Source organism: Mchenga conophoros, linkage group LG13 (genome assembly GCF_057382185.1).
Source record: "Mchenga conophoros isolate Kocher_MC1m ecotype Shallow Benthic linkage group LG13, M_conophoros_male_GT1.1, whole genome shotgun sequence".
In the NCBI taxonomy this organism is placed as follows: domain Eukaryota; kingdom Metazoa; phylum Chordata; class Actinopteri; order Cichliformes; family Cichlidae; genus Mchenga; species Mchenga conophoros.
Genome location: NC_140538.1, coordinates 3,264,375 through 3,400,277, shown reverse-complemented (window position 1 = coordinate 3,400,277; position 135,903 = coordinate 3,264,375). Strand labels below are relative to the sequence as shown.

Genomic DNA, 135,903 nt, shown 5'->3' with positions numbered 1-135,903 from the left:
GAGGATTTGCTTCCATCGCTATCTTAGTGTTTTGGTGGCTCATATAGTAGCAACTGGTCATGAAGCAGGCCTAAGCCCTGCTCTCATTTTCAACTCTCGAGAGACCACAAACTACACAATAAACATAATTTTTTATTCAGTTAGATTTGAATCTAATGGCTCATTTATTTTCAGCCAGAGACACAAATTCCCTTTGGGGTCATGTGACGAAGAACATCCAGCATCAAACTACCATGTTTTTTACTTTTCATGGTTTTCTGCACAACCGGGCGTTTCTGTGCTGCAGGCCATCAGGAAGAATCCAGATTTAAGAGTGAAGCCATTCACTCTTAAATCTGGATTTAAGAGTGACCTGGAAGCTATGTTCATTTTTTATTTACAGTCTGTGATCTTGAAGACTCATAACAGTGTGAAGCTGCAGCGAGAGCTCGTCCACCCACAGCACCGATGCTCCTCGACATACTGGTTCAGGTGTTCCCTCCAGGAAATTACTTATGGAAATAAAGTTTGTTGCTAGGCAGCATCGTCCAAAATGTAGTTTACTGGAAAATAACTTATTAGTTGCCCAGCAACATTATCTCATTGGCTGTGCTTGGAGACGTTGAGAAAAACTGAGAGGTCCGCAGTGAGGGGCGTAAACTGTTTCAGTTCATGATTCACACTTATTAACATGTTCATCATCGGGTCGAGAGGACACGGAGAAGCTGCAGCCTCACAGAAAAACAGAGAGAAGCTGGACCACAGTGAAGACTAACAATGATGAGATGAGACAAAGGAAAGAGTTCGCATTAAAGGAGTTTCCAGTTTATTCTTAGTAGTTTTTACTTTACTTCATTTACTTACAAGAAAATTGTTGAGGGTACAAAACTCTTCCTGTCCTGTGAATGTGTACTGTTAGATCTACAGGTGTTTGTTTTTGTAGCTGTCCAGTGTGCAGCAGCTGACGGGCATATTAGCTATCTGGCCTCAAAGGTTCAATTAGCACTGTATTTTTAGCCTATGCAGGAAAAGACATGTCCACAGGTGACTGCTTGGCAACAATGGCAGTCATGTGAAACTGTGTCCCTTATGCACCACAGTGTCTCAGTCAGGTTCAGGTCTGGACTTTAACTGGACCACTGCAGCACCTTGATAGTTTTCTTTTTCGGACGTTTTGTTGGAGATTTGCTGCTGTGATTGGGACCTGCAGCAGGACAGAGACCACACCCCAGCCACACACATTTAACAGTTAATGAGCTCAACTAAACAAAAACCTCTGAGCATAGTTAAACCCAGCAATTGATTATATAGGAATACTTTTACAGTGATATATGCTACAGTTAAAATTTCCAATAATTACGTCAACATATATATATATTATGTAAGTAATTACAGTAAGAGAAAAATTCTGATTCCAATCTGATTTCAAACTATTCTAAATACTCAATTTTTTTAGTTTTTACTGTCTTTTGTAATCTAAGAAGAAGAGTTCTGCCTTTAAGTACAGAAGCCCCGCCCCCTTCTGTTGTCCATGTCCAAACCTTCTGTTTGTTAGAGGCAGCCAATCATGAAAAACTTGGCTAAAACTGTTGTTTTGTTTTTGTTTTTTTCAGTGGATGAACTTGGGGCAGGACAAAGGTCCAGTATGAGATAAACAGGGACTATTTTGAGATGTGAATCAGGAGAGAGGCACCCAAAGCAAGCAGCGTGAACAGCCATCGTATTTATCTGTTAACCTTTCTTATTTCATTCCTCACACATCACTTCTGTCGTTTTCCATGTTTACAGCTCAGTGAAACATCCTGAGTGTCTCTGAGGGGAAACTCTCCCAAAGTGTGCAACACATTTCGTGTCACGTCTCGTCACAGCCAGGTGTTGTTAGGGTCTGTGACACCTGTCTACAGATTCAGAATGTAAACATCACATTCACGCTGCTCCCCGAGGTAGTCTGACACAGAAATGTAATCAGCTTTATCACTTCATGTTTTTCTTCTCTATATTATCAAATGTGATAGCTCGCTGCATTAGTCATGCACCTCACAGTCTGTAAGACGTTTGGATTCATTCACTACAGATTTCTCTTTAACGCTTCAAGAAAATTAACAAAAAAGTGCAACAGCAAAGTGAATACAGGCACCAAAATCTGTGGCTGGTCCCTCTGCGGTCAGTAAGATGATACGAATTTTCAAAATGACCACAAATATTTACCTAAATGTCCATTACTACAGAATTTCAATCACCAGATCAATTCAATTTAGTTTTATTTATATAGCACCAAATCACAACAACAATCGCCTCAGGGAGTTTTATATTATGCAGTAAAGACGCTACAATAACAGAGAGCAAAGCCCTTGACTCTGATGGCGTCCACAGGGGCTACTGCGACTTGTACACGTAGCTGTTCATACTTTGCTTTCATACTGGCAGTAGTGTGAGCTAAGGGATTTTCAACTAGGTACATAGATGTCATTGAACTGTAGCCCCAATGACATCTTTCATATTTTTTAAATAAAACTACCGGGTCAAAATATGGATCACAAGTCCCCAGAATTATAGGTTCTCTCCATATCTTCCTTTTTGCTCCATGGACAGATGACACTGTTTTCCTGCAGTACTACTGACTGTTCACTATTAGCAATCATAATGGAGTAATGCTTTGCCCGCCAGGGTAGCAAGTAGGTCACATGACTGAAAACTATGACTATGGGGTTCAGTATCATGTCCAGTGTAACACTGGAGACTGACCTGCCAACATCCCAATTAGTTAATTGGCCACTCTGTCTCCTGAGCAGCTTCTAAAAGTCATAAGTGAGAGTTGGGCAGGTAGTGAGGAGTGCTTTCTAAAGTCATCACCTGCACATGCCATTAAGGATGATATGAAAATGCTCAAGTCTAGTTGCCTAGTTAAGAGTCACTGGTCATCTAAAACTTATAAAGGTTTCCGGGCTTTACCAAAAAAATGATCTGCATGCCAAATTTGGTACTTTCCCTGGAATATGAAGTCATCTGTGGGACTAAAAATCCTGTAAAATACAAATAACCATGTGTTTGTTATTGCAGAGTGCATGTCAGTGTGTTTGTGAAGCAACTGTTTTCTGCTACAGCTGATAACAAAGACCGTGAGGTCAGCTTGGATGTTGCTGTTTGAGTCTGAAGCGATGTGAGGACCTGTCATCGCCACCTCCCTGTAACCCCCACCACACGGCAACACACATAAACACTTCGTGTGAAAGCTTAAAGAGAAACATCTTGGTGTGTATTATTAGACACGGGGAGCTTGATGGCAGTAATGAGGGTCTTTAAGAGAGTGGAGATGTGTCGAGATTATCCACAGGTGTTATACTTGCACAGGTCTGCATGTTGGCGTATGCAGGCATATATGGACAAACACTAAAGCAGCAAATCAGAGAGATTCATTCCTCAGGTTGAAGGGGTGACTGTGACTTCAAGTGTGCACATGTGATCATCCTCATAAAATCAGGGGCAAAGATCAAGTTCAGAAAGCCAGCACCTGCTGTAGTTACACACACACACACACACACACACACACACAACACCCTATACAAGCTATTTCTGTGTGACACCTCTGATGGTAAACAATTCATAATTCCCCTCTAATCTCCTTCCTGCCTGATAGAGTCTGACACAATGGAGAGAAGTTACTCAAAAGAGAAATAACATAAATAAGTAAAAAGGAAAACAACAGCATCTGGATTGAAATGTTTCTAATTTTCATTTTCATGCATGTTTCCTATGAATTTCGCTATAATAAAATTGTAATCATTATGATTAACATGTTGGAGCAGACGTCACAGTCAACCCACTGCAGCTGCTCATAGATTCTGTTGGCAGAAAAACAGAAGAAACGACAGACTCGTGTTCTGTTGGATAAGTGTAAGGTGAATTTCCAGCTTTCCCCTCTTTCCCGGCACACTCAGTCCATTTGTATGTTCGCGTGGATGCTTCACCACCAGTGCTGTTACCAGTCCTCCATCACCAAGTCCCACCACTAACCACACTTCACATTAGTTGCAGCAAAATGTTCTTTTCATCTTCACATTATCTCAAACTGATTAAGTAGCTTTGGGACAATCTGGACCAGTGTGTTACACGGTGCTAACTTGAGTTTTGTGTACTATTTCACGATTGTGTCAGCAATGAAAAGATTTTGTATATTTGGAGGCCTCGATGAACTGTTCTGAGAGACAGAGGCATACATTGCCTCAGATGTTCTGTTTTCATTGAAGGAAGGTGAGAAAGTCCCAAAGCTTGCTTCAGTATTTCAACCCTTCATAATTATGAGATACTTGACCTGCTGCAAGGGTGACCACACATGGACTTAAACTTGTCACAGAGTGGGTGGCATAGGAGATGGACTTGGTTTGGGTTCAAAAATGCTAAAGAGTTAGCCTCAAGAGATCCAGTGACCAAACTACAAGATTAACCTTTGCTAAATAAGAGAAGCCTGATGAATAAGGCAAATGTCTGGTTCTTATTTTGAGCTATAAACACAATCTTTTTTTTACCTTTTAAAGAATCCCTTCAGATGTAACTTTGTTTCTATTTTAAGTCTTTGCTCTACATGCTGTGGACGGCACAGAAGCTAAACCAGACAGTGAGTCTACAGTCCTGTGGCATGTATGCTGTGTGAGTCTCGTGGTGTGTGTTTTCGTGAATACGTATCCTGAAGAATGCCAACTGCTCACCATGAACAGGTGGAGCGGGTGCTGGAATGGGTCCGTGTGGAGGAGAGGCTCGCCGGCGGCGAACAGCAGCTCCAGAGGAATCCGAGCTGGTCCTCAAATTCAAGGTTAAAGACGGGAGGAAGGGAGGGGAGAGCTAATAATTAGAATAATAAAATGCTTCTTGTGTGACAGCCTCTGCAGTGTGTGCTTATACCCATGATTGTGATATAGTTCGACTTTTATTTTCAGTCCCTTCATAAAAAGGCTCACACAGAAAGAAACCCACAGTATTAAGTGACCTGTCCAAATTTCAGCAAACAAATTACTTAAGAAAAATTGTCTGTTTTATTTTAAGACAGAAAAAAAATGCTTGTAGATTCATACAAATAATTTTTATTAACAAATAACTATATGAATTACCCCCTCCCAAACACACACAAAGTCTTGAGATAATATTAAGTGATAATATTAAAATGTTATCGTTTCATACACACAAACATGTTTCAGTTGCCTCCTGCCAAATTGTGTAACTGCAGTTCCCATAATGGCCACATGAGGTTGGCTCCAAAAGTGAGTCAATCCCCACAGACTCAGACAATGTTACTCAGTGGGTAATGTCATGGTGGTAAACAGCAGTCATGAGATACACTTTGTTGTCAAGTTGTGAAACTGAGTATTAAATAAAACTGAAACTGTCCACTGCAGTCATTACCCGTTCTCTTTACTCGTACTTCCTTGTTCTCTGTCCTCTCTTGTAGTTCTTCGTCTTTGTGGAGAACTTGGCTATGGTAGTTGACTTTCCAGTTACAGGTCAACACTGAAACTACGCTGTTGGCTTGTCTCTGTGTAGCCTCTGTGTTCATTGAATTGCCATAATCCATCTCTCAGACATGCACGACACCCAACAGAGTAACACCGTTGCTTTGTTTGTGTGACACATGCAGTTCTTCCACATCTCTCGAAAAACCTCATAAAGAAGACAGTGAGCTTGCAGATACGAATGTGTATGGATGTTTCATAACTGGTTAAATCTATACAAATCCTTATTTGGCGTACTGATGTCTACATGTTTTATTTTACTGGCCATTCATCCATCTATCCCCTACCGCTTGGTGCAAGCAAGCAGTGATGTCTATACTTCTGTCTTCCTCGAGCTTCCAGGTGGATTGCCACCTCATGATAGCAGTTGGGGTGATTTTTAGAATAGAATAGAATAGAATAGAATAGAATAGAATACCTGCATTTATCTTTGTGCAGGTGTGCCCAAAGCAAACGGAGGTGTGATAAAACAAACTCAATGAACAATATCTTGCTGGCACAGGGTTACTGGGGTCCAACCCTGGAGCCATGCTTGGGGAGCAGCTCGTGGACACAGCACCTGGTAGCTCAAAAAAGCCGATGAGCTTCTCTTCCTGAAGCCCAACACCTGCAGAAAGACAGCGGCCCAATTCCCAGTTCCCTAAACTAGCTGTAGAGAGCAGTTTTTCTTCTCGCTGTGTTTTTTATTGCATTTAATACTGGCGAGATTAACCTCAAACATAATTTTTCTTACTTTTCTTTCTAGAAATATGGTGAATAAAGTTTTTCATTGCAATATTGTTACAAAGCAGAAACATTTACTCAGACAACTGACAATTTGTCAGTTGTCTGAGTAAAGCTAACATTAGACCTGATAAGCTTCACCAGACTGTGGGGTAGTATAGCAACAAAACAGCTGAGCATCTTTTAGGGAAATGGGGTGTGTTTTATCACTTCAGTCAACTTTTGTCTGTTTTCTTTTTTAATCACAGGCTGAAATATTCAAGTATCACATTATAGGAGTAATAGAAGGAGGTGGTAAACGTTTACTGATTACTCAAAAGTAATTAATCATGGTCCTCTTTTACTACCGCCCTGCTGCCCGGAGCATAGCTGTGGTCAGAGCTGCAGTGCAGAGGGATTTTCGTGCAATAGTACCCATCACACCCTGATATTAATCCCAGTTTGGTATTTTCTGACTCAGCTGCTGTTCAGCTGCTGCACGCTTCATCAAGAGGGATGGCCACTCAGCCCACACATGTGGCTGCCTACGATGGATTGCTTGTGCTGATGGAGCAAAGGGACTCAAACGTTCCTTGGTACGACCACAACGATAATTTGGGTAAAGACATCAACATTTTAAAAGATTAACAAAATTAGTGCCACTTCTTATCAACAAGGGTTTTTAATGTGACTGAAAACAACAAATGCTCACTGGTGAGCGAGCACTTGGTGATCGTTGGGGAGAAGAACTCCTTTTTAACAGGAAGAGCTTTGAAAGATGAGGAACAAATCCCACTCAAATCTCATTTGGACAGTTTCTTGTACCACTGCATGTCCACTAATATGTTGAATTTGATAGGAAAGATACGCTTGTGGACTGAAAATTAAATTTAAAAAGAAAATGGGCTGCCATCCATCCCAGCATGCTCTGGGCAGGAAGTAGTCTTTCTCTCTGGATGAGAGGCCAGACTGTGACATGGCAAAATGCAGTTTGGAGCTAAAAGCTGAAGCCTGATTTCTTTGTTTCTCTTCAGCTCACTAACAGAAACTTTGCACATGGCTATGTAAAACCATCCATCTGTGGAAGTGTCTTTGTGAATGTGACTGATGTAAACCGGAGAATAATGAGTCATTCAAAGTAAAAGGATAACTGAGGATGAGTCAGTCAGCCGGGAAACTATTGAACGAGCCTTTGAGACAGGAAATAAAGATGAGGGGTAGAGGAATAGACGGGGCGAGATGAGGAGCAGGAGAAGAAAAGGAATTGTCAGAATGAGAAAAACACAAAAGAAATCAAATGCATTGAAGTGCCAGAAAGGAAAAGGCGGCAGTGAAAATGAAAAGAACGGAGTGGATCAGATTGGAAAAAAGAGGACTGGAAGAGAAGGATTCATGAGGCAGTGGTCAGTAATTGGGGGTTCAGAAGTCAGCCCACATTCCTGTAGAGTGAGGATATAGAACAATTGTGGCGAGCAGTGTAAGCAGGCCACTGAAACACCCCGAGATTGTCCAAGACAGAGAAATAAGGAGGACAGATGCTACTCCTTCTACTCCCTTTAACAGCATTTGGACCAAGGAAGTCTCCTTTAATATGAACTCTTCACATATTGTTAAATTGCGTCACGTTTTCAGTAGCTTGGCTCAATAAGAACGTCTTTTGTCAGGCCACCAGCTTGTCAATTTATTAGTCACTATTTGATGGATCACTAGATGTTCTGTACAGACATTTATGATCCCCAGGAGAATCATTTTAATAGGACTGGCAATCCAACAAGCTAAGGTTGCGATTTCTTCTGCTTTTAGGGGAAGAACTCAGTAACCGTGGGCTGAGCTGACATTAATCTGGTGCACACATTTGTGTCCTCCCCGGGATGATTTGTCCTTACACTCTCAGAAATAGAGGTGCTCTTTTCATTTCCAGTTGTGTGATGAGGTTGATTTAATGCATCCCTGCCAAGACAACATCTGTCGCCGCTTTAGCAAAAACTTCACTGCTGTTCTTCAAATGACCAAGGATTTGCCACTGAAGAAGGTCTACATGGAGGCAAGAGAGAATGCACTGGCTGAAGACATTACAGGTGCTAATTTGACCTCATACAAATAGTAAATTTTGTGACAATTCATTTGCTCTCTCTTCCAAAGATAATTGATGTACCATAGTGTCATGTGAAGAGCATGTTAATGGGAATTTGCATGCTATCAAAATCTAATGAAGTGCATTTGCATCTGTGTGACCTAGGAATTGACTTCAAGGGGGCACTTCTCTTGCCATCCATCTTCAAGGAGAAGATAGAAGATTTCATCATCCTTGGAGAGGTAAATGCATGATGCATAGCCTTTGGCCACAAGTTTCATTCTCGGTGTTTTGTTGGCATGGAGCTGAATTCAGCTGCGGTTCAGCATCACAGCTAAGCTAATGTAGGGGAAACACTGCTGTTAATCCACAGTGCTGCTGTGCTCTTGGGTTTTGTCTGGTGTTTATATAGATAGATAGACCTTTATTGTCCCCTTAGGAAAATTCTTCTTCACAGGTACTGTCACTGTCAGGGGTGATTGCTTTTGCCCTTGAATATTATGTCAAACTTTAGCAGCTTATCAAACACTACCACAACAGTCATTGGCTTTTTGTTTGGAGTAGGGGCCATGTTTACAGGTTATCAGAATAGACAGTTTTGTTTTGCAGCAAATAAAGAAGGTAATTTGAGGAATCTGTTGAAAATCCACTTGGCACATATTGCTTAAACATACTGTATACTAATGTTTTTCTTCCTCTTCTGCAGAATACTCCCACGAGTCCATACCCAACCATTCGAATGAAGGATAAGAGTTGGACAACTGCCCTCTTAAGACAGTGTCGCTGTGTTGTAACAGTTGAAGGAGTGGATGTTTGCTCGTGCCGCTCGCTGGATGAGGCCTACATCTCAGCATTCTCCACCTTCTTCGTGTTCAACATGACCTACCCTGCATACTTCAAGAAAACACTTGTCTTTCTTCAGAACTGCATTGTCAACATAGGAGACCAGGGAGACAAACCCCTGCCAGTAAGTGTCACCAGGGTACTTAACCAACTCTATTAAATATGCCCCCACCCAAGTGTCACTACCTTATTCACTACCCAAGGCTGATTTTGATGCATGGTCCTCTTCGCCCTTTGTGGTGTATGGGATATGAAAGCAAGCATCAATATTTCAAAAATCTAGCGAGTAAATGCAAAAACTTTGTAAACATCACTGCAACTCTTAACAATCGTCATCAAATGAAACAGTGCTGGGAGTTTTCTTCAGATAAGTTGCTTGTTGACTTTGAACATTCACTCAGCACAAGTGTCAGTGTGCCATTTTCATCTCTGCCAGGTGACTTACAGAATGCTCTGGAAATGCACAAAAGTTTTACAGATGTGCATTTTCAGGATAAAGTGCTTCAGTGTGTGTGTCTGCTATATCTGTCAGCAGTGTCAAATATGAACTTGAGGATGTTTTTGTAGTTGGCCATGTACACACTAAAGCCATACCTATATTCCTTAAAATCAAGTATATTTTGAATGTTGATACTTGTTGGGTATTGTGTGGGAAACTGTTACTTCCTTGCACTTATGAATGTCATTTCCATGCTTACCAAGTGGCAGTTGACAATGACTGGATCCTGTTCAATCCAGGAAATGAATTAGACTTTCAAGCTCTAGACACGTATTTAGTTGATGATAGGCTGTTTGTGTCCTTGAGGTATTCTGTGTGACGTGATTGCAAGCACATTTTCCATTGTGTTCAGGTGTTTAATGTCTTTATGTGATTGTTTACTTTTTTTTTTTAAATGAATGTATTTTTCTTGACATGTCCTATGGCAATATACGAATGTAATCAAGGATGTATTTCTGTGGTTGTTTAAATGCTTTGATGTGATTGTATTATCGAAAATAAATGGTTAAATAACCAAATATTTTGGACTATTGGGGGTACATTTTTGTCTCTTTAGGTACGAAATAGGTTGTCGCTGGGGGGGTACCCTCATAGGTACCCTATTGTACCCTTTTCAAGGGAACATTTCTGTACTATAGTTTCAAGGTACATTTATGTCTTAGGAAAGTACATGATTGTACTTCAGATGGTACAATTTCATAAGGTACAAAAATGTACCAAGCCTAAAGGGTACAGAAATGTCCTTCAAAAAGGAACACCCCCAGCGACAAGCATTTGTACCCTTTTTGGTACACTTTGGTACCCCTATTTCTGAGAGTGTACTCTGATGATCCCTTGACTTCACATTTCCATTGAATTTGAGTTGGAATACCGGCAGCAAAAGCAATATTTATTAATCTTAAAAATGATTTAAATCAGTGTCTGTCGCTGTGTGAGGATACGGGGTTTCTGGATGTGGCAGATTCCCATGGTATCTATGAGACAGGTTGACAAACGGATACGTTATCATGGTCCTCCAATTTGTTTCGCTTCCGCTCTGCAGTCCCTTCCGCTCTCTTTCTCCCTGTGTCTGTGTTGGGTGCATGTTAACCAAACCTCTATTTGCAGGGATGCAATCCTTCTGGCATTCCCGCCCTTTGCTCCAGCACACCTGTAGGTAATAAGTGCACCTGCGCATCATCATCTGACTCCACTGCATATTAAACACAGGGAAGACCTTCATTCTGCACCTGACATCGTTGGTTCAGTCGGTTTCCCACCTTGTACTTTTGGCTATATTTAGAATTCGTGACTGAAACTTACCTTCCTCTCCTTCAGTGCAGGAAACCCTGGCATGTTTGTGGAAACGGGGTTTGTGAGGGTGAATCTTTTGTGGAAGGCCAATATTTGCTGGATTGTTGTTTATGGACCCAAGATGGAAAAATGTTTGTTGAAGTATTTTTTCCTGTAAATAATCTGATTCTGAAAGTCCTGTTTGAGTCCACCTGCAGCACTATCTGCGGCAGAATGATAAGGTCAGGTATATCAGAATACTTTATTCATCCCGAGGGAAATTATGAACTCAGACCCAATTCTATGTTTCCCCACCCAACAAGAAGCTCCGTTAGAAAAGCCCAAACAGATGCTGCATCATTTCTGGAAAACAGGACACCATGTTTCAAAGAGTCATGCAGTTTGGAGGTATCACACTAAACCCAGTACGACTCCTTCTCCTTCCACGGTCCTAGACACCTGGTCTGCTTCCTCCACCACCCCTGGAACACTCAGTGTTTTGTGGCCTTCAGACGGCAGTGCCACACCTATTCATCTGACAGTGCTGAAACTGTTTTTCTCAAAGTGGACACGCACTGCTCAACTCTTACCCTGGCTTTGTGGAGTTTGTCTCTAAGTTCAGGAGTGTCTTTGAAAAGGCTCCAATCTTGAGCTGCAGTTTATAAACTCTTTTTTAAAAATGTCAAGCTAAGAGAAGTGTGTCTAATTATTCTACTGAGTTAAATGCAACATCTTCCAAGCCCTGGTAAATGATCTCTGAGAATCTGAGAAATGTGAATTGACACAGTTTCCTTCCAGGTTGCATCACTGAGAAGTGACCCAGTTATGGTCCAGTCAGTAACTGACAGGCCCATTCCTTCCATCCCAGGTTAGTTTATCCTCTGGTAATTTATCCTCAGCTCAATGGACGGACTGAGAGAACTAAACAAGAACCGGAAGCAGCTGTCCGATGTGTGGTCCTCTATCTCAGCTTGCTTGGACTGAGTATGGAAACAGTGACACCCTGACCTCATCTGCCAGCGGCCTTTCACCGTTTGAATCATCCTTGAGTTACCAACCACCTCTCTTACCAAACATTGAAGGTACGAGTCCTGTTCCTTCTGTTTAAGACCATCTGCGCTGTTGCGGGACACTCTGGCATGAGACTCAACCTGCCCTCCATGAGAACCAAAGAGAAGAATAAACACATCACGATCACAGTCGGACCCCTGCTCCAGCCGACGTACCAGGTCAGAAAGTCTGGCTCTTAACCAAAAATATTCCATTACACACTACGTCAAAACTGTCTTCAGATTTTACTGGGCCATTTGAAATTGAGACTATAAGTAACCTTGACTCTGTCCATCTACTGTGAAACATGAGAATCCATAATGCCTTTCATGTCCTACACATTCAGTCCATTAGGATGATGATGATGAAGATCGGCTATGCATAAATGCATACCAGAGAGAAAGGGGTAATAATGCACAAGAGAAAGTAATCAGACTTAACCAGGCAAGAAAACACAGAAGCCACTGGAAAAAACTAAGGATTACAGGCCTGCATCAGCAGGCTGTTATTGTCTGTGTTTAGTCAAAAACAGCCTGCAAAATGATAGCAAACCCACTTAAGAAGCAAATACTATGAGAGGTTAAAAAAAGAGTCAGCAATTTGTAAGACAGATGCAGCGCTATCTATAAAAATGATTGCATATATATAGCTTGTGTCTCTATGTAGAGTAGTGTCAGGGTTACACAATAGATTAACTGTGACACTTTCAGGGATTTAAATAAACAGATAAAAATACAAAGTGGTGAAACTGTTGCCATCCTAAGAACAGCTTCTTCTCTTTCTCCCCCACATACACTCGTGCTCTTTATTGATTCTTAGTTCTTCTAATTTTGTCTTCTTTTTCTCATCTGATATCCATCTACTCCTTGTACGTATTCAGCCCACCTAATTTCACAGATGCTCTCAATTCTTCAATCACGTTGCTGCTTCTCATTCTGTTCTTTCGTTATCTTAAATTCACCACAGAATCATTCTCTTCCATCTCCATCATTTTGTATCTTCTCCAGCTCTTTTATTCGTTTGCAGCTGTCTCAGTTTCTTATCCCTGTATCTTTTTCCTTCTGTACCTTATTCTTCTGACCTGTCAGTCTCCCTCCTGTTTTCTCTTTAATTGTCTCTCTCTTACTCGCTTTCTTATGTTCAAGCTTTTGCCCTAATTTGAACTGACATAAACTTCAACACACACATTCTTACACTTGGCAATAATTGGTCTAATGAGAGCATGTAATTTTTTACCATCAGTTGCACTGGACCATGGGTTTTACATACTTCTGATATATTTGCATTAGTATTATTATACTGTGCACTAGAAACATTTAAAAGACGTAAAACACAATTTAAAACATAAATTAAATCCCTGAATATTGTTTTATTCACCTTTATCCCCAAACCTCCAGTATACTCCAGTCTAATGGAAGCCTTAAAGTTAAGTCAACATTTCCAGCTTTAACTTCCCACGACTGAAACGCTGCTTGTCTCAAGTTTCATTATCTGTCTTGTAACTCACCGGCCTTCTGGGAGCCAGAATCATGATGATCATTAATAGGGGTGCTGGTTTTATTGTTGCCTCATTATAGTAACAAGAGGCTGGAAAGCCTTTGCTGTTCATGTGTCATTTTCATTTTGTCAGGTCTGTCCTGGCAGGAACTAATGCATGAAGTCTGGGTGCACTTTAATAAGAACAGCCTCCACCTCTGGGATGAGATTCCCAAAACAATCTCCTGCAAGAAAGAGAAACACTCTTTTTTTAGGGGGGGCTGGAAAGGCAGCATTTTCATTTTTGGAATTTTACCATCTCAACAACTCTCCCTCTGCAGGACTGGGAACTTTGTTTCCATGGTGATACATTCCACTTCCCAAAACAGGAGGTCATATCCCACAGGGAGATGTCACTGAAGACTTTTTGTTTCCCCTCCTGCGGCCCCTTGTGTGAGTCAGTGCTGAACCAACAAGTGTACTAAAAGCAAACATGGGAAAATCTAAGATATTCTTCTTCTTTTAAGATTAATTTTGCAGTCATAAATCAAACACTGACATTATGGCCTGTCCACTAACTTACTCATGTGTGAGTCAATAAAAAGAACCTGAGGCCAGTGGTTCCCAGAGGGTACCTGAGGTGAATTTGAGTGTCCTGGAGTGTTTTGTGTTAGCCATATTTATGACTGCACTAAAACAATGAACAGATTTACTGTATCAGTATTTTGTATCATCAAACTATAATGATTGTAGCACATGTATGTCTGCAAGCGCCTTGAGGCGACTTTTGTTGTGATTTGGCGCCATATAAATAAAATTGAATTGAATTGAATTGCATGTTTGTTCCTGAACTCCTCCTACATGACTAGTTTAGTCTTGATGAAAGTTTTTAGTAGATGCACCTATGGTATTAATTTAATTCATTTTGAATTATCACATCCCCAAAACTTTCAGAAAATTTGACCTCTTACCTGGATCGAGGTCACTGAGATTCAAATTTGTCCAAGATTTTTAGCAGATACATCTATGATATCAATTTGAAGCTCACACATTGCCTCAGAATCGAGTTATCGCTTTTACACATACGGGCAACCACCTAAAGACCCCACCATCCTTTTACAGCTGAGCGGTAAAAACTGTTATGCTGGAGAAAAATCATTTTATCAGTTTCCACTTTTGTATAATGTTAAGTAAGATTCAGTTAAGTGTCTGTGAAGGTTCTCAGTCATCCAGGTCATCGTAGTCAAAGGAGCTTGGAAAGAAAAGCGTCTGGACTTCTTTAAGTTACTTGAAGACGTTTCACCTCTCATCCGAGAAGCTTCTTCAGTTCTAAGGTCAAATGGTGGAGAGTCCCAGATTTAAACCTAGTGGGAGTTTCCCCCCACAGAGGGACAAAGGACCCCCTGATGATCCTCTAATCGCCTGAGCCAAGGTGTGAAACTGGGTGTGAAACAGTTTCACACCTTGGCTCAGGCGAAGTCCAGACGCTTTTCTTTGCAAGCTCCTTTGACTAAGATTCAGTTAAGCATCAATCCTAATGAACATATTTGAGTACGGGAAGTAGAAATGATGAAGGAGTACTTGAGTCTATTGAACAGGCCTGTGGGGGTACTTCAGATGAAGAAGGTTAGGAAGCACTGCACTAACTGCTGAATTAATGACATAAGTGTCTGTAGCAGATATCACAATCCAATTCATTCTCAAACTAGTTTCAAATGCTGCCATTCTAAGAGATCTGAACAAAGTCTTTGTCACTGATGCTTCAGCAGTATCAAACTACAGAGGTCTGTATTTATTAGCTCGAGAGCCTAGAGCAAGGTTTGTCAGCCATTTGGGTTTTCACTTACTGATTAAATTCATTTTCCCTCACCTTATACTTGGACACTGAAGAATGACACTTACCCACTGCATTTAAACCTGACTATTTTGTAGGGAGGTTGCAAAGCTCTTTCTCGGCATTAGCTAAACCTATACCAGTGACCCTGGGAAACATCTTAGAGTTTGTGTTCTATTCACTCTTTCTGTGTAACCACCATATTTACTGTGCTGAATGAATGAGTTAACAAATACCTGCAAATTTTGATATGTTTCCATCATCCTGGGTCCTGTCTGCATCATGGCTATTGAAGATTGCCTGGAATAGTAAAAATTAGCAGCATTAAAAGTTTCCCCACACACAGACTTCATCTGGGTGAGCCCAGGTATCAGTGCTGACTTTTTTTTTTTTTTTGCCTATCCAAACGAATGACTTTGATTGATTTATTGGTGGACAGCCTCTTTATTCTAGCCCCATATTCTGGCCCTGGTCTGCCCTGTTTTGTGTTTCCCCAGCAGCTGGTGTACCAGTCTCTGTTGTGGCTCTCCAGGGAGATTCTCCTCCCGTGTTGGGATGGAATTCAATTGCACCATCTTGGACTGCAGCTGCTTAATGTATTTTTTTATGCTCCAGAGATCAGTAGTACGCTGGAGGGCCACTCTAACTGGAGCCTGCAGAAGGCAAGTTTATCAGGACTACAACAGAAAATGGATGGGTCAGGCCGTTTCTCCATGTGTAAAGAACGGAAACATGTATCCATGCACTTGGATACACCTGCATGGGAATGCCCTGCTCCTCCCACACCCACTGCTGCCAAAACAGAATCAAATCCTGTGGGAAACACACACTTACACCTGCATTATTGTTCAGACTGTCGTCAGAGCATTTTTAGCATCTGATTTAAACAGTAGCTGTCAAAGACGAAGAAAACTTTTTATACATCCTGCTCATTTATGCAGTTCTGCAGACGCTGTGCTGGTCTGTTCTGGTGAAAGAAGATGTTCTCGATTAACTGGTTGATTTGCCAAAACAAACAAATGCATACAATACAAATACAAGAAGTGAGCTTCCTCCAAAGGGTGACTAGCTTTTAGTGTTGCTCCTCCCAGTCCAAACATGCCAGTTCACGTGGTTGGGGCGTCTGACCAGGATGTCTAATTAACACCGAGGGGATGATGGACCAATTATATCTCTGTGCTTACACTGGGGAAACTTTGGTATCTCCCCAGAAGAGCTGGACAACATAGTCATGATAAGTCAAGGGCCTTATCCATAATTTAGAACTTGTTTGGTGCAATATGGTTTTTCTATAGCTGAAATGTTTATTTTGCTCCACTTTGGAATGGGAAAATTGCACAGTATGTGACATGTGATATGCCCTTCTTTGGAATAAGCCACAATCTACAATTTGGAATCAGACCCACATTTCCTCTAAACCTGTTGAGTTGAGCTGCATCAACACTGAAAATGCTTTGCTTAATGTGCCGGCTGCTTTCCATATAACTAACCATAAATAATCTTGGCCTATTGCAAATGCAACACACAGCCTGTGGCAGTCTTGGTTGTTTAAATATTTTTTCTTTGGACGGCAAATAATTATTTTCGTTGACCGAAGTAAGTAACAGGGATTTGTACATCATGAAAAGCCTTCTTTTAATGCATAACTCTGAGCCACAAAGTAGTGCACATCCTGCACCAGCAGGTTCTTGGCCACTTGAAGATGCTGGTCAGTGATAATGACCATTAACCAGTGCTTGCCCTTGACGACAGAGCGAGAACGAACTGAGCGGTGAATGGATAAACAAACAAACTGAATCATCATAAATCTATTATTTAATATTTATTACTTTTTTATTATAGAACTAGGAATAAAAAATACTATAATAATAATAATAATAATAATAAACTATAATAATACTAATAATAGAATTCTGGATCAGCACCATGATGCAAACTTGTGGCCATAACATATACAGTATGCTGGAGAAGGCATAAAATGTCACTGTGTATATGTGTGTGTGTTTTATGTGTGTCCTTTACACTTCAACGATTGCTCCTCAACATGTCAAACAGACACCATGAGACTGTAGTCTAGTCTCCCTGCTTGATTCAGATGACAGCTGTTCCTTCTTCAACGAGACTGTATATTTACCCAAACTTATTATCTTTCCAGAACAGAGTGCTGATGAAGCCCGAACACACCAAACTACAAGTTATCACAAAATGCCAGAACTGTTGAGCATTAAAAAAACCTGACAGGGGAATATGGCCATCTATTTTATACAGTCTATGGTATAACCCGAGTTAATTAATAACTGGGATTTCGTCACTTACTCGTGTTTATAATTAAGTTGTGAGAAATGTTGCCTTAAGAAGCAAACAGTTTTTCTGTGGCAGCACACACCTGCACGTGTCTGATCTGATTTCAGGACGTTTCTTTCTCTAACGCATAAACTCTGCAGTCACATCGCTCGCTCGGGTCTGGCCAACTGAACAAAGTGAGTAGCGGCGTTGATCGCTACACACCGCGGCTCGGTGTGTGCATGTGCGTGTTGTGGGCCAATAGCCACTCAGTTACACAACTGCTTTCAGTTTCCGAGCCCTGCCTGCTCGCCTGGTGGTTCCCCGCCCACCGCTGCTCTCTGCTGCCTGCCTGCCTCTCTGCTGGGCGGACTGGGGCAGATCCGAGCCGACCAGTTCCGTGTTTCTCTGCTCACCCAGTTTACGGAGCAGACCGTACCGGAGGACCGGACAGCGTCACGGTGGACATTCCTGTCCAGCAGCGGCATCCGTAACTCCGGGGACGACGGGAAAGTGAGCGCGGAGGTGAGTAATGTCTTATTGCTGCTCATTATTTGTGCGCGGACGGAGAATCCATCAGCCGCCGTCGGTCGCGTTACGTTTCAGCCAAACTTTGACGCTACTGGCTGTCCCTCCCTCTCCCTTCTCTCCCCTGCTCCCTCCCTCCCCACTAACGCAAAGTGCGTCGCGCACACATGCGGGGATCGCGGTATGTTCACGCAAATGTATGCCTGGCGCTCCTCGTTTAAGGCCGTGACACGAATCTCCGCAACTTTTATCGTCGCTGCGATCCGCGCACCGTAGGTGTGCAATCGCCGAGCAGAAGCTGCGACGCGCGAGCGCGAGCGTTCGCGCGTGCGTCACACGTCCCACTGTGTCGCTGCAATGTGCGCGTGTCGTCCATTGATGTTGTTTTGACAAATGTGACGTAGACCGTGACGCGCCGTAACGATGAGATAAGCAGATTCTGTGTGTGTGTGTGAATAAATAACGCTCGCGCGTCTCTGTGCGCGTGCGCGCGCTCCTAATCTCGTCGGGTGGATTTCTAAGCTGCGCATTTGAGATTTTTCTAGCAAAAAGCGAGACGCGCTGATGAGCGTGGAGTGGAGTACACGCTGTTTCCTCCGTGGACTTTGTCCGTGCAGCGAGTGGGCTCCCTCAGTCCAGCACTGCACGCACACCTGACGTACACGCAGCACCTGAGCCGTGTGTCCGGGTTCCAAACTGAAGGAAGCGGCGTGAGGGTAAAGTGCACCCGGGATGACGAGGAGTCACCGTCTTCCTAAACGTCGTCCAGTTGTTTCTCTTTGCAGTTCTGACCCTGCAGCACAGCCCGCATGTAACATCGTGTGATACAGCCGGGTGTGTGCAGGTGGTGGGCCCAAAGTTTGCGCTCAAACGCTCACTGCGTCCGTCTTTGAGCCAAAGGTGAGATTGGCTCAGGTGTCAGCTTGGTCAGTAAGCTGCATCCATATCGTCTATGCTTGTACACAAATGTGGCATAATTGTGTTATGCCAATAATTGCAGATGGTAAATGGGCTGGTTCTTATATCACGCTTTTCTACTCTGAGCACAACAAGCACTTCACACAACTTGTACATTCACCCATTTGCACAAGCACTTTTTTTTCCTATGCTGTTTCTAAGTGCTTCCTATCTAACAGTCACACACTGATGGATGCATCGGAGAGCAACATGGGGTTAGTATCTTGCCCCAGGATATTTGGCATGCAGACTGGGCTCAAACCACCAACCTTCCGGTTAGTAGGTGACCTGCTCTACCACCTGAGCTACAGCCACCCCACAGAGCAGTCAGTCACGATATTAAAACCAGCTGTTTAATCCTGTGCAGGTCCCACTAGTACCGCCAAACAGCTCTGACCTGTCAGGACTCTCAACCTGGAGTTCTTTGGGACACGCGGGTTCTGGTGTGGGACTCTCACGAGTGCTCTATTGACTACTGGATACTGAGTGGGAGTGTTTCAGTGCAAGGTTAGCTCATTGCACTTTGAGCAGCTTTTTGCAGTGTGGGGCGGTGCTCGTGGTCCAGGTGAGGCGAAGCAGGTGCTGCTGGATTGTTGGTGTTGACGTCCAACCTTGTACTGTAAAACAACAACAACAACATTATTAAAACCAGTGAATGGTTTTAATAATGTGGCTGATCAGCATTTGCTTTCCAGCCACATTCATATGCCACATGTCTCCTGTAATACCTCTAAATTGGCACAAACCCATCCCACCCTTCGTGGAGTTATGTCTGAACTCAAATCATCACCTGAACATTATTATCCTCACCAAAAATCGCTTGAACTCTGACAGTTATTATGTATCAGGTGAATTTTTGGCAAACATCACAGAAAGAACAAGAGTGCTGGATATGGTAAATATCTACAGCCTCCCCACACAAAGCAAACAGTTCATGCAGTAATTTGTATGATAATTTTTGTTTAAATGTTGTGTGGCTGTTGTGTGGTTAACGAAGGGAATGAATCTGACATGAAAATGCTGATTAATTTCACATCCAGAGAAATTTACCAGCCATTTACTGTAATCACAGCACTGACACCCATCAGTTGTTTACAAAAGGGGGTATCCACAGTAAACATGAAACTTCAGAGTGGGTTTTGTGGTGACACCACATGATTAATATGCAGCTCGGTGTCTATATTTGAAGCAGGCAAGCCAAAATTCAGCCAGATCCATCAAAATGGGGATGGAATGGGGGCAAGTTGGAGAGGTTAGCTATTCATAGTTGGGGTAGTGCAGTAGAAATGGATGCATGTAGGTCAGAGCTGTCCTGCTGGGTGAATGATCACGTCACTGTTAGTTAATGATAACCACATTCATTATTAAGTGTGCAAATACAAGATGGCAGCTGAACTAGAAGTTTGTGCTTTTCTAGTAAAGTCCCATGCTTGCATTTTAGCCTAACAGTTCTACTATCATAAGCTTTCTCATTTGGATATGCAAATTGGGACAAAATCTATCAAAAGAGCCAGATGTGAACCTATCCTCAACTGTAGACATGGTTTGGAAATGACTGGATATTGCTGACTGTCCCTCTTTCAGTCTACTGACTTAAAATAGTTTGTAATAAAGAAACAGCCATGTAGAGGCCAGCAGGTCACTCGAGGCTGCTTACATGGTGTTGTGCAAGGGAGAAACAACAGAAAACAGGAAACATTGATTAAAGATCCAGATGAGGCAGAAGAGCTCCACTCCAGGCTCTGTGGGTGTTTGAAAAGCAGCACCACATGAGCCTCATCGAAAGCTGGTTAGGGCAGAGAAGATGAGGGGTCAGAGTTAGAGTTAATCATTAGGCTAGCTTTCAGGTGGTACCCAACCCCTAGCCCCCAACCCGAGCCCTAACCCTATTTGTCCCATCAATGTCAAGCTTTGAGAATAACTTGAGAATCGTTACATACTATTCTTATTACAAAGGGTTATGATCATCATCAGTGATGACTTAAACCTCAGGGGATTATGGCAAAGTACAGACGAAAGAAGAAACATTTCAAGGTTTATGGTTAGAGGTAGTTATAAAGGTTAAAGTGTGGGAATACTTAAGTTACTGCTTGTACTGATATCTGTATGTACCCAAGCGTTATAATACTGATTTATGAACTTATCAGAAACTGTGACTTAATCGTGTTTTTCTGACTCGCATCTCGTTGAAGACCAATGAGAAATGACTCACAAGGACAAAAGTAAGGTGAAGCTATTAGTCCCATAAAACCAATTTAAGATTATTCACCTTTGGTGAGGTTTTTGTTTTCACCACATTTTGAGTCACATTTTGAGTCACATGTTCCGTCAACAGTCAACACACGACAGGCTTCTCTTAAACACTCAGCCCTAATAAAGTGGGGTTAGTTTACTGTATGGGGAACTTCGTAGCTACCAGATTAAAAAAAACTTCTCATTTTCTATAGAAGGAACTGAAAACAAATGATGGCTGCTTCTCAAATGTCAGGTGTCATTTGTGTCATATGTCATAGATACTGAGCATTGTAAATTCTAAATACCAAATGTCACGGTTCTGGGTCAGTTTGACCCAGCATTTTGAGTTGTTATGGTTTGGGGTTTTTTTCAATGATGGATTGTTCTTTATGTTTCTCTGGTGCTTTGTTGGGTTTTATGATGAATCTGTGTTTCAGTTATTTTGGTGTGTTTTTGCATTATGGATTGTTTTCTTATTCTCTTGTAGTGCTTGTGGTGGTGATGATGATGATGATAGATATTATTAGTTTCTTGTTTCTGTTTATCCGTGTTTAAGGATTTGTTGTTTCATGTATTGTTTGAGTTGCATGTGTTATATTCTGTCTGCGTCTTTGTTTAGTGGGTTCTTGTTTCCTGTTTTATTGTGAAGGTCTGTGTCTCATGTGAGTGTGTTCAGTTCTACTGCTCCCCTGTCTCATTAGTCCAATTTCTCCCAGCTGTGTCTCCCTCCTGTTTCTCATTCCCTGATTACCTCCCTGTGTATATAAGCCCTGTGTGTTCCTGTGCTCTCTGTCGCGTCGTACCATCAGGTCATACCTGTGTGTTGCCGGTTCTCAGTGTTCGTTGTTCTGTTCATGTTTTGTACTTTGCCAGCAATAAAGCTGTGGTTTTCTGTTGACATTTGGCTTCACGAGTCCTGCTTTTGGATCCTCACCTCCGCCTGCCGCACACAGAGCCCTGACACCAAATGAGGCAGACAGAGGAAACCAACAAAAGAAAAGTGTAAACAGACCCTCAAGGGCCAAAAACCACTTGCACAGGGTTAACTGGAGGAGTAATGTGGTAGAACTGTATGTCAAGTGAACATAACCATCAAATAGAAAAAAGGAAATCTATTTTTCCTTTTGAATTTCTTCAAAACACAGGATAAGATGTAAGGTTAGACCAAACCCTAACCCTTTGGTGGGTGAGAAACCAACTGGTTAAATTCACAGTTAGGAACTGTGTGTAGAATAACTGAAGGCTGATTTAAGGCCTAGCAACTAGCTTTCGCAAGTTGCTCAGTTCCTTTCATACATCGTTTTATTGTGTTTGTGCAGGTTCTCAGTCATCCTGGTCTTTATTAGTCTTGAGGGCTTGAAATGAAGATAAAGGCAGCATCGCTTCTCTTGTGTTTGTGAAGATGGAAGGACTCTTGGATGAGAGGTAGAGCGTCTTCACAAACCAAAAAGAAGTCCAGCTGCTTTTATTTCAACCGCTTTAGGTATTGCGTTGTATCTTGTGTGAAGATTCGTCCTTTGAAAGTATTTAATTTGGGTTATTTTAATATTATCTTTATTTTGTTTAGAATTTTTGAAGATGTCTGTTAAAGCCATCAAGCTCTTTCCTCTTACGATGTATATGGGTGGAGATTTCTGGAAAAGTTTACAGCACTAAAACTGTTCTTCTTCTTTTAGGCTTTCCTAAAGTCAATCCGGTTTCTAATCAGAGCTCCACTGTCCCATCCGTTGCAGGACTGCTGGTTCTTGAAGTCTCTGAAGGTCCTTTTTCATGATTCTGACTGCATAATCGGGCTCGCTGTCCTTCTGCAGATTGAATTTGCATGATTTAAAAAAGTTGCCTAAAACTTTTGCACAGCACTATTTTCAAATCCATCGACACATTTCCCCCCCAACATTAATTTTTGTTTTTGATTTTCTTTAGGTTACTTCATCATGACTTAAAGGATCATTACGCTGTCCGCGTCAAGAGTAAAGACCACAGCGACGCCACCAATGGTGAACAATCTGATTATGCAGAAGACTCTGAACTCTCTGTAGCTCACCTGGGAAGCTCCATGGATTAAAAAGGTCACTTTACCAAAGTCAGGGAGGAAGACGTGACGCCCGCTCTTTGGGAGTTCTGTGTGCCTGAAACAGGATCACATCATCTGGACGAGCTTTTTTTATTTTCTGTTCATTTGGAGTAATATGGTTCATGGAAGATGGAATAAAATATCAGTGGGAGTTATTCCTAAACAAGGACTGACTGCAAAATTCAAGAATGGAGCAGGATTTTACACAGTAGGATCTCGTATCTCATATCAGTTGTGGATGGTGTAGGTACCTTGTAGGTACTACCCTGGACACGGTGGATTTTACACACAATTCATCTACAAACATCTGAAGTGCAGCAGGCAGTATTTGTAACTGGAAAAGTCTTCCTTTTCTCACTGTTGTAAATGGACGTCTGAGCCTTCTAAAGCTAGAAGGGGATATTTTCCATCTTCTGTTTGGTGTCTCACTGTTGGCAAAAACAGGGAAAGCCCTCCAAACATGTCCGGTACGGGAAGGAAGCACTTGGTCAGAGACTTTAACCATTTCATCACCTGCTACCTGTGTCGAGGTTACCTGATTAAACCGACCACAGTCACCGAGTGCCTGCACACATGTGAGTCAAAATAACACGCAGCAACACACAGAGGTGACAGTAGGGGTGAAAATCCATCGAGGTAGTGGGACCAAACCCAGACCGATCTAAGGTTACACGTAACCCTGACCAAACTTTAAAGAGCCGTAAAGAAGCAGGGCAGGGCTCAGTCAAAGTACAGCTGCTGTGTATGACAGGTGTGAAATGAAGAAAAGTACAGATGTTCAAACTGTTGATCCGCCTTGGTGTCATGCTCATGTCAGACTTAATTAATAAGTAAGTTACCACTGATGCGAGCAAATGTACCCAGCTGCAAGTGTTAGAGCAGAGACTCCTACAGAAAGCTAGAAGCTTCAAACACAGTGTCACTTCCTGCTGTTCCTGTTTTTCAAACCCAGAATTACAGCTACCATAGTTCCAGTAAAATTCTACTTTGACAGACTATTTGAAGTGGATGTGAAATTGTAGAGCAAGGTGAATGAGGCAAATGAGCTGTGAAGCATCGGAACCGATGTCGGCACTAAAACGCCGACAAAGTCTGAAGTTCAAACTGCAGGATTTCAGTTTTTTCATGGAGAGATTTGGAGGCTTCCCCTTTTTCAACATGAGACTAGTTTGGGCGGTTTGAGAGTGTGCAGCAGATCGTGACAACCTGGTGATTGTCAGTGGTTTAGAAAGCTGAAATATCAGCTCGAAACAAGGCAAGCCAACATGCTGCCCCAAAAAAACCTCAATGACAAGGCAAAATGATGGTTTCACAGATGAACAGCTCATTTCTCTGCCTCTCTCTCTTTTATTCTGAATGACCTTTTAAAAGATGGGTTTACCTGCCTTAACCTAGAGCAGAAGCTCATTTTGAATATATTTCTTTTGCAGTCTGTAAGAGCTGTATTGTGCAGCACTTTGAGGAGAGCAATGACTGTCCTAAATGTGGCATTCAGGTCCATGAGACCAACCCACTGGAGATGCTCAGGTAACTTTGGCTACATAACATGTTTTTCTTCTCTCACTTTATCTGTTTTTTTTTCCTGTCATTCGCATGTTGGACACTTTGTATTTCTTTTTATTTAATCTTGAAAGAGCTGCAAAGTTTTGTAAATGACAGTTTTAAGAGTTTCATTCTTCTCTGAACTTCTTGTTGTGTTTCCATTATTCAATTGTACTTTTCTACATTTTGCTTTTGTGTGTATTTCAACAGCCCGAGCTACTGATTTTCTCTCTTCTATTCTCTCCTTTGGAAACTTTTATTCCTGCTTGACCTCACCTGATCGCTCCCTTCACCTCCACCATTTAACTTCTATTGCCTACTTTAATTTCTTGTTATCCCCCAATGCATCATCCCCTCCACCTCCTTCTCACTGTCATATTCTCAGGTTAGACAACACCCTGGAGGAGATCATTTTCAAGCTGGTACCCGGACTCAGAGAAAGTGAGTTTGCCAGATGGTTTCATCAATCTGTCGCCTCAGTTTGCAGTCGGTGTTAAATTATGTGACTATTCATGGGAGGTCGGGAAAAGAATTTACAGCACTCCCATCACACAAATCACTGGAAGACTAAGGCTTGCAACCAGTTTTAATGAAATGCACAAATTGCCTCCAGCATGCACTCTAGCAAACATGATGCTGCGTCTTGGTGGATTGAAAGCAGTTTAAAAAAGGAAAGAGTTACAGTACACCATCAGAAATGCTTCCAAAAGACTAAAACTGTAACTTTTCAGAATTTAATTTGCAGCAGCAATTATCGCTGTCATTGTTTTAGACATATCTTGCTTACTTTTGTCCCCTTTCAGTTTGATTTTTCTCTAATACTCATTCTCTTTAGTCTGTAAACATGTTCATTTCTGCTGTAAAGTTGGACATTTTTGACCTAAGGTTCACTTTTACGGCCAGTCGCATGTGGACAAACCAATCATTTGTCAGCATCACATTATTTCCAGAGAGGTGGAAGCTCAAACGTTTAAAACTAGATGAAGATGTACAGCCTTCTCTCTGTGGCAAGGCCAACGGGAAGCCAAGTCAACATGTCTAACTAAAGTGGTGATGGCACTATAATTTTATTGCTCCATAACTTCACCTCAGCTGATAGAGCACTCTGGCAGCAGAACGATGGAACAAACGTCATATATTTTTGTAGCTTTCGGGCCTCTCGGCCAAATGGTGTAAAAGTCAGCGTCCTATGAATCCTCTCGTATGGTCTACAGAGAGAAGACTGTGGACAGCAGACAAGGGTTTTGGTTTTTATCTGTCATGTAGATGGTGATGGTACAAGCACAGCATTGCTGTTCACAGTAAATAATAATGAGCTTTACGTTACAATGCTGTTCTATCCGGATGGTGAACTACCGTCTAGGTGTTAAGAGATTCTGAGTATGAAGTCTCCAGGCCCACTGACGTCTTAAATGTGCAACAAAGACAGGAAGAAGATAGGAGTTTTGTTGTCCCTGTTGCTAGTAAGCTGGAAATCATGCCTGGAAATTCTACTCGACATAAAAAAATCCCAGAGGTCACAAAGAGCATCGAGAATTAGCGATACAACGTAAGCACAAGTGAAGTTTACCAGTGTCTCCAATTATGCTACCTGCTCTTCACCCTGGTGGCCCGAGTGCATTGTCTGGCTAATGTTCAGAACGCTCAGCAGACATCAAAGCAGATCTGGATCTGCTGGATCTGGATTTAAACCAGAGGCAGCAAAACTGGTCTGTTGGCCAGCGTAAAAAGTGAAGGTGTCACGTCAGATTAAGAGGCGACAAATGGGCTGTCAAAAGGGAATTGGAAGAAGACTTCCAGGCTGTTTTGAGGAGATATGAATATGAGGGTGCCTGTAAATTTTGGTGATAACACAACAGTGACCACTGTCTGGTACCAGGCGGCCTGGGTTCAACTCCCGGTGTGGGAAGAGCCAATATAGCAAATTGTCCTTAATGAAGGGTGTTTGAGATGTTAGAATACGCTTCAATTGAGTGATAAAATGGCCCTTTGAAGCTGACAGCTAACTTTAATTATAGCAGTTATGAGCACATCACAGCAGGGCTCGGTTTGATGTGTCCAGGAGAAACGCAGAGACTTAAAATAAATACATTCCCAGCTTTTCTTCTCTCTAGCAGCTTTAAAATTGGTGCAAGTGGCTCATTTTCTCTTATGGCAAGACAGCATATTGACCTTTTTCACAGCAGTCCTTCTGACATGTCAAAGCATGCATAGAAAAGAGGCTGCATTGTTTTTTGGAGGAGGTCCTTGTATCACTGGAATGGCTGGAATAACCAATCCATTGTTATTGTTATTAATTACACCCGCTTTTCCTGCTGTTAAAGGCCAACTGTCTGCTATGAAAAGCTTTTATTGTGCAAGTAAAATAGTTTTGTAAGCTTAGTTAAACTCCTCCTAGGAGCTTCAGTGAATCAGTTTTATGAAAAACAAAAGTCTAAATTTAGTACAGGAGAAATGTAGCTGTTTGATCCCAGACTCTTAACACAGCGTAGACAGAATTCAGTAACCGCGATGTTAGAATCACCCATCCTCTTCTGATGGATTTGGTCTCTATGATTGCTTCATACTTCATTCTACTTTTGTTTTTTCCTGTCAATTAGAAGAGGAACAGCAAGAGCTCGAGTTCTGGAGGAAGAACCAGCCCAAAGAAAATGGCCAAGGTAAGCTGGACCCAACAAAACCCTTTATATAGTAACAGTAACACTTCATAATAAGCCCGCAGCCAGGGGTGTAATTCCCCTGTAATTAAATTAATTTTATTATAAATTTGAATGCAGTTATACAAATACATAAAGTAGGCACTCTAGAATAATTATTTACTTATTTATTTCATTAAATATAAATATTGAAAAGTACAGTGTGCCTATGATGTAAGACTGGGAAATTTTGTTTGTTTTTACACAAAATGACACACTACTTACAATTACGCTGTACTTAAAATTAATCATGCTTTATGTAAAATGACACATTACTTCAAATTACTTACACACGTGACTAAAATTGACTTACAGTATAATTATTTCTTTGTTTTTTTATTTATAAAAACCTGACTTCTTACCCCCTTTTTGAACTGTACCTACCTGTAAGTATTAGTAGGTAAATATAATTACGCTGTCATTTCAAATAAAACACATTAGAATTCCATTAAATTACAGGAGATTTCCACTGTGTCACAGATTTCTCACCTCGTGTATTAGAGTGGGTGGAGATGACTGAAATAGGAACACTGTCATATGCAGTGTAAAGAATTTGCCATGTAGGGGGACGGGTGGCTGCGTCGCCTCTGTGCCTCTCACACCTTTTCTTTAAAACTGGCAAAAAGGAAAAAAACCATGCCATGGAGGAAGGAAGCCAGTTGTGGTTGTTGCATCTTACTCAGAATGTCTGCACGCTTGCTTTCATTATTAGAGAAGAAGCTCTGTAAAGAAGGGGGGAATTTTTTATCAAGTTTTGATACATCAGCAGGGAATTTTCTTGTCAGACTTCGTACCCCCCTTCACCACATTTTTCAGTGCAAACAGAGCTCGTGTTTACAGACATTGACCAATGCACCAATGCATCAGGTTCAAGTTAAAGAGAAACAACCCATATGGAAAAGAAATAGTAAAAACTTATAAAAGACTTGCATAAGATGTGGCCTATTCATATAGTGAATCACAGAAGGCTTATATGATTTACTCGTGAAAGCGGCCCCTTTCTCATTACTTTCATATATTGTTTTAGGAAGTATCCAAAACATACAAGTTTCATTTATATAATTTTTCAAGGGATCTTATGTCTGTTTTCACTCTTGTATGCTTTTCATACAAGTTTCACACAAGACAGATACAAACTAAGATTTATATCTATCTTTTTTATATATATCTTTTCCATGTGGGAATGTAACAAGTAATAACTGGAACAGTTGAAAACCGATCAAAGGCTAGACTTGAATATTGTGGTTGATCATCTGGCCCAGAGTTTTAGCGATGCAGCTTATCCACAACTAACATCCTTAACCTGCCTGTAGAAAACCTGAGGTGTCCACGGTTCGGGGTCCCCGATGCTGGAGGCGACGCTGGTGATGGTGGAGGCAATGAGGCGGACGGTGCCGGCGATGACGACTATCACAGGAGTGACCCACAGATCGCAATCTGCCTGGACTGCTTACGCAACACAGGACCGTCGGGGGAGAGCACGGTCACGGTGTGTGTTATTTTACATATAACCTTTAATTAAGAAATATTAAATACTTGTACAGGCATTGAAACACAATATCACCTTGTTTTGGTCCTCTCTATGATGTAAAAGGGTATTCCATTTCTTTGCTGCTGTATGTGTTGGTAATGTTTCCAAACTTCACGGGTGCTTGGTGCATAATCCCCTGTAAAGATGTAATTGTGTTTTCATGTCTTTTCCTTTAAAAACCTGCAATTATGCCTCATTAAATCAGTGTGTAAGAGTTATTCTCTCATCCAATTAGGATTTGATGAAGAGGTTCATCCGCTGCTCCAGTAGAGTCACCGTGGGAACAATTAAGAAGTTTCTCAGTCTTAAACTAAAGCTGCCGAGTTCCTACGAGGTATGGAGCACACTCTGTCCTCCTGTTTTCATTCATTAAAATATGTGTGTCATGATTCAAAGGCATGTTTTTCTTTACTTAACCACACAAACTCAGAGTTATCTTTCAAGTTTTCGGTTGATCGGTAGGATTACCTTCGTGGGGCTTGATTGTTGGATGTTGAGCAGTGATGGTCATAAAGCTCTGCAGCTCTGCCCATAAAAGGCAAAAATCATACTTGAGTTTGAGTTTGACTGGTCTCCCCTTCAGGGTCATCTCCCCGTGCACTTCTGGAGCACCTTCAGCACTCCTGCAAGTGCTCAGTCCCATTCTGACCACCTGCACTTGAGTTTCTGAGCTTTCACCATAGATCTCAAACAGAGCAAAGAAACGTTACAGTGGCAAACTGACACTTTTAGAGGCTTAATTTGGCTTCCTGGAAAAAAATAAATGAAATCATGGGGGTTTTTTTCTTTATGGCCAGAGTTGCAAAAATCACTCCACTTTGAATATTTACAGGGTTAAACTTACTTCATAATGTAATGAAGTTACTTTCTTCACTACTTTGGGAGGGCTGACTAGAGTGTAGGGACCTCTTTATCTAAGGGAACCTTTTAGGAGATGTCTGTCCTAACTGTACCTCACATTATTACTTTGCTCAAACAGTCTTCACGCACATTTTCATTTTTTCTTTGTACACATAAACACAAGAGTTACCACAAAAATGGCTTCCCTCTGAGAGACTAGGGTCCACTCTTTGGATCTGTGGTGCATAGAGTCATGGATGTCTTCTTCTCAGCCCACTGTAATTCAAAGAAATGCTGAAATGCGGTGCTTTCCAGCCACATCACAGATCTGTTTTAGTTCTGAACTACTACAGTTCTACTACAGTTAGTGGGACCTGACGGTACAGGTGTTGTCACACATTCAGGGTGTGAAGTCTGACTGTCAGAGGCTGACTGTCTCTGACGAGGATCTGCTGGAGGTTTCTTCCTGTTAAAAGGGAGTTTTTCCTTCCCACTGTCACCAAAGCTCTTGCTCATAGGGGGTCACCTGATTTTTGAGGTTTTCTCTGTATTGTTGTAGGGTCTACCTTAAAATAAAAAGCGCCTTGAGGCGACTGTTGTTGTGATTCAGTACTGTATAAAAATACGGTTGGATATCATTAAAAAATGCAGTGCAGGCACAAAAGTTAAAGTTGCAACATGCTGAAATTCCATTGTATAAAAAGGAAAATGATGCATGTATTTGGTAGCATAACTCTGAATTGTTTAACCAACAGCTGTACTGTGTTACATATAAAGTGCAAAATGCTGGAGAGTTCAGTTCAACATAATGAAGATTTAGTGGATTGCATTAAAACGGCAGAGAAACAGCATGTGGTCAAATATGAAGCCAAACTCTGACCAGGTTAACAGTTCGTAGCCAGATGCTCATTAATATTCCATGCAAGCTATGCTATCATCTGCCAGCTTTAGCAAAGGATTAAGAAACTGTTAGCTTCCACATTTGGAGCAGGCCGAGCTAAAAGTGGTATCACACACTCTCATTTACACACTCACATATTCAGAGAAGCCTCCCACTCACCACCACAGTGAACTTCCCCTCTCCTTTCATCTCTCGTAGAAGTGAGAGCTCAGCTTTTGTTTTCGTTTGTCACCTTCTCTGTCTGGGAGGCAGCTTGGGCAAAACTTTGTGACTGTAACCGCTTCGTTAAAAGCTGTTTGTGTTTGTTTTGGACTTGTCAAAGCGTCCTTCTTATGTATTTTCCTTCTTTTGTTTGCAGCTGGATGTTCTGTGTAACGGAGAGATCATGGGCAGAGATCACACTCTCGAGTTCATCTACATGACCCGATGGAGGCTACATGGAGAGAATGTAAGGCTGTCACGTTCACTTCCTGTTCATGTGTGAGTGTTTGCATCTTCGTGTGTAGATGCATCGCTGCAGGAAATGTTTGCGTGCACGCGTGCGTCTGTGAATCTTATGCATTCATGCACTTTAGTGAAAGCATGCGGTCCTGGTTGAATGACTTGTATATTCAGTGTGAAATGCTTTTCCAAAGGAGCATTTCTGTTCAGAGAAGGTGTCAGATTGTGAAAAAGGAAACTCGAGACTTTTTGCAACATAAATTTATGGTGTTGGTACAGAATACTGATGTTCAAGAGACGCCCGGTTTGAATAAAAGATTCGCCTCTCATGTAACATTTCGACATTTCATCTTTATCTCTGTTTGCTAAATTTGAACCACGTCCATCTCCTCTTAGAGGCTCGGGGTTACTCTGCATCCTGTTTGGTTTTTGTTAAGGTCACTTTGCAAAGTGAAGTCAGTCATATCTGCATGTTTAACAGATGCTTAGTAATGACAGTCAAAACAGGAAACGCATTACTGATGATAAAAGAGATTCTGTGCACCACATTTATTTTGTGCATAAGAAGGTATATTTCTTCTTCACAGCCTTTTTTATATCTACAAGAGGAGACAGTGGGGTTGTTTTTAGGTCACGTTCTTACCACCAGGATGTCAGAGACCTCGCTAAGGTTAGGGCTCACCAAAATGCAGCTCTTATATGCAAAATAACACGACTTGTATAATGTTGATAACACAGGTAACATTATCTGCTTTTTGAAATTTGGCTTATTTAACATGTGGCTAAAAGCCATAATTCACTTATTTAATAAATGCTGGATTGATTTGATTAGACGTAAACAGCGCAGTGTCAAAGGAAAAGCTTTGTGTCAGTTTAGATCCACTAAAAGGCATTAGAGTTGATTTGTGGTTTCGATAGTTCCCAGGTGAATATTGCTGAAAAAGGCAGATTAGCTCTGTGAGGCCAAACCTCTGATGTTTTGGAGAAAGACAAAAAGGAAGGAAAGAAGTTTCTGATGTGTGGAAGAAGAATTTCATTAAAAACAAAATTTATACTGTGCAAAAGTTTTAGGCAAGTGAGAAAAACATGTTAATCATTTATTTTCATCAATCAACAAAATGCAGTAAAAGAACAAACGAGAAATCTAAATCAAATCTATACTTGCTGGGACCACCCTTTGCCTTCTTCTAGGCACACACACAGTTTTTGAAGGAACTCGTCTCGTAGGTTGTTCCAAACATCTCAGAGCACTAAGCACAGATCTTCTGTGGATGTAGGCTTCCTCATATCCTTCTGTCTCTTCATGTAGTCCCAGACACACTCCATGATGTTGAGATCAGGGCTCTGTGGGGGCCGTACCATCACTTCTTGTACGTCTTGTTCTTCTTCTTCCTCGCTGAAGATAGTTCTTAATGACTTTGGCTGTGTGTTTGGGGTCGTTGTCCTGCTGCAGAATACATTTGGGGTTAATAAACAATCACTTATATTTCTGAAAGCTTTCTTTGTTTACAGCATTTTTCACACTTGCCTAAAACTTTTGCACAGTCCTGTATATTCTTATTGCCACAGGTTATGGTTAGAGGTGCATGTATTAAGTAACATGAAGCAGAAATAGATGGTGATTTCCAAAAGTAAATCTTATTTTTATACCTGGCTTAACATAAATATGTTCAGCAAAGTTACAGGAAATGTAAAAAATCAAATTTTAAGGCCTTTGTTTTATTGATTTTTTTTTGACTATTTAGTTTGAAAATAGGAATGCTTTAAAATGCTTCCAAAAAAGCCGATGTCATGATGTACATTAACTGACACACACACACACACACACACACACACACACACACACACACACACACACACACACACACACACACACACAAAGCAGGACTTGTCACTCTGAAACGTGCTGGTACTCTCAGCCTTGGGCTTCAGGGTCATCAGTCCTGTGACGGTTCAGCGAGCCAGTGTGTCTGCCTTTGATCTACAGTAATTGTGCTGACTTGTGCATGAGTGGCTGTGTATCTGTTTGCATGGGTGAGTATTTGCATGAACTTCTACTGCTACTGAAAGCTCCCGTCCATTTCTGGATGGTAACTAATGAGTGCAGGCAGCTGGCACAGCAAGACGCTTCAGATACCGGGTCAGGTGGAACTGAGAAGGAAAGGCAGCAGGAAGGAAGTCAGTATGAAATGACAAACTTATTAAGCGTGTAGCTTTTCAGCTCCAGCTGAGTGTCATCATGTCCTCTACAAAGTCCGCCTGCCGCTGAGCTAAAATGTCTTTTTTGGATCTGTTTCACTGACTAGTCAGAGAGGACGGAAAAGAAAACAGAATTATTTTTCCTTCTCATTATATAATCGTGTCGCACTGTGACCGGAAAGCTACGCAGGCCAAAGTTGCATTGAGTCAACTTTAAATGAGTCCCAGCAGAATTCGGATCCAGTCTAAACTCAGCACATGCCAACCCTGAGGAAGATGGCGTCTCTGCTGCTTTATTTTCCAGCAACGCAGCTTTTTTGAACCTATTAATCCAGCTTGATTGGACATCCGTCTTCTTTACTAATGTTACAGACTGTTTTATTGTGCACAGATTGTCAGAATTGCAGGTCACGTCTTTTTCCATCTGGGCCTTTTTCCCATATGGCGAATTATCCGCACAGATTATGAACACATGGTTATTACAGGATTTAGGACAATTAAACAAATCATTAAAAGAGTGCTGCTTTGGAGAGTGCAAGTAGAACAAAAAAGATTTTTCTGTTACGTAAACTTTTACTGAAAACATCTTGAAACCACAGATAAGAGTGAGGATACTTAATCTCTTCGGTCAGTCCTGTTCCAGTGCTTATTTACCAGTCATCACAAAGCACTTGGTGGTCTCCCCTCTGTCTCCACTGTGAGTCTCTGTGTAGTAAATGTGGCCTCGGTGATACAGGAACTGCCACAAAGGTGGTTTTGAGTACTTTGGCAGGACTCGTTTCATAACTCATCCTCACGATACTTGATGAGGCACCTAAAGGGAGCAGCCAAAAGAAGAAAAGGTTCATGCTCATGGACGTGAAGTTCTCCCTCACTTACCTGAACACCGTTTTTCATTCTATTGCTTTCATATTTATTGATTTGTGTCTATGTGTCATAAGGTGTGATACAGTCTGGATGTAGAGGCACGAGTACTTTGCCAGCAGCGTAAATTATGTCTCCAATTAACTTTTTTTTATTTCCTTCACACCTTCTTACTAAACCCACTCAGGTTTAGGCAGTAAAATCACTTGGAAGGATTAGAAAAAGATCACCGCTTGGTTAAAATGTCGTCACCCTTTAAAAATGTCCACCTGCACGCAACGTTTCAGCAGCAAGAGCTAAGTGAATGTCGTCCGTCCCATGAGTCCTGAGTAAAAGTGCTAGATGCAGTGGGACCAAGTGTGGATTTGATAGAGTTAATGGATCTGGAAAGCCAGTCCAAAGCAGGGAGACCGAAGGAACTGGAAGACAAGAGGCAGGCTGGTTGGTCCATGACAGAAGTCATGCACATGGAGAAATGAGTTAAAGTTTATATAAGGCACGGTGATGATGAGATGATGCCAGGGGAAGACCATCTCTGAATCGAGGAGGGGGCCTAAGGGTACATCTGTCACCATCTTACAATGCTGTGCAGCCATTCCCCAACTCTCTGTGAATGGGACTCATGGCCATTGATCAGTGGTTGTTGATCAATGGTCATGAGAATTTGCATAATTAAGATTAAGGAACTGACCTCCCAGCCCTTTGTTTCCTCAGCGGGCTGGTTTCAGTCATTATGCAAATGTACTGTTTCTAAGGTTGGAAACCTGCAGTCAGCTGACACTGAAGAAGTCACTTGGATGAAACGTTTCTCCCACAAAACGCTACGTCCAGATGAACAGAATCAACTTTTGGAGATTTACTTACCTGGATGATTGAGCGTGCATCAAGATACTTTAAAGATTGATAAAACAAACACACAAACAGAGCAACGAGAGGCAAAGCAACTGTGGAAAAAGGAAGAGGACACTACAGTTTAAATTCTCATAGACTTACCATCCATAAATACATATTGTAGGGAACAGACCAGGGAGAGCATAACATGGGCCTCAGATGACTCAGTCGCAGTATCCCATCCTAGTAAGGACTGTGAAAAACCAGGCTACGTGTCAGTTATCAGTTAGGTTGTTGTCACTGATCGTAGTTTAGTTCAAATAACGTTTTTCCTTCTTAAAATGTTTTTTTTTAAATCAAATCACTTTTTGTCCTTTTTAGCTCAGCTTTAATCAGTGGTTTAATCAGACTATTTAATCTCTTTGAAAACATTTAGACGTGGAGCTCAAAATATTCCACAGTGAAATAAAACACTTGGAGTATCCCCAGAATACACACTGACTCCAGGTCAGCGCTCAGAAATTGAAAGCATTCAAGCCAAATGTAAAAAGAAAACATGTTGAGGGAAAACCTCTCACATGACATCAGGAGCCACATTTTCTATCTCACCTCCGCCCACCGCCCCGATGCTCCACAACAACAGACAGAAGTCTGTCCGTCAGAATTATTTATGCCCTCGCTGGTGAGTCATGAGGATAAACAGCCAGAAATTATTTTTGAATTCTGTTTGAACCCTGTCTGGTTAAGGAGAGGGATGACAGCGAGAGCGAGATAGATGGATACAAAGCGCCAGAGTCGGGAATGGAGGCAGAAGTCGGACAGAAAAAAAGATACGAGCCATTCATCAGTCTCATCCTTCTGACAACTCTGCAGCTCGGCTTCATTTTCTCCCTCCGATTTAGAGGCCGGTCAGGACGGATCCGCTCACACGGGAGCAAAGGAAAATCAATCTGTAACCTCCCGGGATGTCATTAAGTCAGGAAACCGCTTTCTGACTGCCACCGTGGTGACCTGTGCCTTTTAACACAGGACTGAAAAACGTTTACGAAAAATACTCTTAATGTACACGCACTGATGTCTGTTATTAACGAATGGTATTTAATTATGTTGCTAAGCACTAAAATCTCTGCTTACTCTGGTTCATTTCTGTTTAAATGAGTCAGATTGGACTATATGAAGGCACCAAGTCACACACTATTAATCAACGGCTAATCTTTATCCACAGCGCGCTACAAGGAATTAGAGCGCTTTATTAAAGGATTTTAAATCCATGAAAAGCACCATGCTAATCTAAAGCACTTTGCATATTTACCAATCTTAGAATCTTAAAGTTGGAAAAATATGTTAAACTGCACCTAAAAGTATGCAAAACTCATCTGTGGTGTACAATTGGCCAAGAATCAAAAATCAGTGTGTTGTGTCATGTGATCAAAGTCTTAACAGTAGAAGACGGGGAGAGGCAGATGGTGATGGCGAAGAACTGTCCACATAAAGTGTCCAAACAACAGACGTCCAGTCTCTGAGTCATGATGACTAAACACAGCTGCTCCAGATCTGGAATTTGGCTCTGATATTTAGAAAAGTGTTTGCCGTTTTTTTAAAATAGCAAACGCAAAATGTGTTTCTGGGGTCGGGTAGAGTCACAGACTAAAGCTGCAACGCAGACGTTCCATCTCTCCTGCAATCAATTCACCTTGTTAAAGCACATTTCGAGAGCTGGCACCGTGCGTGCAGAAGCAGGGAAGCATTTGGGCCGAATGATGGAACTCAAGTGTGAAACTCAAAACGTATTCCTCAAACATCTTCATGCATGTTTTCCGCATCCAGAAAAAGCTGAGCTTATTCACAGCCCCCACCGTTTGGACTCTAAAGAAAGTTTACAGCAGAAAGAAATCTGACTGCCTCAACTTTGTGTTGTTGTGGGACGATATTAACCCTCTGAGGTGACGGTGATGACCCAGCACTAACCGTAACTCCGATTCTGAGCAATCAGAGGATATGTCATCTTGTTTTCTCATGAAATTGTTCTCTAAAGTCTTGGAGAAAAGAAAATAGTCATTCTAACAAACACACATTAAAAGCTATTAACAAAAAAGAGTGAGCTTGGGCCTTCTCCAAAATATAGGATTAGGGTTAGCACCTGTGATGTCTTAGACCTTGGATCAGAGGAGGCATCTGTACCGGAACAGCAGAGATAAGAACTTAATTTATTCTTGGAAAAGTCTCTTACACCTAAAATAAAACTGCAGAGGTGCCCTACTGGGCAGTAGTGCAGAAATAAATCTCCTGGTATATTCAATTACAAGAAGGCATCGGACCAAAATGTCCTAAAAATAGACACAGCATTATTACTTAGTATTTAATACACTGTCCATGTGGTACAGTGAGGAGCAACACAGAAACAACTGTAGTTTGATGGCAGCACATGTGAGTTTCACCATGTGTAGTTCCTTTGAGTGTCATGATCCTAATGTTGGGATGTAGGTCTGCAGAGTGGTCGGCTGACACATTATAAATCAAAGAGTTTCTAAACTATTTAAAGAAACTTGTTTCATCCCATTTGAAGCCACATTAGATGCAATCGTGAAGTTCACGAACCCAAAAAACAAAAACCATCCTAGATTGAAACTGGGTCGTTTCCCACTTCAGCTCCAACTGGGCAAATATTCAGATTCCAATTATCAATATGATTTTAAAGATTATGAAAACAAAATACTCCCAATAAAACAATTATCTTTTGTTTCTTGCTGTTCTTATTGTTACATACTGCACCTCCTCCATAAAAGATCTTCCACAAAGAATGATTATTAAAGATTATTTTGCCTAATTGCCCAAACTTCTTTTACATCCACATGCAGCCTACTTTGATCTTATGTGGGTTGGACTGGAATATAAGGAAAAGAACAGTTTCTCAGCATGTCTCAGGTTTTCTACATGATAAAGAAATATTGCTGTAGTAAAAACATCTATCAGCATAACTCTTTAGGCTTCAATTGTAAGTAGTGTATGTATAAAAAAAGTAATAGAAATCTATTACTCTGTTGTAGTAAGAATGACCATGTGGAAGATCTGTATTAGCAGGAAAGCAAAAATACTGTAAAAAGTCCAAAATTTATGTCATCTTTCACATTTTCCGAAGCCATCCACTGGTGCAGGTTGGAGTCTTCGCCAGCTTGTCTTCAGCCCTGGGCCTTATGTTTGACACCCGTGGCCCGAGGTACAGGTTCAAACTCCAGGCCTCGAAGTCCTGAAACCTGCTGCAACACACCTGAATACAATTAGTAGCTCATTAGCAAGTAGCTCAATGGCAGTTCAGCCATTTGATTCATGTTACAGCAGCTCATGAGATAATCAACATGGTGCAATAAAAGTACTTTTAGAAGTACATTTTTCCAAACACTTACATTTGCTTATATTTACTTGAGTAGCGTTGGGGGTTGCCACCTCAGCATGCAGTCAAGTCTCGGTAATGACCTACTCATTTTATTCAGGTGTGTTGCAGCAGGGACACGTGTGAAAGTTTCAGGACACCGGCCCTCGAGGACTGGAGTTCGCCACCCCTGGCTTAGGGTGATCACTGCCTCTGACAGTGGAGACGCTGCTTGTCCTGTCAGAGTTAAGGTTGGTGTTGGGCTGGTTTAGGAAATCCCTGATGGAAAAGAGTTAAGTTCTGTCATGGTGTCTATGCCAGTGAGTAATCAGGTTACAATAAGATTATAATATTTAGCAAAGCAAATGATTATTGCCTAATGTTTTGCTGACCTTAATTTGAAGGTCTGCAGTTGTCACTTTGTTTCCTGGAAGTTCAGCTCTGAGAATGAACCTTTGTGATCTGTGATGTGATAGCTTCTCCAGTGTGTCTGAGAGCAGAATTTCAGTCTCAGGGGGGCAAATCTGATGAGCAGGGCAGGTGTTTCCACTGAATGACCTTCACACGCTTCAGGATGGTACGGTGGAACTCAGCTTTGACTGACCCCAGGTCTGAGTGCCAGTTTTACATTTACAGTCTTTGTCCTGAATAAATAACAGTGTCGGTCTCAAGCATCCATCTTTGGGTTAACAAGGTCTTATCTTTGATCCACACATGATGTGGATCCTGGATATTGTCTGGTTTTTCACTCTGGTTGCATTCAGACACAAGTATCTACAACAAGATAACATGAAATTATTACAGCTTTCTGGTAAATATGTTATGTTAAATATGTTAAATATTAGGAATCTTCAGACATGCCATCAGCTTCAAGCACAATGTATGAAAATCAAGTGGGAGCTTCTCACTGGAGAAACCGTCTGAAAGCAATTTATCGATCAACATGTAGATTGATGGATTTATATTGTGATGATTTCATGATTAGCTGTGAGACCGGGCTGGAACAACCTTGCAGACTCAGCACAGCGTATGTATTTCTGCAGTGTAATTGCACTGTATGGGGACAGAAATGCTGAGTGAAAGAGTGTCAGAGATGCAGATGCAGATGCACACTGACAGAGCTGTTAGATTGGCTTCAGTGTTCTTTTTTATTTTTTTATTTTTTTTTTGAGGCATGATACAGCAAAATGCAGAGGGAGATGACAGGAGCTGCACTCTGCTGCACCAGCAGCCTCGAGCTGCCAAAAATAGGAGACAGACTCCAGAATCAGGAGACTCCCTCTTCGCTTTGCAGCTGCTCAGACACAAACACTTTTTCCTTTTTGAATGTTTCATGAAAAGGGTAGCTCACATCATCTGAAAGAGGCAGGAATGTATGTATCTGTCAGGAATGACAACTTTCTTATTTAACCTCAGTGATGGAGGGATAGCACATGGACCAGAAGCCCATAAAGAGGCTGAGAGGTCAGCTTCCCTGAGGCCAGCTGGGATTAAAGCTGCAGAGATTGCTACTCGTTGATGCGTTTGCACATAGAGAACAAAACCTATTGGATCTAATCTGCTTATTTTGCCGGTGGCATAGAAGTCCTGTCTCTCTGGTGCTGCAGTGTTGTGAGTTCTAGTAAAATGTTGATGTATTGAGGAGCTGCAGAACGACAACTTTTTCCCTCTAACGGGCCGATCAGTTCTCTTCATCACATCAATTTCTCTGGAGGATCTTTGCTGGCGATGAAAACTGGGTCTTTGGGACGAGCCAACAGTTTTCATATAAAGTGTCTTAAGTTCGCCTGTCAGGTGGGCACGCTCATCATTTTTACCCCTCGACCTGAAAGGCTCGGGGCGGGAGGTGGGATGACCCAACTTTGTGAGCGCGATAATTGATTTTCAAGTTGATACCACTGGTGCATCTACAAATACTCTCAGTGACGCCGACCTCAGGGTCAGAGGTCAAGTTTTCAGAAAATCTCGTGAATGTGATAACCCGAGAAGGAAGTCACCTAGGAGTTTCAAATTCTGCGAGCTGGCAGTATTTTTTCATCAGTTTGCAGATATTTGAATATTTGAGTTCTCCTGTAACATCATGATGCACCTGAGGGCAGGATTCACGATATCATGTTCTTTCTTTTCGTCTTTGCTCGGCACCTCGACCAAGCAGATTTGCATCCTTGCTGAAAACAGTCACTTTGTATTTTTGACTTTTTAAGTCACAGAAAAATCTGCTGTTCCTAAAGCGCCGATGTTGTTTTTAAAACCTGAACAAATTCCATGGATGCTCCTGCGACAGATATGAAAGACACAAAAGTACACACTGGATTTGAACCATGTTCTTCTGCTTCAGGCTTCCTCCATCGCTGCAGAGCACAGCCAGGTGGATCCGGGACAGTTTAATAGAAACTGCATTACATTCAGAGGCGGTGTGTGTGTGTGTGCATGTGTGCGTTTCAAACCACCTCTTATTTAATTCCTGTAACAAGTGTGAAAGTATGTGTTATTGTTGTGACTGCTGTTCCTGCACCTTTTACAAAGCTCTGTAAAGGTGCGTTCACTAGATGAACCGGCACAAAGCAGCTCCTCGCAGCGCCGTTTCTCCGATGATTCCTGTTCGTTCAGCAGCAGCAGCAGCAGCAGTGTGCATCGTCCTCTGAAGTGTGCTTAAGTTTACAGTGTAAAGAACAAACCATCGATCGTGTCTCTCTGAAACAGTTTCTCTTGTTTCTGTCTCCTTCAGACATATCCCATGGTACTCGAGTACCGGCCACGCATCGACTTTGGCTGAACCACGAGTGCAAGAAGAGGACCACACACACACACACACACACACACACACACACACACACACACACACACACACACACACACACACACAGTCATCCATACAAAGCAAGCAAGACATTAAGAACATCTGCATTTCCAAGAATAAACTACACATACACACACACGCACACACACACACATACACACGCCAACCATATGCAGAAAAAGAGAGAAATTTAAATGTATTTTTGTACAGCCAATGATGAAGTGCTTACGTTGTTATGTTAAAGAGCTTTTATGCTACATAGAATAATATATGCTATAATATATGATATTTTTAAATGTATGTCCCTGTGCCTAAAAGAGCTGTTCGGATCAGAAATGAAGTATGACCATATCTCCTCTTTGCCTGTCTAACTCTAACTGTAGAATAAATGTTGATTTTCTACTGCTGGCGGCTGTGTTTGTCTGAATCTGCGGTTTGACTGCTTCACTATCTCAGCTTGTGGTTAAAGAACGGTCAGCGTGTGTGTACATATGGTTCATATGGAGCTGATACCGGGTATCACTAAGAGGTCTTTGCTCAAACACAAGTATCAGCACCGAGTTAACTAGTGACCCTTTAAGTTTAGCTCCGCCTCTCATTTGGAAAGCCTTTTTAAACTAACCTTTGTTGATCCGACAGAGAGATTCTGTCACGGCGTACGGGGTGGACTCACGCGCTGGACTCCGGGGATGATGCACACAAGGAAATTTATTGTAGAACAATGTCCAAAGAGAGAGTATATACACAGATATGAGGCAGTGCTATTTACAAGGGGGTGCGAGGCAGTGCTATGTACAAAAGGTGAAGGGGGCAGGGCTCCGGGGAAAATCCAGGGGAACACGCTCGTCTTACTCCACACAATCCAGACACGAATCCACTCGCACACCCGGGGAACAGTCCAGGGAATGCGATTCTCGCAACGATCCAGCGAAGAACAGCCGTTGCTTCCCCTCTTAAATACCACACTGATAAGGCACAGGTGTTTCTTCCTCCGAGGGCGTGGGCCAAGGGCGTGAACCCATAATGAGTTCAGCCCTGGCGAGAAAGCGGAGAAGAGAGAGAGAGAGAGGACTAGAGAAAAAGAGGGGGAGACAGCTGATCAGCGACCAGCTGAACCCCCAGGCCGTGACAGTAACCCCCCCCCCCCCCCCCCCCAACGGGAGCCACCCGGCGACCCCCAGGCCTCCCAGGATGAGCGGCATGGAACGCCCGCGCCATGTCCCCGTCCAGGAGGGCCGCACGCGGGACCCAAGACCGCTCCTCAATGCCATAGCCCTCCCAATCAACCAGGTACTGCAAACCACGCCCCCTGCGCCTGACATCCATGATGCGCGAGACGGAGAAGGCCGGAAGGCCATCAACGACCCGGGCGGGTGGAGGGGGCCCGGAAGGAGGGCACAGAGGGCTGGAAAGACAGGGCTTCACCTGAGAGACATGAAAGACATTATGGATCCGCATGGTCCGGGGCAGCTTAAGGCGGACCGACACCGGGTTCACCAGAGAGTCAATCACAAAGGGACCGATAAAGGTAGGGGACAGTTTCCTAGACTCCGCCCACAGCGGAACGAATCGGGTCGACAGCCAAACTTCCTGTCCGGGCGCATAAACAGGCGCCGGGGTCCTGCGGCGGTCCGCCAGGCGCTTGTTCCGCTCAGCCGTGCGGAGAAGGACCCGCACGACCCCCTGTCCGAGACTATGTCCGCCGGAATGCCATGGAGACGGAAGACGTGCTTTGTCAGGAGCCGGGCGGTTTCCAGGGCCGTGGGAAGCTTGGAGAGGGCGACAAAATGAGCCGCTTTAGAAAAACGGTCAACGATAGTCAAAATGACAGAGTTACCTGACGAACGTGGCAAGCCTGTGACGAAATCAACAGCTATGTGGGACCAGGGGCGGCCAGGCGTAGGCAAGGGCTGAAGGAGACCAGAGGGGGGTTGATTGACACATTTGTTCCGAGCACAGACTGAACAGGCCGCTACGTACTCCCGGACATCCTTGATGAGGGAGGGCCACCAAGCGAAGCGCCGAAGGAGTGAAATGGTGCGGAGGGTCCCCGGGTGGCAGGCGAATTTTGCTGTGTGCGCCCAATGTATCACCTGTGACCGGACAGCGGAGGGCACAAAGAGTAGTCCAGGGGGACCCGTTCTTGGGTCCGGTTCTGTTCGTTGGGCCTCCCTAATGGCCGATTCAGCCTCCCACGTCAGGACCCCAATGACACACGAGGGGGGAATGATGGGAGAGTCCCGAGCGGTCTCCTTGGAGGCAGCGAACTGCCGAGAAAGAGCGTCGGGTTTGGTGTTGCGGGAACCCGGCCTGTAGGTTATGGTAAACTGAAACCTTGTGAAAAACAGGGCCCACCTAGCTTGGCGAGCATTAAGCCGTTTGGCTGACCGGATATATTCCAAATTCTTGTGGTCTGTCCAAACTACAAACGGCTGGGCAGCGCCCTCCAGCCAGTGACGCCATTCCTCTAGGGTGAGCTTAATAGCCAACAGTTCCCTGTCCCCAACGTCATAATTTTGTTCGGCAGACGAGAGACGGCGAGAGTAGAAGGCACAGGGATGGAGCTTGCCTTTCTGTTCCTGGGATAGAATGGCCCCCACCCCAGTGTCCGAGGCATCCACCTCCACAACAAACTGCAGGCCGAGGTCAGGATGAACCAGGATGGGTGCGGAGGTGAACCGATCCTTCAGGAGATTGAAAGCCTTTCGTGCTGACTCCTCCCAGCAGAAGGGAACCTTAGGAGACGTGAGACGAGTTAGTTGGAGAGCCAGCCTACTGTAGTCACGGATGAAGCGTCTGTAGAAATTAGCAAAGCCCAGGAAACTTTGGAGTTGCTTACGGTCTGTCGGGACGGGCCAATCTACGACCGCCTGGACCTTAGCCGGGTCGGGCCTGAGGTTACCTTGTTCAATGATGTAGCCCAAAAATGAAACAGTGGTCACATGAAATTCACACTTCTCGCCCTTCACTAAGAGACGGTTCTCGAGAAGACATTGCAAAACCAGCCGGACGTGGCGTTCATGTTCAGAGACGGAGCGTGAAAAGATGAGTATGTCGTCGAGGTAGACGAACACAAAGTGGTTAAGAAAGTCCCGAAGCACGTCGTTGACAAAGGCCTGGAACACGGCTGGGGCATTGGTTAAACCAAACGGCATGACGAGGTATTCGAAATGGCCCAAGTGTGTGTTAAAAGCCGTCTTCCATTCGTCCCCCTCTCGTATCCTAACCAGATGGTACGCGCTACGCAGATCTAGCTTAGTAAAAACTGTGGCCCCTTGGAGCAGGTCATAGGCTGAAGTTAGCAGTGGTAGTGGGTATTTGTTCTTGATGGTGATATTATTGAGACCTCGATAATCAATACAAGGCCGTAGGCTCTTGTCCTTCTTAGCAACAAAAAAGAACCCGGCCGCAACAGGGGAGGATGATGGGCGGATCAGACCTGCGGCGAGTGACTCGTTAATGTACGTCTCCATGCTATCCCGTTCAGGCTGAGAGAGACTGTATAAGCGGCTGGTAGGCAGTGGGGCGCCTGGGAGGAGATCAATTCCGCAGTCGTACGGCCGGTGAGGGGGAAGAGAACGTGCTCTATCTTTACAAAAAACTTGCTCAAGATCGTGATAGACTGAGGGTACAGACGAGAGATCGGGCGGCTCAGATGGTGGGGGGTTACTCAGAGGGTTCGCGGGTGGAGTTGCGGCTTTTAGACAAGACATGTGACATTCCTCTCCCCACCCCAGAATGCTTTCCCTCCGCCAATCCAGGACCGGGTTGTGTAGAAGTAACCAGGGGAATCCTAAGACCAGCGGTGTAAGAGGAGCCTTAAACACAAACAGCTGCAACGTCTCGGAATGGTTGCCAGGGAGGGTTAACGATATTGGCTCCGTAATATGGGTGATATCCGGGAGACGCTGCCCACTGAGGGCGGTAACTTGGAGTGAGTGAGGCAGCGGTTCAGTGTTTAATTTTAATTCCCGAGCAAGGGACTCGTCAATGAAATTCTGCTCTGCGCCTGAATCGATTAGTGCGTGGAGTGGATGAGAAACCGAACGAACCATTAGCTTAGCCGCAAGCATCAAGCGAGGGGGAGATGGTGAACAGGAAACCTCGCCCACCCGTACTCTCCCCTCTACTGGCAGGCGCGGTCTTTTGGCTGGTATGGACAGGAAACGGCCATATGACCTTTACGGCCGCAGTAGAAGCACTCACCAGCCCTCCAACGCCGTTGTCGCTCTTCCGGCGTTAATCGGGAGCGCCCTATCTGCATGGGTTGCTCACCCTCGTCTTCATAGTTCCGGTCCCATCCTTCCATTCCACTCGCCGTACCTCCGCCGGAAGCCGTCTCCTCTCGTCCTAGGGGCTTCTGGGAGTTGTAGTCTCTAGTGCCGCGTCGCGCTCGTATGTTGTCATCCACCTTCACACAAAGGGTCATAACATCAGGAAGAGTAACAGGTAATTCCCTCATAACCAGCTCCCGTTTTAGCTCGTCACACAGGTTATTCAACAGAGTACTTATCAGTGCCGACTGCCCCCACCCGGTCTCCTCTGCCAGAGTCCAAAACTCAATCGAGTAGTCGGCCATGCTCCGTCTTCCCTGCTTCAAATTAAGCAGTCGGTGAGCCGCTGCTTCGGCCCCGGTGCCTCTCTCAAAGACATTCTTAAACTTAGCGAGAAAATCGGCATAGGTTATTTCAGGATCCGTTCTTAATACAGCCTGCGCCCAATTTAATGCTTGACCACGTAGCAACTGAACAAAAAAAGCAATCTTAGCTGCATCCGTCTCATAAGTCCGCCGTAGCTGGTTGAACTGTAATGTCACTTGCGTTAAAAAACCCGCAGTCTTGCGGAACTCACCAGAGAATGGTTCGGGTACGGGCAGCGACCGCTCTGGAGGCTCCGCATGGGCCGGCGGTGGAGGAGCGGAGGTCCCGGGCACAGAGGGCTCGTGAGCCGGTAACCGTGGAACAACGGGCGGAGATGTAGTGGGCGGGCTTACCAGCGGTATCTGTTGAGCGATGGCTTGAGTTAGCGCTGTCAGCTGCTGATTAATGTGCAGTAACATTTGTTCGTGGCGGTCCAAGATAGCCTCCGTGGAGATGACCGGCTGCTGGGTGGCTGAGTCCGCTGAGTCCATGGTGTGGCTGGATCGTTACTGTCACGGCGTACGGGGTGGACTCACGCGCTGGACTCCGGGGATGATGCACACAAGGAAATTTATTGTAGAACAATGTCCAAAGAGAGAGTATATACACAGATATGAGGCAGTGCTATTTACAAGGGAGTGCGAGGCAGTGCTATGTACAAAAGGTGAAGGGGGCAGGGCTCCGGGGAAAATCCAGGGGAACACGCTCGTCTTACTCCACACAATCCAGACACGAATCCACTCGCACACCCGGGGAACAGTCCAGGGAATGCGATTCTCGCAACGATCCAGCGAAGAACAGCCGTTGCTTCCCCTCTTAAATACCACACTGATAAGGCACAGGTGTTTCTTCCTCCGAGGGCGTGGGCCAAGGGCGTGAACCCATAATGAGTTCAGCCCTGGCGAGAAAGCGGAGAAGAGAGAGAGAGAGAGAGGACTAGAGAAAAAGAGGGGGAGACAGCTGATCAGCGACCAGCTGAACCCCCAGGCCGTGACAGATTCAGCGAGTGCTCAGCTTATTTCTGGACTCAAATGCTTTTCACAAACACATTTTCATTTGCAAGCATGACAAGGAAGTCGAGCAGACCTCGGAACCTGCAACTCTGTTACCCACATGCGGTGGTGCTCTGTCACTCTGATTAAAAATACAGCATTAATATGGAAATGAACAATGGCCCTTTTTTAATAAGATCTATTTGCTTTCACCACACTGCTGCTGGTTTAACAGTACGCCAGATCTGCAGTTGGATTTACATCTAAATTCAACTGAAACTACTATTTTTAAAGCTGTAAGGCTGCTTTATTTATCTTACTATAACACACCAAAATTCTTCCTACATGATCAGGAGCTGAGCAGCCAAACTTGGCACATCCTGGGCCCTGGGAGGTTCACATATGTGTCAGGTATTATAATCTTATGATATTTTCCAGCTATCGCCTTGTTTTTAGCAGTCATGAACCTATAACACCTCAAAAAAGAGTGGTATAATTTTTATTTCACCACAACTGCAAAACTTCAGTTAATGACTGAGGTATTATGATGCTATGTGGTTACCTGGCAACCACCTAACAGCAAACTAAACTGAACGTCTATGAAAGATGTCTTATTTGTTTAATTTCTGGACAAAAACATCTCAAGAAGTGCAATTCTACATGCTTAGCAACCACATAGCAACAAGCTAAAATTAACCATTTTCAGGATATAAAAACCATCTATCAGCCTTATTTTTTATCTCCTTTATGTGATTAAATATATCAATTTGCAAGAAGGACTAGCCAAAAACTACTGTAGATATGCTACTTTTAATTGCTTTATTTGCACAAATCCAGGTAGGGTTCAAAGTGGCTTGCACAGCCGCTCTGTTTGAAAGGTCTTTTTCCTTTCAGAGCATCAATGTTTCCTTTTGCTCTCAATTGTTATTTTATTTCTATAAATGCAGAAATGCAGGAACATCGTGGTACTAATGTAATGAAAATATACCACATAGTAATTTAAACCTCACTTAAGTGGAGTTCTGTGGAAAAATATTTTAATTATTTACACTCAACAGACAGGTGTTAGCTACAAGCTCAAATATGAAGAAACTGAGATCATCCTACAGGATGAGAGTGTGACAGGAAGGCGGACAGCTGCACCGTCGCTTGTTTCAGAAGGATATTTAAAGTGGAACTACAGTGCTTTTCTGTCCTGTATATTCTGTTTCAGTGGCCGGTGTCCATAACAAACATGGTGAAAATTTGAAATGAGATCACTGTAAGTAGAAGTGAATCGCATGAGCCAAAAGTTCAGGTTTCAGACTGCAGTAACCCTCTGAAGTCTTATGTTCTCATCTTAGCCCCAACACTGAAACCCAAGCCAGTGTTACAGAGAAGAGCAAAAAGCACTTCCTGGAGACAAAACCTAAATAACCACCGAGGTCAGTCAGATTATTACAGTTCACATTGTTTTTGTCCAACAATTACAAAGAGGTGGGAGAAGTTAAAATGAGATAAATAACTCATAACTAGTGTAGCATCCACTGTTTCTGACAGTTTGATGAAGAACCTTCATGACATCAAAGAGATTTGGCTAAAGGATAAGAAACTAAAACTGCTTGGTTAGTTGGCTGTAATATGAGTGGACTACCCGAGTGGAGTCCAAGAATAAAATTATGAAATTCTGCTGGAAATGTGCACAATAATTCCCTTTAAAGTCTTAAAAAGACACTGAGAGCTGTTTGGGTTTAAATGCATTAGGATCTGAACGTGACCAAACATCCCAGCAGAGCCTGAATGGAGAGAAGGAGCTTCTTCCTTGAACCTTTGATTCTTCCGTGGACTTAAAGGTTTTACACATTAAATCTATCATATGTGATTTTTTTTAATAAAAGGCACATTTCTAAATTGCGAGCTAATCTTCTCCTCTGAACTAGAGAAATGGTCATGCCTAGATTGTTGCAACGCCCTTTTTTACCAGATTATAAATGGTCTCTGTCACGCCTCCAAGCAAAACAAAATTCATCACCCCAGTTTTATTCTCTTTGCATTGGCTCCGATTTTAGAATTCATTTTAAAATTCTCACACTTATCTCAGCTTCTTGTTAAACACACTGCTGCTCGCTGTCTTTGCTCACGAGCTCCAAATCTATCGGTTCACCGTTAAAGACTTTCGGTTTAATCAGACGTTCTTTTATTAGTTCTTTTGTTATTTTTTCCGTTCTCTTTTAATATTGTCTTTAAATTGTTGTTAGATCTTTATCAAGTCCTTTATAAATAAACTTTACTTTACAAGAATTGCAGGACTTAAGTCACCTACCGTGTTTGCTTGTGACCTTTAAATACAGTGGTTTGGATAATCTCACCACATGTTTGCTTTGACTACTTCTTGGCATATCTGCAGTCTCCACATAGACTGTGTACCTGCATTAAACCAAGGCTTGATCAGATGTGAGACGGACCAGTACAATTAGGACTACTCGCGACTATAAACACAGATCAGAAAGCTCCTGGTGGTCTTACTTTTGCCTACAGATTCTGACTTTTCACTCAATGACAGAGAAATAATAAAAGAGAAAGACGCGACACGCAAAGAAACAGGGATAGAAATCTGTGGGAGAGATAATCAATACCTGAAACAGGAAACATATCAGCTTTCACTCATAGATGTAGCCATGTTGTGACAGGCATGTCTCTCTACTCATTTCCATCATAAACTTGCAGGTAAGTGGAATTTTTCTTCCATGTTGTCACTTAGTGATGAGCAGAGACACAGTTACTCTAATAAAACTCTGAATTTTATGTAATTTTACAGCAAAGATTCACAGGTGGATTCCTTTCAGGGGAAGTGATGCTTCTTAGTTCAAAATCAGAATTTATGTTTTGAATTGTTTTTGCAAAGGAGCTCTTATGTCTGAGGTGTTTGTTGGAGGGGATACATATGGGCTTAAATATTTAAAGAACTCCAAGGCAATCCAATTTCAAAATAAAATAAAAATGCCGTATTTTCACAGCATTAAAAAAGCATTAAATTAAAGTGATTTAATTTTTTATTTTGAAATAAGAGGAAGGGTTTTTCAAATTTAATTTCATGTTTATTTTGTTACATGATGTTATCAGATTCTCCTCATACTGCTTTTTACGTCGAAGAATTTAATGTTGTTTTCATTCATTTATATAGAGGCAGTGAATACCTGCCAAGCGACAAGGTTTGCTGCTAGAAGGACTTTCCTCACCATAAATGCTTTCTTGATTGCTCATCATTGGCAGCACACACGCCCTGCAGTAGTCAGGGTCACGCGAACCATGTGCTGCTTACTAAACAGTCAGTTTGATGAACTGCATTTGAACTTGTAATCATACAGAAAGAGGAATCTGTGTGATTGCACAGACACGCCTCATGAAAACATCTAAACAGAGAGTTACAAAATGGGCCTGCATCCTTATGAATGTGTCTGAAATCATCAACAGGGCTTCTTCTTCTTCTTCCCTGGCAGTTACACTCACACACGCCCTTCCAGCTGTTTCTCTTTGCCCTTGCAGTTGTTTTTTCAGGTCAGAGTTATGTAGGCCAGAGGTCCCTGTGGTTTTTATGACTCACATTGATGCTGCTGACCCACCAACACTGTAATCAACCTCAGCTTTATGAGGAAAGATGAATCGGAGGCAACAGCATTAATGGTGAGCAGATGAAAAACCTGCGCTGGACAAACTCGAGCTGAAACTCTAAAAACCTGAGCTGACACAGAATGTATAAACCTGCGAATGCTTGGTATCTAACAAATACTAATAACACTGAAAAGAATACAGGTGCTTAACCTCTGGGCATCCACCAGGTCGCCAATGATCAGCTTAGAGTTCATCTTTGGATTATTAAGAGTTCTTTGAAACTATTTTATACGAGAAAAAGGAATCGTACACAGTCCTCGGCTAAAATTATCAAATCGGCTGCTCAATTACTCAGTGTTGAGGAAAAAAACACCTATGGAAACGCCTTGTTACACCCGGTTTATTCAGGACACAACAAAGAAGACAGATGCACAAAAAGGGATAACAAAAGAAAACTAGCTGCTAACCTATAACCAACGTGTGCCGTAAATTAGAGATAGCTGCAAAACAAGCAAAGCTGGAAAAGAGTAAGAAAACAAATATCGGTGCCATGAAAAGGAGAGAGCGTCATCTTGGAAGGAAGCCTCCTTATAAGCTCCCAAAGAGGCGGGGAGGAGGTGTTAACTAGCATCTGAAAAAGAGCAAGCAAAAACAGACCAACTGAGCAATTTAACGAACAACAATTTCTAAGACGAATACCTGCACAAATGTAAATCTGCAAATGTTGTCAGACATTAAAGAGCTGTTGCACTTGGAGGCGTGGCCCCAGCACGAGAGCTGTCAGCTCAAACAAAGTGTCAAGACTGAAAGTGTGCTGTGAAAATGGAAAACACAACCGCCAGCAACCAGCACAAACTAGCAAACAGAAGAAAATAAGGTTAGAGCGGGCTAAAGGAGAAGGTGGAGGAAAGTTCAGTCATGAATCTGCATCGGCTCAGGGGATGATGCTGGAAGTTTTGTGTGCTCAATTCCATTCATCCATCCATCCATCCATCCATCCATGCATCCAGCCTCCTCCCGGTGGGACATGCCCGGAAAACCTCGCCCAGGAAGCGCCAAGGGGGTGAGCCAGCGGCTCTACTCTGAGCCTCTCCCGAAAGGCCGAACTTCTCATCCTATCCGTAAGGGAGAGGCCAGCCGACCTTCAGAGGAAGCCCATTTCCGCATCACTGCGGCCACAGCACCAATCTGTCTGTCGATCTCCCGCTCCCTTCTCCCATCACTCGTGAACAAGACCCTGAGATACTTAAAGTCCTCCACTTGGGGCAGGAACTTGTCCCTGACCCGGAGTGGGCACTCCACCCAGGGAATTTTGTGTGCTCAATTCCAGAGAAGCATAAAAACAAGAGGAAAACAATCAAATTTCCCCACTTACTGATGACGCAGGTCAGCTAAAAGACCAGGCAAGGTGACAAACAGGGGTACATGGAAAGTTTTCTCAATCCATGGACGAAGCGTAGCTTTGGCGATGACGATCACGTCAGGATGATGACGGGAGGAACTGACCTCCCAGCCCACTGTTCCTTCAGTGGGCTGGTTTGAGTCACTGTGCAAATGTACTGTTTATAAGATTGGGGAAACCTGCAGTCAGCTGAGACTGAAGACTTCACCTGGATGATGATGAAACGTTTCTCCCACTGAAAACGCTACGAACAGATGAACAGAATCAACTTTCGGAGAAGTCTGTGAAGCTGTGTTTCAGTTTTACTTCCCTGCATTGTGATTTAGTTCAGCTGTGTCTCCCGGGTGTCTCCTCTCTGCCCCGATCACCTCTCTGTACATTTATAGTCGCAGTCAGAGTGTCTGTATTCACAACCATCCTGCTGCATTTGAACAAAGTGTGTGTGTTTTGCATTTCCACACATCTCGGCAGATTGTGTGTGCAGCTCAAAATAAACTTAAAGCTGCCAACAAGTTTTAAGCCGTTTTTTCATATGTTGTAGATCTGCATCACAATATCAGTATGACTAAAGAGTCCATTCAGTTGGCTTGTTTGCAGGCGTATTTTACTGATGAGTCGATTCAGTCGTCCATCAGTTTTCTCAGGCACTTCTCCGTGTCAGGGCTGCAGGGAACCAGTCCCAGCTGACTGTAGGCATGAAGGGAACCACACTGTGGGCAGGTCACAAGTGTGAGTGACTGGATTCACTCAAGCTTAAATAGATGAACTTGATAGTTTTGCCAAACTGTGAATATTGAAAAATAGGTGGCAGAGTGTAGTGTAGTGCACTCGATGCTTCATCTGCCCACAGTTTGCTCCTCTGCCTGAGAAATCTTCCTAAAGTCTTTCTCTGTATTCCCAGCAGTCATTATGACTCTTTACCAGGATTTAGCTTCAACTTTCAGAGGACGTTCTGCGATCATAGCTGTGAATAAAGGTCCAAATCTGTATTTTGTTAAGTTGCATTTAATTTTTTTAAGCCAGTTGGAAATCATGATCTAAACTTTATTTTTAGACAATGTGCTGTGATTTGGATTACATGGATTTGTCTTAAATTGATCAAATAACTTGAAATTCTTAATTGTTTTTCATTCTTTCTTCTTAAATCAGATCCTACATCTCCCAGCATGCCACTCGACTGCCTCTGCAGTGCAGTGGCTGTGTGAACTTGTTTCCTCTGTGAGTTCTTTTATCTGTGTAGGTGGAGAGAGTGATAATCAAAGAGCGAGAAAGTAATATATTTTTCCCCCGCTGAGTAAAAAAGGAGAGTTTCTGAGAACAACCTGTGTTCTAATTCAGCGAAACCGCTGTGGGAGGACAAATGAGTTTCAGTTCCTTCCTCTGTTAGATTCATTACAGGCTGTCAAGGCGAAAACAAACAGGCTGGGTGAAAAAATGGAAAGGGAGTCGTAACAATGACGCAGAGCAGGGCGTTGTTAACACTCGGGGTTTTTACAGCATCATGACATCACTTCACTTATAGTTTGTCATGCAGCACTGACAGATACTGTGGAGGTGAAGCAAGAATTAAAGAGTGGTTTGAGAATAGCATGTTGTCTGACGCCTTCCCAAAGTCTCACATGAATACTGAAATGACTTTTGATTTGCATGATTTTCTCTAGAGCCTTCTCGATGAACACATTTAATAGTTAGTGATACACGGCTATAAATGAGTAAACGAGAAGAGCTTCACAAAGGAAAAAGTGGTTTTGATTCTTGCATTTTACATGAGGATGAAAAGGCACCAAAGTCTGTCTTTGAATAACACAATATCATGTGAAGGTGATGAGAGGAACAGGCTGATTACATCAGTTTCGTCTTCACCTGTGAATAACCTTACTGATATACTTCAATAGAATTATACCTCAGATTGAATTCAGCCTACTTTCTGCAGACATCCTTCTCTGAGTCCTTCAGCTCTGGACCGCTGCCAGTGCGCTGGACACAAAGACGTAGTGACATCAGTGATATTGAAGGTAAACAGCGTCTGGAATGAGACTGTGATGAGTCTCGTATACCTGCAGCTCTGGTTAGACTCACTGACAGCCACACCAAAGGTTCAACCTTGGAAAGCAAACTCTTTGCTTTTATTAAGAATATATTATCCTTCAAGCACTCTCCACAGAGTGCACTCCAGGTACTGTATGAGACTGAAAAGCCTCTGTGTGACTGATGAATGTGCTTTTGAGGCTGATTCTTTTCTTGTTTAATGTATTTTTTTTTAACCAAAGAGATTCAAAAAGGATGATGCATCATGTTTAAAGTGACCAGTAACTTTCTGTTTAGGACCACCATCAAGTCAAGCCTGAACCTAAACGGGCAGTTTTTAAGTGTCTCGGACACACAGCCCTAGAGACCAGTTGGCAACATCTGGCAACCTCTGGCTTGCAATACTGCTTTGGTCACTAAATGATTGTCGTGCCCATAGGTTGCATGAAAGATGCAGATTTGTGTGCAAACACTTTCCATTTACTCTCTGAGCTGCAGTGAAACTTGAAGAGGTGCGATGCAAACTGCTTATGATGAGCAATCACTTTTAAAGTGAAGGTCGTAGTGCCATAACCAGCACACTGCAACTTTTACTCTGAAGGTGAAGAATATCCGTTTCTAGTTTGAATTCAGTTCAATTCAGTTTTATTTACTTAGTCGCTTCAAGGAATTTTATATTGTAACATAAAGAATACAAAATAAAACTGAGAAAACTCCCACAAACAGACAACCATCTTTGAGCAAGCACTTGACGACAGTGGGAAGGAAAAACTCCCTTTCAACAGGAAGAAACATGCGGCAGAACCAGGCTCAGGGAGGGGAGGAACACAGAGCAAAGACTAGCATTTCAAAGCCTGGAGCAAGGTTAGCAGTTAGCAAGTGTTTGCAGACAAACACCCAAGCTACAGGTGACCAGGACACCACGGAGGTTATTAGTCCAGCACTAAGTACCCCTGCAGCGGGGCATGGTTGACGATGCTGCTGCAGTGCGATTGACACACCTGCGCGGCATCTGCAATCACGCCTCGCCTGCTTAAGTTTGGAGATTTGGTTAACAATGTTGTTGTTGTGTTGAGCTGGCAGTGTGTTAGCTGCAGCTGTGTGTGAGTGTTGATAGAAGATTGCTGAAAAGCATGTTTATCCATCGGGTCTGCCGTGGTCGTTGTGACCACATTAATGCTATCTGCTTCCAGCAACCTCCCACATTTACTTGCTAACTGGTGACCAGTGGTTACAAGGGGTCACTGACTGATCTTAACTACTCAGCTAGAACACACATTTTTCTCTAGCAACAAGAGATTGTCAGGGGTTGCCAACTAGTCTCCAGACCTATGTGATTTAAATGGCTCAATATAACCAACCAGCAGCTTAGTCTAAAACACAAAGCATGAGGCATGGCCACAGACTCTGTGAGTCTTTGTGTGTCATTATTGTGGTCATTATCCTGTTGTTGGTCAGTATTGCCATCCATCAAGGCACAACCAGCAAAGTCCAGCTAATGGAGAAAAGCAGGCAGTGTCTGACAAAATGAGATTATTTGACATATTTGAATTTACCTGTTTGCTGTTATTTCACAGTTATTCTCAAAGGAGAACGCCTTTTTATTGTGTATGTATTTTAATATCGGATCATACGTGAATGGACGGTGAGGCCTGTGGTGTATCTGTAGACATGAAAATATGGACTTCTATAATGTTTGTTGCCAGCTTATTATAAAAACAGTTCAAAAGATTTATACCTGCTGTTCTTCTCTCTCTGCGGATCTCATCGAGTTCTTTTACCTGTTCGAGGTTTTCCACTGGCTTCCAGGTGCTGATTTGTGCAGGATGCAGCACACACAGCTTCAGTGAGGAAATAATGAGGTAAATATTGTGCTTCTTTGGACTCACTGCATCGGTTTGGCAAATGGATTGGAAACGCTCAGGTCAGGTGATGTGACAGACACGTGAACATTTCTGTAAACAAAATAATTTTTTATTGAGGTGAGGGGAGTTTATTGCTCTCAGCTCATTAAGGATCAATATCAACTGCAGACATTAAACCGAGTTTGTTTCTCATCCCCTGTTTTAGTGCAGATTTACGTTTTGTGCCATTATGTTTCGGAGCAAAGCAAAACAAATGCAATATTTAAAGCTGGGTTTGAAGATGTGCCTCATTAACTGCATTTTCACTAACTGACACCTGTGATCACGACTCACCGGCTAATTTCATTCACAGAACTGTTGTTGCTGTTGGAGTATTTTTGTTGCATTTTTCATTTCGAGGTTTACAGTTCATCTAATTTACTATCTGTATCTATGCAGTTCAAGAAATGTTTTGATACCAAGTAAATACAGTGTCAGATTGTCAATACCAACACGTTTAAAGTACCTTATATAGGGGCAGAGCAGTGTGTCATGATTTATAGGATGAATCATCAGTTAGCGAGTTGTGAACATTATTTACCACTAAATCACCACTAAGGTCATTTTTCCTTTTCACAAAAACGAGTTTTAAGGCACTTTGAGTCCGACTCTGTTTTTCGAATGTGTTAGTGGCTATAAATTAAATAGACGTGACACTTTTCATTGTTTTTCATTTCCAAAAATGTAATGAACACATTGCAGCGGGCTGCATACTGAAAGTATCGATCATATTGGGCCAAAACCATTTCGATACCAATACCAGCGTTGGTATCGAAACTATCGATGTTCGCCCGCCTCTTCTTCTCTTCTCTTCCTTATTCTGCTTGCTTAGCATTAACTGGACACTTGGCATTCCACACTTTCTTCCACATTTGTCCATTAGAGGTGCCAAAAATTAATGTGCCACTACTGCTTTGAACTCTAAAACCCTGAATCCAGATTCAGAATCGATTCAGAGATGGTCTGTACCTTTTCAAGTAAAGAATAAAGAAGTCACGAAACGTTTCTCCCACCAAAAGCAGAATCAACCTTTTGGGAAGTGAAAGAAATGTGACCCAGTGATATCAGCCTCAGGTGTCATGGATGCAGCATATTACCTCACCCTGATACCATCCCACCATTCAGTATCAGTGACCGGCACAGATTTCCACGTGTCAAAGATTGGGCCAAGTCAAACAGCAGATGGTGCGGGACGTCCTGCAGCGAGCGTGGAGCTGACGTCGAGGCTGCTTAGAGAAACAGCAGCCGGCAGAGCCCTGCTGAGAGGGTCTGCATGTGCATCAGAGTACATGTTCACACTGTGCAACAGTGGAACAGTTTCCTTTACCCACATATCTCACGACACCTGCTGTAACTGCATTCTCCTTTCTCTTCCTGCAGAACATAAAAGGAGTTTTCATCACTTACCTTAACATGATCAAACACATTTATGCCACCAAACGTAAATTTGGGGAGTTAAATCCCCACTACACACCGAACAGTGACAGGCAGAGTGTTTTTCGTGTTTAGCAAAGATTTTATAAGTTGAAATCTCGAGTCCGGTAAAATTTTCAGACAGCAGAAGCTGTTAATCCTTCTTAAACGAGTGATCCATTTACAAACCTGAGATAAGTTTAAAGACATGTTTCACTTTTCCCCAACATATTCTGTCATTGTGCATTACAATTTACAGATCACAGTGGAAACGTACAAAACATTCAAATATAGAGTTTTTCTTTTCTCAGCTGAACATCTTTATCATTCAAACTGGTCTCAGTCGAGATTCATTTTCCATCCATGTTCACATCTGTGAAATGAGGCATCACCACAAAATGAACAGCAGTAAGTTTCATTGAACTGTTTAAGTAGTTAATCAGTTCACTTTCTAAAGCCATCCAGTGGGTCAGAGTGGACCATTTGGCGGGCCACTTTTGGCCCCAGGGCCATATGTTTGATACCTCTCCCTTACACTACTTTCACTGAGTAAGTTTTACAAACATGAGTTAGAGACCAGCAGAGGTCAAACGTATTGATTTGTGGTGTCAAACTGGGCGCTCTAACATGAAAGTGTGTGAGATTAAATAAAGATTTCATCTGTTACGTAAAACAAAGGCTTTTCCAAACAGCATGACTCTGCCTAAAGTTTTGTGGTCACTGGTTTCATCAGGTTTGAGATAAGGTTACGCGTTACGGTGAAGTTAGTTTAAGGTTAAGCTTGGTTTAAAGTTTAGAGTAAGTCTCCAGTATGTTACGTGTGCATGAGTTTGCAGAGTGTGTGTGATTACATCTGTAAGGCATGTTGCGTATGTGTGTTTAGGTCATAAACGTATGTGTTGAAATATTTAAAGCAGCAGCTCCACCTTCTGCCTTTCGTCGCCTCCTCTGAGTCACATGTAGAGACACGCAGCTGCAGTCGCTGCCGCACAAAGCAGCCAATACAACCTTTGATTCCACTGATTTTAATTAAGGTTCTTGAACAGTGACTCGACTAAGGTGGAAAAGTTGTTTGTTGTTTTTGCTGAAGCAGTGCAGTTATTTGTTGATACTGCTTCCTTATTGTGGGAGACATCCTGACTTTATCTGACACAGTTTGTGGTGGAGCACATCGTTGTGTATTTTTGGAGTCGTGCTATATACATCGTGACAGTTGTAGTAGTCTTTGGTCCTTCTTCCTTAATGTGACCTTGTTCTGTTGTTGTTTAATGGTGGCTGATAAACAGATTAGAATTCAACTTAATTCAGTTGTATTTATATAGGACCTCAATATAATCAATATGAAGTCAAATCAAGATGCATTATATTGATTTAAGAAAGAAAACCCAACAATCAGATGACTCCCTAAAAGCACTTTGGCCACAGTGGGAAGGAAAACCTCCCTTTGAACAGGAAGACCCTCCAGCAGAATGGGCTCTGAGCGTTATTTGGTTGGATTTGGTTTTTCAGGTCAGTTGCATGTTTACACAGCATTTCCTACAAAATACTGCTTTCTAAAATGCAGAATCGCAGTTATCGCCCCTTGGTGGATAATAAGGAGAATCCAGGTAAATGACTTCTTGTGCTTCTGGGCTTCACTTTTCAGACAGAGAAGTTTATCTTTACGCTGCCTGCAGGTTAATTACAGGTCGACAACCCGGTTATCTACATCTTCACCTCTGCCCTAGTTTTTGGGGCTGCTTTTAACCCTCTGAGGTCTCAGTCATCATCAGTGAGAGCCACAGCTGCTGCTATGAAGCCCTGCCCCTTAATTCTGAAGACTGGCAAAAAATAAAAGGAAATTAAATAAATACATAAAACAACGTTAATATTTTTTCATGTGTTTCTGTTACAACTACTTTCTTTATCCCCTGATTTCCAGGACCTTGGAGAAGTTCATGTTCATATTCTGATAAGTTAGGATTAAGGTCAATACCAATGCTGACTCGGACCTCACAAGGTTAAATTCCAGGCTTAAAAAGCAGGAGTAATATGAGTCAAGCATCATGACTTCAGCTGTGCTGTGGCACCAAATCTGGACCCTAACCTCAGACCTGAGCCGATCAGCATGTAGAAATCTGCCTCACTTAAAAGTGCTCAGGCCAGCGTTAGTTGCAAGATGACCGAAAGAAGCAGCTCAAATATGGCCGAGCCAATTCTGGAGCACCGTCCTCCACACATGTCAGGCTTTTGGCAACCGGGACCCTGAATAAGCTGCTTGTGTTTAAAACCATTAACCATTTTTAAACCGTAAGAAGTCATTTTATCTCTTCCAACTAATAAAATCATATCTGTCATTTACTCAGCTACATATTACTCTTTTATAAACGGTCACTTCATTACCTCTGAGGGCTTGTTGGACATACTAAGAGTGTTAGCAGTAATGATGATGACATGCATTGCTGTCCACTCAGCGCATGGCTTCGTGCTGATGGCCCATTTCAGGGAATGTCATGCTGATATACTGGTGACCCATTAGGATGCCAAAGTAGTGACTGTGTGACTGCAGGGGGCTGCAGGTTAAAAGTCATTCAGATTTACAGGGCGTGAGGGTTTTAGGAGGGGTGTGTACAGCGTATGAGTGAGCCTGCCATGTGTGTCTCTGATAGCACTGAGTGTGACAGATGCAGAGTGCATGAAGCAGCCAGTAAGAACTTTAACTTGATGACAAAGATGAAAATGACACCTTTAAATTAATTTTTCAAACACGTCTCTTCATGAAGAAGCAAGAGGGACTGGTTTATGTCAGAGGAGCTTTCTCTCTTTATGGCTCATACACATACGAGCACACTGAGATATTATTAGCAAAACTGTTTTATTCCAGTTACTCAGTGTGTGGTTTGTCAACAAGGCTTCAGATCAGAGAACATTCAAGTCCACCTGCTCAGTTTACCAGTCATGTAGGTAAATGGTGTCTGGGTGCTGCTGATGGCTCACTCCAGGCGTCACGGTGAAAACTGTAAGACGAGCTGACTCTGCTGACTCACTTCTAACTGCTCGCTTATTTTGTACTGAGGATTTGTTCTTATTTTATCACTTTATTGCCTCAAGGAGCAAAGTATGGCCAGAATGCCCCAAAATAGTGTTCGATTGTTATTCAGTCTAAAACTATTTTGATTGTAATAAATTTTCCTTTGGTACACTGGTTCCAAAAAAGAGAGACTGCTGTGGAGTTTATTGGTTAAATGTAATTTGCCATGATTAATGACCTCACAGTGAATCACGTGGGCAAAGCACCAGGCTGCAGACCCTCTCAGTGATGATTGCAACATCGTAAAGGGAGAGTGACCCAGTGGATATAAGACAAGCTGCAGTACTGGTGAGGCGAATGACTGCAGCAAGTCCATCCTGCTATTTTAACTCCACGCCAATGCAGTGGGTTTCATCAGTGACCTGCAGACTGGTGGATAGCAGACATTTGGCAAAATGTTCTCGCAGCATTTAGGTGGATTTTTCTTTTAGGTTTTGCAATAAATTACTGTCGTAACATTTGACCACCAGCTGTGAGTAGTGACTGAAGTTCACTGCTGTGGAAATGACCTTTAAACTCTGGTGTCTAGATTCCACCTTAACTCACATACTGCCATCCATTTCTCCAGATCAAAAGGAGTTACCTAAGGTGGTTTGGGTATCTGACTAGTTTCTAGACATCTTCAAGGTTTTTCTAACACTTCTGGAGGACACTTCAGTTAAATCTTTACTTTTTCTAAATAATGCATTACATTTCTGAATTACTCATTTAAGAAAGCCTGTCATTTTAGTAATCGCTTTGGAAGCAGAGCAAGATGTTCAAACTCAGTGTATGTAAAAAAGTTTGCACACACATACAGAAGACAACAAAGTCTCAACAACTAAGCAAAAAATACCAAAAGTAAAACGACAGACCAGCACATCCAATAACATTTAAACACGTCTCCTGGGAAACCACACTGACCTGATGGAGAAAGAAAGTCAAAATGACAAAATGCTCAGATGTGTGAGTAAATCTAATCAAAGCCCACATCAAAGCTGGGATTGTCAGATATTTTTAGTTTCAGCTTCATTTCTTGCCAGCACTACACTCAAACTCGTGGCCCGGGGACCACTTGCGGCCTACATCACTCCTACTTGCTATATTGACGTGAAGACATATAATGCAGTTTGGCTCTTGAAGAGACTTTTTTTTATTAGGGAGGATTTGTTCTTTAAAAATCAAAAAATGATTTAATGTGAAAGAAATATGAGCAGAGAGTACAAACATGTGGAGGGATTGGCTGTGACAGCTGAGTGAGAGAGTCAAACACTAATGTGAGCACTGATGTCGGCATTTTGATTTTGTTAAATACAAATTTAAGGATGTCAGACGTGCTGCCGCGTGTCCAGGCAGCAAGAGACGATCAGTGTGTTTTTTTGTTAGATCAATGAAAGGCTTCAGTTAGTTAACAATTTGCAGTTTTGTCTTGTTATACAATATTTGAAAACTAACAAAACGCCTAAAACATTTTCTAAAATATTTGTGGGTGTTTTCTTGTTTGTTTGGGTTTTTGGGGACTACTTGAACACTAAGGTGGCCCTTCAGTGGGATGACAGTGCCAGCAGTGGCCCACAGCTCATTTAAGTTTGACGGCCCTGTTTTACAGGGTACGAATAAATGATATGATAAATGATGCAGTTGGAAGTTTGCGTTGGTGCCTTTTATGTCAGCAAATACTCTGTGAACAAAGTGTAATGTACAGTATGTTAGCCCGCCTGCAGGGGCACCAAAACAGAAAAGCTGTCACTCATTCAGGAGCGATCGGCCCTCCTGGTGTACCGAGTTTTTGTTTTGTCCTGTTACTCCGAAGAAAAGACTCCAAACGTTACACAACAGACTCAACTGTGAACTGAAACAATCGTTCATGTTCAGTCTTTGTAAAATTATTGCTGTGTGTCAGATCTATTTATTTAGCTGCTGTAATGTCATTTAAGTTGTTTTTTGGTCAGGACTTTCTCTCTGTCCTGACTGCTGAACATAAATTATGCAAAAGTGTCTCTGTGTATTCTGCTGCAGCCTAATGGGAGCGGGTTCAGGATGATTTAAGGGTGAAGGAGCTGCTCTCTCTTCGCGGGTTTAAAGTATGAATAAAGGCCCTTGTGGCAGCTTCAATAAGGAGCTGTCCTTGCAAAATGTAAATGAGCCTGGCCTGTGAACCTGCTGATTTGATACTGGACCAGCAGCCCGGGGGGGGGGGATGTCAAGCACTTTACCCGTGTAATATTATCCACATTTATTATTCTGCATGAATAGTTTAGTTAACTTTGCTCAAATTATCTTATTTTTAAAGCAGATTTTGTGTGGTGAAATTCTTTTTTCAGATCATCATTGAGAGAAATACTGGCAGCACAAAGAAGCATTTATTGCTGAGGTCGGTGTGAGAGGATATCCAGAGAGGAAAAAGAGAGGATTTAAATAAAGTGGGGCACAGATGGCAAACAGAAACTTATTTGCATTGCATTACACTGATATAGTCTCTGTGAGTGTGAATGTCACCATAAGCAATGCACAGAAATGAAATAACAGCAACAAACAGTGATGATGCTTATGCAGGAAACTTAAAACCATTCAACCTAACATTAATATTTATTGACTTTTTATCAGACAGCTGAATGACAGGAAGGGACAGAGAGAGTGGGAGCGATGACACGCAGTTGATGGCCAATATGTGATTAAATATATTAGATGTTTGAAATTATTAAGATGGTTTATTTATCGTCGTAATTTGAAATTTCCTCTATTATAGCAGCCAAAACGAGAAACACAGACGTGCATAATTCTCCAGTCAGAGATCAAATAAATGTTTTAATCTTAAAATCAAAAATTCTAAAATTCACTGATTTTGCTTCTCTGTTTGTGGAGTGAAACAGACTGAGTGAGGACCTGAAGCAGTGTGAGGAGGAGGCAGGCTAGGACTGAACCAGCTGATATGCTGCTACCTCCCTTTCTTCATGTGTTCAATACTTTGCCCCCGTGTCATTTCTCATTATTACACATGACTGAATTGATGGACATCTATGGTTTGATTTCTTTGCATGAGCAGATCGGATGAGTCTTTATCAACATCTGGTGAGAATTTCATGTCAGCAGCACATTTATAAATATGTTGTATTAGAAAGTTGATGACGTGTTGGATACTAATTTTACCTGCTGTATAAATATCTGTAAATATGTCTATGTTACTGATGTTATAAAACATGTACTAAACAGTGAGGGAGGACTTATAATAGGATAGGGCATAAACAGGAAGGAAAATGATGAGTAGTTGTGAAATTAAATACTTTTTTTTTTTTGTTGTTGTTGTTGTTGTGGGGTTTTTTTACATGTTCAGAATAAAGCGACTTCACAAATGAAATTCTTTTTACAATTTTCCTGACATGAAGTAAAATTATTCAAGCAAAAACAATTGAATGAAATATGAATTAATTAAAATAGACCAATAAAATTACTGAATAACATTCTATAAAACGTGAAGTCAAACCTGAATATAACACAACAAAATGACTCCAGTTGAAGTAAAAAAAAAACCCCACTAAAAAATAACTTACTGAATGTAAATACGAGCCCAGCAAATGTCAGACGACATTACAGCCGATCAGTGTATCAGTGCGGCGCTGAAAAGATTCCTGATGATTCTCTGTGAAAATATATATTATATATTAACGTGTGTGTGTGTGTGTGTGTGTGTGTGTGTGTGTGTGTGTGTGTGTGTGTGTGTGTGTGTGTGTGGTGGGAGGGTGACTTCACCACAGGTGGTTTTCTGAAATAGAAAGATGACATCATGCTCTGAATCGCTGCTTCATGTGTATTTCTGTGTGTTTGTGTGTGAAGGATTTATTTGGACTGGAACAAAGAGTGAGAATGTTCTATATGAGAGATCCATAGGACACTGTGTGTGTGTGTGTGTGTGTGTGTGTGTGTGTGTGTGTGTGTGTGTGTGTGTGTGTGTGTGTGTGTGTGTGTGTGAGTGAAACAGTTTTATGGCAGCAGGTGTGTGACAGCATGTTTCACATATGTGAAATATGCTGTTACTTCAGTGTCTGTGTAATTTTGTGCCCTTGAACGTGTGTGTGTGTGTGTGTGTGTGTAGGCAAAGTTAATATGCTAATGTTCACTCATCTCAACCTGGTTCGGGAACAGCACCATGCAGGACAGACGAGCTCTACAGAGGGTTGTGCGGTCAGCTGAGTGCACCATCCGCTCCGAGCTCCCTGACCTGCGCTCAATCTACAGCAGGCGGTGCTGGACCAAGGCCAGGAAGATGGTGAAGGACCTCAGCCATCCCAACAACAGACTGTTATCTCTGTTGAGGTCAGGAAAGCGATTCCGCTCCCTGAAGACCAACACAGAGAGACTGAGGAGGAGCTTCTTCCCGCAGGCGATACGGTCTCTCAATCACACCACCACACAGCACTGACCCACACATATGGTTCTTACACACACACTGGACTTTCTGGACTTTGTTTACACTAATTCGATTAGATGCGTGGTCATCTAATCGAATCACTTCATCACTAAATCACTTTAAGCATATTCGCACTGCACAAGACACAAATGTGGACACTGGACATTATATTTCTTCATTTCCATTTAATACTTGTACAGCTGCTGTTATTGTGTATATATATTTATATTTCTTCATACATTCTTATATATTTCTATACTGTGTATTTGTGTATTGTGTATTTTGTTGTACAGTTATTTTATTTTCAACTTTAATTTTTATATTTTATTTTATTCTTTCCTAGTTAAATTTACCCTTTTTAATTTTCATATTTACCTTATTCATAGCCTTTTTTTTTCTTTAGGTCACGAGCAGTTGTGTAAGCATTTCGCTGCAAATTTGAATTTGAATTTGAATTGAACATAGAACATTTTATTTGACTGAAATAAAACTAAAAAAGTAGTTTTTGGAAGAATTTTGTGACGAAACAAAGTAAAACAGAGGAAATGTTTTTGGTTTTTGTCAGTTTGATCGACACAGTCAGACTTTATTATGTTTTTTTCATTAGATTTTGAACGTCTGAGTCAGTTTTCTGTATGCATTTTAATACCTATTCTGATTTCTTTTAAACCTTACTCTTAACAAAGCCCTTTATATAATAATAATCATGACTTAATCATTACTAATTAACTCAAACTAAACATTTTCAATCAATCCTAAACTGAAAAGAAAAATCTGGAATCTAACTGAATCTAAAAGAAACTGGAAACAGAATAAAATAATAATAATAATAAAAGACGGTTTTGTGCTACCGGATGTTGCTGGATACAGTCTAGATCACGCAGACATATTGTTTGTCAGACAAACAAAAATGCTCCAAAGCTCCAACACTGTGATTAAGGTGAAGCCTACAGCAGGCAGATAGCAGACAGTCGAGCCCTGATTTGGCTAATCAGGTTCACTGCTGGAGCCTCTGCTGGACATTAGAGGAACTGCAGGTTTATTCACCTCCAAGGTGGATTCATGTATTTTTAAAAGTCAGTATAGTAATGTGCCCCGTGGTGTTGGGTAACATTTTATCTAATATGATAATATGAACAACAAGCATATGTCAGGATTGGTATGATTAGCATTTACTGGTTGTGTTTTTATTATTTTCAATTTATTCATTTTTAATTTTAAAATTATTTTTTGCCTTTTTGTTATTGACACACACACACACACACACACACACACACACACACACACAAATGTTTATTGATGTTTTTTACCTCTAGGCTGCAAAAAAGTGAGATGTTATATGTAGTTGAGAGTTATGGTTACAGTTTGTGAGTAAAGTTTGGAGCGAGTGTTTCAAGTGTCCAAAGCTGTATCTGCCGTCTCCACACACGGAGGTTAGTGTTGACATATGGCTGCTGTCTTATCAGGTTTCTGCAGCAGAGATCCGTCTTTCACATTATCAACTGTTACTGGGTCATTTTACAAGATCTGAGCATAGTCAGACGCACCCTTTCCCTCAGGTCACAGGAGCTGTGAATCATGGTGAGAGTGAACATTTACACCGAGACAAAGCTGCGACAGTCACACTCGAGACGCTCCCTGTGCAGCTGCTATTTCAAAAATCCTTGTGGAAGTGTTAAGGTTCAATGCAGGGGACTCAAATACGGGACTCCTGAATCAGCTGAACACAAGGATTTATTTACAGAGTTCACCAGGTGTATATACAGAGAGTGCCGGGCAGTGCTATATACAACAATGTGAGGGACGGGGCTCCAGAGAAATCCAAGGGGGGAATCACTCGCTCTCCAATTCTCCACATACACAACTGCAGTTCCTTTCTTCACACTTGACACACAGATTCACACGGGAAAGGTTATCCAGGGGGTGGTAGACAACGATCCAGCGAAGACCAGCAGTCACCTCCTGGCTTAAATGCCGTTCACCTTGATGGGCATCAGGTGTGTTCTTTTCCGTGGGCCGAGGGCGTGAACCCACAATGAGTTCCGCCCTGGCGACAGAGAGGAGGAGAGAGAGAGAAAAGAAAGAAAAAGGCCGATCAGCATCTCGCCGATCCCCCAGGCCGTGACAGGAAGAGGTGAAAAGTTGACTTTTCTTCTGAAGGAGCAGCTTTAAAATTGACTTTAAACGCAGCACGATGAAAAGACTCTGAGACTAAAAGAGACGCAGAGAAGAATAAGCTCAAGGTAAAGAAAAGACACCCCAACATGTTTTATGATTTTAGGAACAGACTATCAAGTATGGCCTCCTCATGTCTTCTATTTGAATGCATGGAAAACAACTGCAACAATCGCAGCTTCAATTATAATTCCCGTGGGTACATAACCTTTAAGAGGGGATTTTTTCCTGTTGTTGGGATTTTATCTTCTGACGTTTATTGGAGACATCGAATAGAGTAAGTTCTCAGAGTTCGGGACAGTGTCTATAGTGAGAAGAGATGTTTGCTCTCTTGATCTTTTAATTTTGTGCGTAAGAGCCTAAATAAAAGATAAGTTTTTCCTTATTAATGCCACAGCCCTTTGAAATGTTCCTACAGACTCTATTGAATTAACCTGTTACTTAACTGTTACGAAGAAATCGTGCCTTTAACAGTCAGTTTAGTTTATAAAATATTATGAGCAATTATTAGAGAAAAGGTCACTTCAATAAAAACCTTTGGTAACCTTTTTGTTATTTACAGTGCCAACCTGGCAGAATGAAAGCCTCCTGAGGAAATGGCAGCACTTTAATTTAATTATCAAAAGTTCTAACGCCGTCACACTGCCCCCTGCTGGATAAACACTTTGATCCTAGTACTGCAGAGGGTAGTTACAAAAAGTACCTTTAAGAACAAGACTTAAGGGTAATTTTCAAGTATTATACAGGTGCATGTGCAGCACAGCAGACTTACAGAGATCAGCACAGATACAATTATTCTGATTTTATTCATTTGTGACGATGAACTCGACTTGCTGGGTCATAAACATGAGCTATAGGACAGTCTCTCAGATTATCCAGCAGGTGCAGCTCCCACACACACACACACACACACACACACACACAGGCATCCAACATTAGATCAGTGTGATGTGCGATTAATTAGATCACATTTCCACAGCAGCAGGGCCACAGGGCTGTAAATAGGTGGTAATGTGAAGCAGTAAAAGTCTGAGGGCCAGACTGGGACACTGACAACAAAGTGCATAAATACACACACACATGTGTGATGATACATCTGTGAGGACAATAGTGAGACACTGCAAGGACAACACAAAGAGGAATCCTGACCAATAAATCCACAATTTCCTCAGTCCCAGGTTTCAGTGAATACAAGGCAGACGTAGCTGTGTACTTGGAACCTCCAGCAGAAATAAAATGAAAAGGGGAAAACCTGGGAGGGAAAAGTGCTGTGCCTATGTGATTATTCTTTGGAAGATTTTACAAAATGAGCTGTCCTGTTAAAGCAGTGTCAGGTAGACGTGACATGTGGAAAATCCATTTTCTTCAGCAGTCTGAGTGCTCATGTCCAGACTTCTCTCTCCTCTGCTACCTCATCAGCTCCTCTGACAGGACACTGAAGTGTTTCTAAGCCAGTCGGAGGTAAAATCTCTCTAGTGTGCCCTAGGTCTGCCTGAGGGGCTTCTCCTGGTTGGACACACCTGTAAAAATGTAACCTAGCAAGTGTCCAGCAGGCATCCTAGTCAGAAGCCTGAACGACCGAGCTCTACTCTGAAACGGCTGATCTCTAGATGAACAAGCATTCCTTTCTGGAAATACCCTCCCACATAAAGCCAGGAGCACAGATCAGTCAGTTAAAGCCTTAACCTTCATCACAAGTGTGATGAGGCTGGGGTGAGCCATCTTGAAGTCAGTGGGGAAAAAGGTGAAATTGGCACACCAGGGTCAGAGTGACTTGGTGCCCCAAGTGGAGGATTTCAAGTACCATGGGTACTTGAAAGTCAGGGAAGAAGGGAGCAGCAGACTGATAGATGTGTGCAGCGTCTGCAGCCCCAGTCTGCTCTGTGTTCCTACCCTCAGCTATGACCTCCAGCTGTGGGGAGGATGAGATCGTGGTTATGAGCGCCACAAATGAGTTCGTTAGAGAAAGGGTGAGGAGCTCAGTTAATCTTTCCCCTCACCTGGCAGATTGTCGCCCTTCCTGAGGTTAGTTCTGCTCAAGATCTCTTCCTCTCAAAAGGCACTTCTTCCTCTCCACAGTAGCCAGTGTGGTTATCTGACCCTTAATATTGCACAGTCCTTATCTTATAATAAAATGACCTTGACATAACAGTTGCTGTAAAGAGATTCTGTATAATAAATAAATAAATAAATAAATACCGCATTAGTATTTGTAATTCAAATGACCAAACTGCAGAGAAAAGCTTGTGAAATATCTGGAGAAAAGCATAACAGACGCAAAATATTTTATCTTTTCATTTATTTCAATGAGACATCACAGCATGTGGAAAAATAATTTATTCCACGTCAACTTTTGGCGTCACGAAGCATCCTGCAGCACGGGGTCATTCAGAGCGCTCTCATTGGCTGGTATTCTGGCAGTGACATCAAAACATCTGTCGATCCGGAAAATTCTGGGCTTAAATAGATTTGATTAACAGCTGATGCTGGTCTTTTATTTATTGCTTTCATTTCTTTTATTTAGTTTTTGTTGTTAGCTCCGAATCTTGAAGGTGAAAAATTAGCAAAACTGACGAAACAAATGAATGAACATGTGGTTAGCTCTGCTTGTGCTGACATCAGCACAAGCGTGATGATTTGCGTGATGAAAACTCACGCAAATCATCAAAGACATTTATATTTAATAAAATATGATCTTTTCTCAGGAACCAGCCTCATTTGACTCTTTTCAGCAGTTCCATCTGATAGAATAAGAAGAGATTTTAAAAGAATTGCATGAAATGAATGCAGACCATGCTTTGATGGGTAAACAGCGCCCTCTTGTGTTCAGACGAGGAATCACTCAAACCGCATCATCGTCTCAGTTTTAAGATCTAATTTTTAAAGCAAGCAAACTGAGATATTACTGTTGTTCTTTGTTTGTTTATTTATGAAATATTTCAGTTTCAGTTTTCTTCTGTAATCATTTATCTGACTATCAGTTCCCCATTTATTTACTTTCTTTCCGCAGTTTTACTTTCAGCAGCCAATTTGTTGTTTTCAACCAACCAGCAGTCGTACAGTTAAACCCATGCTGCATAAATTAGCGCTCCCTCCATCTCCTGAAGAGGCGTTGCCTTTGCAGGCCTCCACTGTAAATAAGGATGTGTGCTTAATGACTTTCCTGACTAGCAAACATTTTTCTTATTTGTAAAAACTGATCTTAAGAGCTTGAAAAGTTGAAATGTAAAAACAAAAAAAAAATGCTTTTTTTTTTTGTTTTTACATTTGTGAGGATGTTTCACGTCTCATTCAAGAGGCTTCTTCAGCTCGTTCACCCACTGTTGATCATTAGACTTGTCACGTGACCCTGAAGAACTGAAGAAGCCTATTGGTTGAAAAGTGAAGCACCCTCACAAACTTTGTCTTCATTTTTCAAACTCTTAAGACTACCAGTGACAATCTTGTGAATATAATAATAATAATAATAATAATAATGTCTCATCTGCTGTTTATTTTTCAAACACAGAGGTTATAAAAAGTACCTTCAGCGACGTCCTTCTTATTTGTCTCCAAAGCAGAAATGAGGCAAATTCAAATCACATTTTTAAAATCATCTTCTACATTAATGTAATAATTGATTTATTTGCTCTCTGTTGATGTTTTTCCCTGACCGCCTGTTTGTTGTTGGGTAGATTTTGGCACTTTTGATCCTTCATTTAAAAAATTGTTTGTTTTTTTTTATTTCATGAAACATTTTGGACAAGAATCTAAACATCCAAACTTCTTTTCCGATCCTTTCGTCCTTTGTTAAAGTTCCCTTAATTTTTCCAGCCTTCTTCAGAAACACGCTTCCCTCCCCATCTCCAGCTGCCTCCCTCTTCCCGCTCCTCCACAACCACCCACACATGCAGGGCCTTGGAGTGGGGGTATGTCACCAGGGTGCAGAGGAGGCTACCCCCCCCCCCCCCCCCCCCTGTCCCCTTCTGGCTGCCTCTGCCTCAATTTTATCCCACAACTTAGACATTCACATTATTCACACTCTCATTACACATACATATAGGATCTTGGGGGTGGGCACAATCACAGAGTCCAAATTACCATCAGGGTGTATACCTCACCCCTGACGTCGTTGCCCACCTCTCAATTTTAAATACACTTAGTCATTGAGGGCTAGCAGGAGGGACTATGCGCTTACCTGCTGCTCCTTGGCAGGTAGCTCCATGCCCTCCTGGGTTTTAATTGCACCTTAGAACACATATGCATCAACACTACAATGAGCGGGTGGAGGGAGGTTTGGAGTCTTCTCTCACCCCCATTCTCTGCGACCTGCTGGAGCGGGAGGGCTAGTAGGAGGAGTTGGCCGTCCGACTGCGGTCTGGAGTGTGGGGCCTCCCTGCTGCTGCGGAGTCGGGGTGGTCTGCCTCTCCCCACCGCAGGGAAAAGGGAAACACCACCTGGGTCTGGGTGCAATTCCCCCCTCCAGGGGCAAGGGTACCTAGACCCGGTTTGTAGAGTACGCTTGGGGAGTGTGATTGTGTGTACAGCGTCTCTTTATGTCTGTCTCCACGTTGGTTGAGTGTGGAGTGAGTGCATATGAGAGCATGAGGGTGGGAATGGATGTTTGTGTCTGTGTGTGCCTGTATGTCTGTGTCTATATGTCAGGTTGGGTATCAGACGCCACCTCTCTGGGGACACCTCAGGCCCTCCAAGGTTTGGAGGCCTATCTCCACCCACCACCACTTCCCCTGCCGGTGGCGGACTCCCTCAGGTGTCGGTGTGTTGGTGGTTCTTTGTGTCTGGGGGTGGGCGTCCGGGTACACACTGGCTCACTCCTTGGCGGCCGCTTGTCGGGGCCTGGGGCCTGGGGCTCGCTCGGGCCCCTTTGGAGGTGGGGTGCCCCCGGCCTCTCGGCCTGGGGCTCGGTCACTCAGGCACAGCTGGGGGCCGGCGGAGCTCACGGGCGCGTCACTGCAACTCCCCCTGACTTCTGCTCCGCGGCTGCTGGGCGAGCCCTCATCTGGGACTCTCCTCAGCTCTTACTGGGACAGTGGCGCGGCTGCCCCTCTGTTGGTCTTCCATGGTCTCTTGTGTTCTGGGGGCCTCTGGATGTCTGGAGTTTTGATCTCCTCCATACCCGCTTCACACCCTGGAGGACGGGGCTGTGGCCCCCCCACACTCCCTAGCAGATCATTACATGGAGAAACCTTTGGAATGCAAGCATGCTGATCCACACAGGTATGCACACATGGGTATTCACAGACGCGGACTAAAGCTTTCTTGGCTGCTGCCTCAAAGCACACTGTGCGCTGTCTATCTTGCGTGCTGCACAATATCGTTTATTATTTAGTAAATATTGTTATCTATGACTAGCTAGTTTATTGTGATGGTGCTTTGTTTTCTCTATTATTATGTTACTCTTTGTTGTTTGCTGTCTCCTCTGTTTGTTTTTTTTGTTTGTTTGTTTTTTTTTCTCCATACAGGTGACCCAGGAGTTCTTTTTTTTTTTTTTCTCTCTCTTCCCCCCCCTTCTCACCGTCTCTTCTCCCCTTTGGTTTTCTTTCTTTCTCTCCCCCTCTTTCTCTCATTCATTCCCCCTGTCCTATTTATTAAAAAAAAAAAAAAAAAAAAAAAAAAAAAAAAAAGACAAAGGATGAACTGAAGCTCTGCCATCACGTAATGTCGCATACTGCTGTTTCTGATGTCATTTAGAGAAAAAAAAAAAGAAACACGCTTGTGTTTGGGCCGGATCAGAAACATCATCATGTGCAGGAAATAGCTGCACCGCTCACCCTCCTCTTCCTCCTCCTGTCTGAATCTCCTCTGAACTCCAGTAACCTCTCTCCCTCTCCTCTCTGTTTTTTGGGGGAAAGGCGTATGCGAGCGCGTCGCTGCCAAGCGGCCTGAAGCTGAGGATTCTGCTCCTCTCGCTCTCCCAGATGTTGCTCCTGCTCTCTGTCCCACACTTTGAGGCGTTGCTATGAATCAAACCAAATATTCCTCCTGACAACAGATGCCTCTCCCCTCTGAGCTCCTCTGTGCTCTCACATCAGCACAAACTGACGGCGATCAGACAGGATGAACCGACCAACCCGCTGTCCTTACACGCACGCACACGCACACACACTGCCTGTGTTTTTATTCAAATTCAACGCATTATGGAAAACCTTTTATTTACTTGGATTTTACAGTTATCCACCAAATAAACAAATAAAGATCTTTTTCATGCAGTTTGCTTCATATTCCTCTGGTCCCTTCACCCCCGTGTCACATCGCAGAGGAGCGTTGCCACCAGGCGGCGGAGGAGCTCACCGTCACGGTAACACCATCCGCCCTCCGTAAACTGCAATGTGTGGCCCAAATGTGCATTTGAAAAAAAAAAACACACTGTTGACAGAGACGCAGGCAGGCTGGGAGTTTATTTCTCACTTCCAGGATGAAGAAACATTTGCATGTTGACAAACAACGATTTAGCTTCAGTAGTTACTGAACACAGTCGAGACATTTGCCTGCATTTGTGTGACGTAGACCTATAGTTATGTTATATCAAACCTGTCTCCTCCACTCTCCTCCATCCCCTCCCCACACAAAGCTGAGTTTTCACAGTCACACTTAGAAATGTCCTCCTCCTATTTTCTTTCATTTCGTGATGATTGTGGTGGATCAGCGTAGCTGCCACACACACACACACACACACACACACACACACACACACACTCTCTCTCTCTCTCTCTCTCTCTCTCTCTCTCTCTAACTTCAAAGCCTGTGGAAATCTGGGTATTAGCTTGTGTGCCTGTGCACACCCAGACACATCTGTGTTGCAAGAGTTGGTTATATGAGCAGGTCCAACATGAACGTACAACTCGGCGGATTGAATTTATATCTGTCTCTCTATTAACTTAATGCATCAGTGGGGAAATTACAGAAATTGATTGGTGAGCTATCGCCAATCACTTTGCCCAGCGTTGATCCCTGGCTGTGCTCGTGTCATTAGCAATTCTGAGACCCAAATGTTAGGAGTTAAAAGTGTCCCATATTCTTTCATTTCCAATAAAATTATCAGTGTAGCTGTTCTCCCAGCTGTTACAATGAAGTTTAACACACTGGTATCTGTGAAATAATGATTTTACAGTATTTAGTTGAGTCAGAAGCTAGCAAGACTTTAGCCAGCTAGCTTCCATCTAAAGATGATAGTATGACAGTCCGAAGCCTTTCTAAAGAAGCGAACCATACAGCTCTGCTAGAAATTTGAACACAAACCAAGATGAAGATCTAAATACGAGTAACATATCTAGCTACCATACCTGGTACCATACCTGGTAGCTAGGTATGGTTTGGCTAATATAAACACATTAGCACAGCAAAGATGGAGGATGAGGCTGAAGTTGTTCTCAATAGAAGTCATCATTATGCTGCTCTTTGGTTTTGTTTACTCACTCTGAACAAGTCCTGATTCTAAGCTCAGTGTCCTCTCTAAAATATGAGTCAGCCCAACTAGCACCCAAATACGTACTGGACCACCGCGAGTCCATGGGTTGTAGTGAGTTTCAAAACTGAGCTTAAAGATGTGTTTGACCTGATCATGGATGGAGCCAATCCTAGCTAGCATAGGGCGAAAGGCAGGAGGGTACATCCAGGCCAGGCTGCCAGAGTGTCCCATTGGATAAGACGGACAACCATTCCCTGCACATCAACAGTGCTGATAATAACCTGAAGAAGCTGGGAATGACCACTCAAGAGTTTCTGAATGCTCGTATCTGTTCAAATAAAGAAGATAAAAACAACCAAAGCCCATTAAAAAGATGAGGGCCCCATCCAACACAGGACAGTCTTATAACTGATCTTTAAACTGATTCTGGCAGCAAGATAAACCTTTAATAACTACGTATAATCAAACTAATAACCTGTAATCAAGCTTCTTGCAACATTTTTACTTTTTGGATACTCGCTGGTTCGCATTAGGTGGTTTTAAAAAACTGTACAGTTTCCTCTTTGCCACCCAGTCCACATCTGCTCAGAGACAGAAACTGGTTACCTGAGATCCCCATATCAGGGATGTTAAAGTGAATGTTTAAAGCAGGCTGCAGCCCGGGTTTGGCTCTCAGGGATTATTTGTGTATGCAGTGACCTAATTGCTTGAAACTTCAGCTATGTTTTGATATCAGGCTCCATTAATGTAATAGTCTACATATAACAGAACACAAGGAAAGGCCATAAAGGTCTCGTTTAATAACCTTTGCGAGAATAAACACACATGTTTGTGCTGAAAAAAGCAAGCAGTCCTTCAGCTGACTGCTCACTCATTCATTCACTCTTTATGTTTTCATCTCCCCTCTCTCGTTCATTTTCCAGATCTGTGTCGGATCCCCAAATTGTTTAAGGAGAGATCCGCAGCCCATAAATCCATGAGTCAGCCGCAGTCCTGCTGCTGTTATGTAACATTCCCATAATGCAACAGTGCCTGGTCCCTCAGTCTGCTGCCTCGAATCCCAGCACGCCACGATGTAACAAAGAGGAGAACAAATCTGATCTGTCATCAGACATAAACACAACATGTCTGTTTACTACAGCTGATGTCTCCAGCGTGGGCCGGAGGCTCATACGAGAGCTCCCAGCAGCTTTGTGTTTCACCATCAGGTGCAGAGAGGCCCGAGCGAATGAACGTCTGAGGTCCAGAAGCCATAAAAAACTCTGTGCTGACGCAAAACACATCTGCTGTTACAGCAACCCTCAGCGCTTGCTGCTGAACAGACTCTGAGCTCGGAAAACAAACAGAGCTCGAGCCGACGGCGAGACTCGACCAATTTTAGAAAAGCTGGTGCCTGAAAGCTGCTTTCGGTTCCTCTACAAAAACAAACTGCTTGTCCAAAAAGTCCATTTTTACACAGCAGCTGACCACCTCTGTGTGATGAGTGAAGCTCAACAGAAAGTTCTCCACTTCATGTTCACGTCTTCCTCAGGTTATTCTGTTGTCACAGGTAAGTCAAAGACGGGGACACAATATTAGGAACCACTGTCAGTGAAAGTCAGTACAATTACAAAGTATTATTTTATTTCATTCAGATTTATTACAGGAATGTTGCCTATAACACCTCGACCATCATTGCTCTCCTTTAGCAGGTTGTAGTTGTTGTTGAGGAGGTGGAAAATGTTTGAAACCTGAAACACATCTTTAGTTAGTCACACAGAAAGTTTGCAGACTGCTGGAGCTTTTCACCCCGGCCTTAGCCTGAAAAAGCTATGTGGGCCCGCCACCCACAGGAGGGGTCGTACAGGTTCAACGCTCTTTGAATCAGTCAGAGATGGAGGTCCTCGAGGCCCAATCCCCAGTTCCAAACCGGCTGAAACACTAGTTCATGCATTTATTACTTCCAGGCTGGACGACTGTAATTCATTATTATCAGGAAGTCCTAAAAACTCCCTGAAAATCCTTCAGCTAATCCAAAATGCTGCAGCAAGAGTCCTGACAGGGACTAGAAAGAGAGAGCATATACTTCACTTCACCCATACTGACTTCTCTTGAGTGACTCCGTGTTAAATCCAGAAAACGAGGTTTTGAATAGAATCAGGCCCCATCTTTTCTGAAAGACCTCATTTTACCGTATCACCCCAATAGAGCACTACTTAAAAGTAGAATTGGAGGCAGAGCCTTCAGCTGCCAGGCCCCTCTTCAGTGGAACCAGCTTCCAATACTTTTAATATTAGGCTCAACTTTCCTTTGTGACAAAGCATATGGTTAGGGCCGATCAGGTGACCGTGAATCCCCCCTTCATTACCCTGCAGTAGGTCTGGGTGTGTGTTTCGGTCAGCTGCAGCATTTCAAGCTGACATTTCATCAAATCAAGATGTTAACCAACTGAAAAAAGGATGATACAGAAGATGTGATTGGTTGGAGCTACATCCACTGAAACTTAGTGTACACTTAAGCCTATATTAACCTATAAATACAAGACAAAAATACACACTGTGGCACTCGGCTTGTCCCCTAAATTGCAACTGGCACTGCGAGGTACCAGCAAAAGCAGCACATTGTCACCACTAACCATATATTTCAGCTCTGCTTCGTTTGATACAAGCCTCAGTTGTCTGACTTTATACTGGCCTTGGAATAAAAGTGAGTGCAAAAGAGCAGAGCTTGCATTATGAGAATATCTGATCTAAAAATGTGTTCAAGGCTTTTCCAGGACCTGCAGAAAGACTGGAGCTGTTTTTAGGAAACCAGACGGAGAGTTCAGATGATCTCAAGCTTACCGAGAAAACCACACACACACACACACACACACACACACACACACACACACACACACACACACACACACACACACAGATTTGTGAGGAGCTGTTCAGTTTCTTTATGTTCAGTGAGAGTTGGCCTGTAGCCCAGATCCAGTTTCTCTAATTATGGACAGAGGTTAAATTGTGGCGGTGACGCAGAGTCTACAGCTCCGCACAGTCAACGCAGGAGGAATCACAGCTCCTTACTTCCCTTCAGCTTCCTTTCAAAACAAAAGTACCAGTGTGGAAATAGCAAAGTATACAATACATTTGGAACTATCATCAGAGACACAGATGCTCAGTGCTCACAGTGTACCAGTTATTTTCTGACCACTTGTTTAATGTCCATAAATAAATCTCACAGAAAAATTCTGATAATAAGAAAATCCAAATGAGCAGAGGAGAGAGAAGAGAGAAAAGCAGACAAACAAGACCAAACAAAGTGTGGGAGAGAGCAGGCAACAGGTTTTATATCTCACAAAGAAAATGCCTTTAAAAATGTTTGAAACCCAAAAACAGATAAACGAGGAAATATTTTCTTTCTCGTTAATAAATTTCTGTTTCTACCAAGCAAAAGGACAACAAGCATGTCCCTCCCACCTGCTGACGAAATATCAGATGACGATTTTTTGACATAAATCACAATTCCGAGATGATCGCTTTATGTTATATAAATAAAATTATTGGTTTCTTAACTTTAAGCAATGTGATTTTAAAAAATATTAATGAATGCACTTATTTATGTAATAATTATTTTTAATTACCTATTTTCTATTCTTGCTTTTTTGATTGGACCTTTTTTGCAGGTATTCGTTGATTCTTGTTGCGTTTATATTTGCTTGAATTACTTAAATTCACAGAGATTGTGAAAGTTTCAGCACCAACATGCGTTTATTCTTACAAAGGTTCTTTCGTTCTCTCTTCTAAAGCTCATGTTGCCCACTGTCTGCCGTTATTTCCTCCTCTCTCTAGCTCTCTCTCTCCCGTGTGTGTGTGTGTGTGTGTGTGTGTGTGAGAGAGGGAGAGAGAGAGAGAGAGAGAGAGAGAGAGAGAGAGAAGCTGTGCTCTCCAGGCGCCTCCTCCTCCTTCTCCAAACATGGCGCCGGCCCGCAGCTGTGCTGCCTCCCCGTCAGACGACGCAGAGAGGGAGAGAAAGAGAAGAAGAAGCGGGTAGAAACTCGCCCCAAAGTTTAGGAAAAAAACTTAATTTAAAACCAAGACTGCTTCGTGCTTTTTAAAGTACATCGGAGACTTTACGCGCCGCTTTTGGAGACGTTTACGCGTCAGGCTGTGCGCGTAACGGAAAGCCCACCTGTCCGACGAAGGTAGATTTCACTCCGTTTCTCGTAGGATGTGAGTCTTCCTGATTTTTGTGAAATAACGGAGCAGAGCGAGCAGGCAGCCGGGGGACTCGGGGTCAGAGCTGGCTCTGGTTAAAAACATGTGCAGCCCTGTGACCAACAGCAGCACAGAGGCTGTAGAGGAGTGAGTCTTTCCAGGGGACGGGGAAAAACGCAAAACAACGTTTCCACTCTTCCACGCTCAGAGGATGGATGGAGAACATTCTGCGCTGTCAGGAGTTGAGAGGGAGAGAGAGAGGCTCCCACCAATTTACAACAGCTCCCCTCCTGCTGTAAGAAACCCGCCTTTTATCTTTATCTATTCCACAACAGAGCGATCCCTGTCATCCCTTTCTGTTTGTTGTACAGAAAACATGTTTCACGTGCTACTGGTTGTTCTGGTGATAAGGAGGCATATTTGAAAAGTTATAAAAAAATAAGCAACGTTTGAACATTACAGGTAGAAATGTTAGACATCATTATCCCGTTTGAAAAAGACAATATATGAATTTAGGGTAAGGTTTTTCATGCATGTGCTTTAAAAAGCAAACCAATGACAGGTTTTTAGGAAGCATTCATCTTTGCAACTGGTGCAGGTTCAGGAACCGCACTGGGGTCTGTGTGCCCATACTGTTACATTCAGAACTGATTGTTTGAGTTTTACTGTGTAATAATAGATATCAGGCGTTTCGTGTTCTAAGAAATAATAAAAAAACGTTATGCAACACAAACCACGGTAATTAGAGCAAAGGATTTTACTGCAGGTTATCACTGCATGAGTCTCTCAGCGTGCATCTTTTTTAATGCAGTTTCACGTTCCACTTGATCCAAAATCATTTTGTAATAAGACAAAAATCTTCACTGTTTGTACTTCAGGAATCGGGTACATGGATTTGAACTTGTGTAAAGTCCCCTAAACTTCCTGAACAGATAGAAAAGTGACATTTAACAAAAAAAATAAATAAAAGACTGCACTTTTGTTGCTTTTTGGAAAAAGTGATGCCCCTGCCTTACATAATGATGCCTGACTCCAGCTCTCCAGCAGTGATGTAATCATTCGAACACAGAGCCGGGCGCTCGCCTCGCTTGTTGGGCTTTTCACCGGCGTTGTTTTCGGTTTGGTTCTCTGTGTCACTTTGGAGCAGACTGGCGGGCTCGCTGGCTGCTCGGTTGATGTCATCTACATTGTGTCAGGGAGCAGGAATGTGCAGATCAGAAGGTTCGGGGCTAATAAACAGTCTGTCACTGCTGAGACCCACTCTGTCTGGAAATGCCATAAAGTGGCCGCATGCGCTTTTTCTCTCCGGGGCTTTGGCCTGACTGATTCTGATTCTTCTTCAGAAGTTTTCTGGCTGCTTAGGCTCAGTGCGAGCTGAAAAGATTCAGGCTTCAAGTTTGGAGAAACAGCTCCTGGAGACAGTGGCTGCCATTGTTTTACCCACCAGTAAAAACAGACCAATTGAAGGCAGCTGGTGCTCCCTGTTTTTTTTTTTTTTTTACCTGATCCAGAATTCTTGTTTCTGAGAGTTGCCCGATGATGAGAAAGCATGTTATTATCTGGAAGACTTTTTCCAGACCTCCAAGAGTTTGATGAGCTGATGGTCTGGTTACTTAAGTCAAGTAAAACCTGACTCAGCAGATTCATGACAAACATTTTTTTGGGTTTCAAGCTTTGATTGTTGGGTTCTGCTGTTTTTCTCTGAAAGTATTTCAACTGTGAGTTATTGGATATAAAATCAGCCAAATCTGAAATAAAGCCGGTTTAAAGGTTTTAATTCCTTGACTAAATAGAAACTCGACTTTTACATGTGTTACAAGTTGTTAGAATATGACTGTGTCACACACAGAAGATCAGCCTTGTGTTAATTGTTATATTGAGATTGAAATAAAAATAGTTTCTCTGAATTTTTTTTCATGTCACTGTGGGATGGTGCTTCAGGGTTTAGCACTGGGAGCTCACAGGTGGACGCTCCTCCTGTTCTCCCAGGTTTGTCCTGGAGCTGGCTTAGTTCTCGGCTCAGGGAATTCTTAAACGCTTTGCTTCCAGGTTTAAAAAAATCTTTGATAGACTTCCATTTATATGGTTCCACTCCACACAAACTTTCACAGTAGCATCTCTGTAGATATGCTGTAGCCACATGGTTATATTTGAGCATTTCCATCATCCATCTGACGCCATCCACGATTATTTTGATGTTGGACAGTCTCCTTTGTCTTTGTTTAGCAGTTCAGCCGCTGGTAAGCAGCTAGCCCTGGCCCTTTATTCTTTCATGTTTTCTCTGTTGATCATTGCCATGGCAACATGTTTCAAGTACCTGCTGATTAGCCTATTAAGAAAAGCCTTGAAGCATAAATTAAGTGGCACAAGCTGAGTGCGATTTGATTTGAAGATGACTTTCCGAGAATGCCTTTGACAGACCTGGCTCGCGTTCATCTAATCCATCCATGATAATCCATAACCAGGGAATTCAGTTTAAAATGAATTACATGTGGATTTGAAGATGAGATTCCCAGTTTGGAGGAGAAAATAACTCCAAATATAAGAATGTTTATCAGACAGAAATGATTTTTTGTACAGATTGCCTGGGTGACATTCGTGTTTATCCACAGCAAACAGCCAGCGTGCTAACTGAATCTTCGCTGACAGCTCGCTAGAAATTGAAAGAGCAGCAGTGCTTCAGTGAGTGTGTCTGTGTTTGTGTTCATCTCAGCTTCAGACTAAACTCAGAACTCCACAGAAACTCTTGGTGTTCCCCTAGTTTCCCTTTAGTCCCCTGTCCAGGGTGACATCGGGGCTTTCCTTTGACTTTGAACACAACACGCCGGCTCTGAGATGAGCTTCAGGTTCTCTTTGAACACGCAGTGCACATCTGATTTCTGCATCTTAAAGAAAGAGCTCAACTTTATTTGCTTTGCCACTGCAGACAGCGCGTCCTCAGTATAAGCAGGACTGATCATCAGAGCACGTGACCCTGGTGTAACCTGCAGTGTTTCACGTCACTTTTTGGTATAATCTCAGCTCGCTTCACATCTCCAGCAAGGTGGTACTAAATAACGAGGCTCCTGGGAACTGTGCACGATTACTAAACCAAAAAAAAGAGCCAGGCAGTACTGGGCTACTCTATCAGTGGTTTGGGGAGTTTTTCTTCAGCCCCAGATATTGGCGCTTGGTGAAAAATCCTAACGGGACTAATGCTTGCTTTATTTTGCCATGACCGGTCTCCAAACTGATGCCAGACTTGTGGTGATGATGCTGATGATGATGCACCAGAATGAGCTCACTGATTCTGTGAGCCATCTCGGATAAATGTTGGCTGCTCATTGGAGCTGATTTCAGCCTAAATCAACCCAAACCAGCTGACTTGAACACAAGTTTAAATCTGGGATCCAGAGTCAGACTCACATCTGGTGCTGTGCTTCCAAAACTCAGCCAGATCTGGCATCATTAAGCCGTGCTTACTCAAACTTGATGAGGAATAATGTCTGTGTATTTGGAAACCATTTCTAACAGACTGTTGAGTCTTTGTGTTCAGGAAGCAGACTGTACATCAGCTGCAGGTCAATCTGCTGGATGAGATCGTGAACTGAAGCATCTATAGCTGGTGTAAAGACAGTGCTTCACGTTTATATACAGCATATTCGATCTGATTAGAGATGAGCAGCTGGCAGAGGAGAGGCTGAGCAGAGTGTGTGAGACACAGTCAGACGCTGAGCTCTTCGTGGCGTGGTTTCTCTCTGGATGACAGCATTTCCTCTCAGACTAAATGACTGAGCCGGACACGACGGAAATCACAAGACTGCTGCTAAAGCCGTTTAATTATTGTCAGATGTGAAGCGGGATCTAGTTATCGAGAAAACTTGAGCAGGAATGATTTGTTGACAGCCTCATTTCCTTGATTGAGTTGTTTATGCTGCACGCTTTCCCGGACATCACCTGTCAATCAGCTGGCGTGGGCAGGCCTGTGGCGATGATGAAAGAGTGAGTGATGTGGCTTCACTGGGAGAGGACTGTAATTATACACACATCACTTCTAAGGGAGTGATGCAGGAAAGCAGCTCTGCATGAAGAGAACGAAGAAGTTTACAGCGGCGCTTCGGGCTCTGTGAGGTCTTCAACACCGTGGCAGCATGTCGATATTTAGCATCTTAGTTTGGCTTTTTAGTGCACTAATTAGCACCATTTATAAAGCAAATATACTTATATACAGCATATATACCATATATACAGCAAACTGATGTCAGTGTCATTATTTTCATGAACATTTATCAATAAAAATGTTCTTAATGGAAACCAGCTGAGCTGATAAATGATAATAAATGCAAGTAAAAAATGTATAAAATATCTCAACAGTGTCGTTGTTGGTCACAGTTATGGGATGGTAATATGACAGTTCCAAATCAAACATGTTAGTTCAGACATCAACGTCAAGCTCAGCCACAATCCCAGCCCCTGAGATTTACTGGGATTGTGGCTGAGCGTGACAGTGCCAACCCACATCATGATGGCTCAGCTGATACCTTTCTACATATCACAAACTGCATGTCGGCTGTGTTACTTAGGCTGCTTTAGCTTGCCCGCAGTTCTTGCCCATCTGCCGGCTGCTTTGCAACCCACCTCCACCTTTAGCTTAAGATCGTTTTTGATTGTGGGCACAAAAGCAGTGACGAGCAGTCAGGCTTGCAGCGTTATAACTGTTTCCACTGTGGCCACAACGTTTTTCTCTGGAGTGCTCGTATGGCTCAACCCTGTTTTATTGGGGTTTGCTGCTAATTAAAGGGGAAAATAGGTCTAAAGGAACCTTTCAAAAGATTTAAGTAAATGCATATCAGTATCTGTTTTTAAAAACTGAGTCTGAATGTAAGTTTGCAAAAAAATTCAAAATAAAAACATTCAATACTGAGGAAACATGTATATCCTGACTTTTGTGGAAATGTCCTTAAACAGCTGTAGTTAAAACACCAAATGTCAGGCTCGCAGAGTCTCAAGAAGAAAAGCCAACGAGTTAGAAAGCTGTGCATTAAACGCTTTTTGCAGAATTTCTCAACCTGTGGCGATTTAACGAACTCAGATGGAGCAACTGCTTTACTGCCTGCACTGAGTGAAATTTAAATGCACTTTAATTTGAAGTAATGAGAATCTTCTTCGACATGTGATTTATTGAATGATTTCAGTGTCTGCTTTTGTATTCCTGCATTAATTCTGGGTTTTCAAAAAGTGTTTGATCTGATTTGAGTGAAAAACCTGTTGCATCTCATTAACACTGTGGAACGTCTGAGCTGAGAGATGAGATGAAAGGGCACGTGTCGGCTCGTGTGTGTGTGTGTGTGTGTGTGTATCTGTTGTACTATTTGTATTCTGCGTGACGTGTGACACATAAGACTGCACATACACAAATGAGCCACAACATTAAAAGCACTGCTGGGTGAATCACCTTGTTACAATTCAGTGTGCATTAAGAAGACCTCCTAACTTTGAGCCTGTTCAAATGGACTAGTTATAAAAATTTGAACTACTACCCAGTTGTGATGAATGGGGAAACTATTCATAGAGACCAGAGAGCATTTTTCTGTGTGTGTAAGACCGTAAACGTATGTATATCTACTGTGAAGTTGGGTAATTTTACGTTGGGGTCTATTGGGACTGACTTTGGAAGCAGCCTCAAGTGGACGTTAGAGGAACTGCAGCTACTGGCACTCCCACTTTGGCTTTGTTTTTCAGCCTGGAGGTTTCTGCATGAACGAAAGCACACCCCACGCATTACAGGCCTCACCCACAGCCCACAGGACTGTAAGCTGCCTCAGTAGCACAAGAGAGACACATACAAAATGAGACAGGTGGTTTTAATTATGTGGCTGATCGTCTATGCCATCATCGTAATCTGTTCTTTTTTTGAAAATGTAGCATGTACCTGACTGTTTTTCTGTTCTTTTTAGTGCTTTAGAGAAAATAACATGGAAAAACAACTGTGTGTGTGTGTGTGTGTGTGTGTGTGTGTGTGTGTGTGTGTGTGTGTGTGTGTGTGTGTGTGTGTGTGTGTGGGCTGTCGTCAGGGCTAAAAGGGCTAAAATTCTGTTCACAATATCCCTCAGGGTCTCATTTCTTTTGAAACTGATTCATTTTGAATGGATGATTAACTGTCTTCCCGTTCCATCACCTGAACACAACACTGCTGGTGCTGCTGCTGTGTGTGTGTGTGTGTATGTGTGTGTATGAGAGAGAGAGCGTGGTGTGTTTGCGGCTGTCATGAGCGGCTGCTGTGCATCTGTTGAACTCCCCACCTCCTCTTCCTTCCACCTCTCAAGCCTCCTCTACGATCTGTTCTCTCCATCTGTTCTTTCATTTCCATTTCTTCACTGACTTCCTGTCTCATATCCTCCTTCATTTTTCCCCACTTTCTCCCATCTTTTCTGCATTACTTCACTTTCCCTCACTTATCCTTCTTTCCTGCTCTCTCTTTTCAACATGCTTTCTCATCAATCTTCTCATCTTATTACCACATTTTTCTCATTGCACTTGTGGTTCACAGACACCTAAAACTCATCAAATACCAAAAAGATTAGAAGTGTGATTCATCACAGAGAAGACTGAGTGAATATTAAGTTCATTCATTCAGTTCAGGTCATGTTGTCATTGTCTGTTCATGCAGCTGAAAACCTGATTTCATTTAGAGGTTCTGACTCAAGAGCTAGAGCACCACTAAGTGCTGGTTTCTTGGTGTTATGGGTGAAATCTGGGCTTAAAATGTTCACAATCGAGTTGAAGTCCTAACCTGGATCATCTAGAAGAGATAGAAAAAAGGAGAGAAGATGGAGGTTGTGTCTGGTTTTAAAGGGCTCCATAGTTCTGTTTTAGTTTGTATGTGATTGGATCTCGGAAAATAAACAGAGCTGGTTTTCCATAAAGTTTTGAAGTAAAGGTTTGTGTGTGTAGCTGAAGTCATGTCCGGTAGTCTCTCACTAAAGCTGGCATCTCCACTTTGATTCTTCACGTTTCTCTCAAGGTAGACTGGTGACGTTGATTATGGAGTTACAGACTGAAGCGTTTGAGACTTCAGGACTTTGCAGCGGTTCAAAAAGATAAAACAAAGGAGGAGATAACTGGTCTGTTGTGCGTGCATGCAAAAAAACTTTCTTTCCACTCGTCTTCATGATCATGTTTTTGTGTGGTAGGGTTTGGGGCGAGGAGCCAAGCAGCCTTTTCCATCTCTGGGCACCTTCATCTCCACGCTCAGCCAGAGGAGGGACATGGCTGGACGTGGACTGGCTGGTGGCATCATGGGCAACTTGACCGGTAACCACGGACTCAGACACGGTGAGTTCAGACACAACTTATTATTATTTCATCAAACAGAGTGGTTTTGCCCCTTTTCTGTCTTTCTTTGCACATCGAAAAAGGAAATTTAATCAAATTTCCCAAAATGCTGTCTCTATCCTCCATTCTGTGTTCGTGCCTTTGGTCCAGGACCAGATTAGAGCTTTGGCTTTCAGGAAATGACACCGGACTCGAGCTAGCATTCATAAAACATTATGAGTAAAAATAAAAAATAATTTAAAAAACAGTTAAAAAAAACTCGATCCATCCATCTTCTTCCGCTTAGCAGGCTCGGGTCACGTGGGCAGCAGCCTAAGAAGAGAAGCCCAGACCTGCCTTATTGTGGTGGAGAGGTTTGTGTGTTGCAGGGATCCCAGGGGCTTTGTTGTCTGGGGGCTTTTGCCACCTGGCAGGGTCTCCCATGGCAAACTGGTCCTGAGTGAGGGACCAGACAAAGAGCGATTCAGAAGAACCCTATGAGTAGAACACCAAGGGAACAGTTCACCCTTCCCGGGATAGAGTTACCGGGGCCCCGCCCTGGAGTCAGGCCCGGGAAGGGGGCCGAACGCGAGCGTCTGGTGGCTGGGCCTTAGTCCATAGGGCCCGGGCACAGCCCGAAAAGGGGACACGGGCCCATCAGCAGCCAGGAGCGAATTAAAACTGTTTTGGCAAAATCTGCCTGTTGAAAGAACCTGACTGGAGAAGCACTGCTCTGTAAACCCAAACGCTAAAAGGATTTAAATAGGAGAATTATTTGGAGTTATTTGTTGCATTCTCCCTTTTTTCCATTGATTTTTTTTTTACATTATTTTAAGCCAGACTTAAAAAAACGTGTAATGTGCATCTAAGTTACTGCAATAATGCTGAAGCGTTCCAGCAGAATTAGACTGTTGAGCTGTCATTGGGAAAACACAGACACACAACCATTCGCACTGCACCACTGTGCCGCAGACACTGTGACAACTGATTCATATTAATGAAAAATATTTGAACTGACATAATAAGAACTTTACCATAGACATCATACAGAGATCAAGAGATATGACACTCACAAACCCAAACGATGAAGATGGTGTGATGTTGTGAAACTATGTGCATGCACAGTTTGATGCTGCTGCTGCAAATGGAATAAAGTGTTTAAAACCTGATTTAGGGGCAAAGGTGCCAAACCTCTGAAGTGTTGGCATTGATATGAAAGGTTTGGCTTTCTGCTGGCATATTTAGATAGGATTAAGTTTTGAGACTTGCTTCCAGAAGCACTTTAAATATTTGATTACGTGCAAAATGCACTACTTTACTGCAAAAAACATTGAAACTCTTAGAGCTTTTGATGTTTAGGTTCTTCACCATAAAAGCAATTGTGAGGCTTCTCTGTGGTTTTAAATGTGTAGATGAAACACTTTGCCTTTAGCATCTTTAGTCAAATTGAACTTGTGGCTTTTTTACTTCTACTTGTGCAACAAGCTTTGCTCCGACTTCCTGTCGTCTGAATCGGCACTGCTTCATTCCAAAGCAGTAAAGCTGCTCAGTGTTTTGTAATATTGTTCGCCGCCTCTTTGCTCTCTTGGAAGCACCGATCCCCGTCCTCGTCTGCGATGTAATGATGTGTTACTTCCTCTGTTTACAGTGTGCTTGATGTATGCACTCACACTCTGTTTATGCTGCCTGCAAATGATGACATCGCTACTCTGAAATGAAAAGCTTTGAAAAGGAAGAAGAAGAGAAAAAGCTGTGCGGCTGTGGATTTCAACATCCCGCAGTGTGAGAAGATCAGACGCCTTCACTAATAACGAGACACTTACAGACATTTTTAAGGGGTGATTCAGATCTCAGCTGACTCACAGTTGAAGCTCAAGTCACTTAGACTCAAGAGCTGGAAACAAGTAATAATTACAAATGGTTTGTTCTCCTGCACGTGAAGCATTTTTGGGCAAGTGGCATAAAAAATGTGTTTAGATAAGGTTTTTAGTTTCTCTTATTAAATTAGCATTGCAGTTATCAGATTGCGAGCTTTTCTGCGTGGCTTTAATTATTTTTTCATTGTGAGTGTTTTGACGGTAAAGGGGATGCTGCTTCCTGTTAAAGGCGTGGTTGTTTTTAAATGCCGCGTGAGAACAGAGACCCGGCGGAGCACCCACCAGCCCACTTTGTCACCACGGCTACTGATGCCAGAATAATTATACAAACCTCCGCCCCAAATCAAAACCATATGAAAGTGAAAACCATCAAGACACACACATGAGATATTGTTGCATTCCTCGGGCCCGTTACAGTCGGCCAGCCTGCTGGATAATCACCACAATTTGCTACTTCATCTGTAACGTGTTACGGGTTTTTGTAGAGATTTGTCAAAATAAAAGTGGAGTTTGGTCTCAGAAGGAACACTGTTCCACTGCAGCGTGATATGACTCAATGCAGTAAATATATAAAATGGCTAAATTGGTTGAACGAAGTGCAAAAGTCTTGAACCACCACTATTTTCTTTGTATGTACTTCCGGTGAGCTTTCTCGTCATTTTTTAAAGTCGTCTTGAGTAACAGTTCTCGAGGCTTCTGCAGGTCTTTCAAAGTCCTTCTTTGGACTTTGGCTGCTTTTGCACTCGTTTTCAGTCCCAGCCTGGTACGTGATCAGTTTCAGAGAAGTGTCTGTTGAAACAATCAGATATAAAAAGGTAGCTAACTTAACAGACAATATAGCAAAAAAATAAATAAAAAACAAATTTTAAATCGAATCTTTAGGAACTGTTTTACTTGTAGCCTCTGGCAAAAATACCTCATATGTTCCTATTTCTTTTGCTAAAAATATGAAAAATGTCAAAGATGTCACAGTGTGACTGAAACAACATTTTTGCACCAATGCGGTGATTTCCAAAGAACTTTAGCTGCCATGTCTCAGAATCCTTAAAAAAGTTGTGGAAACTATGTACATGGAAGACCAATGAAGAAGTTTACATATCCACTGGTGTTTGACTGCAGTGACTACTCTAGTTTTTAGCGCTTGACTTCATTTTTCTGCCCCAAAGGTTGCCACTTGATGCATGACTAAGTTAAACAGAATAAAAAAAATGCATAATTGTAATAAACAGTAGTCATGTAGCCATGTGCTCACACATAGAGCAGGTAACCAGCAATCATATTTTGCTGTGACGTGACTGAATAAGAAGCTATCACTGTGCAACTTGCCTCACAAACAAGGTGCACACATCATCTCCAGTCTGATGCTTGCTTTGTTCAGAAACCTCTGCAGCAATGAAAGCAGGATTGAATGGAAAGCACTTGAAAACACTTTGGGAAGATCTCTCTCACCCATCATCAAGAGACATCAAAGTAAACTCTGGAGAAAGAAAGAGAAGGAGGAAAAAGATGAATGTGACTCTTATGATCAAAAGGTGTCATGACAACGGATGCTTGTTGTTGTCAGCCCTGCGCTCAGTGATATACGAGCTGACAAAGCAATGATAATTAGGATGGTGAGGGACAGGGGAGTGAAGATGGAAGGTGAGATTTAACAATATGTTCTTCTCCTTATTGCAGCTTTGTTTCCTCTTTGATTATGAATTTCTGTCTGATTTCATTAATGAAACAACTAATTCCTTCATCGAGGAGAATTTCATGACAGAAATGGAGCATAATGAAAAAAAGAGCCAATTCAAATTTGGTTCCAATCCAGATAATTTTATTCAAAATAGTTAAATAGTCCTGGCTTTGGCAGACAAAGCACAATCTAAATGCTTTTGTAGTTGATTCATTTCATGGACCGTTTGCATGTTTGATATTCTTGATCCACAGAGGATGGCTTGTTCCTTTTCATCTTCCTTCACAATCACCATCAATACAAAGTTTACTTTTGATCAGCGGTTTGATCCATTGTCTGGAATGCTCTTTGGACAGTTTCATGGTTCAGAACGTCTTGTTTTGTGCGCAATCAGATACACACAGAGCAGCACAAGATGTTTGGACTGATGGAGAAAAGTAAAAGGTAAACCAGGTACTAAATCTTCAGCCAACACCGAACCAAACTGGCAGCCTGCTGACACAAGTGCACTCGGGGGGGCATCTTTCACTGAGGCTGAGAAAATCACAACGAGTGATGAAATGGAAATTTCTATTTGAAATCTACTTCTACACATTTTTTTTTCACTATTGGATTAATTACTTTTTCTAAAACAATGATTTCTTCATTGTAGCATCTTTCCTCACCCTCGGGACAAAATGCAGACATTTAGCTGTTCTGTTGGTGGATGAGAGGAGTTTCTCTGTGATATAACACGTGCCCATCTCTGTTCTTGTGTCCCTTTTATCTTCTGCTTGCACAATCCTTCCACTTCTGCAGAATGAGCATCCACAATGCACCTGGACAGGGCTGCGCCTGCCTATTGTTAGTGTTGGGATTGAGGCTAATTATAAAGAGAATGGATGGATGGTCATCAGTGTGGGAGGATAGATGAATGCATGTGTGTTATGCAGCGCAGCCTGGCCTCTGTGATTGCACACTGATTGGGGTTAATAGCTGTTGTTGATTCATTTCTCTGTTTGTGGACCTCTTTTGTCTCCCAGCACATATTCCCTACACCTACATGTTCCGAGAAACATTCAAAACAGGCCCAATGTCTGTTTTGCAGTTGTTGTTTTTATTTTCATTTTCACTCCATGTGTCAGTTTAAACGCTGTCGAGCTGCAGATCTACAGCTGTGAGTAATTAACAGTTTGATGTTTTTATTGAATCTACCCACCCATCTTTATCCATCCATCCCTCTTCATCCATCCATCCACCCCTCGTCGACCATCCATCCATCATTCATCTCTCTTTATCCATCCATCCATCCACCCCTCGTCGACCATCCATCCATCATTCATCCCTCTTTATCCATCCATCCATCCATCCATCCATCCATCCATCACCAATCATCCATCCATCCATCCATCCATCCATCAATCATCCATCCATCCATCATCAATCATCCATCCATCATCAATCATCCATCCATCTTTATCCATCCATCCATCCATCTTTATCCATCCATCCATCCATCCATCCATCCATCCATCCATCCATCCATCAATCATCCATCCATCCATCCATCATCAATCATCCATCCATCATCAATCATCCATCCATCCATCTTTATCCATCCATCCATCTTCATCCATTATTTGGGCAAGACAATTTACCCTACCGCCTACTGGTGTTGGCCAGAGGGGCCGATGGCGCGATATGGCAGCCTCGCTTCTGTCAGTCTGCCCCAGGGCACCTGTGGCTACAACTGTAGCTGCCTCCACCAGTGTGTGAATGTGAGAGTGAATGAATAGTGGAATTGTAAAGCGTTTTGAGGGTCTCGAAACAGAGATTGCATTGCATAATTATTAATAATCTGCACATAAAACAAGATGTCTTGAACCAGATATCTGCTTTACATTATGAACATTTAACGAGCAGACTTGATATTATATTATGACCGTGATTAGGCCTTTGTGAGTGCTGCTATAGCTGAGAAAGCTTTTATTGTGTAGCTCACTAGGCTGAGAAAATGAGAGGATGTGGCTTCCTGTAAAATTCTACTTTGGCATCCAGATTCCTTTTTAAACTCTTTTTCTTTAAAGAACTCCTTAAGTCATGTTTTCTGTGCAGATGGTCAGTGTTACTGAGAGTGTGCTATAGTTGAACTGGTTCCTCTTCTTTATTTTCCTCTCCTGCAGGGAGAGAGCTGCCTCCGATATGCAGCAATGTTCGTCAAAAGCATCGGCTCTCCATCGACACTCTTCCTCCAGAGGTCAAAGCTCCATTCCCCTCTGACCCCATCATCCCCCTGCGCACCAAGACTACCAAGGAGTTTCAGTAGGTGTCAGTTCGCTGGAGCTTTAAACACACTTTAAACATGCAGGAAACATCCTTAAATCAAAGGTAAAGAGGTCGGTCTCCGTGAAGTCTTTCGTGTGTTTTGGCTGCTAGGGAGGACATGGAGCGTGCCCTCCAATCAGGAGACTGGAGGGAGGTCCGGGAGTTTTACCTGACAACCTTTGACTCCTTCATAGAAATCAACGCTGCCTTCAAGGTATATCACACACAGAATCTGGTTCTCAGCGAATGGCCTGTTGTGAGAAAACACTTTTAAATGCTGGTAAAATTTCACAGAACTGTTTTACGATGTGGTGCGATGGGAAAGCAGTTTTCACTAACTCTCTCCGTGTGTTACTCTGCCTTCGTTTTCCCCGTCACTCCTTTCCCAGCGAGAGGCGAATGGATTGTTTAACACTATAGAGGACTCAGGAGTCAACACCAAGTTTGTCAACGCTGTTTATGACGCACTGCTCAACACGGTGAGACCACACCTTCAGACATGCTTACATACGCTCAGAAACGAGGAGAAAATACTCTGAAATTCGTTTGTTGGCTGTTTGCAATCACGATAGTTTTCCTGTAATCACTTTTGAATGTAAAATATTTTACATTTGATGGGCCTCATCAGCCAACACCTTGTGTGCAACTGCTGGAGCAAATCCCAGCAGTTGATCAACTGCTGGGATCAGCTTAAGGCTTTTCTGGGAGCTTTTAGGAACTGACTGTAGGGAATGACAATACTCCAGCATAGAAGTGAACTAGTTTTTTAGCATCAAGCATTTAGCATGTTTCTAATTTGATCAGTATTGCACATATTAAACAAGGCAGTCATAGAGATTTTTGGGTTATGTGTATTAAGAGATATATCCTGGTCAAAACTGACTCCAGGGTTCCTCGCAGTAGTACTGGAGTCGTCCACACCTGGTGAGCGTTTTCTCAATTTAAAAGTAGAACAAGTGACCTTCCTGTTGTGGTAAAGGTTAGATGAATATGCCGTTCAGTGTTTTTATTTCTCTTTGTAGGCCTCTGTACACTAAGCTTGTTTTCGGTTGTGTTTTTAGCCTCAGGACATCCAGAAGTCAGTGCTGAAAGGGATCATTAACAGCCTGCTGAGGGAGTGGAAAGGGTGAGACGAGCTCTCTGCATCTTTGTGTTATCATGTTCCACTTATGAAGTTTACTATACATGCTTTTATGAAAGGAAATTATTAACATTTCATTGATATTTTTCACATTCTAATCACTGATGTTGGAATTCTTGTTCATTTATTTTAAATTGTAGTAAAATAGCTTAAAGTAATACCTTGAATCTCTGTTTTGTACCTCTTTGCTGGTGTAGTTATTTGTTATATTGTGGGACTATTTGTTAACAGTGTCTCACTGTGTTCTGGGTTTGGTCTGTTCTTTTTTCAGGCCTCGGACAAAAGATGATCTGCGAGCTTACTTCATTCTCGTTCAGGTACGATTGTGGGGAGTACCCAGAAGGCCCCTTACAGTGAACTAATCTTCATCACAAATCAGTGAAGAAATCAAATAAATGAGAACAGAGAGTACAGCTGATTAAGTCAGATACAGCATGAAAGTGGGAGCTAGAGTGTAGGTGGGTTGCAAAGTGGCTGACAGACTAAAACAGTGCGCCCTGTTGGCAACTTTACACTTAAACATGCATCATGTCTTGATGCATGTTCAATCATCCAGGTAAGGAAATCCCAAAAAGTAGATTCTGTTGATTTGGACATAGAGTTTTCATCCAAGTGACTTCTTCACTATCTGCTACATCCAAATGAACAGAATCAGCTTTTTGGGATTGTCTGCAAACACTTGCTAAGTAACCACTGAGTGACTATGAAACTGCGACAGTAAAAGGAGGTTGTTCAAATGACCTGAAAGACCTTCAAAATAAAAGTTTTCCCTTTCCGCTGAAACCAAGATGTTTCAAAAGGTTTAACTTTTACTTTGACGGTGAATGGTCTCCTGTTCTGGTTTGTTCCGTTTCACAAGTGTTTGAAGTCGGGGTGCTGTTGGTGCCTTCGAGCTACCGAAACAACAAGGTTTTCGGTGTAGCACTCTTTGCCACCAGTTTTTTGTAACAACAGTCAGCAAACAACCTCTCACCAAACAGTTAACGTTTACACATTTTTGTCCCCTAATAATCGGTAGTTACCATGGGCTCAGTGACTGGTTTTTAAGCCTACGTCACTGGGACTTGAGAACATTTGTTAAATTTGGTAGTTTTTGCCCATATTTATTCTTATTTAACAAAGACATTTTCATCAAAATGTTTTGTTTTCTTTTTGAAATTTCCCTTTGCTATTCTTCTTAATCTTGCCTCTTGTTTTCATTCCAGTCTTCTGTCTTTCTCTCTTTTTGGGGATCTTTCTTTGATGCTATTTTTCATCTCGGTCTGTCTTTCGTTCTCTCCGTCCAGTCTGATTCCCATATATGGTTTTGGGGATCAGCATCAGATAAAGACAGCAGTCTACAGTAGTCCCACTGTGGTTCCACCCTCCATCACACACACACACACGGCCGAGCCAAACTTCTGATTTTGCCCCATTTGACTTTGAGGACTTGTCTCGTCTTTCAGCTCTCATGAGAACATAACCACGCACACACAAACACACAGATCGGGACTGGATGAGGTCATTTTGCAGTTGAGGACTGTTGGTTTCCTGCCTGATGATGACTCTCCTTCCTTTATGGGCTCTGGTTGCTACAAATTCATCTCTTTTTCCCTTCATCTGTGCATTATAACCATTCTCAGACTGAAGTGAGCTTTTCGGGATTATCTCACTCATTTTGTCATTTGTTATTACTTTTATTGCATCCAAACTTGTGCGCGTGCGGTCAAAGTGAAAGTGGGTCACACTTGAGGAAAAAAAGTAAAGAATAACAATCATTTAAATCCTACTTCAGTCGGCCTTTAGCCCTGCAGTTAGTTGAACGAATGAGAGATTTTTAAGGAATTGCAGTAAACCAGCCTTCTCTGGATCTTACAAATATGAACCGTATGTTGAGCATGAAGCATTTTCAATGGAAAACTCAAACATTATGTTCAACTTGAACCATTGTTTTGTTTTGTTTCAACTTGTTTTCATAGTTCTGCCCATTATTTCTTTATGTTATAATGTTGTACTCTCCAAGTTAATTAATAAGAGCTGAGAACATGAGGCCGTAATGAAGTCCACCGGGGCAGTTAACTCTTGTTTTCATTCTTTCATCTAAACAAATTTGTCTAGTGGGTTGTTTAAGGGTTGTTTGGATGCTTGTGGGAGACCCAGCAGATTCCCTTTAACGCATGTTAAAGGGAATCAACAGAAATAAGGAGATGAGTAAGAAATAAAACAGGGAAAATATGCTTATGACAAGCATGCGGTAAAAGCCACTTGGTTATGGTTAGAACATGAATAAAGAATAAACTCCATCAGTCATATTTTCCCACTTCATGATGCTCTTAAACTTATTTTATTTTATCCTATCAAGTAATAAAAGAATAAGAAACTCATGAAAACTAATGTTCCACAAACTTGACTCAGACTCTTGCTCAACACTTCATGGCTTATCCTGCTGATCTGAACAACACCCTAAACAAGCAGCAGTCCACTGGAGAAGGTCCACCTGAGACAGAATCTGCATGTAAATGCTCATCCATAGTGTTCATAGTTAAAAAGCAGCCATCCAGTAATTGGTGTAGCTCAAGTGTGATGTTTTCCTTCTATTTCTATTCCGTGTTTTTCTTGGTTGACTGTCGTCCATGAAAACAACACTGAAAACTGTCCTCTTATGGTCTCGCCTTTGACTTCATTATGTGATAAATTTCTCTTTCTGTTAGAGTATAAAAAGGTAGAAGTAGCCTTTAACTCTAAGTTTCAGAAAGAAGGCTTATATGGGCTATGCCCATCGGCTAATGAATTGTGATTGACAGTTTGTGAACCAATGAGAATGCAGTTTAACAGTCACATCCGCCTCTGATGACAAAAATCCTCATGTTGAGGCTTCACGATGGAGCTTTGGAAACCAGCAGGTGAAGTTATTAACAAATGTACTGTTTTATTCCTTATAACTCGAAATGAGTAAATGAGCCCATGAAGTCATCAGAAAACTGTTTACTGAGATTATCCAGGACAGCTTTCACCAGACGAGCATGCTTTAATCAGTCAACTCAATTTAACCCTTTCACACATAGCGGTCACTACAGTGGACAGCTATTCAAAGGCTGTGTTCTTGCATTTGTGTCAGTGTTGATGGTATACTTGCACATAAACCACTACATAGGACGCTGATGTGTCACTCCATGCCCTGCCACACAGTCAAAACGTATGTTGTCCACCTAAGTGGACATTTAAAAAAAGACTCTTTGAAAAGTACATGTTTAAAAAAGTGAATTTCAAAAATGGTTAACATGGTTAACTACTGCAAGTAAAATGAACATGTGGTTCATTACCTTAGCATGTTCCCCGCATAAATAACAGTTATTTGTAGTATATATTGACTCACATACTATTTAATACAAGACAGTACATGCCCTCATAAATGTTTAAGCAGAGGATACCTTGAATTGTGTACGTTTCCATGGTTGCCATGTGCGTTCACATGCATCCAGGCACTAAGTTGCTGCTCTATCAATTTGTCCTGTTAAGGTCTCTGTTAGTAGCATCATGCAATACATTTGACATTTGTGTTACGATTTCCGTCTCAGTTCACATGTTGGATTCCGGCTTTTTAACTATGTGTTTCTGCTGTGTGTGTGTGTGTGTGTGTGTGTGTGTGTGTGTGTGTGTGTGTGTGTGTGTGTGTGTGTGTAGAACCCACAGTACTCAAGCACCAGCACCTATGTGATCTATGCTCACCTGCTCAGGCAGATCGCAGCTTTGTCTGAGGCTGACCATCACTTCCTGGTTCACTGGTTCAAAAAGTAAGTCCAAAACTCTGTGCAAGCGTCTGTGTGTTCGTCTGTGTGTTCGTGTGTGTGGTAACCAGTTTGATATTGGTTCGCAGCCAGTAACAAATGGACCTCACCGCAGTTTAAATAAACAATAAAAATGTCAGGTATCATATTCTGATTGATGTCTCTTTACAGCGTCTATAAAGCTACAGAATATTTTCTTTGTCTTTACATTTGAATTACTTTGTCTTTTACTGATTTTCGTCATCCACACTGGATCTAAGGAGAGAGGATTTTGTATGTTAAAGAGATCATGCAGCCTTCTGTGGAAAATGTGGGATTTGAAGCTTTAAATAACTCGTGGATGTGTGGGCGGATTGGCTCTTGTCATCTTGTTTCTGCAGCAGGGTTAGCAGGTGATAAATTGTGAGATGAGAACATAAATTAGGCAACTACTCTGCTTAGTCTCACTTTCTTAATGCATATCACATACACAGTTTTGAGGTTTTATGAATCTCTGCTGTCGTTTGGTGCAAACCCTAAAATTTGACAAAACACAGCACTCGCATTCTTTTTACATCCAGCTTGGTTTTTGTCTTCAGCTTTGCTTTCCCTACTCTAATCAGCCCACACAGTGCGACCTGCATGCCAACACTTTCCCTTCTGGAAAAAAAAAAGTTCAAACGTGTATTTGTGATTAACTGTCAAGTATAATAGAATTGTTCTACTTAAAAGAGTATGCTTAACTACTTGACATCCACCAGGTCACCAATAATCTGTCCATGGCTTGAGTTTTGTTTTGGCAAAATGTTTCTGGCAAAACTTTAGAAACTGCAACATGTTACATTACAAATAAAGAGTCATACATCAGCTGTTGCATCTTTTTTCTATGTGACTGTTCCAAATAGGCATTATATTATATTTAAAAAAGGGGTCAACATAAGCCAGACCCTACCCTAATCATAGGTGGGCTGCTAGTGACTAGCCGGATGTTAAATAGTTAAAAAAAAAAAAACTCATGGCGAGTTACAACATTGTGTGCTAATGTATTGTAGTTGTTGTCTGCTGTTGTGTTACTGTACACATATTATCTGCTTTAGCTTGAATATAGAAAAACATCATAGAAAAGTTTTATCAGGTCATCTTTCATTATATATTGTTTTGCTAAGAACACGTTTGGTGAATCTGTCAGTGACATACTACATGACTAAAACTGGTGCCAGGCAACATATGACTCAAATAGTCTATACGAGCAAGGGAATGGAATGGAAATCTCATTTCAGCTTTTTGTGGATGCTAACAAGGACACATTTGTTTTAATGTTTGAGAATCTGCTTGCAAAAACCCAACAAGCTGTAGTCCAAAGTTTTATTCAGAATGGCAGTAAAAAAAGTCTTAGATCCAGTCCTTATGGTGCAGGAACCCTGGACGTGAAAGCAAAGACTGGAAGCTTGTTTGGGAGTTTTAGTATAAAAGAAATTTTTCACAATGTCAACACAGTAATCAACAGTAAGAGATTAATAGTTATGGGGCTTATGAAATATTAAACTTCTCTCCAATAGAAAAAAAGCATGTCTATTAATTTATAAATTTCTTTATCTTATTTAATTACATTGTTCCTCACTGTCCAAATATAAACTTTGTCCAGCTAGAAGACTTTAAACATCACACACAGCCTGAAAGCACAAATGTAAACCAGCTTCTGTTCGTCTCCCTCTCGGCTTGAATGAGGAACATTTGAATTCATGCTGTTTGTGGTAATGATTTACTAGCAAGCTGCTTCAAATTAGAAGTTCTGTTTAGTTCTGCTCAGATCCAAAAACCAAACTTCTCCAAAGCTGCTATTAGTTTTCCTCCTTGAAGTGTAAACATCTATTTTTGTGCACATGTATATTTCAGGGTGCAGTTTGACTCTGCCAAGCCACCAGTATTAACTCCATGTATCTGTGTGTGTGTGTGTGTGTGTGTGTGTGTGTGTGTGTGTGTGTGTGTGTGTGTCAGACTGTCTGCAAGGCGTTTCAGACAACTGGTAGAGCGCCTCCTGCAGTTCATCTCCACTCGCCTATTTCCAGCAGAACCAGATGAATTTCCTCCTCTGTCCAAGTGCGCCTGGTGGATTCCCTCTGCAACCAAAGTGCTCAGCCTCTTCAGTGAGTCTCTTGCAAAACTAATAACATCTCGATGTCTGCTGCAGATGATTTCTGTCACATTTGACTGTTATTCTTGTTTCCCTGTCCTCAGATGCAGCCAACAGTGTCTCCTCCCCTCCAATCATGTCCTTCACTGACTTTTACAACATTACTCTTGAACACATAGATTTTATGGAGGATTATAGGACCTGGCAGAACTATGGCAACTCAAATAGGTCAGTTGTGTTTTTTCTGTATACATTAAACTGTATGAATTTTCCATCTGGTTCAATCCTGCTAAATCCTGATGCTTGCATCATTAGTAAATCTAAAAGTCATATCTTGCAATTAGGTTTGTTTTCTTTCAGCCAATACTGGACAAATTACCTGCCAAGAAATTTAGCTGAACATGATTTTCAATTTAATCGCAAAATTTAGTGTTCACTTGAACCGTTCTTTAGAGCACCAAAGGCGATAGGATACATTTTACTTCCAGGACTTCATTTGAGTCATTTTGCAATTTAACAATAATCAACTTTTAGATGGACATGACCTTTTTGGTTAAAATATTTACATGTATATATATATATAAACTATCATATAGAAAGGGTGTGATAGAGGGCTTGTCCTGGTGAAAATCCCGGACGAGCCCCCAAACATTTTCTTAGTCCATAAATTGACAATGTAGTGGAACTAACGGCATATAAGATGGCACCATCTTGCTGTAATTCTATGAATGTTAAATGATGTAAATATAATTATAAAACACATAAGCTTGAACCAATTTTATTATTAGATTCAGGCTTCTTAACTAATATCTTAACTAACAAACTTTTAAAACCGAATCCAAAAAGTACGACTGCTTGTATCATCCAACTCAAGTATTAAATAACAAAGAAATTGAAGGACCAAGGCTTACTGTAGTCGACACCAAAGCCAGCCATTCTGACCACGTCTGGCTTTAAATGCATGCATAGGCTGATAAGGCATAACTGAAGTAATATTAGGTACCAGAACACTTTGAATATTTCTTTCTTTGTTTGTTGTTACGGATTGAGATATGTTGTATTACCATATAGATTTGTAGGAATAATTTCTTGCTAGCATAGATGCATTTCTGTTCAAATCAAGCATCTTTACTGCAGCATAATAAACTAATGAAACTTTGACATTAAATTTACACCACTGCATGTAATGAAATAGCTGACATCTCTCATTTTGGTGGGGCATACCTCTTCGGTGACAAACTGGCGCAAACGAGACCCTGTTGTAATTTTGTATGAACTAGGCATTTATTTTCTTTCTTGTATGTAACCCAGGTCCCACGTAGCTATGGTAAAGCTAGAGTATATAGTACAATGAGACTGGGCCTGGGTTCGTAGTGCTACTAATAATAATACCTGATACCCTCTAATTGCTATAATAAGGACCACCACAACTGTATTTTACACAAATTTATCCCTCACCGGGTATTTATTTAGACAAAAGAAATGAATAAAATAAACAGTTACTTTAATAAAATGGATTGAATTCAAATAAACAAACAAAAATACTGTAAAAATGACTACATGGATTTTAAATAAAAGATTATCAACCCAAAATACCTCCTTTTTAGGTATTTCAACTGTTATTTCAGCTACAACAGCTCACACCTTTAACATGGATGAATTTCAACCTTTGACAATAACTTTGATCAACTACACACTTACTCAATTTAAACCGATTGTGTAACAGTGGGCCCACACACACACACACACTTTAACCTGTCCACACTACACCTGTAGCACGGTGCTTGATGCAGGCCTGATTCGAAGTTCGGGTGCGGTGAGGCCTAAAACTGATGGCCGCTTCACTCAAACTGAGCAATAAACAAAATATGTGCACTTTAGTTCCAGTTAGTACTCACGAGTCCAATGAGTTTGTTAGTGGGGCAATCAGAAACGGGCAGTTAGTTCACCAGTAGTGAAGACAGTCAGGGGTAAGAAAACAACAGTCAGGGGCGAGGAAACAGCAGGGTCCATCCGGGCAGAAACCTCTCTCTCCTTTCAGAGCGTCCCTCGGCTTCTCTTGCAGATCACAAATAAGTACTATCAGGACCACGGGTAGTCGACCTCAATGACACACTTAGATGCAAAATCCACACCACGTTTGCCTTACGACATCTCTCTCTTCGGACTTAGCTTCTGTGTCCGCGCCCACAGATTCACACAAACCTTACCACTTGTCCCGCCCCCATAACAGAGAAGAGTGACATTGACTGGCTCGTCAGCACAACAACCAATGACAATACCATATTGAGATAACTGACACTAGATGGGTAAATAAACTTAGGTTACACCCCAACATATTTAGTGTGCACAGAAAATGAACTCTAAATCATGAAACCCTTTTACTTATTGGACTCTTAACTGTAAATGAAATACATTTGTACCAAAGCATATGATTTTTAAACGTTTTATCAACTATTTATAGTTTAACCATTTTTTATTACAGTACACTTTTTCTTTATACTGCAAGCCCAAATAATTGCAGACAGGGCTACATGTAGATCACTGAATATGGTAGTCAGCATGTGAGTAGTTGATTTGTTGCTACGTAACAAGTTTATGGTTGATTGCAGTAGCAGGTTATGCTAGAGCTGCTCATTTCTCATGGATACACAACTTTTCCACAAAGATATGTTCCTGAAAATACCAAAAAGGTAACATACTCTACTTTAACTTGTGATTCAAATCCAGTCATAACCCTGGGTTGCTCTATATAAGAGACTAAATCAATGTCATCTGGATTCAGATTGGTTGACCAATAATACAAAACCTGAATGACTCTGATTCACTTCACTTTTGTTATTCAAATCTTCATCAGTTTAGTTTTGTATGAACTGAAAACTCTCCAGATTTCAGCAATAAATAGAAAGCATAAAATGCTGTACTACTTTGTAGTGTAGTAAAGTATAGTACAGTATAGTAGTAATGATTGGTTGATGATATAGTCAGTGATGACTGATTTTTGTCAAAAAAAAAAAACGTTTTTAGACTTGCCTGTAAGCTCCTATTAGAATTGCCCCTCCATATTACAGTACATTACCCTGAGTAAGTGCTACTCATGACCAAGTCATCTAACATCCCTTTGAAGATTCCTGGAAGTGAAATTGAGTATCTCCTCAAAAGCTGAATAAAGTAACGCTTCCACAGCTGCAGTTTATCCAGAACTATGGAAAGACTTGCAGAAGCCGTGAAGTTCGTTTCACGCTGTGTCACGGCTCGTTAATGTCTCACAAAGAAAATGGATCTGGAGTTTACAGTTGAAATGACCGGCTCTTACAGCCTCTGGCTGGTGTGGTGGGGGATTTGTGGAGCTCATGTGGCTTGGAGGGTGTAGACTTCAGAGCCTGCTCATTAGGGTAAAGTATAGAATTTTGAAAACACTTGAAAGCTGGTCAGAAATGCAGTTACAGAAAGACATATTTATGAAACTGCTGATAGAAAAACAGACTAAGAAACTCTGCCTGAGAATTATTAACTATTCTTAATTTTTTCCTCTTTTTCAGGTTTTCTTTCTGTCAGTTTCCCTTCATCCTCTCGACGGTGGTAAAGAAAGCCATCATCCAGAAAGACTCGGAGCAACAGATGATCAGTCAGGCCAGGGTGAGTCGCACATTAACAAAGCCTGATTCCAGCCTTAAAATATTGTAATAAGGAAACACAGAGCAGGCAGATTTGCTGAAGCTGTATATGAGCAACAAATGCTTGTCTGTTGAGTTTAGGATTCTGTGTTTTTGCTTCACAGCAAAGTCTGGTCAGTAAAGTTTCTCGCAGGCAGAGAGTGGACATGAACCTTCTGTTTCTCAACATTAAAGTACGACGAGCACAGCTTCTCAGCGACTCACTGGATGAGGTTAGTACATTCACAAATTTCAGTTTTTGATGTATAATCATTTTACAAGACGTTTAAACATCTTTTAAACTTTTTAAACTGAAATATGCAAGTTAAAGCATGCAGTGTAGACTGGTGTCATCAGGGCGTTTATTAATTAGAAATAATGTGAATGTTGTCTGATCTTTAATGCATGAACAACTGCCATGATGATTATTTATTTTAAAAAAAGAAAGATAAAAAAATCTCCTGCAAATTCCCAATGATATCTTTCTGTTTTTTATCAGAAAGTTATTTTTATTCCAGTGCGAACTGGAATTTCTAAATTCAGTTTCTCTGATTTTAGTGCTTTATGCTTTATTTTTGGTGGTTTATAAAGGCTGCTTTGGTAATCTTAGTAGAAAGTTCCTTTTAGGGGCAAATTCAGGGGCAAATTGATAACATGTATGGCAGTTGCATGGAAACCTATTACTGATTACTATGTCTGATTTCTGATTTCTAAAAACAAATCTGAGAACCCGTTAACCCATCAGCTGACAAACTAAGGGCACAAATGCTAGCAGCTGTCTGAGCCGAGACTTCCTGATGTGTCTGCCAATCATAGTTTATGATCGTTAATAAATTAGAAAAGCTAATAAAAACCTTTTGTCCTCTTTAGACAATGCCCAGTGTTTTTGAATTTGAATTTTGGTAAATGCATTCTGTTTTTTGCTGTCCATGTTTACCTGGTCAGTACCTGCTCATACATGATTGGTTATTAAAATTAAGACAAACCAGGAACATTCATGTCCCTAAAAACTCATCCTTTGTCTACTATCTTTACACATATTTATATGCAGATATCTGAAGTGACCTTGAGCCATAACACACTGTGAATTTATGTTTAGTGTGTTTTAAATGTCCTAATGCAATTTTAGTTGATACCAGAAAGCCAATCAGAAAACAATATGTTCTTTAGAAATACACAAGCACAGATTGGTGCAGGTTCAGCGTCATTTAATGAAAAATGAGATGTGTTAATGTGCCTTCTCCACTGAAGTACTGAGCAAAGATCGTGAAAAAAGAAGGAACTGAGGAGAAGCTCATGGGTGTAAACTGGGATTTTTAGGACATCTGAGAGTGTGATAACAACCAAAAACCAAAACATTTCTTAAAATGTTGTTTTAAGCAAGGGGGAAAAATTGGAAACTTGTGATGTGGGAATACTGGGAATATCGGCCAGTGAATATATAGACCCTGCCATGAGGATCAGCAAGTATGCCTTTAATGTTTTGCAGTCATGTGTCACCCTCAACCTCCGTCAATCTGAAATGTAACCGTAAATCTGAGATAAACACTAAAATCCAAGTCTAAATTATGTGAAATGTTATTTTCTTCCTGCAGTGAGGTTCAGACCAAATGTCTTTCATTTTGGTCTTTAATTGCTGGTCTGTCCCTGTGAAGATATTCAGTCTGCAGACACTGAGGAATACATGATCACAGCATTTTCATACTTTCATTTGAAGAAACCATTTAGCAACTTAAGTAACAGTGTTTATGGGAAATTATAGCAGAGGATGTCATTTTTTTACCCAGAAAATATTTCCGCATCTACTTATTTTCTACTGCTTCTGTCTGTAGCAGCAGTCTAAGCAGACCAGTCCTCTTTCTTGGTGACCTGTGCCTAAAGCTCTTGTGGCGTTCTCAAGCCAGAAAAGAACCATAATCTCTCCATCATATCTGCACTGGAATCTTTCCCATGTTGGGTGTGACTGGAACACCTCCACAGGAGCCGTCCAGAGGCACCTGGTCAGCTGGTCTGATTTGATGTGGAGGAGCAGCAGTTTTACTCTCAGCACCTCCTGAACCACTAAGCTCCTCACCTAGTCTGGGAAGCAGAGCTGAAAGTGCCTCTGCGGGCTCTTGCTTGCAGTTTTCATAATTCCTTTCATAACTTCTTCCCTCATCATGACCATAGATGTGGGTAGGAGTGTAGATGGACCAGTAAATCAGCTGCTTTTGTCATATCTCTCTTTACCAGAACAAATAGCATCCACATCCCAGCAGACACCGCAACCACTGGTCTGTCAATTTTGCATTTGCTGACTTATTGTTAGCAATGCACAACTTTCCCTGGTGCTCTACAGGAGCCAAATAACCCATAATAATGGGCCTGATACCCCAGATTTCTTAAGCATCTCAAACAGGGCACCATAAGAGCAATCACACACCAGTTCCACAAAGCACATGCAGAACAGCTGGACACAATATTGCCAAGGCGTGTCACCCAGGATAACCCCACATCAGACGCTTCAGGCGCTGCAACTCTTACCCATCCAAGGGGTACAAAGGTTTCTGCAGCAAGTGTTTCTGCAATGCAAACTGAAACGAAATGTGTGTGTGTTTGTTTCATCTCTTTGTCGCCGATAGCTGACGAGGAAGCGATGCGATCTAAAGAAGAAGCTGCGGGTGACTTTTGTCGGGGAGGCGGGGCTGGACATGGGCGGCCTGACGAAAGAGTGGTTCCTGCTACTCGTCCGACAAATCTTTCACACAGACTACGGTGAGTCAGGGTTTCAGATTGGAGGTCATTCACACTGAAATATGAGCTGCTGGGCTGTGAGTGTCCACAATCCAGCCTTCATCATAAAAATGGAAAAAAAGCTTTTCTTTGAATAGGTCTCGAGGGAGCAGCTGAGAATAACAGATAAGGTTGAAAATCTGGAAGGTTAATCCCGTTTGATACAAAGTCAGTGGAAAGTGAAGCTGTATTTTATTATTGAAGTCAAGCGGAAAAAAATCGTATTTTTATTGGATAAAACGGAAAGTACATTTTTATTAGACGGAGGCCTCGGTGGACGTGCTTTGTGAGTTTTCGGGTCAGTGAAACTGCAGCGGGAATAAGTGTCAGATGGCTGAGAAAAGTGGCCCGTGTTGGTTTTGGCAACTGTATAATTAGCTGTCATTTCAGTCTGGAAGAGTTCTTATTATGATGGTCTTCTTCTCTTGTTTCTCTTTTCCTTTTTGTCTGTTCTGGCTGCCTGACTGTAATTATCTCTGTTTGCCATTGTTGTCACTGTGCCTATCTCTTTCTCAGTGTTGCTCTCTCAGTCTTTTAAACTCCTTTAGCTCTGTTTACACGATTTATTCCAAATCTAAAGCCAGACACGGCTAAGTCACTCCTTCTCGTTACAGTTGCGTTAGGCTCTACAACGACCGGTAAAACTATCACATGTAAAGTTGCTCGTGTTTGATGTGACGTTTGCTCGATGTGACAGCTTTAGAATAAAGACACCATTATTATTTAGATGGTTCAGTGTAAGCCTTGCTTTTTATGCGTGTCCCAAGTTTTGACTGGCTCTGTGTTCAGCCTCTCAGCTAGAACTTGTTTTTTTCCCAGTAGCTATTGGCAACTTTTCCCCAGTAGCAAGAATGCTGGACAATGGAACAGCTGGAGAAACTGTGGAAACTTTACTTTTCTTTCAGTAAAAGAAAGAACTCGCCACAAAAAAGGCAATAAAACGGAAAATACAGTCAAATGAGAAGGAAAGGCCTCAGGCAGGCGTTGACTGGACGGAGAGAGATCCTGGACATAAGAGGGTTTACTCCGTTATTATTTCTAATGATAGGAATATGAGTATTTTTCCAATACTCTTCTTTTAAAAACCCAAGAACCTCCCATCATATTGAAACCAGTAGCTCTGTAATGCAAAGAAGTGCTTGAGTGATGTTGCAGGTATCACTTTCACCTTATAGTTTAACACTGATTCTGGAGAAAGATGAGTACTTCTAAGGCCTATAATGCCTGTTAAAGCTGGCTGAAGTAGTCCAGTTTGTAAAATTGCAGCAGAGGGGAGACTGGTGTGACTGTCTGCTGTGCTTAAAACAATCCCTGCACTTCCTTTTCCGACACTGATTATTGTATTTGTGTAATAGCTTATAGTCGTTAACTGTCAGCGTAGACTTCTTCACACTTAATATCTTTAGTGTCTTACTTGGTCAAGCCAGCGTCAGCAACCGCAACAAACAACCTCAAGGCCAAGGCTGCCTCTTCCCCATCGTTCCACATGTTTAGCTTCTACCTTCACATTCTTCTAAATTGGTCATTCATTGCTCATCCTTTTATACTTATAAAAAGGCCATTAATCTCTGGCTCTCGTCTACAGCATGTCATTTATCCCGTCTTCCTTTTTCTCTCCCCAACCAGTCGCAGCAGATGGCCCCGCCCCTCCCTGAGCCACCAAAGTGCTTGCTCATAGGGGGTCATATTTTCAGATTGTTGGGTTATTTCTCTGTATGTATTATTGTAGGGTCTATCTTACAATATAAAGTGCCTTGAGGTGACTGTTGTTGTGATTTGGCGCTGTGTAAATAAAATTGAATTGAATTGAATAGAGTTTATTTCTCAGTGGTATTGACGGGTTTTGACCTGCTGTTGTGTTTTGGCCCCAGATACATAAAACTGAATTGAGTTGAACTTGCTGGCTGCTCCGCCTTTCCTTTATAAGTGTCTGTGTTTGACAGTCACCAACAGCTGAAGGAACCTGTAGTTCCTTGGCAAGTTTTCACACATTAACTAAGATTACGTGGACCTTTGGTGGAAACGCAGCGAAAGACTCTCACTTCCATGCCCGCTGGTAATGTGGATAAATAAATCTTAAGTAAAGGGCTCAAATATTTCCCTTTGGAAAGGATTCAACAGTTTCCTAAAACAGCTGGAAAGTCTAGTTTTAAGCAAACATGAAACAAAGTTGAGGAAACGGCACATTTTTGGGGACTATTTTCAGTGGTGGATTACTACACGTTTGTGTGGGATTCACTCAGGACAAACTGCAGTGTCTGTTCGTGGTAATTAAAGCGCATGTCGCACAGCATAGTGCAGCCATGTGTTATTAATAGTTCTTGGAGAACAGCAGCGCACAGATGCATGGGTTATATCAGCCTTTAAATACATACACAGTGCTTCATAGCGCCATACTTTCATTGTTGGTTTTGCTCTTTTGGGGAGACAGTAAAAAATCCTTTAATGTGAAGTCTCGATTGAACGCACTTATCACAAACAGTTATTTTATTCACCGCTTTCCAGCTGCGCTGTGCTGAGTTGCACATTTCACAAATGGTGGCGAGTTGGTGGTTAACAAAAATCATTTAGATCTCAGTCCAAACTGAATTTCTGTGAATTGTGAGGAAAACATTTCTCAAGCCTTTCTTCCTCCATTTTTCAATTCAACAAGTGTGTTTCCATCACTGCCGCTCCAACATTTCCCCTAACTGCAAAACGATTCTCACATCACGTCTGGGCAAAAAAAACCTTTTTACAATATTGATATAGCATTTTCTCCAAGTTTCGGCCGCGTCCGTTCAGCCTTTGTAGTTCAGTATGTTGGAATTTGCATAAAATATACTCGAGTGGAACCAAGCGAGCGTCTGCCTGTGCATCTACGTTTTCTGCTCTCTGCGTCTCCGCTCTGGTCAAGTTGTTCTTTCCATCGTTGTTCCATCTTTCCGCGGTCGTCTGTGTTTGTCGGTGCCAGGGGGATGTCGGCCCAAAGCAACACACTCAATGAAAGCTGTGTTCCCCTCATTAGCAGCACAGGGAAATCCCCACCTCTGCACACACACACACACACACACACACCCAGCTGCACACAGACAGGTGTATGCGCACACACACACACACACAGGCTCTTTTATACATGAGGTCTTTTCCATTTTGTGTGTTCAGAGATGTGAGTGGTCCAGATGTGAGTCTCCACTCTGAACAGACTGCTGCTGTTTCTTTCAGTCACAGCTGGAAGAGTTTCAGCAGCGCTCGAGTCTCAACAACTTGTGTGTTACTTTTTTTAAAAATGATTTATTTATTTTAATTAAATATTTAATATGCTTAGGACGTCAGCAAGGTGCTGCAGTTGCAGAGAAACTCTAATCAGAAAAGAGGTGATGTGACTGACATCCAGCAGATCAGCAGTGAAACAGCAAAGCTTTTCAGGTGGAGGCTAAAGAAGCGTGTGCTATGTACACACCTACACATTACACCTGCAGCAGTGATGTAATCACATCATTGATGCCATTGGACTGTCCTGGTTGACACACCTCTACAACATTGATGGAAGTTGGGGACAGTGTCCTTTGCTTGCTGAACTGCAGAGGCGGTCACCCTTTGAGAACCACAATTCCCTTGGAGGTGGTGCACACCCTCTGATCCCCCTTCTCACAAATTCCAAATGTGCATTTAAAATTCCACATGAGGGGAAGATGCGAACCAACCTCTAACTCTGATATAGCTCAGTGATCTCAGTGATGAACCAGGCACTCTTTCAGCCTCGCATTTCAACTTGCAGGGCAGTCCGGTCGACACTTTCCCAAACCGCGCTGTTTGGTTTCTATCTCCGCTTGTGTTCAGAGTAACAGCAGTGCTTTTGATTTCAGTGCAGTTTTACTGCTACTTTCCAATTCGACTCAACCTAAATCCCTTTTCCCCCAAGTTTGGACAGTTGGGTGGACACTTTTTAATTTAACAGGGACTCACTGATTCCGGGAAAAGTCCAACTACATGTACCAGGTGTCTTTTTTCTTCTGTCTTTTCTTCTTCAGACCCTCTGTTTGTCGTAAAAATGACCTTTCCTCTTTATTTTTTTTTGCCTTCATCACTTCCTGTATCCTTTTTTCTACCAATCAAATGTATCGAATTAAATAAAAGAGATGTGTTCAATCTAAATGTAGTACTTTCTTTTTTTAGGGATGTTTACCTACATGAAGGACTCACGCTGCCATTGGTTCAGCAGTTGGAAGTGTGACAACTACTCTGAGTTCCAGTTGGTCGGGACTGTATCCTTTATGAAGAACAACAACAAACATCAGGGTATGTGCAAGCTTTAAATGTTGTTTAAGCGCTTTATAAATGAGCTCTTTGGAGGTCCTAATGAGCCTAACGAGGTTGCCTACGTTATCCGGTTCAAGTTAAGAGAAGGACAATAATATATATATATATTTTTTTTAATGAACGTGCATCGGAGCAGTTTGTTTAGCACCTCCCACGTTAGCGTTTTAATGCGTTTTCATTGTTTTTGTAGCTGCAGAGCAGTTTCACAGCATCTGCTTTTCTGCTCTAGACAAAACTGCTGAGTTTCTGGGAGGGTCGGACTATAAATGCGTGTAATGTGCAGACGGGCACAAATAACCACACACAGGAGCTTTCCTCGTGCACTCCCCTCTGACGTAGCAAACACTCCTCTGTTTTAAACCGCAAAGGAGAAAAAGATACTATAATGTGTGTGTTTAGGCCGTGGGTCTGCACATGTAACAAATACGCCTCGCTCTGTGGAGGCTTTTTCAGCGCAGCACATAAAATTGAATCCACGTGGTCAGAATCATTTTTCCAAAACAAGACCTCAGCGAAGAACTTCATAACAAATACAAATAGAATCACAGCAGGTTTGTGTGTTTTTAAATAATAAATGATATTAAAAAAGTATGTTTTTATCACAGACTGTAAACCAAAAATGGACACAGCCTAATATAGAATTGCCTTAAACCTGCTTTTCATTGGGCAGCAGAGGGCAGCGTCTTACATTGCAAAAGGAGGTCTGATTGTTTGCATGTTTATGAGAAAATGATTGTAGTGCTCCTCTCAGTAGGTTTGAGTCATATTTGTTGTTAGTGTGAGTACATGAGTTACATGATCAGCCCAGTTATAATAATGGCCAGCAGGGGGCGCTTCCTTTGCCTTCCAGTTGTAAATCTGTGACCTCAGTAAACAATTCCTTCATGAGTTTTTGGTTCAGCTGCTAGTTTGAAGTCTTATTGATACAACTTTGTAACCGGCAATAAAGCATGATATGCTTTATTGAAACTGTGACATCATTACTTCTGTCTTTTATATACAGTCTGTGTCATTAAGTCAATGCAAACGTTCAGTCAGCAGTGAAGCTCATCACTTATCCTTCTGCTTCAGCCTGAAACGCACCAAAGATCAGCTGTTTTGCTCCTGCTGTTTCAGGGTTCTCAAAGTGTGGCTCACGGGCTATAGGCGGCCTTTGGTAGCTGTTATGTAAGTGCAACAAGTACAGACGCACTACAAGCTTTTCATTCATCCACAGTTAACATCATACAGGTCAATCTGGAACAAGATTAAGTTAACATTTGTCTTCAGTTTCAGGTCAGGAAATTTAACAGCAAGCTGTTAAAACAACATAACGTGAACCAGCACAAAAATGACAATTCTGAACATAAAGCACGATCCTCTGAGCAGATGCATTACAAACACTAATGATAGGTTTTATGTTTCCTGCATTATCACATGTTGGCTCCTTTAACTGGCACCCAGTCCTCAAAGATTCTGGTCCAGTTTCTCTTCCCTTTTGTCTGCTCTGCAGAGTTTTGTAATAGAGTTACTACAAAATGTACTTCTTTGTCTTCTACAAATTCTGTTCATGCATCAAGTCAACCACTCGCTGAGTTTTCAGGCACATAATTGCCGTCTGAGTTTAACTCGCGAGCATCATAGTTTCCATTCACTGCGTGTTAGTGTGTAAGTACGCAGAAGTCACAGGAAGGTGGATGTGGTGGATGGTGGGAGCAGAGGCCAGGGACTGCAAGTCCCCTCTGTGGTTACGTTTTAACAACAGAAGCACTTTAGTTAAGGTCAGGGAAGGATTGCAGTCTGGGTTAAATACAGTAAATACAACACACCATTTATTCCTATTAAACTCAACTACAATGAATAAATAAATAATGTGAATACAGTATTATATACAGTAAATCCATCTGGATGCTGTTTTACAAGACTGGGTGTTAGTGTGTTAATGTGAACTTTAAAAATTAAATACATTTTTTACTGCATTGTATCCGACAGCTTTCTGACTACAGGCAGCTGCACCTTCCCACCTTCTTTCAGGCTGTTGGAGCTAACTGCACCGTGTGTAGCTTGAAAGTTGCCACGTGCAGGAAAAGGAAATGATAGTCAGGTGGTCAGAAATGTAAAATGCCTGTTCTCCAGTCGGAGGGCTGAGATTAGCTTCAATTTTTCACTCAATTTAAAATATTTTCAGTTCATGTGGACATTCCTTCATTTTGACTCGGCCCCACCTAAAACGGACCTGCATATTTTTGCATTGTTTCACTCACTTTTTACACATTCATGCACAGCACAGCCTCCCTGTGTTATTATTATCATTCTTCTCTCCTCAATGAAAGTTTATGTGCGTGTGTGTGTGTGTGTGTGTGTGTGTGTGTGTGTGTGTGTGTGTGTGTGTGTGTGTGTGTGTGTGTTCATAGAGTTCATGTGTGTGTAATATGTGGCCAGAAAGTGATTCAGCACTTCGGGCTCAGTTACTAGCCAGCTGGGAACTGTCAAAAGGTTACATAACCTAATAGCTGCCGTTCCTCGCCAGGTTAGTGTGTGTGTGTGTGTGTGAACATAAATCTGTTTATTGAGTCGCACACTGGGGATCCAGCGTTCAACTTTAAGTTCCCATAAACGTAAATTTTTGGGATGAGGCAGTTTTCGGTTACAGCGGCGGTTAAGGTCGGAGTAGGTCTTCAGTAAACGAGTCCTCTGTAATGAGGGAAACATAAATGTGCAGTTGTCGAATCAGTGAGTGAGCAAAAGAAGAAAGAAGTGGAAATCTGTGTACTTACACGTGTGTGTTTGCTGCTGGGTGTTTTTTGCATGTTCCACATGTGTGTCTGTGCTGGGAGCTAATTTATCTGTCTCCCTGGTTCTTGTGTTGTCGCCATGGCAGCACTGTATCATTGTGGATATGTGGCAGAGGGCAGGGAGAGAGTGTGTAACAGAGACTAAACAGAGGGAGATAAGTGAAAAGGAAAGTGGTGCAGTGGGGGGATGTCAAATGAAATGACAGAATATAAACAGATGTAAACAAAGTGGAATAAACATTGATGAGAAAGAGAGATGAACACGTGGAAAGATGAAACCCAATTTATCTGCCAGAACACGGGGCCGAAATAAAGTCCAGCTGCAATGTTTCCAGCGCTCTGTGTGTAAAATCATCAGCTGTTGAGTTACATGTGCTTTTATACGCACTATACATACTTGTTTTGTTTAAAAATCTTTTTGTGTGTATATTAACAATCACAAAGACTAATGGAACTGCTGTTTTACTTCACATCCCTAATTCATCAGTGCTCAGATCATTATTTCACTTATGTTGTGTTTAGTCTTTGTTTCTGGCCACACAGACAGTGAAAACCACGTTGCAGAGGTGGTCAGAGTAACGACCGTCAGCCACTTACTTAGCCCCCACATTTATGAGGCACAGTGTGTCACAAACAGAGAGGGGGAGAGCGATGATGAAAATAAAAATAAGAGCTGAAAATTAAATTTTTCACCTTGTCGCATGATGCAGACCAACGGGCACATCCTTACAGTCTTTGCGGGTTCCTGAGAGCCTGGAACGGGGATCCCCCGAGGACAGCTTCCTGATTATTTAAGCCTGAATTTGGTGAAAAAAGATCCATATGTGGTAACTAATCATATTATTTTTAATGACCAAAAAAGAGAATAATTAATAACTGGAGGAAAATCATATCTAGCTTAAAACTATTAGAATGTCATTATTCTACCTTTGGTACCATGTTGTAATAATTACAATAATTGCTCTAAAAATCATAAACGTCTGCAAGAAGAAATTATGTAAAACTAACACAAAAAACATTTTCAGTTTCATTTGGACTGGAGATCAGCTGCATCCCAGTGAAAGCGTTCAAATCTGTATTTTTTATGATGATTGTTTGTTTGTTTCTCTGTTTTCTTTGTTTTTTTGGGTTTGGACTTCATAACCAGGAGGATTTGTGATCGAGCAGTCATGTGCATATGTGGTTTGCATGGATAAGGATAACATCAGAGCAGAGATGTAGGCGAACGGGAGAGGCCAAACCGAATCGTTAGTGTGAACGAGTTAAAACGGCATTTTCTAACCCTGGCTTTGGCGTGCAAAACATCTTTTGTTCAGCCCTAATATTGCTGCCATCATCACACCCTGTAAACCTTTCTAAAGAGATTGTTTGCAGACTGAGAGTCTTTGTGTAAGGAGGCCAGCATGCGAAGGGGGCGGCTCCACGAGGCGGCCTCTGTGTCAGCTGGTGTGTGCTAATTTAATTGAAGCTCTAAAGTTTTGTGTTAGTCGTCACGTACTCTGATCTGTGTTTTGTAATGAAGTTACCACAGAGCAGCAGCGATGCTGCGCGGTGCTCCGAGTATTCCTCGTCAAGGTTGTGACGAGCTGTGACATAAAACCTGTTCGTTTATCCAGCACTTCCTGTGTGAAAAACTTATCAGTAGCAGAATTAATTTGCAGATTTTACATGTGACTTTGTGCCTCGTTAGGTTGCGGCGGCGATGAGAAAACTCTGACTTTAAGGACCAGAAAAGCAAAAAGAAGGAAGGAGAGAGAGAGAGAGAGGGATGGAGAGGGGTTGTGAAACGGAGTGGGCACGTAAGGAGTAAGGAGAGGTGGATAAAGAGATAAAAGACAGAGGGAGACAGCTTTGTTCATGCCTGTCCCATAAAGTGTAGATTTATGAACCAGGGCTGCTAAATGCTTTAAGGTGCCGTGCGTGTGTGTGTGTGTGTGTGTGTGTGTGTGTGTGTGTGTGTGTGTGTGTGTGTGTGTGTGTGTGTGTGTGTGACTTCTTAATGGCCTCCTAAATGGTTGCGCTAATGGTCCAGTTTATGTTTGTTTTCATGTTGGGGCCTGTGTGTGTGTGTGTGTGTGTGTGTGTGTGTGTGTGTGTGTGTGTGTGTGTGTGTGTGTGCACAGAGAGCGATTTATTTATTTGAATACATGTGTGTCACCTACCTGTAACAGTGGTCTTCACATCACAGACGCACACACTCTCAACCTACACGCACAATTACACCACATCTGGTCGCCACATGCGGCAGCTGTGAGCAGTTTGTGAGTGTGTAGGGCCGCCGCCCTTCACATAGAAAATGAAGAAAAAAATTGTATGACCATGTGACATTCACAACGTGAACTCTCTATCACCTACACACACACACACACACACAGAGGTTGACATCGTAACGTTTGCTCTGCACGAAAGAGAAATAAATTTGTTCTTTTGTTAATTAGATTAATTGTGATATTAGATATTGTAAATGTGCGCAACACTGCGTAAATGAAAGTGTGTGTCTGAGAGCTTCGTGCTCGGCACAGATTAAACGCTCTCGCCTCCATCTGAGCTGCAGTGTTAGCTGCATGCTTCTCTCCGTTGGCGGATCAGGTTTTTTAATGAAAAGTGAAATGTTTGTTACTGAAATATAATTTAATATTGCTGCTGGCCCAGAGGGCAGTTCCTCCAACAGAGAAGTGCTCTTGTTGGGTTTGGGAATATAAATTTGAACCTTCTGCACGTTTCCCTCCAGGTTCAGAACCCCAAAAGTTGTTTCCTGTTATATGAAAGGCTCGTGTAACCATTAGCATATTTGCAGTAACATGATGATAGCTCACAGGTAAACAATGAAGGGCACAGTTTGTTTGTTTTCCCTGACCTACATTTCCCTTCTGCTAAAATTTAGATGACTGTTCATAAGTTCAATTTGTTGGTTTTATTTTTTTTTTTTTACAGTAATTTCACAGTTTCGCCCACATTCAACACTAAACTAAGCATTTTAACTTAAGCGTGGAAATATCAATCAGTCAATATATTAATTAAGTGACATTTGTGTAGCAGAAAAATACAAAACAAATATACAATAATAGACAACTTAAAGTTAATAATACAGATGAAAACAAACTTAAAACAAAAAAGACCCATAATTATTCAGAGTCTCCCCCCGAGGACTGAGAGAAGCTTATTTTTACTTTGCGTTACATTATTGTGTTGTTTCCTCCTTAACCTCATGTCTGATCAGCTGATGGGCTTAGCTGTTTACAACAGCATCGCGCTGGACATCCACTTCCCTCTCTACTGTTACAGGTGGGTGAGTTTCCATTCCTTTTACAGTGTTTCTTCTTCTGCAGAATCTAAAGTGTAACGCTGCTGTCAGCGATGGATCACCTCACAGCTGCAAAAGCTTCCTGTGCACGAGTTGCAGCTAATCATAGAGATGCTGTAGAAACTTTTGCTGATTTTTCAGATGTCACAATCCAACATTTAGAGGGAATAATATGAAGTAACCTTTAATAATTGTAATTCTTCTGTTCTTACAGGAAGCTCCTCACACCACCCACTGTACCATGTGACCAAAATGCCCTCGTTGGCATGGCAAATGCCACCCTGGACGACCTGCAGCAGATCATGCCGGTAGGTATTTCATTTACACCTCTTCTGCTCTCTAGTTAGAGACTCAGATTAGCTTCATTATAAAAAAGACTGACTTTATGTTCTCTTCAGTCAGTTTGATTGTGCTTGATGGGACCTGTCCTGTGTTTGGACAGGATCGTCTTTCTCTTTCTTTTCATGCTTTGGAAAAGAAGGTAAACCCTCAGCACATATAGGCTGTGCCAAAGGTACTTTTTGTAAAAGACACAGTGGCACAAAGTCGTGTTTTAAGCTGGGAATGCTGGTTGGGTTGCATTACACTAACACGTTTAGGTTTTTCTTTTCTTAAAATCACATGTAGGAGCTGTTAAATTACTCTGGAAAACTAAAATCTTGTAATGTTGAACCATTTTCACGCTTACATTTCTCTTGCCCGCCACTAGAGGGCGCCAGAGTTAAACTTATGAACTCTCCGGCTCGCCTTTCACCCTCGTCTTTCCCATAATCCTTCTCTTTGAGGAGTCTAAATTTAACTCCATGCACTGTTGTGAGATTGGGGTTAAGTGATTTAAGAGCCCTGCATTCCTCTGACCTAGCTTCATGTGTTCTCCCGCTCACATTCCCTTGTGTAATTTTCACAGTGCTGGGTTGTCTTTTCATGCAGTGTGCCAGCCCACAGCTGTGCATGCTCATTTTTCATAGATTTTCAAGATTTTTTTCGCTGTGTTTTCTTTGATTTGGTCAAATTCACATTTAACTGTTGATGTAACAAATAGTTGGAAACTTTAGCTTCATTTGCCGAGTGCTCCCCCCAGTTTCTCTCACACCTAGTTAGTAAATTTCTCTTTGCCTTACACACACTTTTATATAAAGTCTATCACACACACAGCTTTGGGATTTGATAGTAAAGCATACCGAGGGTCTGTGGCTTCATCGGTGTGCTGTCAGAGGCTGTTTCCTGGTTTCTTTGTAAACAGTTCACATCGCACAACGCGGCGAATAAATCACAAAAGATGTGGAACATGAAAAAAATTACAGCCACCAAGTGGCAAAATAAAGCATGAAAATCACAGACAGTGGCTGAAAGGGCTGTGTGCAGCTCTCAGCAGAGAAGCATGTTCAGTCTGTAAAGCTGAACCCAGAGAGAGCTCATTTCCATCGATGGTATCTGTCGTCTTGTTCTTTTGGCCACTATTTACAGCACCACGTATCGTCACTATAACAGACCGTATGATGACAGACTGCACCCATAATCCACCTGTCAGTCTCTCACTACACACGCCTATTCTGTCATGTATAAGACCCAGAGATACTCCTTCACTCCAGCTGAGTCGTGTAGAAACCAAACTTGGTTTTCTTTGAGGTTATTATGCAGAATAAATCACTGTACACGTGCCTCATCACTTGGACTCGATCATTCTCCGAGCAGCATAAAGATTGAATTGATGCAAATTAATTTTGATGTTGTCTCGTTAACTTTGAGAATGTCCGAACATCAGAGCGCCTCTCTTTGGACCACAGCGTTGGATAAGCCGATCGACATCCATCCTGATCAATGCAAATTGCTCAGATTAAGAAATAAAGTAAATGCAATTTGTTCAGCGTCTGTTATTTTATATTTTATAGCAGGTAGTGATGTTTTGATGTGCTGACGTGAGTTTGACCTACTTCTGCTTTCTGAGTAATACCTTTTTTTTTTCAGTTTTTCTGACATGACTCTGACTCTTCCGTTTACTGTCGCTCTTTGAGTCACGTCCGCACCTGCTGACGTTTCAAGATGTGATGAGACAGCCCTACAGTATTTTTGATGGGGGCGTGTTTGGCTTTGAGGGTTTCACACTTTGCGTCTGTGCGCTGAGTATTGATGGAGTTTCTAGCAGCTAAGTGAACTGGTCAGATGTCTCAAGATCAGTTTGTTTTCCTTCGTTCTTTGCGGTTCGCTGTTTCAGTCTTTGTCCTGCACAGATAGGTCAGGATGAGGCTGCGTGCTCATAACCTGCTTTCACCTTGCAGGCAGTTTATTTTTCATTTATAGAAAATAAAGTGAAACTTTCACTGGATTCCTGTGAAGTTGACTGTTTGACACATCGGATGCTATCAGCTGCTGAGCTCTGACGAGACTTCCTGTTTCTCCTCCTCGTTTGCTTGGTTAATTTAGTGGTTGATTTAGTTTAGTTTGCAATAGCTAATGTGTTAGTTAATGGAGCTGTACTTGTTGCTTTTTTGCAGATGTAGACATGCAAAGTTGCAGTAGCCACCATTAGTTGCATGAGTCGCCAGAGTTACTGATATGTTAAGATACAGAAGTTGCTGTAGTTCTTTGTGGACTGATTGTAGTTGCCAGCACAATTCTCGCAGGTGTTGCTGCAATTTCAATAGTTTGCTTAGTTGCAGTAGTTTATGGTGGTTGGGTCAGTTGCAGAATTTGCCGTGCTTGGTTGAAAGCTTTGCTGCAGATATTGGTTCATTTGCAAATGTTGCCACAGTTGCTGCATGTGTACTTGTGTTTGCATAGGCTGAGTTGATTCAGTTGCAATAGTCACCATGTCAGATGCAGTTCCCTGTAGTTGGATTGCTTGCAGTTGTTGCCACAACAGTTCCAGCTGTTGCTGGAGTTTGAAGAGGTGCCATGTTTAGTTGCAGGTGTTGCTGTGGTTTGCTTATATTGCTGCACTTTTTAATGGTTGGGTTAGTTGCAGAAATTGCCATGTTAGCCACAAAAGTTGCTGTAGTTGTTATTTTAGTTGCAGTTTCCGTGCAGTTTAGCTGTGACTTCAAGAGATAATAAAGATGTTTGTCATTCGTTTGTTCATTCATACGTAAAGACCTTCAGAAAGATCGTGAAACATCTCCTGACGGTCAGTCCGAGTTATCCGATACACGAGCTGCTTCACATCCAACACCTTTGTCCTCATGAAGGTCAAACCTCTCCTTCGTAGTACACACACAGACACACACACGCAAACACACAGGTGCTATAACTGTCCCTAGTTGTGTAACAGCAGGAAATCAGATATAGTTTGAGGCCTGAGTTGATGCTGGAACCATAACTCTGGAAACTCTCCAGGAACAGACTTTATCCAAACACCAGTGGGATTCACCGTGTTTGCCTCAGAGCGCCTTAAAACTGTAAAATCAATCGTAAGTCAGAAGGACGATGACGTAACGACACAAAACACAAATAAATGTACTGATTAGTTGCTTCCGTGCCATCTCGGGTCTTCTTTGTCCCCACATTACTGATTTCAGATATCGGCGTCAGAGTCATTATTCGCAGCTCAGCGGAGCTTTAATTTATTGCTTCTGAGGTATGTCGACGTTTTGAGGTGGGGCATAACCAGACTAAACTCATTAGAACTCAGACCTCAGGCGAACTGTGTGAGACATTTGTCATCTTCGTGTTCTGTCAGAAGAGGGTGTGTTAAAAACACTGTTTCATTCCTAACCTGCAGTCACAGAGTTTTCCCTCCAATCCATCAACACCAAACAAAAGCTGTGACTTACAGAAATGAAAAATGCTGCAACTCATTCATGCGTTTCCTGATTCTGACCTCTCGACCTCTCGTGTCCATCTGCAGGAGCTGGCTCACGGTTTGGGAGAGCTGCTAAGCTATGAGGGAAATGTGGAAGAGGACTTCTACCTCACCTTCCAGGTAAAACTCTTCTTTTAAAGCAGCTTGTGTAGGATTTGCTGAGCAGAGTCAACAGTGCCCCCTGTGGCCACCAGTGGTAACTACAGGGTTCTGCTACATTAGGCTAGCAATTTGGACATGAAAACAACAGCAAAGAGACAAACTGGTTTTAGAGACAGTTCCTCGTCTCCTGTTGTGCGCTCAGTTGCAGCCAACGATCGTCCAAATTGTTGTTGGGAGAATGAAAATGAGCCAGAAAAGGCAACAGAACAGCTAACATGGCTGACATTTAGCTTAGTTAGCTACTTCGTTAACTTCCTGCTGCACAGCATTGCATTCAGTTTGCTTTCAGCACTCATAACAGTTCAACCCAAGTTATAAGAAGCCAATCTTGGGCTTTGAAAAAAAGGGGAGTGGTAATGAAAGTGATGTGACTTGCCCTCGTTAAAGTCGTTAAAGTAACTTGCTGTTGTGTTACAGCCCTGAAGCTCAGAGATTTGTGATGTTGAATAGCTTCTGCTCCGCACATGTTTCCACTCTTGCAAAAGGTGTGAAAATGCAGAAATGCCACTTGTATAAAATCTGACAAAGACTTTCCTTTGTTGTCCTCTTGGATTGAGTTCAGCTCTTAACTGTAATTGAATAAAGGTGTACGTGATTACCTGACTGCAGGATTTTATTGATTCCGGTTGTTAATGATGTGAAAGAGACCTCACTACATGGAAAATTTCCAAGCAGCTATTGTTAGAACTGTTATATGCACACAGTAACACACCACAGACATCAAGATTAAAGTGTATGAAGGTGGCGACAGACAGCTGTGACTGCTCTGGTAATTGTAGAGCAGTGGGTGACATGGATCGGTTCCACCAATGACGTCCAGCCAGGAAGTCAAATGTCAAACACAAACTACGAATGAACGTTTATTTCACTAACAACATCAGAGTAACAAAAATTTAAAAATGTAGTGCTTTCTTGGTACAGATGGGTCTGAAACTGTCTAATAGTTTGGAAACCTGGTTTTCAGGGTTCAGTCAGATTATTGATCTTTTTAAAGCATCAGCCTGTGATGACAAACACCAACACAGAAGTGCTAAATAGCCACCAGAGGTTGGCCCTAACGGGGTCATTCCCCCATATGCTCCTGGTTAAAATCCCCCAGTCTCAGAGGTTAAATGAACACGTGTCGCTACAAATAAAAACATTCATTTTTTACGATATACTTGCCTCAAGGCAACAGTGTCGCTGCTTTCTGTGCATACTCGTGTTGTGGATGTCAAAAAAGATTTCCCAGCAACCAAGTAAGTGTGTGTGCGTGTTTCTGTGCGCATGCATGGGTCAGTCTGTGTGTCTGACACTGACAGCCATCCTGTGTGGAACCTCGTGAAGCAGCTGCTGGTGGATGTGAAACAGAGGTGGATATCACATTTCTGACATTTGACATTGGAGTAGTGCAGCATCCTGGTGCTCTGTTAAAATGCGTCAAAGTTCTCTCCATGCTCCTGACACACACGCACACACACGCACACACACACACACTGACCCTTGGCCTACTTAGGTTCCTCAGACCTGACTCTGTGGTCCACTCTTCCTCCCTGTCACAAGGAATGACCCTGACTGACCAATCACAACCTTTCCTCCCCCCAAAGTTCCATATCCTTCAAGTTAGTAGTTGAATATTTATATATCCTGAAGCTGGCAGGTTCTCCTTTGGGGAGCCAGTCCCTGCTCCAAATCCTCTGATTGAAGTGATCAGCTGGGTGTGAAATGCTGAAGCTGCCTCAGAACAAGACGATGAGCTGAATGAATGAAGTGTGTTGGAGGCGAGAGAAAGTAAAGTGCTGTGTAATCTTGCCCTGAGACTATTTATTTAATGCTCTCTTATTAAATAAATAGTCAAATTTATTATTTCAATTCAGACACTGAATATAAACTTCAGGTGAAGCATGTACATGAATTGTCCACTCCAACTTCAAAAGTCAAATTATCTTCTACTGCTCATTTTCTTGGGTAGCTGCATCTCTTAAAAGCAAAAACAAAAATTAACTAAATTCAATAAAATCATTTAATTTACTTCAATAGGATCAATATATTTCCTGCAAAAAAAACCCTTTAGTCTAAATTTAAAGAAAAAATAACCTCAGAACCCTCTTCCTGTTTAGATCAGCAGATGTAATCACCTGCTGAATAACAGGATGCTCACAACCTCCTGCATTAGTCATGACAAAGCAGGTCTTTCATTTTCCTGGAATATGCACAAAATAGTATATTTGTTCATCAGTTTACGCACTGACTTAAATATCAGATTACTGCAAACAGATTACAGAGAGGTTGCAGTGTGAGTTTTAAAGCCTGTGGAAACAATTTAAAATGAGTTCTTCCTGCATTTTGTAGCATCTTGCATATTTAGCGAACAGTCTGGTTGTATCAGGCTGCTTCGTGCTATCTGTTGGGGTTAAAGGTGAAGCTGGAGCATGTGTGGGAAGAAAGAGTCTGCAAACAGCAGAGAGGAGGTGTTATTTTAACCCAGTATGTCAGCTCCCTGTGAGCTGCAGGCTGGTCACAGTCGCACCTCTGTGTGCTACACATGAACTCACTGACTTACAGTTTGCTCGATCAGTTTGGTTAGCTCCGGCTCACTGTGTCCTATTCTTGTATGTTTCTACTTCAATGTATTCCTTTCACTGCATTTATACCCCTCTGTAAGCAATGCTGCAGGCTACACTGAAATAATAAATTCTCTACAGTAACCATAGCTGTAAACCCGAAATGAAAGTGTATTTTTAAACATTTCCTGGCTCTGAACGAGCCTTTTGGGGATGATGAGGCGCACAAGCACAACTATTACACATACTGTAAAGGCAGTGAGTATGTTACCTTATTAGCTCCCTGTCTTTTCATTTGACTTTTGGCTTTTCTTAAAATCTCTCCGGGGGAACCAAAACATTAAAAAACTCATCCACCCATTGAAAGCATCGACAGGTGAGGTAAGAGCACATCACAGTGGTTATTTCATTTCAAAAGCAGCTGTCACAGTCGATGTGTTGGAACCAGGAAAAATGTCCAGCATCAGTGTCTGAACAACTCTGACAATCTCACTGTGAATGTGTCAGAGCGTCGATGAGGCGACAGGTGTTGTAGGTCTTACTGGTGCACACTGAGCTCAAGGATTATTTGTGCCGGAGGATCATTATCAAACCTAAGAGCTGCTGCAGCCACAACAATGGACATGTGAGTGTGAGAGTGGAGCGATGAATGAAGGGTGCCTCAGGTTTTCTTGTGCATCATGTGGACAGTCAGGTGCTGATAGACCTTGAGCACTGGCTATTTTAACATGCACATATACATTGCTGCTGATCATGTACACCGGTTTGTGGCCGCGGTATTCCCCGATGGCAGGATAATGTGCCCGGGTAAACTCTGCACATTGTTCAGCAGTGATCTGGAGAACATGACTAAAAGGTGAACGTGTTCACGCAGCGCCCAGATTCCCCAGAGCTCTATCCGATTGAGCATCTGTCGAATATTCTGGAAAAACAAGCTGCAGGTGAAGCTGCAATCTGGTCTGAAAATGCAGGAAAAAATGACACCTTTAATATTCTGAAACTTGTTTTACCAGCCGCTTGTCACACAAGGTGATATGACCCTGAAGACGTACTCAAAATGTACTTTTCTAAGTTTACTCCAGTTTTTAATCAGAACCAAATCAAACATCCCTGGTACCAGCACTTATTCATATCCTCTACGGCACAGCCATTAACATGGTATTAACAAGCCGAGCCAATAACACGTTTGACACTGTATGATATATCCCATTATAGAAATTAAATAGATTTGCTAACAGGTTTTAACAAAGGCTTTTTAACAAGTTATGAGGGCTCAAAAAAGGCCCAATCTACCCACTGCCGTGTACTTTGAGGACATGACAAATTCTACATGGCTTCATTAAATATGTTGGAGCAATTGGAGAAAAATCTAATTGGATGGGAACTTTTCTTCGATTTGATGATGTTTGTATTGAGCGATCCACGATGAAACCACAACATGGAGACGATGAGTTGTTTGTGGGCCGTTTGTTGACCTAGCTCGCTGACTTCCTGGATTCTTGTCCTCGCATCAGATTGCCAAGAAATTCATTGTTAATCTTTCGTTAAGTGAAAGTAACCACTATCTGAAAAACAAAGTAAGAGAGCGAGACCGGTGAGCACGCCGTGACTGCCTGGTTGTTTCTTTTTGGCAGTCTTGGCTGATATGGGCGCTGATTTGAAGATAAGCAGAAACACATTCATGATCTAAAATCAACTCGATGTTCCAGTGCCGGGGCTTTCTTCACTGATGGCCTACAACAGTTTGTGCACCATTGCATATGTGATGTTGATTTTTGTGCGTTTCAGGTGTTCCAGGAGGAGATGGGCGTGGTCAAATCCTACAACCTGAAGCCTGGAGGAGACAAAATTCCCGTCACCAAGCAGAACAGGAAGGGTGAGTCCACACTGCAGTCACCATTGGCAGTAACTCACCTCCAAGGCAACAGATATTCTCACTGGCACTCAAAGAGCATTTTGTACCTGTATGAACCTGCATCCTTAACTGCAGTGCAGTACTTGTACCTTTAATTGAGGATGAACTGTACTGCAAAACTAAACTGTGCTGCAGATGATACTCACCTTCTGAAGTATGAAACAGAAAATCAGACAGCCAAACACTGAAGGGCACAGTCATAATAAATAGTAGTAAGTAGTAGGAGTAAATTTGAGACTGAGTCTAGGGTTTAGAGTTTAGTAACTTCATAAGTTACAGTACAACTTGGCAGTTTGACCCTAGGTGACAAATTCATAGTAAACAGTACACAGCGTAGCCTTTGAACTGTGGAAGTAATAAAAGGGTGGTGGTTGCACTCGTGACCTGATGCCCTGAACTTAAACTGGTTCTTTGAGATCACAGATACGTCCACGCAGCGATCAAAACAGGACATTTAGAGAGTGATCCAAATATATTGCTGAAAGCAATCCGGAGGTGCACAAGAAGATGACCTTGAGAGGAGATATGGTTTTTACCTTTTATGTGCAGAGTCACTGCACTTGACCTTTTACACAGCTACAAACTATAGCACTCGTAGGGATCATCATTATAATCACATGAGGTCAATAAAGGCTCTCTGATAAAACTTTGTTGATGACATTAATCAGGTTTCTTTAGTTCATTACCTGACAGTAAAGTCACCTTTAGGTGCCTCTCTGGACCGTTGCCTGAAGATCTCAGGCTGTCCTGTCAGCATAAGAGGTCTTGTTCTTGTTGAAAGCCAGGCATCTGAGTTGGAGTCATTTTAGAGAACAGAGTTTCTAATTTTAATTGAGGCAAATGAAAAGGCTTTTGGAAACATCAAGACATGAGATGACGGTAGTGTTACAAAGTTAAGATACAAAATTGATTATTAGACTAAGTTTTGATAGCTGTATTTCTTAGATCAAAACTTTTGAACCAGTAACTATTGGTTTGAACTATTGGTTTGAACCAACTATGGGTTCAAAAGTGGACCAGAACAGGGAAGGAGGCACACTCCTCTCCTGTTCTTTTATTTTAACAGTGTGTTTTGTGACTGTGCTCTTCTCTGTGGCTGACGGACCAACAACACAAGCAAGAGTGACTCACATTTCCCACAGTGTTGTAAAAAGCCTCCATCTGGCAGCAGATGCTCTCTGCAGGTAGACGGGTGTCTGCAGTTTTCTACCGTCTTCATGATCTCCCAGAAAACTACAGTGGCAAACCACATGGGAACCGTTAGTGTTGGCAGCAAATTCAGTAGATGCTGAGACCATCATCTGATAAGCATGCAGCATAAGAAGCTGGATGTAAAATCAACGGATTGGTTCGGATGAGCATTCGCTGAATAGCTGGAAAGATATTTCAGCGCTGGGCTGATGGATTCATATAAGACTCCGCAGTCTCTGAACTTTTAATGCAGTGCACTTAGTGACGAAATTGTTCCAGCGTGAAATCAGCTCTGTGATCCAACATCCTCATTAATGTAAAGAGAGCTACTGTCCTGCAGTCTTTAAGAGTCTCGAGTGTGTAATCCTGAGGAACGCCTTTATTGCGCCTTCTGTGCTCTTTAACTCCATGCGAGCAGTGAAACCTGGCTCAGGTAAAAAGCCTCTTTGTTCCTCCTGGGGGGATAAAGTCCAGCTGAGCACATCAACTCTGCTTCTCTTATTAAACTTGATTTTCCATCCAGTGGCTCTTGTTGGGGTCCGGGCCCACTCGTTACCAGCATCCCTCTCGCTGTGTTTGCTGAACAGAGGAGCCAAGGCTGAAGGGCAAATGTTTGTAATGGAAATCAAACTGTTTTTTCTCTTTCCACAGAGTATGTCCAGCTCTATGTCGACTTCCTGCTGAATAAATCCATTTATAAACAGTTTGCTGCCTTCTACCACGGCTTCCACAGTGTGTGCGCATCGGACGCACTCATGGTGAGTCTGCTACAAAATGTGTTATTTAAAGACCAATATGCTTTATCCTTTTCTTAAGCATTTCTTAACATAGACTCTTACGCAAAGACACCCATCCATTCCCTTCCACCTGATCATGGCACCTTTAAAATATTTCTCTGTCACATTTTAAACATTCGAATTAAACTCGAGGGAGATAGAACAGGCCAAACTGTGCACTCCATCCAGTGAAGGGCTTCTCAAAATACCAGTTCTCTGTTTGTTTCGAGATAAACTGTGTATAAATTTGCTGGAGAAACAATTCAAATAGTGCCAGTCATGTAAGATTTATCGCTTCCTGAGCAGCAACCGTGAAGGAAAGAAAACCCTCATGCGTTGATTATTTTTTGTGTTCGTAGGACGTTTTAGATTATGGAGTCAAACCCACAGTCTTTCTTACAGTTAGAGATAAAGCTGCCCAGTTTGACCCCCGTTTATCAGCCGAGTCTGAATCTGGGTCAGACAAACGACGAGTCAAACTGTAAAGAGTAAAGTGGCAGCAGGTCTCAGGCTCGAACTCGCTCCACTGGCCTCCTTATATCAGTTTGGGAAAAAATGGCATGCGTACCGTGTCCGTGTGCTTTTCCAGGAATGTCTCTATGATGGTTTTGATCATTTATGATTAGTTTAGTGATATATACATTTCAGTTTACAGTCACTGTAGGACTGGATTAAATTTGCTTGTGATTGTGGGTGCAGACGACTGCAGACACGATGGCTGAGCAGGTGTTTGGTTTTGGGTTTTTGGAGTAGCTTTTGCATTACAACAAATCGGAGTGCACAATGAGGAAAGTTACATCACTGGGAATCTACACACACTGATGTGGAAACACTGGCCTAACTCATCTTTGCTTACTGCACTTCTTCTGCAACTAATTTTACAAGTACACCAAAAGTCTAGAGCTCTTCCTGTCTTATCTAAACTTACAATAAAACATTAACAAGTCAGCCAAACTATTCCTAGACTCTGCAGTCTAATCAGAGATACCCAGACCTCCAGATGAGCCAGCGCTTCCAGCTCTTCTGGAGGTGAGAGACACAAACCGTCCAGTGTCCTTGGCCTGCCTCTTGAGTGGACATGCCTACACCATCATGTCTTTCTCTTTCTTTCAGCCGAATGACTGAGTTTGTCACCTTATCAGGGTCATGAGATGAACATTAAAGATGAAAAATAAAGCATGAAAATCACAGACAGTGGCTGAAAGGGCTGTGTGCAGCTCTCAGCAGAGAAGCATGTTCAGTCTGTAAAGCTGAACCCAGAGAGAGCTCATTTCCATCGATGGTATCTGTCGTCTTGTTCTTTTGGCCACTATTTACAGCACCACGTATCGTCACTATAACAGACCGTATGATGACAGACTGCACCCATAATCCACCTGTCAGTCTCTCACTACACACGCCTATTCTGTCATGTATAAGACCCAGAGATACTCCTTCACTCCAGCTGAGTCGTGTAGAAACCAAACTTGGTTTTCTTTGAGGTTATTATGCAGAATAAATCACTGTACACGTGCCTCGTCACTTGGACTCGATCATTCTCTGAGCAGCATAAAGATTGAATTGATGCAAATTAATTTTGATGTTGTCTCGTTAACTTTGAGAATGTCCGAACATCAGAGCGCCTCTCTTTGGACCACAGCGTTGGATAAGCCGATCGACATCCATCCTGATCAATGCAAATTGCTCAGATTAAGAAATAAAGTAAATGCAATTTGTTCAGCGTCTGTTATTTTCCCAGTATGATGACTTTTATTTTATTTTGTTAAGCTGTTATCAACACGATTATCCTGACAAAGTAAAAATAAAAGCCTCGCCGTCTATCTGAGCTGACTTCCTAAAAGCAGGTAGTGATGTTTTGATGTGCTGACGTGAGTTTGACCTACTTCTGACCTTTTTTTTTCTGACATGACTCTGACTCTTCCGTTTACTGTCAGTCTTTGAGTCACGTCTGCACCCGCTGACGTTTCAAGATGTGATGAGACAGCCCTACAGTATTGATGGGGGCGTGTTTGGCTTTGAGGGTTTCACACTTTGCGTCTGTGCGCTGAGTATTGATGGAGTTTCTAGCAGCTAAGTGAACTGGTCAGATGTCTCAAGATCAGTTTGTTTTCCTTCGTTCTTTGCGGTTCGCTGTTTCAGTCTTTGTCCTGCACAGATAGGTCAGGATGAGGCTGCGTGCTCATAACCTGCTTTCACCTTGCAGGCAGTTTATTTTTCATTTATAGAAAATAAAGTGAAACTTTCACTGGATTCCTGTGAAGTTGACTGTTTGACACATCGGATGCTATCAGCTGCTGAGCTCTGACGAGACTTCCTGTTTCTCCTCCTCGTTTGCTGTTTGAGCTTCACTTACACCGCCCGAGCAGCGGAAGCGATTCTGTGTTTAGGTGGTGTTATGTTTTCGTTTATTAATTTAGAAGAAGCTGGTATGTGGCAAGGCTGCTGAGCTTCTGTATAGTGACATCAGCTCTGTGGGTTAAAACATTTAGACTTCCAAGGTTAAAATGTCAAATTCTGCTTATTAAATGGAAATAAGTTTATGTTTGCTAAACATATTTGTTTTATTTTGTCTTTAGTTTATATTTATCGGTAATTTAGGGACTGTTTCCATTTATTACATATTTTGTGTAACCTGTACAGCACTGAAGAAACAGAGTTCAACATAAGCTCAGACTGCATGAAGTGCAGTAATAAGAACAGCTGAGCAGGGTGCTCCAGCCCACATTCATATGATTTCCAGAAATAAAACTGCATCAATTGATTTAATTGAATAAGACTGAAATTCATGCAGTCTTATTCTATTAGGAAATAAAACAGATGGACCTCATGATCAAAAAATTCCAGTCTTTCTCTGGCTGTGGCTGGAGGAGCCTGCAGGAAACTAGAATTAGACCAAAGTGTGCCGAATCATTGCACCTCAGACACGTCAGAATAGTTTGAAGATGATGCGACATGTTGGTTATTGACCTAATGTGACTTCTTGTCCAACATCATGAACAGAATAACCTTCTGGTCAGTTAGTTTGTATTGTTCAGCCAACACCAGTTTACAACACCACAACTTTAAGTAACTTTAAGCCTGAACACAAACCAAAGAGGATATTTTACAAAACAAAATCCCCTTTATGAAATTGTTATAAAGGAGGAAACTACCCACCAACCAGACAGCCGCAGATTACAGCCGCACACATGTGTGAATAATTGGTGTTGTGTTGAACATTAATGTGGGAAAACAAACATCGCGGCTGAGGTTTTTTTCTGAATCGTATATCATTTGTGTTTTATCGTCTGGTGTTTGCAGTTGCTTCGGCCTGAGGAGGTGGAGATGTTGGTGTGCGGGAGTCCAGAGCTCGACATGAGCGCCCTGCAGAAAGCTGCTCAGTACGAAGGATACAGCAAGACCGACGCCACCGTACGGTACGACCCCAGCACTTCCTGTTTACCAACACTAGCTAACTGCTGCGTAGGAAGTCCACACATAGCTCCCACTCTCTGCTTGGACAGAGAACCTCTGTACATTTTCTGTTTTTAGGCTGACCCCACTGTAAGTTTTCCATGCACAAATTACATAATGTGATGAGGTCAGCGCACCCGTTAAAATGTTACTGTTGCTCGGCTCCTTTGACTTTTATTGTCGCTCCAGACCATAAAGTGGAATTACGGCCCTTTTTGTCTCTCCTCAGCTCTGATTGTTTGTTGAAATAAGGTGGAAGTAACGTGTGCAGGGTGCAAATGTTTGCTTTGGATTCATTTTCTCGCAGGGTGTAATTCTCACTTGTTTTTCTCTCTCTCACTCTCACACACACACACACACACACACGCACACGCACACACACCCAGGCCTTTGTTTGCGGCGGTGAGGGAGGAAAATGCCGACACTTGTGTGCCGCAGATATTGTAACTCAGCGTGCTGCTGACAAGCAGCTGCAGGCCTGTTATACAACTTCAGTGCTGTCTGCCTGCTGTGATGCCAGCAGTTTCAAAAATTCTTGTTAGTGTTTGTCTGATTAAAGTTTCATTTTGCGCTTTGTTTTGTCAGCTAATGTTGGTGTCTCGACCACACACATAAAGATTGCAATAATCATATAAATGATGTCACACGATCGAACTCACCTTTAAACGTTAACAAAGCGAGAAACGTTGAAGGCTACAAGCAAGTAAGTTTGGACGGGAGCAATGCCAGGGTCGGGGTGGGACAGACAGTTTGTCGCAGGGCTCTCAGTGATCATGATATTCATTTTTCCTTTTTATTTTATTGACTTTTCTCTCTCTGTAGTTACTGTTTGAATGACAGCGAGCGTCCAAGTGTTTCTTTTCTCGTTTTAACCCTTAGAGAATCCACTTCCCCTCTCCGAGTCTCTGTAATTGATTTGTTTATTTTATTATATGATCTTCGTGCTGTTGCAGATGTTTCTGGGACGTGGTGTTGGCCTTCCCTCTGGAACTGCAAAAGAAGCTCCTCCACTTTGCCACAGGGAGCGACCGCGTTCCAGTCGGAGGAATGGCCGACCTCAACTTCAAAATCGCCAAGATTGATGTCCCGACCGACTGGTAGGTTTTTGAAAAACTGCCATAGTAAGACGAGGACTCGGGCTGCACACTGTCAGCTCTGAAACATAATGCACACGGAGCAGTCCTCAGAGCTGCCTGCCTGTGTGAGGTCTGCACACTTGACTGCAGGTGCCTCTGGGAACAAACACAGACTCTTTGAACAGTTTGCATAATCAGTCTTTAAGAATAAATCGAGTGTCTTGATCAGACAAAATTGTTTCATTTCCATCCTCATTTTTCGGGTTAGAGTTTCGGAAGCGTTCGAGTCGCTCGGCTGAAACTCCCTCGGCTGACTCGCTGGAGGTTTCGATTTGTGGAGCTGTTTACATAAGACTCACTGTTGAACTTTAACCAACTCTGGATCTGGGTCAGGAATGAGCAAGCTGGCCCACTGCTGCTTACACACACACACACACACACACACACACACACACACACACACACACACACACACACCTTTAATCTCTAACTAAACACACTCTAAAATGTTTCCTTAATTGTTTCCTTTTCTTCGTTCCTTTTGTCGAAGCACCAGGAGCTGATAGATAAATAAAGCTGTGTGGGAAAATGCTAACAGCTCTGTGTATATTGGGCTGTATAATATTAATTATGGAGGCATTCGATGATCAACTTTGGGATTAACAATTTGGACATGTGGGTTTTTCTGCCGCACTCACAAGTGATTGTCACACTTTGCAGTTGTTAATTAGAGACTTTGTCATCTGGAATTATTGCGTTTGATCTCCCTTTACAAAGTTTTTTTGTCAGAAAAGTATCATGTGAAGAATGCATGAGCAGTGCTGCTGTGCAGAGGAGCTCTGGCTTCTGCTGATCCCTCTGTGCAGCAGCTGCAGCCTCAGTGAGGCTTCAGTGGTCAGTGTTAACATCTCTGACTTTTTGTCTTGATGCAATCATTTTAAAGTGATGCAACCTCAACAGAAAAGGGTGATGAAAGAGTGATTTCCCTGGCACCTCTTTATGTTTCACTGTATAACTTTCTTTTTCTTTTTCTCTCTGCAGGCTGCCGATCTCTCACACCTGTTTCAATCAGATCTGTTTGCCTCCGTATCGAACCAGGAAGGAGCTCAAACAGAAACTGACCATTGCCATCTCCAATGCTGAGGGCTTTGGCCTTGAGTGACTAATCTGCACACACAAACTCCCACATATACACACAGACTGTTTGCAGTGCTATCTGAAACTTTTCCCGCAACGCATCTGAGATCAGAAAGGAAATAAGTTGCTCGTTGTGAGTCAACACGTTGAGCAACTTTCTTATGAAGATGGATTCATCGATGATTCAAATCTGCGGTGCACAAGATGGAAGCTTTGCCAGGAAAACAGCTGCAGAGAAACTCCAGAAATCCTTTAGTTTGTCCGTGGACTCATTCTGTGATTCAACAACACCAACAACACCAACTCTTTAAGCACTTTAGTTTACTTCATGCTTACCCACCACAGAATACAGTGAAGGAGGCGTGTGTTCAAACCTAAATTCATCACAACAGTCCCAAACGTTCAGCCAGATTCATAAAGAACAAATTTCAGACAGTGAGAGAACAAAGAGTCCTGAGTGATGATGGCTAATGGCAACACCACGGAGTCAGTCTGGGATAACACGAAGGGCCGAGATGCTTGGAACAGCTGACCTGCCGAGTGGCTGGATAAATAGTCGCAGACAAAAATGGTTATGTTTTAAAGACAGACACTGATCTCTGCAGCAGAGCAGCAGAATACTAAATTCAAACAAAAGACAGGGCAAAAGAAAAGCTAATGCAGAAGAAACTGCCCTGCAGAAAATCACAAAGCATGATAAATACAGGTGAACATAACAGAAAAAATACACTAATAAAGAAATGACACAGAAACTACTGACGAAACAATAATGATGATAAAAGGCCAATAAAAAAACTAATCCTAATGGGTCCTAATGGCTAATGTTTGATCACCTTTAGGTTTGACCCAGAAGATATAAGGCTGTGTGTGCTGGAGCCCCTGAAAGGGATGGTGTGGTTAAACTATTCCCATGTTTCTGCCAGCAGGCTCTTCATTAGCTAAAGTCACACGAGTGTTCGCCCTGTGGTAGCTAGGATAGGCCACATACACCCCCCAGGACTCTGAACTGGATAAGCAGAAGAGAATGGATGGATGGATGTGCCATCACAGACCGTCTCAAACTGCAGTTAAGGTGTTGAGGTTTCAGGGACGGGTATACCTGTGCAGGGCAGTGCAAAGGGATGCTGGGAGCTTGGTATATTTGCCAAGGGGAAAGCTGTAACTAGAGGATAAGATGGAGTAAAGTAGGACCCTAAATCTAACCTCGGGGTCTGGCACACGCAATGACAGCTGTAGATCTATAAATCATTTTGCATTGTTTCAGAACTTTTACACAACCCTGTAGATACCATACAAAAAGAAATAGAACTATCTTAAAAAGTTATGTTTTATACAGAATTTCATATATTTGTAGGTCCCTGCCACTGAAACCCGGTTATATTTGTTCCCTTAAACCTTATATAACTAAAAACTAAACGTCTCTTAAAGGTTGCTGCTTTCTTTGGGTAAATATTCAAATCGAGTCATTTTTAACCAATGACCTGCTGTTTGCCCACCACTGAACATTTACTTTGGAGAGGCTCTGGCCTAACAGGAAGTTCGGCAGTAGCACGCTCCTGAAAACTCATCATTTAAACATTTTCATTTAAATCAAGTAAAAGTAGAAACCGGAGGCGAATGTTTCGGACAGAAACACCTCCGGAGGGGAGATTAGTGTCAGTCCTGACTGAGGCATTTGAAACGTGTTGCATATGGTTTTGTTTGGTTTGCACTGTGAGGACTTAAAGCTTTGCTGGATGTGCTACCGTCAGATGTACGTCGATCGTCTTGTGAACAGTGTTTTGCTTGTTTTTTGACATTGCCGCCTGTTTTATGGAACAAAGGCTGCAGCAGTTCTTTGAAATGTTTTGAAATGATGACGCAGTTAAAGCTGAGCTGTTGATTAATATTTGTTTTCTTTTTTAATTTTGGTTTTCTTCTTTTGTTTTCATGAGTGACGGCTGCCCTCGGGCTGAGAGCCGGCCTGTAGCCGAGGGCTGACAGATTTTATCACAAAGTCATCTTTGTGCCCGAGAGAAACAACTCGAGTTAAGCACCTCTGTCTGACATGCACTGCTCGTTAATTTCCTTATTGGACTTATTTCGGACACTTATTTAAATTGATGAAAAAAGTCCATTCTTGCCACCAGCATCATAAACGTTTCAAAAAGTTGGAACTTTACGACTCGCTATTGTTGTTTCCACATCCAACAAAAATCGGAATTAGCTTTATCCTTGGGTTAAGATTTGGTATCCAGTGGGTTAAACTTGGGGGTAAGAGGCCTGGGAAAGCACTGAGTTCAATGAAACTGCATGCCCCTCCACCCATGCGCAGAGTGGAGCCGTGGCTGTCACAGAAAGCAGGAACAGAGAGACACTCTGAGCCAAAATCTGAGATCCATCATCGAACAGAACCAAACGCAGCACTGCACTCGGGTCCTGAGAAACGCAGAGTAACTGTTGATGAGATTAGTACGAGTCTTTAGGTCTACACCAAAACCTAGATTTGTGTTAACCCAACATTTGCCGTATCTTCACACAGACACACAGATTCACTGAAAAAAGAACTGGTTATTAGGTGACTGTGTTCTCTGGATTTCAGGGTTCATTCTGTAGTCGAGATGAGGTTATTTTGAGGCTTTGGAGCAGGAATGGGACACTGTTTTACTCATTGTGTTCACATGCCCTTGAGTAATCAGGTATTTCAGACAAAAAGGTTTAGTTTAACTTTATCAGTAGTGGAAAGTGACCCATTTAGAGCTCAAGAGGCCGTTAAGTGTCAGTTTCAGAGCGGTGAGGATTGATTTATATTTAAAATTTACAGCACAAGAGATTCTTTGATCTTCCTAGAAAGAAAATAATGCGATTTTTCTTCCCTGCATAATCAAATAGAGCCATCATCATTTCCATCACGAGTGCAGTGCTGCTGTTTTTCCCCAAAGTGGTTTTTATAGTGTAACAATGACTCTGCAGTTGTTACGTTGTAGCTTCAGTTCAAGGGAGCAAAGTTACTTTGTAAGGCCTTAAAATTCGTTCACTGCAGAGTTTAATCAGTGGGGTAAAAAGCCGGTTGGCATCCAGACTCTCTGCTTCTTTAACTTTGTTGAACTTTTTTGGCTTCGAAGCCGCTCTCTCCTCTCTCTACAGCTGGGCGGCGGTAATTCCAAACCCCCAGCGCTCTCTTATGCAATGTTACCATGGCAAAATGTCTGAAATCCTAAAAAGACACTGAAGTAACCAAGCAACAGCCGAGCAAGCCGTATGGATGCGCCATCCAAACATCAACCTAATCTGGGTCAGTCTTTCACACTCAGCTATAGGGTCTGAGAAAGCCCCTGACGCAACAATGGGTCCTTTCTGTCATTTAATGAGCAGCAGTAGGAGCCAGAAGAGGCAGCCTGTCTCCAAGCATCTGTTGGAGAAGGCCTCCGTGGCACATTTGCATCACGTTAGCCGCTTTGCTAAATACAAAAAAAGACACATTTTACATGTCGGGAGACGGAAACTGAGAGGAACGTGGACGTCGGGGGTAAAATGATGTCACTCAAGTGTCTTCCTGAAATGTTGATTTGACCCGGGTGTGTTTTACATGAATAAGACCAAGCTGTGTCAGGTTATGCAGTGGAGACAGCAGTGCAGAGACCTTCTTGAAAATCAGTTTGAAAATAGTTCAAACCGATTCAAAGATTTGTTGCGGTGTAATAATTTTCACGTCCGATATGTAAATAAGTGCAGACGCCACTTAAAAAGTAAAGTCTCGTGTTTGCTTTCACAGGGAAGGTGTCAAATGTGTTTTATCCTGTGTTTTGTTGGGTTTTATCATGGGTTGACTTTGCATGACTCATATTTGAAACCTGTTATGCTTTTCTGCTGCCCAAATCTTACGTAACATACTGTGTTTGCTCCACAAGTATTTACAGTAAAAGCCGATGAGGGCTCGTCTCTATCCAGAAACTGGTCTCCTGAGTTTTCTTTCCATCCAGTTTTATTTTAATTCATGCACATCCTGGTGTTCAAGCTGGCAGCTGCACAGACCACCACAGCCTCCTGCAGCTTCTCACTGGGCAGCTGGATTAGTTTAGCTTAGGTTTTGTGGCTGCACCAGAGGAGCTGCAGATCAAGACTGGTAACTCACCTCGAGGCGAGCACAGCTTTTAGGTCACAGCATCACAGTGCAGTGCAAATTGTGGCTGCGTGATAATAAGTGTCTGTCAAGTGCAAATAGCTCTACTTCAAATTTGAACAAGGATACCAGCAAACCTGACTCATCAGCGGCGGTGGTGAAGCATTCAGTTTGGCTTCAAACTGAAACTCTCAGACATGCGGTCAGGTCCACCAGGGTTTCAATCAAACAACTGAAGTGCAGATTTTC

The 135,903-nt window shown here is 42.2% G+C and overlaps 3 protein-coding genes across 6 annotated transcripts; all 3 read left to right on the top strand.

Annotated features, from left to right (window-relative positions):
• Window positions 1-8,109: 8,109 nt before the first annotated feature.
• Window positions 8,110-9,548, top strand: LOC146560679 (uncharacterized). The gene is made up of 3 exons (XM_085243137.1): window positions 8,110-8,263; window positions 8,425-8,501; window positions 8,966-9,548. Exons 1-3 carry the CDS (start codon window positions 8,128-8,130, stop codon window positions 9,260-9,262), a joined length of 510 nt encoding a protein of 169 aa, XP_085099263.1. The 5' UTR covers window positions 8,110-8,127; the 3' UTR covers window positions 9,263-9,548.
• An 8,293-nt stretch (window positions 9,549-17,841) lies between these two features.
• Window positions 17,842-41,730, top strand: pcgf5b (polycomb group ring finger 5b). 4 transcript variants are annotated; one of them, XM_085296091.1, is made up of 10 exons: window positions 17,842-18,041; window positions 22,913-22,996; window positions 23,160-23,885; window positions 24,741-24,837; window positions 25,238-25,293; window positions 27,453-27,512; window positions 28,862-29,037; window positions 29,315-29,413; window positions 31,179-31,268; window positions 41,254-41,730. In XM_085296091.1, exons 3-10 carry the CDS (start codon window positions 23,771-23,773, stop codon window positions 41,299-41,301), a joined length of 741 nt encoding a protein of 246 aa, XP_085152217.1. In that variant the 5' UTR covers window positions 17,842-18,041; window positions 22,913-22,996; window positions 23,160-23,770; the 3' UTR covers window positions 41,302-41,730. The 4 variants fall into 4 exon arrangements, with proteins under 4 accessions (XP_085152217.1, XP_085152215.1, XP_085152218.1 ...); XM_085296092.1 differs by lacking the exon at window positions 17,842-18,041 and adding an exon at window positions 18,089-18,944; XM_085296089.1 differs by lacking the exon at window positions 22,913-22,996.
• Window positions 41,731-78,281: 36,551 nt separating this feature from the next.
• hectd2 (HECT domain containing 2) lies at window positions 78,282-135,485 on the top strand. The gene is made up of 22 exons (XM_085296088.1): window positions 78,282-78,814; window positions 85,692-85,833; window positions 91,530-91,668; window positions 91,783-91,885; window positions 92,061-92,150; window positions 92,733-92,797; window positions 93,084-93,129; window positions 96,476-96,585; window positions 98,557-98,705; window positions 98,797-98,920; window positions 102,235-102,331; window positions 102,474-102,581; window positions 104,970-105,102; window positions 109,279-109,367; window positions 115,417-115,481; window positions 115,715-115,808; window positions 119,345-119,419; window positions 123,793-123,880; window positions 125,762-125,868; window positions 129,187-129,302; window positions 130,293-130,436; window positions 131,457-135,485. Exons 1-22 carry the CDS (start codon window positions 78,731-78,733, stop codon window positions 131,575-131,577), a joined length of 2,289 nt encoding a protein of 762 aa, XP_085152214.1. The 5' UTR covers window positions 78,282-78,730; the 3' UTR covers window positions 131,578-135,485.
• Window positions 135,486-135,903: the final 418 nt, after the last annotated feature.

Coding starts and splice junctions, on each gene's coding strand:
- LOC146560679 (XM_085243137.1), top strand. CDS start 8,128: ATGCATCCCTGCCAAGACAACATCTGTCGCCGCTTTAGCAAAAACTTC. Junction 8,264..8,424: donor ACTGGCTGAAGACATTACAG/GTGCTAATTTGA, acceptor TGTGTGACCTAG/GAATTGACTTCAAGGGGGCA. Junction 8,502..8,965: donor ATTTCATCATCCTTGGAGAG/GTAAATGCATGA, acceptor CCTCTTCTGCAG/AATACTCCCACGAGTCCATA.
- pcgf5b (XM_085296089.1), top strand. CDS start 23,771: ATGTCCGGTACGGGAAGGAAGCACTTGGTCAGAGACTTTAACCATTTC. Junction 29,038..29,314: donor CGGGGGAGAGCACGGTCACG/GTGTGTGTTATT, acceptor TCATCCAATTAG/GATTTGATGAAGAGGTTCAT. Junction 29,414..31,178: donor AGCTGCCGAGTTCCTACGAG/GTATGGAGCACA, acceptor TTTTGTTTGCAG/CTGGATGTTCTGTGTAACGG.
- hectd2 (XM_085296088.1), top strand. CDS start 78,731: ATGGATGGAGAACATTCTGCGCTGTCAGGAGTTGAGAGGGAGAGAGAG. Junction 85,834..91,529: donor TAACCACGGACTCAGACACG/GTGAGTTCAGAC, acceptor CCTCTCCTGCAG/GGAGAGAGCTGCCTCCGATA. Junction 102,332..102,473: donor AGATGATCAGTCAGGCCAGG/GTGAGTCGCACA, acceptor TTTGCTTCACAG/CAAAGTCTGGTCAGTAAAGT.